Below are 144179 nucleotides of genomic sequence, written 5' to 3'. Positions count from 1 at the left end.
TATACTGGTAGTGTTGATGACCCACTGCGACATGCTAACATCCAGCTCACCGACAAAGAAATCACAAAAGCTGTGAATAAAATGTTGAATGAACCGGAACACATCTGTGCTCGAACCGGCCTGCTTCCCTTCTGTGCCACCAACAAACCGCCAGCTGTAAGAGTTTGATTTTTCTTTTTACTGAACCTGTTATTGATATACTGGTCATTGTTTAATATCAATGTCTGTTTAAACAGGGCGATGATCCGTTTTGGAGCAAGAAGCTTCCGCAGGAGAAGCCAGAAAAAACAGACAAACCGGAAAGACCAACCCGGCCAAAGACTAAAGTCGTGAAACGGCCTGCTCATAAGAAGAAAACCACTGCATCTTCTGATCCGGCCCCTGATGATGATGTGGGTAATCCGGACCTTGAGGTAGAGCTTGACTCACTTGGCTTATTTTTCATACGCCTTATTGATGATGACATTTGTCAGGATGATGCCGAAGCCAGCCATGCTGATGCTGCAGAGGTAATTACTCTCTCTTCCGATTCAAACCCTTTGCCGTCACTAAAAATCCGTCAGGCAAACCAGAAGGTTAAATTTTCTCATCCTCTTGCTTACTTGGATCCCAAATTTCTTATGAAGACCCAACAACACGAAGCTCGCCGCACAACCCGGCATAGTGGCCAGGTAGTTACCTCCGCCGGTTTACCGAACAGTCCGGTTCGGAAACGCCGTTACGAGGTCTCTAATTTGCTTGTCAGTGCTTGTCCTAAAGCGGGCTGTTTTCGTCAACCTCTTAATCCATTTGACTCCGATTATCAGGTTACTTCCCACTCATCCTCTGGTGAGTCATCGGCTACTCAGCTGCCACCGCTCAAAAAGGTGCTTGGGTAAGCTATACTTATCATAATATTTCTGGTACATCACCTTGGAACATATGCTGTATTTGACTTTGTTATTCCTTTCAGGGCCAAGCCTCGGCCGAGCAAGAAGGCTCGCCTGGATAAAGCGGCCGAGGAGGACGCCGTCCCTGAACCGGGTAAAACACCAGATCTTGAAGCGGCTATTCATGAAGATATACCCAATCATCCACCACAACAGGATGACGATTTTATTGCTGAAGAAAGGCCTATTGACACCTCAGGCCCTGTCAACCGGCCCACAAGTCCCATCTGGATTGAAAAATCCACCGGTCCATCCAAGCCTACTGATAAGCCAACGGCCCCAGTGCAAACCAGCGATGCCAAGGATGATGAGGTTGTCATTACTGGCATTGGTCGCACAGAGCCAGGCAATCCTGTTGCTTTATCCAGACACACTGCCAAGGAAGAATTTGCTGCTATTGGCAAGGGAAAATGGAATGCTGCTCTAAACGCCCAAGATCTCCATTCCGGCTATCTGAACCGGCTATACACCAGCCGGGACTATGAAGCTGGTCTGGTTAATATGATGAAAGAGAAATATGAGGTAACTTCCATATGCTTATCTGCGTATATACTTCAATCTGTCAACTCTCCTAGCCCCCAAGGGCCGGTTTAGAATCTCCGTTCAAACCGGGACTTGTCAATGCAGACTTCAATATTTTCTAAATTTGCTGATATAGCCCCCAAGGGCCGGTTCAACTTAGTATAGTTAAACCGGGACTTTAGGTAATCAAGATTGTAGCAGCAATATTAACTGAACAAATAGCCATTAGCCCCCAAGTGCCACGTTGAATACTTGTATTGAGCTTGGGACTTTTCTGAATAATTGAAGAGAAAATATGCATTAGCCCCCAAGTACCAAGGGCATAACTTGTTATGTGGTTGGTACTTCAATTCTTGTACCGTTATCTGAATTGTATGACTGCCTATATGCAGGCTGAGCTGAACAAAAGGGAAAACCAGATCACTGATCTGCAAGAAAATCTGAAGTGCCAACAAGCTGAAACCTCCAAAGCAAAAGAGGAATTAACCAGCGCTTTAAGCGACATGGAACAGCTTAAGGAGGGCTTCAAGAAGAAGCGGGCGGATTGGGCCACTGAAAAATCCGCTTTAACCAAACGAGCAGAAGATGCCGAGGATGCACTGAAACCGGTGGTGGACGAGCTGACCAGCATAAAGTGGCAAGTGCATGCCATGACCGCTGCTATCTTTGTTAACCCTTTGTAATATTTCAGGGACACGCATTGGTCACTTGGGGTCAGATGTGCGGAAGAAATTGAAAGCCGCCTACACATTGACCGAACAACTGTACATTGGTGCACATCGGATCATCTCTGCTGCATCCCACAACAATCTGGCGCCCACATTGATTCAGGACACTCTGAAGAGACTGTCGATGCTTCCTGCCCGGTTTGAAGAGCTGAAGAAATCCGCTGCTCGAACCGGTGCGATCAATGCCTTAATCCGGGCAAAAGCTTGGGTGCCGGATTTTGATCCTGTTGAAGCGGCTCAGGGCTATCCCAACTTGAAGGAAGACGGGTCAGAGTTTAGTGAAGTGGATCTGCGAGTAATAAACCAGGAGGTGCGTCCGCTAGCTTGTCAATTGGTTGAAGAAGCAGACTTGTCTCATTATCAAGCCCAATATGACAACCAAAACAAGCGAGTAGCTGCACCAATTCCTGAAGCGGAAAATCTTATCCCTCCAATCCGTAAGCATACTTACGCTCCCGATATTGAACCGTCGTTACTGATCCATGATGAAGCTGTCTTTCAAGCATTAATGGGAATCGACTGGACAACTGTTGATTTCCAGCCGCTGGGTAGAGAAGTTGAAGTTGAAGCGGCGCGGGATGACCCACAACCATCAGGACAGGCTGGTGACCAAGCTTGATCCGGAAGCCGGTTTAAACTGCTTCTCCTTTGCGAAAAAAACAATGATCTTATTTTGGGCACCGTGTTGCCTTGTAATAGGCTAGCTGATACTCTTGATTTTGATATGCCTTCGTGCATAATTACTGCAACTTGTTCTTCCTTTGGGTGATGAACTTTCCAAAGTATTTTCTGCAATACAAAAAATCTTAAAGCGCCACCGCGGTTGTACCGTCAGGCGGAGTATGATGTCTGCATATCAAAATATCTGAAATTTAAGCATATGATCAAATCTTTGGGATACATAATATCGGCCATCGTTGGGCATGAAGTTGGCTTGGCCAATCTTGAAGCGGAGGTTTATAAACGCACACTGTTAGAGGAGATAGCAGCTCCTGTATATATCTAATGCCGGTTTACCATGTAAGCCATGCCGGGTTATAATAAAACACCGTGTTAGTCCGAAATAGGATGTTAATAAAAAATCAAACCGGGCAAATAGTCTCCGGATTAAAAATGGACCGTGTTCCGTCAATTGACAGTTTGAACCGGTTTAAAACTTTGTCGGTTTAAAAAAACCCAACAAAAAGAAAGAAATATCTATCAAAGAAAATTGTGAAGGAAAGGCAATGATAAAACCGTTTGCAAAAAGAGGCTTATTTGAGCCGATCAGATGGCGGTACCATGGTCGGACACGACCAAGCTCCCGATAGGTGTAGCTATGGTTCAAGTCAGCCAGGTCCCCAAATGAAACCGTGGCATTTATGCCGATCAAAAGGCGTGGCAATGGTTTGGGTTCGACCAAGCCCCCAAGTGATTCTGTGGCCTTAGGCCGATCAAGAGGCGTGACTGGTTCAGACTTGACCATGTCCCCAAGTGATCTGGTGGCTTTCGCCTATCAAAAGGTGTTGCATTGGTTCGGATACGACCAAGCCCCCAAGTGATATTACATGATGCTTTGAAAAGCTAACTCAAGGGGTAAACCGGAGGCCGCTTTAGAACAACTCCGTGTAACCACACATGATGTAAAAGAACAGATACCCCACTTTAGCTGAGGTTCCGGTTTATTATATTAATCATAATATATACATCGTCGTAATATGTACATAAGTAGAGCCAATGGCTCAGGTATAGTAAGGCCGAAGATGAGCTATGTTCCATGGCATGTTGGTCTCCTCCTCTGATGTACGTGAGTCCTTATGCTCTCGAATATCGATCAGATAGTATGACCCGTTGTGCAGATTCTTCCTGACCATGAAAGGTCCCTCCCAAGGTGGGGATAACTTATGCATATCAGTCTGATCTTGGATGAGCCAAAGCACCAAATCTCCCTCTTGAAAGGTTCTGGTTCTAATTCGGCGACTGTGATAACGACGAAGATCCTGTTGGTAAATCGCCGAGCGAGCAGCTGCTATGTCACGCTCTTCATACAACCGGTCCAAAGCATCTTGCCGTGCTGTCTCGTTGTCCGCTTTGACATAAGCCGCCACACGAGGTGAATCATGACGGATATCATTAGGGAGAACCGCCTCCGCTCCATAGACCATGAAGAATGGTGTGTATCCTGTTGATTTGTTGGGTGTAGTATTGATGCTCCATAACACAGATGGTAACTCTTCTACCCAACAACCCGGTGTTCTCTGCAAAGGAACCATAAGCCGGGGCTTGATGCCTCTCAAGATCTCTTGATTAGCCCTTTCTGCTTGACCATTGGACTGTGGGTGTGCCACTGATGAAACGTCAAGCCGGATGTGCTCCCGTTCGCAGAACTCCTTCATGGCACCCTTGGACAAATTGGTACCATTATCTGTGATGATACTGTGTGGAAAGCCAAACCGGAAAATCACTTTTTTGATAAACTGAACCGCCGTGGCCGCATCACACTTGCTAACAGGTTCTGCCTCCACCCACTTTGTAAACTTGTCAACCGCCACCAGGAGGTGGGTCTTCTTATCTTTGGACCTTTTGAAAGGCCCAACCATATCCAGCCCCCAAGTCGCAAACGGCCAAGTAATTGGAATCATTCTCAATTCTTGAGCCGGCACATGAGCACGTCTTGAAAACTTTTGGCAACCGTCACATCGTCTGACCAGATCTTCCGCATCAGCATGAGCAGTTAACCAATAGAAGCCATGGCGGAACGCTTTAGCCACCAAAGAGTTTGAACCGGCATGGTGACCACAATCTCCTTCGTGGATCTCACGCAAAATTTCACAGCCTTCTTTAGGAGACACACAGCGTTGAAACGCCCCTGATACACTGCAATGATGCAACTCGCCATTGATAATAGTCATGGACTTGGACCGTCGGATTATCTGTCGGGCCAGAGTCTCATCCTCTGGTAACTCGCCCCGGTTCATGTACGCCAGGTAAGGAAGCGTCCAATCCGGAATGACATGAAGAGCTGCCACCAATTGAGCCTCCGGATCAGGAATAGCCAAATCCGCTTCACCAGGGAGCTTGACCGACGGGTTGTGCAGCACATCCAGAAAAACATTGGGCGGGACCGGTTTGCGCTGAGAGCCCAGCCGGCTTAAAGCGTCCGCCGCTTCATTCTTCCGTCGGTCCACGTGGTCCACCTGATAGCCTTTAAAGTGACCTGCAACAATATCCACCTCATGACGATATACTGCCATGAGTGGGTCCTTGGAATCCCAAGTGCCAGATACGTGTTGAGCCACGAGGTCCGAGTCACCGAAGCACTTAACTCGACTTAGATTCATCTCCTGAGCCATCCGGAGACCATGGAGCAAGGCTTCATACTCAGCTACATTGTTAGTACAAGGGAACATTAAGCGGAGAATGTAACAAAACTTATCACCTCATGGGGAAGGTAATACGACTCCAGCCCCTGAGCCTTCCAATTGCCTAGATCCGTCAAAATGGATGGTCCAATATGTGTGATCCGGCTTTTCTTCAGGTGCTTGCAGTTCCGTCCAATCATTGATGAAATCAACAAGTGCTTGAGACTTAACCGCCGTCCGAGGCACATACTTCAACCCATGCGGCCCAAGCTCTATAGCCCACTTGGCAATCCGGCCAATCGCTTCCCGGTTCTGGATGATATCCCCCAAGGGAGCAGAACTGACCACCGTAATGGGGTGCCCTTGGAAGTATTTCTTAAGATTCCGTCTTGCCATAAAAACTCCGTTACCAGCTTCGGCCAATGCAGATACCTTTGCTTGGACTCAATGAGTGCCTCGCTGATATAATAGACCGGACGTTGAACCGGATGCTCCTTACCTGCCTCTTTTCGCTCCACCACAATAGCCACACTGACCGCACGAGCATTAGCAGCCACATATAGAAGCAACGGCTCCTTGTCAATGGGAGCAGCGAGCATAGGCGGATTGGCCAATTGCCGCTTTAAGTCCTCAAATGATTTATCAGCGACAGAACTCCAGACGAATTGATCCGTCTTCTTCAACATCTGATACAAAGGGATTGCCTTCTCACCAAGGCGGTTGATAAACCGGCTTAACGCGGCAATCCGGCCTGCCAGGCGTTGAACATCATTGATACACTTCGGTTTAGCCAGGGAGGTGATGGCTGTGATCTTCTCCGGATTAGCCTCGATTCCCCTGTTGGACACCAGAAAACCCAATAACTTGCCTGCCGGTACACCAAAGACACACTTGGCCGGATTAAGCATCATCTTGTACGTCCTCAGGTTATCAAAGGTTTCCTTCAAGTCGTCAACCAGAGTCTCCTTCTCCCTTGACTTAATCACGATATCATCCATGTAAGCATGTACATTATGGCCAATCTGCTTGTGAAGACTATTTTGTACACACCGTTGATAAGTTGCCTGGGCACTCTTGAGCCCAAAGGGCATAGACACATAGCAGAAGGCTCCAAAGGGAGTTATGAATGCCGTCTTCTCCTGGTCCTTAACTGCCATTTTGGTCTGATGATAGCCAGAATATGCATCCAAAAAACTCAAACGCTCACAACCCGCCGTAGCATCAATAATTTGATCAATACGGGGGAGGGCAAAAGGATCTGCTGGACAAGCCTTATTAAGATCTGTGTAATCCACACACATGTGCCAGGTGCCGTTTTTCTTAACGACCAACACCGGATTGGTAAGCCACTCAGGGTGGAAAACTTCAATAATAAAGCCAGCTGCTAAGAGCCTGGCTACGTCTTCTCCAATCGCCTTGCGTCTTTCTTCGTTAAACCGGCGGAGGAACTGTTTCACCGGTTTGTATTTAGGATCCACATTAAGGGTGTGCTCAGCGAGTTGCCTCGGTACACCTGGCATGTTAGAGGGCTTCCATGCAAAAATGTCCCGATTCTCACGGATGAACTCGATGAGCGCGCTTTCCTATTTCGGATCCAAGTTGGCACTGATGCTGAACTGCTTGGACGAATCGCCAGGCACGAAGTCAACAAGCTTAGTTTCAGCTGCCGATTTGAACTTCAGGGCCGGATCATGCTCCGTAGTTGGCTTCTTTAATGGAGTCATGTCCGCCGGATCAACATTGTCCTTATAATACTTCAGCTCCTCGGTGGCACAAACCGACTCTGCATAGGCCGCATCTCCTTCCTCGCACTCCAAAGCGATTTTACGGCTTCCGTGAACCGTTATTGTCCCCTTGTGACCCAGCATCTTGAGCTGCAAATACACATAACAGGGCCGTGCCATAAACTTGGCGTAGGCCGGTCGCCCAAACAGGGCGTGATATGGACTTTGGATTTTCACCACTTCAAACGTCAATGTTTCCGACCTGGAATCATGATCGTCTCCAAAGGCCACTTCCAGAGCTATCTTACCGATAGGATATGCTGACTTGCCAGGTACCACGCCGTGGAACACCGTATTGGACGGTTTGAGATTTTTATCTGTTAGTCCCATACGATGGAAGGTCTCATAGTACAAGATATTAATACTGCTCCCCCCATCCATGAGCACCTTGGTGAACTTGTAACCTCCCACCTGAGGCGCCACCACCAGAGCCAATTGACCTGGATTATCAACCTGTGGAGGGTGATCCTCTCTGCTCCATATGATTGGCTGTTCAGACCAGCGTAGATAACGGGGCACGGCCGGTTCAACAGAGTTGACTGCCCGCCTCTGAATCTTCCGGTCTTGCTTGTCCAAGCTAGTGGTGAAGACATGGTACTTCCCACTATTCAATTGCTTTGGGTTGCTCTGGTAACCCAACTGTTGCTGCTGCTGGTTGTAACCACCCTGGTTGTTTTGATTATTTTGATTGTTATGTCCGCCCGGATTACCATTAAATCCTGAACCGGAATTTCTTCCACCGTAACCCGGCCCGGATCCTGAGCCACCGCCGGAGCCGTGATCATACCGGAAAGCATTAGAATTCTTGAACTCCTGCATAATGAAGCAATCCTTCCAAAGGTGGTTTGCTAGCACCTCCTTCATCCCATGCTTTGGACAGGGCTTGTTCAATAGATAATTTAAGCGGTCCGGGTTAGGGTTAGGTGCTCCACCGTGATTTGGCGGTTTACCCTTGCGTCGCTGACCCTTGTCCTGCGCGTTGGTATTAGCCACGAAGTCCATGTTGCCGTCCGCTTTATGCTTGCCTCCGCTACCGTTACCTGCCGAGTGGTGCTGCTGACCTTTGGGGTTGTTGTTCTTCTTTCCCTTCCCTGTCTTGTCATCATCAGACTCGGGATCCTTGGTACTATCAGAATTAGCATACTTTACCAGGGCAGCCATGAGGGTCCCCATGTCAGTGCAATGGCGCTTCATCCGTCCCAACTTCAGCTTTAGGGGCCCAAACCGGCAGTTGCCTTCTAGGGTTATGACTGCAGTGTTAGCGTTGATGCGGTCTGATGAATGCAACACTTGTGAGACCCGGCGCACCCAATGAGTCGCCGATTCTCCTTCCTCCTGGACGCAGGCAGCTAAGTCCACTATCGACGTAGGCTGCTTACATGTATCCTTGAAATTACTGATAAACCGGGCTCGTAATTGGGCCCATGAACTGATAGAATTGGCCGGTAAGCTTTTTAACCAAGTACGGGCCGTTCCTTCAAGCATCATGGTGAAGTATTTCGCACATACCGCATCATCCACATCGAGCATCTCCATGGCCATCTCATAGCTGTCCACCCATGTCTCTGGAGGTTGATCCGCCGTGTAATTTGGTACCTTGCGCGGGCCTTTGAAATCCTTGGGCAGGCGCACATTGCGTAAAGCGGGGACAAGGCAAGGCACCCCCAAAGAACTAGAAGTAACACCAGGTTCAACCGAGATAGTTGGACGAACCGGCATAAGCTGCCGAGCCTAATACTGTGCGGCTAACTCGGTCTCCCTGCGCGCTCGGGCCCGGTCCACCACTTCCTGAGCGTTATCAGCACCACCCGCCGGGTTGTTGCCGCGGGGTGCTCCACGTCGTTCATTACTTGACACTGCCGGTTCATCCATATGCCTGCTATAGCTCCGGCTTGGATGAGGGGTCGAGTGGATCCGGTCGCGGCTGTACGAGTATGCTTCCTGTTGGACCAAAGCTGTCCTAAGAAGCTCCTTCACCCGTCGTGTCTCTACCGCCTGCGGTGAGTCACCTTCAATTGGAATGGCCTCCAGCCGTGCAGCAGTGGCAACAAGATTGTCCATCGGGTTGGAGTAGTGACCCGGAGGTGTTGAAATAGCCTGAGGTATAACAGTGTTTTGACGAGGCGGATTCATCAGACGGGGCTGAACCGGCGTGCCGGTCCCAGGAGCTTCCGCCCGGTTTTCCTCCAACGGATTACTGGTTCCTGCTCCTGGGGTGTTGAAAAGGTCTCTGGCCTCGAAAACCGAAGGCAAACGGGATCGGTACTTCCTCTTCATGACTTCATGCGACGCGTTCTCGTCCAACATGAGCCTGTAGGCTTGCGCGTCTAAAGCGGCCCGCTCTGTGGTCATCCTGGCATTCTCAGCTGCCAGGTCCGCCTTGGCCTGGGTGATCTGTTCCTTCACCTTTGCAATCTCCGCGTTGTGGACGTCCTGATCCGCCGGGTTAGCTTCTGCCATAAGCACAGTCAATGCATCAAATAGATCTGATAGAACTTGAGCCGGCGGGCGTATAGAGCTTCCTGCCCCGGCAGCTATTGCCGCTACTGAACCGGAGGTTATTGGCACATCGGTCGAAGAATGAAGCGCTGCTTGTGTGCCGGCCATGAATATTCCAACTCGGTTGGGTAGATCAGAGGGGTCCGGAATACTGTCGCCATCGGAACAGCCCCCAATCCGGCCATCTTGTAGCTGATATAGAGATTCGGTTTCTCCAGTTGATGACTCGTCGCCGGAATAAACGACGGTCTCGCCGCGAGATTCCGATCCATCCTCATAACTTCCTCCATGGATGACTCCCACAAAGGCATGCTTCACGGCCGGTTTAACCCGGGCGGATCGCGCACGCTGAGCCGTTCCGATGAGGTCGGTGCAGATGTCCGGCTCAGGGCCCGGTTCACCGATCTTGCCGATGAAAACATGTATGCCACCAAAGGGGACCCGGTACCCATACTCAATTGAGCCGGCCTCGGGGCCCCAGCCTGCATCATCGATGTAGAGCTTGCCGCGATGACTCTTAGTCATCCGGCCCACAGCGTAGCCCTCGAGTCCTTCAAAGCGGCCCTCCAAGAACTTGAAACCATCGTGTGATAGCCCCACGGTGGGCGCCAACTGTCGTGGTTTTGTCACGGCAGATGTCCTCATGAAAGGACTTGGTCGTGGAGCCATCGCAACGGGTTAGCTTGAAGGGGTTAAAGCGGACATAGGGACGCAAGAGAGTTTATACTAGTTCGGCCCCTTCGATGAAGGTAAAAGCCTATGTCTAGTTGTGATGGAATTGATGGGGTTTCGATGACTAGGGAGCAAACAAGCTTCACCTAAGTCTCGAGTTGTTGTCTGTTGTCTTGAACCGCCGCCGGGTCGTCCCCTTATATACATGGGTGACGCCCGTCGGTTTATAGAGTCCCAACACCGGCTCATATAAGTGTCCGGCTTGGTCTCTGCTTATTCCTAACTTACAATACAAGTTTACATACCGACGCCGGTTTACGGCTACAGGCCTTAAACCGATCATGGGCTTTAAGCCCTCATCTACCTTCATGGGCTTTAACATACTTAACTACTGATGAAGTTAACCCGGCCCAGATAGGCCGGTTTACGCCCAGTAGTAATATCCCCAACAGGTACCAAAGTAATCTAGGAGTGGATCACTGGACAACGGTCAAGAACATCCTGATACCCGAAAAGGACTAAGGATATGTTTCTTGTTTATGGAGGTGACAAAGAGCTTGTCGTAAATGGTTACATCGATGCAAGCTTTGACACTGATCCGGATGACTCTAAGTCACAAACCGGATATGTATTTATATTGAATGGGGGAGCTGTCAGTTGGTGCAGTTCTAAGAAGAGATTCATGTCGGGATCTACATGTGAAGCGGGGTACATAGCTGCTTCGGAAGCAGCAAATGAAGGAGTCTGGATGAAGGAGTTCATATCCGATCTAGGTGTAATACCTAGTGCATCAGGTCCAATGAAAATCTTTTGTGACAATACTGGAGCAATTGCCTTGGCGAAGGAATCCAGATTTCACAAGAGAACCAAACACATCAAGAGACGCTTCAATTCCATCCGCGATCAAGTCACGGAGGGAGACATAGAGATTTGCAAGATACATACGGATCTGAATGTTGCAGACCCATTGACTAAGCCTCTCTCACGAGCAAAACTTGATCAGCACCAAGACTCCATGGGTGTTAGAATCATTACAATGTAATCTGGATTATTGACTCTAGTGCAAGTGGGAGACTGAAGGAAATATGCCCTAGAGGCAATAATAAAGTTGTTATTTATATTTCCTTATATCATGATAAATGTTTATTATTCATGCTAGAATTTTATTAACCGGAAACTTAGTACATGTGTGAATACGAGTGTCCCTAGTAGGCCTCTACTTGACTAGCTCGTTAATCAAAGATGGTTAAGTTTCCTGAGCATAAACACGTGTTGTCATTTGATGAACGGGATCACATCATTAGAGAATGATGTGATGGAAAAGACCCATCCGTTAGCTTAGCATTATAATCGTTTAGTTTTATTGCTATTTCTTTCTTCATGACTTATACATATTCCACTGACTATGAGATTATGCAACTCCCGAATACCGCAGGAACACCTTGTGTGCTATCAAACGTCACAACGTAACTGGGTGATTATAAAGATGCTCTATAGGTGTCTCCGAAGGTGTTTGTTGAGTTGGCATAGATCAAGATTAGGATTTGTCACTCCGTGTATCGAAGAGGTATCTCTGGACCCTCTCGGTAATGCACATCACTATTAGCCTTGCAAGCAATGTGACTAATGAGTTAGTTGCGGGATGATGCATTACGGAACGAGTAAAGAGACTTACCGGTAACGAGATTGAACTTGGTATGAGGATACCGATGTCAGCTAGGACTATGTCGGTATTTCCCCAAAGAGGAAGGGATGATGCAGCACAGTGACAGTAGGTATTTCCCTTAGTGATGAAACCAAGGTTATCGAACCAGTAGGAGAACCAAGCAACACAACATAAACATCCCCTGCACACAAATAACAACCACTCGCAACCCGACGTGTTAAAGGGGTCGTTAATCCCTTTCGGGCAATGGCGCCAGAAATTGGTGTGTGGACGGGAGAAAGTTGTAATAGATTGAATAAATAGATCACAAATAAAATAAAGTGCAACAAAGTATTTTTGTATTTTTGGTTTAATAGATATGAAAATAAATGCAAAGGAAAAGTAGATCGCAAAGGCAAATATATGAGAAAGAGACCCGGGGGCCGTAGGTTTCACTAGTGGCTTCTCTCGAGAAAAAATAGCAAACGTTGGGTGAACAAATTTCTGTTGGGTAATTGATAGAACTTCAAATAATCATGACGATATCCAGGCAATGATCATTATATAGGCATCACGTCCAAGATTAGTAGACCGACTCCTGCCTGCATCTACTACTATTACTCCACACATCGACCGCTATCCAGCATGCATCTAGTGTATTAAGTTCACGGAGAAACGAAGTAATGCAATAAGAATGATGGCATGATGTAGACAAGATCTATCCATGTACAGATAGACCCCATCGTTTTATCCTTAGTAGCAACGATACATATGTGTCAGTTCCCCTTCTCTCTTTGGGATCAAGCACCGTAAGATCGAACCCACTACAAAGCACCTCTTCCCATTGCAAGATAAATAGATCAAGTTGGCCAAACAAAACCCAAATATCAGAGAAGAAATACGAGGCTATAAGAGATCAAAGAAACTCAAATACTTTCATGGATATAAAAAGATATAACTGATCATAAACTCAAAGTTCATCTGATCCCAACAAACACACCGCAAAAAGAGTTACATCATATGGATATCCAAGAAACCATTGTATTGATAATTCAGCGAGAGAGAGGAAGCCATCTAGCTACTAACTACGGACTCGAAGGTCTACAAAAAACTACTCACGCATCATCGGAGAGGCACCAATGGAGGTGGTGAACCCCATCCGAGATGGGGGGATCTGGTGGTTCTGGACTCTACGATGGCTGTATCAATATTTCGTAGACTCCCCTAGGGTTTTGGGAATATTCGGGTATTTATAGAGCAAAGAGGCGGTCCGGGGGGACCCGAGGTGGGCACAACCCACCAGGGCGTGCCTGGGCCTCCTAGCGCGCCCTGGTGGGTTGTGCTGTCCTCGGAGCATCCCCCAGGCGCAGCCAGGGCCCATTAGGTGTCTTATGGTCCATAAAAAATCTTTGTAAAGTTTCGTGGCATTTGGACTCTGTTTGGTATTGATTTTTTGTGATGTAAAAAACATGCAAAAAAAACAGCAACTGGCACTTGGCAGTATGTCAATAGGTTAGTACCAAAAAATGATATAAAATGACTATAAAATGATTATAAAACATCCAAGATTGATAATATAACAGCATGGAACAATAAAAAATTATAGATACGTTGGAGACATATCAGCATCACTCGTCCTTGAGTAGGTAAGTGATAAAAACAGAATTTTTGATGTGGAATGCTGCTTAACATTTCATATCATAATATTTTCTTTATAGCATGGACATTTGGACTTTTATATTGCTCAAAGCAATAGTCTAGTTTTGACATGATAATTTAAATACTCAAGCATATCAACAAGCAACTATGTCTTTCAAAATATCAATGCTAAAATAAGCTATCCCTAGCCCATCATGCTCAATCATTGATCCATTCATGAAACACACTCGCATATTAACTACACCCAATGCTCAAGTACGATCATAGTGCCTCCTATTTGGTGCTTTTATAGGAGAAGATGGAGATTTAAATTCAAAAATAAAAATTGCATAAAGTAAAAGAAAGGCCCTTCGCAGAGGGAAGTAGGGATTTGTAGAGGTCCCAGAGCTCAAAGCGAAAAACTTAGAGATAAAAACATTTTGGGAGGTGTGTCCTTCCCACCAATGAAAATGACTTAGAGTTCCAAACACTTTCCATGCTAGATATATCATAGGCAGTTCCCAAACAGAAAATAAAGTTTATTCCTTTTTCAACCATACTTTCACTTTCCATGGCTAGCCATATCCACGGTTGCCCTCCATAGCAACACTTTCTAAGGAATTTATTATTTGACAACATAAAGTAAATTCATTTTTCATTTCGGGACTGGGCATCCCTAATACCTTTTCCTTACTCTCGTGCAATGACAAGTGAATAAACACACATCGTGAGAATAACACATCTAGCATGGAAAATATTAGCCACCACTCACTGCTTCGCGGGCAGAACGAACACACAAAAGAGAAGTTTATTTTGAAAATTAGAGATGGCACATACAGATTTGCTTAGAGCGGCAAAAGAATACCGCATATATGTAGATATAGTAGACTCATGTGGCAAAACTTGTTAAAAGGTTTTTGGATGCACAAGTAGAGATCATACTTAGTGCAAAATGAAGGCTAGCAAAAGATTGAGAAGCGACCAACCAAGAAACAAATAATCTCATAAGCGAGCATTAAGCATAATTAACACCGAATAATGCACCACAAGTAGGATATAATTTCATTGCATAATTATTGACTTTCGTGCTTGCATAGGGAATCACAAACCTTAACACCAATATTCTTACTAAAGCATAATTACTCATCAACATAACTCACATATCACATCATCATATCTCAAATCTATTACCAAGAATCAAGTTTATTTTGTCCAATGATCTTCATGAAAGTTTTTATTATATCCTTATTGGCTATCTATCACCTTGGAACTAATTTTCATATGTTGCTTTTGACAAGCTGAAATGAATATAAGTGAAGATTGTGAGCATACTTTTTTCTTTCTCTCAAATTAATTTAAGCGAAGCAATAGATAATTTCTTGAAAATTTTATGAACTCTCAAATAAATCTAAGTGAAGCAAGAGAGCATTTCTTCAAAAATACTAAAGCACACCGTGCTCAAAAATATATAAGTGAAGCAATAGAGCAAGTCCATAGCTCGTAAAAGATTTAAGTGAAGCATAGAGAGCAATTCTAACAAGTCATGACATAAATTTGGCTCACTCAAATAGTGTGTCCAGCAAGGAATCAAGACTTAAAACACAAAATAAAACAAGAAAAGACTCATATCATACAAGACGCTCCAAGAAAAACACATAGTATGTGACGAATAAAAATATAGCTTCGAGTAAAATACCGATGGTCGTTAGAAGAAAGAGGAGATGCCACTCGGGGGCACCCCCAAGTTTAGTTGCTTGCTCTCTTTTGGATAATAGCGGGGGATGCCGGGGAATGCCCAAGCTTAGGCTCTTCTTACGCCTTATTCCTTCATCCATCGTAAGATAACCCAAAACTTGAAAACTTCAATCACACAAAACTCAACAAAACCTTCATGAGATCCGTTAGTATAAGAAAATAAATCACTACTATAAGTACTGTATAAAACCAATTAATATTTTGTTTTTGCATATTATCTACTGTATTCCAAATTTTCTATGGCAAAAAGTCATCAAAGAAAGCCATAGAGCCATCAAAACAAGCACACAACGCAAAGAAAACAGAATCTGTCAAAAGCAGAACAATCTGTAGCAATGTGGGAGTTTCGAATACTTCTGTAACTCCAAAAATTCTGAAAAATTAGGAAGACGTGAGAAATTTGTATATTGATCGACTGCGAAAGGAATGAGTATTTTATCGCTCTCTGGTTAAAAACTAGAATTATTTTCATGAGCGCAAAAGTTTCTGTTTTTTCAGCAAGATCAAACAATTATCACCCCAGAAGATAGTAAAGGCTTTACTTGGCACAAACACTAATTAAAACACAAAAAACACAATATTAACAGTAGCATAATTGTGCTAACACTCAAGAACAGAAAGAAAAAAGCAAAAATAAATTTTATTCATTGGGTTGCCTCCCAACAAGCACTATAGTTTTACGCCCTTAGCTAGGCATAAAGCAAGGATCTAAGTTTTGTTATGTTTGTTCAACTCTTCAATCAAACACTTAGAATTCTTTAAAGATTTATGAAAGTGCTAGTGATCGACTAGAGGGGGGGGTGAATAGGCGATTTTTATGAAAGTCTTCAAAACACGGAAGTTTCGAAGACAAACGATAAAAATAAACCTATTACCATGCAGCGGAAGGTAGACTACACTAAGCAAGCAATAGTCAAGTATTCAATGAAGTGAAAGCACAACGACTAATAGCAGCTAGGCAGTATAGATCAGGTAGGAAGATAGTATGAAGCCAAACAGGACAAGCAGTCACTCAGTGAAGACAAAGGATAATGCAAACAGACAATTACTTCACAAGGACCAACTGTAAATAAAGAGACGGGAAGGATAGAACCAGTGACTTGTTGAAGACAATGATTTGTTGGACCAGTTCCAGTTGCTGTGAAAAGTGTACGTCTGGTTAGGGAGGCTGAGATTCAACTCAGAAGACCATGTCTTCACCTTATTCCCCTTGAGCTAAGGACACCCAATCCTCGCCCAATCACTCTGGTAAGTCTTCAAGGTAGACTTCCAAACCTTCATAGACTTCGTTCACCGGCGATCCACAATGACTCTTGGATGCTCAGAACACGACGCCTAACCGGCTGGAGGATTCACAGTCCTCAAGTGTAATAAGTCTTCAGATCACACAGACAGGAAGACTTAAGTGATGCCTAACACTCTTTGGCTCTGGGTGTTTAGGGCTTTATCCTCGCAAGGAATTCTCTCTCAAAGGCTTCGAGGTGGGTTGCTCTCAAACGACAAAAGCCGTACACTTACTCTGAGCAGCCAACCATTTATGGTTGTAGGGGGTGGGATATTTATAGCCACTAGGCAACCCGACCTGATTTGTCCGAAATGACCCTGGGTCACTAAGGAACTGACACGTGTTACAATGGTCAGATTTCAAACACACACGGCAACTTTACTTGGGCTACAAGCAAAGCTGACTTATCCAACTCTGAATAAGATTTGCTCTCATAGTCTTCACTCGAAGATATAGGATTTTGGTTAAGCATCACTTCAGTCATTCTGACTGGTTCTCTTGGACCCCACTTAACAGTACGGTCGTTCCTATGACTCAACAAAGAAGAAAAAGAACGACGAAACAACTAAGTCTTCGCGCTCCTTAGTCTTCATGTGATGTCTTCTCTTGTCATAGTCTTCAATGTGAATGTCTTCACATACCACCTTTGACTTTAATGTCTTCATACATTTTTAGGGGTCATCTCTGGTAGGAAAATCGAATCAATGAGGGACTTCTACCTGTGTTATCCTGCAATTCTCACGAACACATTAGTCCCTCAACCTGGTTTGTCATCAATACTCCAAAACCAACTAGGGGTGGCACTAGATGCACTTACAATCTCCCCCTTTTTGGTGATTGATGACAAACTGGTTGAACTTTTCAATGGGAAATAAAATATGTGAAATTGTAAAGGATAGGGTATTGTCTTCATAGATTGCAAAGGCTCCCCCTGAAGATGTGCATATATAAGTACTTTGCTCTTGGAATGCAAATGCACATGGCAGGTTGTACTTGTGGAGATCCTCTTCAACCTATGATGACAATTCATCATGCATGATATGATGTAACGGAGATAATGACATGCATAATGGAAAATGGACGTCTGCAAAATGACCTAAGTGCGGAATTTATCATCGCACATGCGGAATTTATCATCGCATCACAGAATAGCAAATAAGTAGCAGACGACCATCGAGTTTAAGTGTTACAACTCAAAGAACCAAATGTATCGAAAAGCAAGAGTTGTAACCACTTGGCAAAAGTAGCAAAAGGTAAAACAACCACCCATATGGACCCGTTTGAAGACTATCAACTCATATGCTTCTCCCCCTTTTGTCAGTAAGGACCAAAAAGGTTTGAAGACATAGAGCGCCTACTCGTTCCTATGAGGTGCAGGCGAAGCAACAGGGTTGTCTGTGAGGTCCGGTGGTGCAGAAGAACTTGGTGCAGTGTCGACGCGCGCTGAAGTTGGAGGAGGTGAAGTTGCATCATCTTGGTCATCAATAACTCTGGCATTCACTGTCGCAGTTGAGGATGAATAGTCAGAGTTTTCAAGTGAGGGAGTCCGACGCAAGTGAGCATTCCTAGGAGGAGTTGAGTCAAACTTGAACCGTTCAGTGAAGCCATCGTCCTGCAGATCAGCTTCAACACTAAGCAATGTCAAACTCTTCCAGGACCTCCGACAGGTTTCATGAGTAACAAAGGCATTCTTGGTGGCAAGATTGCGAATGCGATTGACATCCACCAAGAGGCTTTGCATCTGACGCTTAAGCCAGTCGTGATGTTTGTCATGTTTCTGGTGTAGCACGACGAGAAGCTCTCGGTCATTTAGGACACGAGATTGCCTTCGAGGCCTTTGCGCAATGGTGCTACCAGTGGCATCAGTTTGAGCGCGAGGGGCACGTGTGTTGCCAGCAAGAGGATAAACACGAGAAACTGCTGGAACTCCTTCAATAGGCTGGGTGAAGCTTTGGTGATCAACATTGTGAAGATAAATGGGATCCTTAGCCCGCTCTGGGTAAATAGCTTCAACTAACAGATCAACCTCTAGCAAGAATATAAGATGATTGCGCGCAGACGGCTGATAGTTGAAGGCAGAGTGATGCTTGATAAGACGCATGACCCATGGAGCATATAATTTCAACCCAAAAATGTTGGAGCCAGATGCAGCCAACTGCATGATGAAGAAGTCTTGAGCATTGAAGCTGATGCCATTGAAGATATAGAAAACCAAAGTCTTCATTGCTCCTTCAAGCTTCGCTGCAGATGAGTGTCCTTTGACAGGCCATAGAGTCTTCCTGATGATATGTTAAATGGTGCGAGGCAGGTACTCTAGGTCTTCAACAAAGAACTCAGATGGGTATTCGGCGTCATGAGGCAGAGGCTTCATTATGCTCAACATTTGACTCATGTTGGGTTCTGGCTTCTGAAAAATGCTTTCAAAGGCATTCTGGTGTTGTTGACAACCTGGTTCATAGTATTCACCAGGAGTGGGCAGACCTGTGAGCTCAATGATATCAAGAGCTTTGGCTTCATGATGGACATTGCCTGTCATCCACTCAAGGACCCAAGTCTTCAGATCCCTGTTGTAACCTCGAATGTGAAGAGTTGCATAGAACTATAGCAGAAGCTCTTTATTCCAGTGTTCCTTATCGGTGACAAACTGCAGCAGTCCAGCATCTCTGAAGCAATCCAACGCTTCTTCAATACAAGGCAGGCCAGCTATAGCTTGAGAGTCAAGGTGCATATGTGGAAATATGCACCCTTGATTGTATAGGACGCGGGAATAGTAGTTGCACTGCTGATAGCTCCAGAACCGATCTGATGAAATGCGAGGTCTGGTATAAGGGTTCTTGGCGCCATTTTGGCTTCGGACTCAGACACGTGCATAGTGGGAGTGACTTGGGGCCTTGGTCCCTTGCAAAGCCTGTGTAATGCCGGCGACGCTTGCGGAGATGGAGTGTGCTGAGCCTCAAAGTCATCGTCATCTTGCACTGGTGAGGTAGCTTGCAGTTGGGGAGAACTTGGGGTGTCTTGTCGTTGTGGGTGATCTACCCACGATGCATCCTGAGCAGTTGGTGTCAGAGGACGACCAATGCTGATGAGTTCGTTGTGCGTGAGCACAGGCGATGATACCAATTGGTGCTCGATCTGAGGAAGGACTTCATCATCTTCAACATTGTTGTGAGGACCAATGTCTTTAGCTGCGGTGGGGTCAACAGCTGGATTGTCTTCAGCTTCAGGAGCCTCTGGGGAAGCAGGCTCATGAACTACCACTTGGCGTTCTTGATTTTCAGACGCAGGACGAGCCACTGAGATTGGCTCGACCTCAAGGGTCTCTGTGGGAGCAGCCCGATCTCTCTTCTTGGGTTTGCGTTTCTTAGTTGGAGGAGCATCATCAGTGGTGCCCTTGGTTTTGTGCTTTCTGGCTTCAGCTTCAGCTGCCCTTGTTTTCTTCAGTTCTGAAGCCACTGTGGGGACCTTAGGCTTCGAGCCTATCATACTGGCTGCGAAAACAATTGGATGTACCTCATGCCTTGGTGCTTCGGGTTCTGCCACAGCTGGCTTCTTCTTCTTGGCCGCCATTCTAGGGTCGATTCCTGGTCGCCCTAAGGCCTTGCGCTTTTCAGCTTCATTGTATCCTTGGACGCATTTAGCAGCAAGGTCCTTCATGCGCTCACGAGAACCTTTGGCTTCTTCGCGCTTGGTTCGGAATGCTTCCTTAAGCTCATGCATCATGGTCTGGAAGTTCTGAATGTCTTCAACATTGAGCTTGGCCATATGCTTCTTGAACTGAGCCTTTTCATAATCTATCTTATGCTTCAGCTCAACAATCTTCTGAGCAAGAGCCAGCTCAGCAGCAATGGCTCCGTGGAAGGCGACGCTGAGGCCAACGGGAAGCTGAAGATCATCAAAGCTAACATTCGGGCTGTCAAACCACTCATCAATGAATGTGTTGATGATTTCAACATCAAAGAGAGGAAGGTCATTGAAGATTTCTGCCTCTTTCTTGCTCTTGATCAACTGCTCAAGGGCGTCATCGCCAAGATCGTCATCGCTAGACAGATAAATGGCGTCATTCTCATTTCGCAGAACAGCGGCAGGGGTCAGTGCTTGGCTAGTGGGTTGCATGGGCATCTTCACTTTGGAGGGCCTGGAGATGCGTGACAGATCTTCAGACTGCACACTGTGTTCAGGAGGTGCAGTGGCCAGAGGCTTCACCTGTGAGACCTTTGGTGCAGGGGCAGGCTTTGAAGCTTTAGGCTTCTTCTGCTTCTTTAGCTTCGGTGGCGCAGGCGCTTCATTAGATTCAGCATCGTCTGCAGGTTGATCCACGACTGCCCCTTGAAACATAATATGAGTGATGAGGCCTTCCAGGTTGTAGAAGGGCCCAACAAGATTGGGTTCAGCTTCGCGTGAGCCATCGGCCCGAGGAGCAGAGGGACCTGGGTTGAAGTCTAAGCCCCACGACTTCTTGTTTTCTTTGGCCGAGTTCCTGGCAAACTGAAGGCTGTGCTTGAATAGATTGTCGTCACGATACCATAGCAGTGACGATGGGTCTGCATCTACAGGCTGAGGTCCACGGACCATACATGGATAGAAGCACTGTTCAATGGCTTCAGCTCTAGACCTGGGTTGAAGATTTTTGTATAGGATGTCTCCCCACGGTCACTTGATGGCATTCTTCTCAGCATACTCCTGGGTCACGAACATGTACTTGAACCACTGTTCTGCCCAATATCTTCGAATCCATTGGATTCGAGTTTTCCACTGATTGTAGTCCTCCTCCGGATCTATCTTGTATAGCTCATAGAGGTCTGGAGGCAAATCTCTGGAGGTGTTGCCATGACGCTGCCTGCCACCCTTCCTTGCAGATTTTTCTGGTGCCATGAAGTTTAGACTGAAAGGCTTCAAAACTGTCAAAGTCTTCCGTCTACTAGTCAGACAAGAACTGGCTTCAGAGGAATTTATATGATGCTGTAAGAATTCTGCAAATGAATGCAGACTATGAGAACCAAGGGATTCTCCCACGGACATGTACCTGTGACAGCATTAAGGTGCGAGGGAAGGGGAAGAGGTCATATGCATTCTCAGAAGATTTTGAAGATAAATCAGTTTAGAAGATATTGACCTCATAGTGCGAAGACATTCACTCATAGATAGAGAGTTGGTTCCAGATTTGTACGAATCCATGAATAAGTACAAGTGAGGAATCTAACTACTTTGCGAAGCATAAGTGAACATACTAGGCATATTATGAGATGCAGTATGAAATAGATCCAACTTGTGTGAATAGAAACTGCTTGTGGTAGAAAAGGATGAATCTATCGGATCAAAGGGACCGTAAAAAGGAGGTTTTATTTACCACAAGAGAAACTTCTAGACGGAGTGGGAGAGGAGGCCGAGCAGTTCGATCTTCCATGCCCTAACTTGGCAACGGAGGACACCTACGACGACGTCGGAGAAGACGATGTCCGCGGTCAGCGTGAAGACGGCGTCGGTGAGGTCGCGGCAGCGAAGCGCTTCGTCATTGGCGTCATCGAGGGCTAGCGGTGGCACTAGGGTTTGTGCGAGAGTGGAAGAAAGGATAATGACTGGGGTGAGGCGTGCATATATAGGGACAGGGACGACACAGTATTATTACACAGGTGCCCCTGGCGGTTCACATCTGAAGGACACGTGGCTATCATGCAACACATCAGAGGTTGTTCCACGTTCCACGCACGCCTGGATTGTCGGGTGGTCGTTCCCACTTCTCCAGGTTTTAGGTGAAATGATTTAGCATTGAAAGCGGATCAATGTTTGTCTCTGTGTCTTCTGCTGACAAGGATGCAGAGAAGACATTTTGACAGTGTCAATAGAATGCATATGATTTGGATAGATAGACTTAGGAAAGAAGCATAGAGGGGTTAGGGTTCGATCACATTCACTTAGTTCAAAAGATTCAGCAAGAAGCCATAGCTATAAGTGAATGTTGTAGAGGACATAAACCAAATCAGTATGTTGAAGATAAACATGAGGACATGTTAACATTGAAGACAAACAGAAAGCGAAGACTTTGCAAATGTAATGCCATGTGAGAAACACTTCTTAGGGAAGAATTTTGTGGTGGCGTTACCCACCGTATAGGAAGTATTAGACCCAGACACGGTGCACAACTTTCGGGGTGCTCTGAAGTCAAATTCCATGTTAATGTATTCACACTCAGAATGCAAATCTTCATTGATTGAAGACATACGTTACTTCGTGTGTTGCACACCCAAGTCATCAACATGCATAAGTGAGAGGAAGTGTGCCTGATCACAGGACATTTGAGGATTCCAAGATATTTAGCTCACACCGTAACTTGCAAAACCTCTTCTCATCCAAGGGCTTTGTGAAGATATCTGCCAATTGCTCTTCAGTGTTGACGTGTATGATATCAATATCTTCCTTCATAACATGATCTCTGAGAAAGTGATGACGAATTTCAATGTGCTTTGTCTTCGAGTGCTGAACTGGGTTGTTGGCAATCTTGATGGCGCTCTCATTGTCGCAGTAGAGTGGCACTTGCTTCAGATGAATGCCATAGTCTTTGAGTGTTTGCTTCATCCATAGAAGCTGAGCGCAGCAAGATCCAGCAGCAATGTATTCAGATTCAGCAGTGGAGAGAGATACACAGTTCTGCTTCTTTGAAGACCAACATACAAGTGATCGTCCCAGAAAATGACATGTGCCTGATGTAGACTTGCGATCCACCTTGTCACCAGCATAATCAGCATCCGAGAATCCAACTAGATCAAACTCTGAGCCCTTTGGATACCATAATCCTAGTGTTGGGGTGTGAGCCAAATATCTAAGAATTCGCTTCACAGCTAAGTGATGCGATTCCTTTGGTGCCGCTTGGAACCGGGCACACATGCAAACACTAAGCATGATATCTGGCCTAGATGCACATAAATAAAGCAAAGAACCAATCATGGAGCGGTATACCTTTTGATCAAACTCTTTACCATTGTCGTCGGGACCCAGATGGTGTTTGGCTGGCATTGGCGTCATGTACCCTTTGCAGTCTTGCATTCCAAATTTCTTCAGGCAATCTTTGAGGTATTTCTCTTGAGATATGAACATGTTGTTGCGTTGCTGACGTATTTGAAGGCCAAGGAAGAATTTCAGCTCACCCATCATGGACATCTGATATTGCTCTTGCATCATATATCCAAACTCTTCACTATATTTCTGGTTAGTGCAGCCGAAGATAATGTCATCCACATATATTTGGCACACAAACAGTTCACCATCATATGTCTTCGTGAAGAGAGTGGGATCCAGGGAACCAGGTTTGAAGCCTTTGCTCTTCAGGAAGTCTTTGAGTGTGTCATACCAAGCTCGAGGGGCTTGTTTAAGGCCATACAGTGCCTTGTTGAGTTTGTAGACCATGTCAGGATGTTTTGGATCTTCAAAGCCAGGCGGTTGTGCAACATACACTTCTTCTTCAATCTTGCCATTGAGAAAAGCGCTCTTCACATCCATTTGATACAGAAAAATGTTATGATGATTTGCATAGGCCAGCAGTATGCGTATAGCTTCAAGCCTAGCCACAGGAGCAAATGTTTCATCGAAGTCAATTCCTTCAACTTGAGTGTATCCTTGAGCAACCAGACAAGCTTTGTTTCTGACAACTTGACCATGCTCATCTTGCTTGTTGCGATATATCCATTTCGTGCCTATTATATTGTGCTTACGAGGATTAGGACGCTTAACCAGTTCCCATACATTATTCAACTCAAACTGTTGAAGCTCTTCTTGCATAGCTTGAATCCATTCAGGTTCCATGAATGCTTCATCAACTTTCTTGGGTTCAGATATTGAGACGAATGCGAAGTGCCCACAGAAATTTGCTAGCTGTGTTGCCCTTAAACGAGTGAGTGGACTTGGTGCATTGATGCTATCAATTATTCTCTCAATCTGTACTTCATTTGCAACACGAGGATGATCAGGACGGAGATTTTGCTCTTGCTGCTCATTATCATCGTTAGAAGGATTGTCTTCAGGCTGAGCATTGTCTTTAGGTTGATCAGGTGCAAAGATGATGAGTTCCTCTTCAGGCTGAGCTTCAGACGGTATGGTTTCTCTAGTTCCCATGAGTTTGATGGTTTCACTGGATGGTGCTTCATCTAGCACATTTAATTGGCAGGTGCTCTCTTTGCGAGCCGTTAGTCTCATCGAACCGCACATCCACAGTTTCAACCACTTTATAGTGAAAGAGGTTGAAGACTCTGTAGGAGTGCGAATCCTTTCCATATCCAAGCATAAAACCTTCATGTGCTTTCGGTGCAAATTTTGAAGTGTGATGTGGATCCTTGATCCAGCACATGGCACCAAATACTCTGAAGTAACTGACATTTGGCTTCTTGCCAGTAAGGAGCTCATAGGATGTCTTGTTCAGAAGCTTGTGAAGATAAACACGGTTGATGATATGGCATGCAGTATAAATGGCTTCAGGTCAGAACTTCCTTGGAGTCTTGTATTCATCGAGCATCGTCCGGGCCATCTCAATAAGTGTTCTGTTCTTGCGTTCCACGACGCCATTCTGCTGCGGCGTGTATGGAGCTGAGAATTCATGAGTGATGCCCAAAGTATCAAGATAAGTGTCTAGGCCAGTGTTCTTGAATTCAGTGCCATTGTCACTTCTGATGTGCTTGATCTTGACGCCATAGTTGTTCATGGCTCGATTGGCGAAGCGTCTGAAGACATCCTGCACTTTAGTCTTGTAGAGGATTATATGCACCCAAGTATATCTTGAATAATCATCAACAATGACAAAGCCATAGAGACAAGCAGTAGTAGTAAGAATTGAGTAGTGAGTGGGACCGAAAAGGTCCATGTGAAGCAGTTCGAAGGGTTGAGTCGTTGTCATGATTGTCTTTGAGGGATGCTTGGCCCTCGTCATCTTTCCTACTTCACAGGCACCGCATAAGTGATCCTTCTTGAACTTGACACCCTCGATGCCTATGACATGCTTCTTCTTTGCAAGAGTGTGTAAGTTCCTCATGCCAGCATGCCCTAGCCTCTGATGCCAGAGCCAACATTCAGAAGCTTTTGCTAGAAGACATACGGCAAGCTGTGGTCCTGCCGAGAAATCTACCACGTACAAATCATCTTTCCGATACCCTTCAAAGACTAAAGACTTGTCAGATTCCATTAGAACAAGGCCACGATATTTTCCAAATATCACAATCATGTTTAAATCGCAAAGCATTAAGACATACATTAAGTTGAAACCAAGGGATTCAACAAGCATCACTTTATCCATGTGTTGATCCCTTGAGATTGCAACTCTACCTAGACCCAATACCTTGCTTTTACCAGTATCAGCAAATGTGATGTGACTCTTGTCAGATGGACGTAAAGTTGAGTCCATGAGAAGACTTTGCTTGCCAGTCATGTGATTAGTACGTCCACTATCAATAATCCATTTTGAAGCATCTGGTGTCATACCCTACAGTGCAGTTAGGGGGATAGACTTCACGAAGAGAATTGTGAAGCATAAACATTTGACGAGCAAGTGGATTATGAAAGCTTAGATCAAGGTTAGGACTGATAGGGAAAGTAGCAAGCGACTCAGGAACAAAATACATAATAAGACCATTTGGGCATTTGATCTTGCACCCTACAAGATGTTTAAGGTCCCCAGCAATAGCTTCAGACGAATTTGATTTTCGGCTGGAGACCCTTCCCTGCAAAAGAGAGTTAAGCTTTCTTAGCCACCCACATCTTCAAGGGTGGCTTCGAAGCAATGAGTCTAAGTGCAGCATCTGAGAACTTTGGCTTTGCAGCCCTAGTAAAAAGTCTTGCGGGTGGACAATAGTACTCATAAGAATAAGCAGAGTAGTTCTTGGTCTTATGAACATGGCGGTTTGATGAAACGCGCTCATATTCATAGGCCTGGGTATGGTTTCCCTGCGAAACATTTGCATTAGTGCGACTCAGGTGAGTCCTTTGTCTGTATGAAACCTTTGGACCATATGAAGCCTATGGTCTGGGGTTTGTCTTCTTCACTTGTGGTGTCATGACGACATTCACAGGAAGATTCTCCAACAACCTTTTCGGCACCCAGACTTTCTTCATAGGTGGTCCAATCCTGCAGTTAGTACCAATATACCTGGCAAACACTTCACCATTCCGATTCTTAAACAGTTTATAGTTTGCATCAAAGGATTCATCAATAACAATGGGATTAGCACAAGTGAAGCCAGACAGGGTAGATGGATCCACTGAAGGTTCCTTTGCAGCAACCCATGTGGTTTTGGGGTACTGCTCAGGTTTCCAGTAAGAGCCATCAGCATTCATTTTCCTTTCGAACCCAAGACCCTCTTTCCTAGGGTTTCGGTTCAAGATCTGCCTTTTGAGGACATCACATAGTGTCTGATGCCCTTTGAGACTTCTGTACATCCCTGTTTCAAGCAATGTCTTCAACCTAGCATTTTCATTAGCAATAGCAGTGGTATCCTCAGCAGAGGGGTTAGTTACCACATCAACAGTTGAAGATATTGCAATAGTAGCAGCAGTAGAACATCCAGCAACAGAAGTAGTGTTGTCATGCTCAATGCATTTAAGACATGGTGGTTCAAATCCTTCCTGAGCATAACTGATCTGTTTGGCACGAAGTGACTTGTTTTCCTTTTGAAGATCTTCATGAGCCGCTCTCAATTTCTCAAGATCTTGCTTCCTTTGAAGATAATCATAGGAAAGCTTTTCATGAGTTGTTGAGAGCGTTTCATGAGGACTTTCAAGTTCCTCATACTTAACATGAAGATTTTTATGTCTTCAAATAAGGACTGAGATCGAGTCAATTCAGCGTCTAACAGGTCATTGCTTTTGTCTAACAGTTTTTGAATATGTTCCATAGCTTTCTGTTGTTCAGTTGCAATTTTAGCAAGTGTTTTGTAGCTGGGTTTGGAACCACAATCAGAGTCATCTTCACTGGATGTTTGATAGTGAGTAGTGCATGTGTTTACCTTGGCACCACGTGCCATGAAGCAGTAGGTGGGAGCGGAGTAGTCCTTGTCATTTGCATCGTCGTCAGTGATGAAGCCATTATCTTCAGTGTTGAAGATGGACTTGGCAACGTATGCTTTAGCCAGACTTGCAACGCCAGAATCGGACTCCTCCTCAGACTCCACCTCTGCCTCCTCAGAAGCGGACTCCTCCTCCGAATCCATTTCCTTGCCAACGAACACACGAGCCTTGCCAGATGAGCTCTTCTTGTGTGATGAAGACTTTGAGGAAGACTTGGAAGAAGACTTTGAGTATTTCTTCTTCTTCTTGTCGTCAGAATCATACTCCTTGCTCTTCTTCTTCTTGTTGTTCTCATTGTCCCACTGTGGACACTCAGAGATGTAGTGGCCAGGTTTCTTGCACTTGTGGCATGTTCTCTTCTTGTAGTCATGAGCAGAAGCTTCATCATTCCTTGAGCTTGATCGTGAAGACTTTCTGAAGCCTTTCTTCTTGGTGAATTTTTGGAACTTCTTCACAAGCATAGCAAGCTCCTTTCCAATGTCTTCGGGATCATCAGAACTGCAGTCAGATTCTTCTTCAGATGAGCAGACAACTTTTGCCTTCAAGGCACGAGATAGTTGGGACCGTAGATGTCTCTTTTCTCAGAAAGCTAAAACTCATGTGTGTTGAGCCTTTCAAGTATGTCAGACGGATCAAGTGTCTTGAAGTTAGGACGTTCTTGAATCATCAGGGCTAGGGTGTCAAACGAGCTGTCAAGTGATCTCAGGAGTGTCTTGACGACTTCATGCTTGGTGATCTCAGTAGCACCGAGGGCTTGAAGCTCATTTGTGATGTCAGTGAGTCGATCAAACATGAGCTGGACATTCTCATTATCGTTTCTCTTGAAGCGGTTGCGAAGGACACTGATTCTTTGATCTCTTTGGGTTGAGACGCCTTCGTTGACCTTGGAAAGCCAGTCCCAGACTAGCTTAGATGTTTCCAGAGCACTCACACGGCCATACTGCCCTTTGGTCAGATGACCACAGATGATGTTCTTGGCGGTGGAGTCCAGTTGAACGAACTTCTTGACATCAGCAGCGGTGACACCTTCACCCGCCTTGGGAACACCATTCTTGACGACATACCATAGGTCGACATCAATGGCTTCAAGATGCATGCACATCTTATTCTTCCAGTAGGGATATTTAGTTCCATCAAAGACTGGGCACACAGCGGAGACTTTGATTATCCCTGCAGTCGACATAGCTAAAACTCCAGGTGGTTAAACCGAATCACATAAAACAAGGGAGTACCTTGCTCTGATACCAATTGAAAGTGCTAGTGATCGACTAGAGGGGGTGAATAGGCGATTTTTATGAAAGCCTTCAAAACATGGAACTTTCGAAGACAAACGATAGAAATAAACCTATTACCATGCAGCGGAAGGTAGACTATACTAAGCAAGCCATAGTCAAGTATTCAATGAAGTGAAAGCACAACGACTAATAGCAGCTAGGCAGTATAGATCAGGTAGGAAGATAGTATGAAGCCAAACATGACAAGCAGTCACTCAGTGAAGACAAAGGATAATGCAAACAGGCAATTACTTCACAAGGACCAACTGTAAATAAAGAGATTGGAAGGATAGAACCAGTGACTTGTTGAAGACAATGATTTGTTGGACCAGTTCCCGTTGCTGTGACAACTGTACGTCTGGTTAGGGAGGCTGAGATTCAACTCAGAAGACCGTGTCTTCACCTTATTCCCCTTGAGCTAAGCACACCCATTCCTCGCCCAATCAATCTGGTAAGTCTTCAAGGTAGACTTCCAAACCTTCACAGACTTCGTTCACCGGCGATCCATAATGACTCTTGGATGCTCAGAACGCGACGCCTAACCGGCTGGAGGATTCACCATCCTCAAGTGTAATAAGTCTTCAGATCACACAGACAGGAAGACTTAAGTGATGCCTAACACTCTTTGGCTCTGGGTGTTTAGGGCTTTATCCTCGCAAGGAATTCTCTCTCAAAGGCTTCGAGGTGGGTTGCTCTCAAACGACAAAAGCCGTACACTAACTCTGAGCAGCCAACCGTTTATGGTTGTAGGGGGTGGGCTATTTATAGCCACTAGGAAACCCTACCTGATTTGTCCGAAATGACCCTGGGTCACTAAGGAACTGACACATGTTCCAACAGTCAGATTTCAAACACACACGGCAACTTTACTTGGGCTACAAGCAAAGCTGACTTATCCAACTCTGAATAAGATTTGCTCTCATAGTCTTCACTCGAAGACATAGGATTTTGGTTAAGCATCACTTCAGTCATTCTGACTGGTTCTCTTGGACCCCACTTAACAGTACGGTGGTTCCTATGACTCAACAAAGAAGAAAAAGAACGACGAAACAACTAAGTCTTCGCGCTCCTTAGTCTTCACGTGATGTCTTCTCTTGTCATAGTCTTCAATGTGAATGTCTTCACATACCACCTTTGACTTCAATGTCTTCATACATTTTTAGGGGTCATCTCTAGTAGGAAAACTGAATCAATGAGGGACTTCTATCTGTGTTATCCTGCAATTCTCACGAACACATTAGTCCCTCAACCAGGTTTGTCGTCAATACTCTAAAACCAACTAGGGGTGGCACTAGATGCACTTACAATTTAGCATAAAGATTTTTAATGACAATACTGCCAGGGACAATTTTAAAGAATTCATTTGTGCCAAAGGGATCTCTTATAACTTTAACAAAATCCGGGTGAATGCTAATCATCTTAAGATCCTCTTTACTATTACTAGAAGTTGCACCCTTGTTCTTAGTAACTTGAGTAGTCTTGCCAATCTTTACGGAGTTTTTTCAATAGTTTGAACGAAAGCAAAAGCCGTTCTCAAATTACTAAAGATTTCTTCTAGCTTATCAATCCGAGACGAACTTTCTTCAATTCTTTCATGAATTACGGTTCCCTTTTCTTTTAACAACTTCAAAACTTCTCCCGCTTTTGACCCAATTTTAGTAGCAAAATTATGCATCTTTTTCATCTAAGTTGTCAATATGTTCTTCAGTAAGCATTTTCTTTTCAATAGCATCAAATATTTCCATGACATGCTCAAGAGTCAAAGTTGTTTCATTAATCATAAGAGGTGGTAATCCCACTAAATTTCCCATAGCATTGAAAGCATCAAGAGAGGGACACATCAAGAAATTTCCACCGGTAATCGTATGAAGGATGAATCTATACCAAGTGGTGATGCCCACATAAAAGCAACGGAGAAGAACAACGGTAGATTGCTTACAGATAGATCTATTATGAGCATTGCAAATTCTATACCAAGCATCTTTTAAATTTTCTCCTTGTCTTTGCTTGAAGTAAAGAACTTCAAAATCTAGTGACAAAGGAGGAGTAGGCATGTAACACCCACAATGCGGCTATATCTCCCATGTGTCGGGGCACGACTTAGAGGCATAGCCGCATGGTAGTTTTGTCGCAAGAGGAGTAATCTTCACACAATCCCATGTAATGAATAAGAAAGGGATAAAGAGTTGGCTTACAATCGCCACTTCACACAAATAACAAGTTAAACATACATCATCCAGAGTACCATCAAGGTCTGACTACGAAACCAAAATAAAGGAAGACAACCCCAAATGTTGGATCCCCGATCGTCCCAACCGGGCACCACTACTGATCAAACGAAAAAGACACATAACAACGATCAAGATCTTCATCGAGCTCCCACTTGAGCTCGGTTGCGCCACCTACACTGGTATCCTCGGCACCTGCAACTGTTTGGAAGTATCTGTGAGTCACGAGGACTCAGCAATCTCACACCCGCGAATCAAGACTATTTAAGCTTATGGGTAGGATAGGGTAATGAGGTGGAGCTGCAGCAAGCACTAAGCAAATATGGTGGCTAACATACGCAAATAAGAGCGAGAAGAGAAGCAACGCAACGGTCGTGAAGCTAGAAGTGATCAAGAAGTGACCCTGAAACTACTTACGCACAACCATAACACAAGAACCATGTTCACTTCCTGGACTCCGCCGGAAAAAGACCATCACGGCTACACACGCAGTTGATGCATTTTACTTAAGTCAAGTGTCAAGTTATCTACAACCGGATATTAACAAATTCCCATCTGCCACATAACCACGGGCACGGCTCTCGAAAGTTTATACCCTGCAGGGGTGTCCCAACTTAGCCCATCACAAGCTCTCACGGTCAACGAAGGATATTCCTTCTCCCGGAAAGACCCGATCAGTCTCAGAATCCCGGTTACAAGACATTTCAACAATGGTAAAACAAGACCAGCAAAGCCGCCTGATGTGCCGACAATCCCGATAGGAGCTGGACATATCTCGTTCTCAGGGCAACACCGGATGAGAATCCTACGAGTAAAACCAGCCCTCAAGTTTCCCCGAGGTGGCCCCGCAGTCTACTCAGTTCGTACCAACACTTAGAGAAGCACTAGCCCGGGGGGGGGGGGGTTAAAATAAAGATGACCCTTGGGTTAATTACTCCCAAGGGAAAGGTGTAGGTTGTTAGGAAAATGTAAAACTAAGGTTGGGCCTTGCTGGAGGAGTTTTATTCAAAGCAAACTGTCAAGGGGTTCCCATAACACCCAACCGCGTAAGGAACGCAAAATCAAGGAACATAACACCGGTATGACGGAAACTAGGGCGGCAAGAGTGGAACAGAAAACCAGGCATAAGGCCGAGCCTTCCACCCATTACCAAGTATATAGATGCATTAATTAAAATAAGAGATATTGTGATATCCCAACATATCCATGTTCCAACATGGAACCAGCTTCAACTTCACCTGCAACTAGCAACGCTATAAGAGGGGCTGAGCAAAAGCGGTAACATAGCCAAACAACAGTTTGCTAGGAAGGTGGGTTAGAGGCTTGACATGGCAATATGGGAGGCATGATAAAAGAAGTGGTAGGTAGTGTCGTGGATCTAAGACTGACAGTAGAATGGGGGGTAGGTATGAGGAGGCAAGATCCTAGCTATGGAGTAGTTGTACACACGAGTTTACGAGTTCAGGCCCTTCACGGAGGAAGTAACAACCCTACGTCTCGGTGCCCGGAGGCGGTCGACTGGATTGTGTATATGTGTGTGTTTACAAAGGATGCGAACCCTTGTCCCATAGGAGGGGGTGGCTTATATAGAGTGTGCCAGGACCCCAGCTTCCCTCCGTTACATAGAGTTCAATGTACATTAAGAGTGGAACATTACTGGTAATGCTAGCAATTAAGTGATATAAATGATAATTAAGTCTATGAGTAACGCCCGACCGTTGCTGTGTAGAGTGGCTTTAGGTCTTCTGTACGTTGAGTGGTCATTGTGACGGTCGAGTGTCATTGATCTTTCAGAGTGTAATGTCTATGGTCGAGTGGATGATGGTACCCTTTGAATGCTTTTGGCTTTAGGGTGATTACCTTGGGGAGGGTGTCTAGGTCAGGCATATGACCCCACCCTAGGTACATAGCTTCATCATTAGCCACCGAATGGTTCGGGGCTTGAGTGGAGAAGGAGTTGAGAATTCCTCTGACTCAATGTTCGTGCTTCGGGAGCGTCTTATTTGTGACCAAGTGAACAATTATGATGGACCCAACTTCTTCTTAGTCGCCTTGATCCATTCTTGGTTCTGCCGAGTGAATTTTTGCTGTTATGCTCCGAGTGCTGATATGGAAAAGATCTTCCGCCTGACAGGTTGCCTTGCTGCGCGCGAATATCGTGGGATTTTGTATTTGGGGAAGTGCACGAGACGGAGGAGTCCACAGTAATCGGATGGGATCAGGCGATGCTGCCTCGATCATCGTGCCACCTTTTTCGCCACGTACCTCGCGCGCGACTATTGCAGGATTTGATTGGATCGTCTGGCCCCACAGGTCAGCCACTCGGAAGCGGCCATGTCGGTGTCAAACCGGCGGATCTCGGGTAGGGGGTCCCGAACGGTGCGTCTAGGCCGGATGGTAACAGGAGGTAGGGAACACGATGTTTTACCCAGGTTCGGTTCCTCTTGATGGAGGTAAAACCCTACATCCTGCTTGATTGATATTGATGATATGGGTAGTACAAGAGTAGATCTACCACGAGATCAGAGAGGCTAAACCCTAGAAGCTAGCCTATGGTATGATTGTATGTTATGGTTGTTGTCCTACGGACTAAAACCCTTCGGTTTATATAGACACCGGAGAGGGTTAGGGTTACACAAGGTCGGTTACAAAGGAGGAGATATCCATATCCGTATTGCCTAGCTTGCCTTCCACGCCAAGTAGAGTCCCATCCGGACACGAGACGAAGTCTTCAATCTTCTATCTTCATAGTCTAACAGTCCGGCCAACGGAGATAGTCCGGCTGTCCGGAGACCCCCTAATCTAGGACTCCCTCAGTAGCCCCTGAACCAGGCTTCAATGACGATGAGTCCGGCGCGCAGTATTGTCTTCGGCATTGCAAGGCGGGTTCCTTCTCCGAATACATCACAGAAGAATTTGAATATGAGGATAGTGTCCGACCCTGCAAAATAAGTTCCACATTCCACCGTAGATAGAATAATATTTTCGCAGATCTAATTTGCTGGCCTGTTTTGGCAGCATGACGTTAGGTCATGGCCCGGTGATTATTCGAACCGTTTCTTTTAACCAGTCCCGCACATAACGCGAGGCAGTTTTTCGACATGTCTTGTCAAAGCAGAGATCGTGTCCCCTTATTACGGGATTCTCATCAATACGGGCGTGGGCAACCCAACCACGCCATCAATTGCGGCGCTTGGGGGATAAGCGAGTTTTACCAGGCAAGTGGGGACGCTTAGTTTCATCTGCCCATATAAAGGGATAAGGATTCACCTTTCTATCCACGCGTTCTTCCTCCCTTACCCATCCGTTTTCGCACACTCGAGCTCTAGCGCCCAAGTCCGCACTTCCCACCTCAACCTTCTCCAATCATGTCCGGAGCGGGAGGCAGGTGGATGGTCTCCTCCATCACGGAGGTAAACATCAAGAAGCTGCATGGGGCCAGATACCTAGCCGCGAACATCGCGCATCGGCTGCCCGCCGCGGGGCAGATCGTCCCTACCCCGGAACCTCACGAGAGGGTAGTTTTCCTTCACCACTTCCTCCGCGGACTAGGGTTTCCCCTCCATCCATTCGTCCGTGGTCTCATGTTCTACTACGGGCTGGACTTTCATGATCTGGCCTCGTACTTCATCCTCAACATTTCGGCGTTCATCGTCGTGTGTGAGGCTTTCCTCCGCATCCGGCCCCACTTCGGCCTGTGGTTAAAGACCTTCAATATCAAGCCGAAGGTGGTACGAGGCCAACAAGCAGAATGCGGCGGAGCCATGGTGGGCAAGATGCCCAACGTCATATGGCTCGAAGGCTCCTTCGTGGAGACAATAAAGGGGTGGTAGTCGGCGTGGTTCTACATCACCGAGCCACGCGACGCCAAATGGGCGGCAGCCCCCGAGTTTCGATCCGGATTCCCTACACGGCTCACTTCCTGGAAGGAGAAGGGCCTGTCGTGGGGTTCATCGGTGGAGCTGGACGGACTCCAGAAATGTATCCGGAGTATGGCAAGCAAGAAGCTCAAGCTTGTCAACATAGTCCAAGTTATGCTCATCCGCCGGATCCTCCCGTGTCAACAATGGGATTTTACCTTACGGGAGTTCGACCCGGCCTAGCACCAGACTCTGAGCGAGCTCTTTGATACGACGCACAAGGACGTCTGGAAGGTGCTGTTCAAGGGCGCCGAGGTCCCTCCTTCTCTCGCCGAGGATCATGGACTAAGCGCAAAGCGCTTAGCGCGTTCGGTGAGTTCAATACGTCCCGTAAGACATTTATTTTCCCTAGCTTAATTATGCGCGGGGTCTAATCTCCAGGCCTTTGACAGGACTGGGTGGAGATGTCGGGGCAGATCGACTGTCCGGCCCCTTTGCCCGAAGACATTGCGAGCACTCTCCTGATGGAGATGCTGGCTCCGGCTCCTTACAAGGTGCCAGAGAAGACCAAGAAGGCCAAGGGAGCCCGAAAGAGTTCCCGACGCCAGGTGTTATCAGACTCATCGTCTGATAACTCTGCGGCACACTCTTCCCCCGAAGATGAGGAGGAAGAAGAATATGCTCCCCCTCTAGGCGGGGGAGGCAAGAAAAGGAAGGCCGCCCCAACTGGGGAGGCCGAAGGGTCCATGAAGGGGAGGACTCTTCTTCCGGACAGTTCCACCACCGCCGACGAGGGCGAAGACGAGTTGCCCTGGGCCAAGCCCAGGGGAGATCGTAAGTATTCGGATACCAGAGTAACTCATAGCATTCCTTTGTCGCACTGCTTTCCCTAACGCCGAAAATGATTATGCAGGCCGCCGCGAACCAGCATCGATGTATCATCGGACGACTCCCTGGGCTTGTCGGACATGGATAGCGATCCAGTCCCGACCGCCACCTCCCCTCATCCTGCTGACGACGCCGAGGTGCTGTCTCAAGAGGCACCGGGTCGAGGGGAAACAGTCCTGGAGGCGCCTCAAGGCGACCTTCCGGACTCCGCGAGCCACGGGGACGGGGCCCCCGAGAGCTTCGAGTTCGGCCCTCAGCCGAACACCGCGTCGAACCCTCCAGCGGTTCCGAGCTCGGGCAGGCGGCCTTCGTCTAAGAGGGGCAAGACACCTGTGCCGGTGACTTCTGTCCATCCATAGGCACCGGACAATCTGCTGGAAGCGCTTCACAGCGCTTCCATCGATGAGGAGCACTGCACTATCATGAGTGCGGTGATCCAGAAGGTTCAGTCCGCCAAGAGCAGATTGACTGAAGCCTGTGCCAGCCTTCTAACAGGCTTTGAGGTAAGTGTTTTAAAATGTAGTAGAAATATTACCGCATAGACAGTAGCCCCTGATGCTTTGTTCGGTGTTCACAAAGAAAAGCCGAACAGAGGATCAAATAATATCACAGGAGTCTAATATAAGTATGTCAATATGCGTATGCAGGCTTCGCTGCTGGCGTCTGCCGCATTGACTGCGGAGGTCGCCGTATTGAAGCAGGACCTCGAGGGGTCCAGGAAAGAGCTCGGCCTTGCCAAGAGGCAGCTTGAGGAGAACAAGGGTAAGTAATACCCTGTCTTATGTATATATATATATATAAGAGGATGCGATTGCAAAATGACAGGATCATCGTATGTTTGCCAGGGTCCACGACCGAGGTGGCGACCCTGAAGCAAGCGCTAACCAAGGCCGAAGATACCGCGGCCAAGGAGCGCACCGAGCGAGAGAAGCACGAGGCTCGGGTGGGCGAGGTGTAGCAAGTGCTCCAGGCTCTCGTGACGAAGCACGAGGCGTTGGAGCTTGACTCAAAGACACGAGAGGCTGAGCTTGCCGCGGCCCTTGAGAGCGCAAAGAGTGCCAAGGCCGAGGCCCAGAAGGCCCTCCAGGAGATCGACACAATGAAGAAGATAGCGGCGGGTAAGGCATTCTATATGTAGAGCAAGCATGTAAAAGTAAATTACCGATTACTTACCCGAATTCGGAGCTCTCCAGGAGCATTCGTAGATATGCCCCGCGGCGTGTCGGATGCCGCGCAGTTTTACCAGGCCGAGGAGGGAAGCTCAACAGAGAAGCTGTTCTGGTCTCAGTATACTGGGACGGAACACCCAATGCCTCTGAGCGACCAGCTAAAGCAGATGGTCGAGCTGCACAAGGCGGCCGAACAGGCCATGAAGGGCCTTATAGTCCGGCTATGGCCTGGCGACATCCTTCCGAACAGCTACTTCGGCCTGGTGAGGCGGCTTGTGGATGCCTGCCCACGGCTGGAGGTCATCAAGTGGTCCGTCTGCATCAAAGGTGCACGCCGGGCTTTCGCCCGTGTGAAGGTGCAGTGGGCCAAGCTAGACGCTGTGAAGCTGATCAAGGAAGGGCCGCCGCAGGGCAAGGAGCATCGCACCCCCGAAATTTATTATGAGGGTGTCCTGAAGGGTGCCCGTCTTGTAGCGGACGAATGTTCAAAGGATGTAATATTTGAGTGAACTTGCTCGTGTGATCCTGTATGATGAAAACTTGTTTCATATGCGCTATGCAACGCTTGTGTGAATTTAAAATATTACCTTCTGTTTGGCCGTTTATCCAATCTGAGAGATGGCTAGTCCTCGGCTTCTGCCCCCATGCCACGAGTGCTGCGGAGTTCGGGATAAACCTGAGCACTCTTGTTCCCATGTTTGGGTCCTTCGAGGGAGGTGCTCAGCACAATGAACAAGGCAACCGGACTAATAATGCTTTATCACTCTCACTTAGCCATAGAATTCTATAATTTTAAATTTCGGTGAAGCCCCTAGTATTCGGAAGGCCGAATTCGGGGCGCGATACACGCCTGTAAGCCGGACAGGGCCGACCCCTCGCCCTAAGCGGCATAAGTCTTTAGGGACTCGAAAAACCTTGCCGAACAGCGACCAGTCTCTCGCCTTATCATGACAGTTAGTTTTATCTTTCTCTACTGAGGTGCTAAGCCCGGCAGAACCGGGGCACAATCGCAGTAGTTCTCCTAGCGCTACCTTAGCCGATAGAGCAGAACGTAAGGTACCAAAACATAGGAGCCGGGCAAACCCAACATTTGACCAAAGACATGATTCGGAGTTGATGCATATAATGCTATAAGTTCGGGGTGCCGCACTTGTGAAAGTGTTCGGACTTTTCACACCGCATTGTTGGGTACGTAAGCCCCTGGTGTATTGGCCGTACCAGAGTGTATGGTTGCAAGGCGTCATTAATGAACACACACACACACACATATAACAAGAATGCAATAATAGTCGTAATGTCATGTTTTGTTTACTAAAAAATTGCGTTAAAGCAGAGTGATACAGATAGTGCGATAAGCAAAGAGTAGGACTATGTCCCTTCCAAGGGCAAGCTGAGGAATGATATTAAATTGAATATTTCACTCGTTACTGTAATCAACCTGGGAATTCCGTGGTATAACGTAGCTGTCTGCCTCCTTGGTTGCTGCATCATGTGTTCGGCAATAGTGCTGCCGGACAGTGTTTCCAGAGATTAAGGTCCTGAAAGAAAAAGAAAAATAACCAAACGGGAAGCCCCTGGTGCGGTTTAGGCCGCGTTTTGGGGCGTGCCGCAGTTGTGCCCCCCTCCCCACCTGTGCCCATGGTATTTTTAATGCGTAATTATGTACGCACGGCACGAATATCGCCGTTGGGCTGGGATTGGGGTGGCCGCCATATTGCTACGCGAGCTCTGATCGCGCCAGGCGGTTTATTTGCCGATTGCCCCGAGCGCGCTTGAAGGTGTCCGGGCTTTGAAGCGCCGAACTAGTTGATTGCCTTGAGAGGCTGCTTTGCGCTTCTGCTACGAGGGCCGCGGTGTGCTCCTCTGTTCGGAGAGAGCGCTCTGTGTTTCCATTGACTGTAATAACTCCGCGAGGTCCTGGCATCTTGAGCTTGAGGTATGCATAATGCGGTACCGCATTGAATCTAGCGAATGCGGTTCGCCCGAGCAGTGCGTGATAACCACTGCGGAACGAGACTATATCGAAGATTAACTCTTCGCTTCGGAAATTATCCGGGGATCCGAAGACCACTTCCAGTGTAACTGAGCCTGTGCAATGGGCCTCTACACCTGGAATGACGCCCTTAAAGGTCGTTTTTGTGGGTTTGATCCTTGAGGGGTCTATACCCATTCTGCGCACTGTATCCTGATAAAGCAGGTTCAGGCTGCTGCCGCCGTCCATAAGGACTCGAGTGAGGTGAAATCCGTCGATGATTGGGTCTAGGACCAGTGCGGCGAATCCGCCATGACGGATACTAGTGGGGCGGTCCCTGCGATCGAAGGTGATCGGACAGGAGGACCAAGGGTTGAACTTTGGGGCGACTGGCTCCAACGCATATACGTCCCTGAGCGTACGCTTCCGCTCCCTCTTGGGGATGTGGGTTGCGTATATCATGTTCACCGTCCGCACTTGCGGGGGAAACCTCTTCTGTCCTCCAGTGTGTGGCTGCCGGGGCTCCTCCTCGTCATCGCTATGCGGCCCCTTGTCCTTGTTTACGGCAATTAACTTGCCGGCCTGCTTGAACACCCAACAATCCCTGTTGGTGTGATTGGCTGGCTTGTCTGGGGTGCCGTGTATTTGACACGAGCGATCGAGTATACGGTCCAAGCTGGATGGACCCGGCGTACTTTGTTTGAATGGCTTTTTCCGCTGACCGGGTTTAGAGCCTTTGAATCCGGCATTGACTGCCGTATCCTCAGTATTTTTGCTGTTAATGCGGCGCTTATGCTTGTTGCGATGTGACTTGCTATTGCCGTCCTTGGTATCTGAGGTACCATGTTTCTTTGATATGTAATTACTACGAGCCAACCAGCTGTCTTCTCCTGCACAAAAGAGGGTCATGAGCATCGTGAGAGCTGCCATAGATTTCGGCTTTTCCTGACCAAGGTGGCGGGCTAGCCACTCATCTCAGATGTTGTGCTTGAAAGCCGCTAAGGCCTCCGCATCCGGACAGTCGACGATTTGATTTTTCTTTGTAAGGAACCGAGTCCAGAATTGCCTAGCCGACTCTTCTGGCTGCTGAATTATGTGGCTCAAGTCATCGGCGTCTGGTGGTCGCACATAAGTGCCCTAAAAGTTGTCGAGGAATGCGGCTTCCAGATCTTCCCAACAGCTAATGGAGTCCGCTAACAAGCTGTTAAGCCAATGCCGCGCTGGTCCTTTGAGCTTTAGTGGGAGGTATTTGATGGCGTGTAAGTCATCGCCGCGCGCCATGTGGATGTGGAGGAGGAAATCCTCAATCCATACTGCGGGATCTGTTGTGCTGTCGTATGATTCAATATTTACAGGTTTGAAACCTTCTGGGAATTGATGTTCCATTACTTCGTCTGTGAAGCATAAGGGGTGTCCGGCGCCTCTGTATTGGGCTATATCGCGACACAGCTCGAATGGGTCTTGCCCGCTGTGTTCGGCCCGGCCGGATTTGCTTTTACTGTATCCGTCGTGACGTTTGTCGTCTCGCAGAGTGGTGCATCCTCGTGATCCGTAGATCGATCTTGAATGCTTTGCCTTGTCCTCCAATATGTCTCGCAGGTCTGGCGTATCTCCCCATGCCTTTTTATTTGAATGGCGTTGGGGTGGAGGCTGAGCTTGTGGCTGGAATGCCTCTTTATCGCGGCCACGAGGTGGCCGATCAGCCGTATCATACGCTTCTTCCTCCAGTTGGGGTAGTAACATGTGCCTTGGGTAACTCCTGGAGGGGCGCTCGAGTTTATATTCCTCGGCCGCGAGGACTTCAGTCCATTTGTCAGCTAGCAGATCTTGATCAGCTTGAAGCTGCTGCTGCTTTTTCTTCAGGTTATTTGCCATGGCCATAAGCCGGCGCTTGAAGCGCTCTTGTTCGACGGGGTCCTCTGGTACGACGAATTCATCGTCGCTGAGGCTTGCCTCGTCTTCGGAGGGGGGCATGTGATCGTCATCCTCCTCCTCTCCGTCTGCCGCTCTCTCAGGAGAGCTGGCTCCTCCATCCTCCTGCTCTAAATCTTGCGGGAGGGGTTTGTTGTTTTCTTCGGCACTATCCGGAGTGTTATTATCTCCTGTGCCGGTATCACCACTTTTGCTTTGGCGGGACTTAGAGCGGCGCCGCTGACGTCGGCGTTTGGGTTGCTTCTTGGAGGGGTCATCCTCCGCTATCCCGTCGCCATTGCCTTCTTTGGGTGTATCCACCATGTATATGTCATATGACGAGGTGGCTTTCCAGTGCCCTATAGGTGCTGGTTCATGTTCGTCTCCTGCATCGTCGTCCATACCGTCGATGTCTTCAGAGTCGAAGTCGAGCATGTCGGTTAAATCATCGACAGTGGCTATGAAGTGGGTGGTGGGTGGGCGTCGAATTTCTTCGTCGTCTGCATCCCAATCTTGTTGGCCATAATCCGGCCAGGGCTCTCCTGACAAAGAGAGAGACCTTAGTGAATTCAGAATGTCGCCGAAGGGCGAGTGCTGAAAGATATGCGCGGCGGTGAATTCCATGATCGGCGCCCAATCGGATTCGATTGGCAAGGGCGCGGATGGTTCGGAGTCCGGAAAAGAGTCCGACACCTTGGAGTCACGGGCTGCACAGAGGTTTAGGCTGGTGTTTGGCTCGATCGCCGTTGAGACTGCAGCCCCTGAGGCGGTGTCTAACCACCCGTCCTCGACTGGCGCATTTGGCTTCGAGCTAAGGGTCGGAGCTGATGCGGGCGCAACCTCTGGGGTACTGTTCGACGGCAGAGCTAGGTCATACCCATCGCGACAGTGCGGCGCGCCCGGCTGTGGCTCGAATCCGTCGAAGATCAAGTCTCCGCGGATGTCGGCCGTGTAGTTCAAACTTCCAAATCTGACCTGATGGCCAAGGGCGTAGCTTTCAATCTGCTCTAGATGGCCAAGCGAATTAGCCCGCAGTGCAAAGCCGCCAAATACGAAGATCTGTCCAGGGGGAAAAGTCTCACCCTGGACCGCATCGCTATCGATGATAGTAGGAGTCATCAAGCCTAACGGCGACGACACAGAGGAACTCTCAATGAAAGCACCAATGTCGGTGTCAAAACCGGCGGATCTCGGGTAGGGGGTCCCGAACTGTGCGTCTAGGCCGGATGGTAACAGGAGGCAGGGGACACGATGTTTTACCCAGGTTCGGGCCCTCTTGATGGAGGTAAAACCCTACGTCCTTCTTTATTGATATTGATGATATGGGTAGTACAAGAGTAGATCTACCACGAGATCAGAGATGCTAAACCCTAGAAGCTAGCCTATGGCATGATTGTATGTTATGGTTGTTGTCCTACGGACTAAAACCCTTCGGTTTGTATAGACACCGGAGAGGGTTAGGGTTACACAAGGTCGATTACAAAGGAGGAGATATCCATATCCGTATTGCCTAGCTTGCCTTCCACGCCAAGTAGAGTCCCATCCGGACACGAGACGAAGTCTTCTATCTTGTATCTTCATAGTCTAACAGTCCGGCCAACGGAGATAGTCCGGCTGTCCGGAGACCCCCTAATCCAGGACTCCCTCAGGCCCCATATAAGGTGCCAGATTGGATTTTGTGCACATCGCTTCTCCATTCTCCTCCTTTCTCCTCTGCTTCCTCCGCCATCTCTATCTTCGCTCTCAGTGCCGCTGCTCCGTTCGAGCTTCGCCTGCGACCATGGGGAAGGAGAAGATGGTGGCCTTGGAGCGTGCAAAGAAGGCGACGACGAAGGCGAAGGGAAAGAGGTCCAACCGGGAAGGATCCTCATCGAGATCCAGCCTGCCGCGCGGCTGGATCCATGGCGACTGGATCCAGTCTACGATCAGCCAAGACGGCATCGATGATCTGGTCGAGGGGGGGCTGATTCCCCATGAATCGGCACGGCTCTCGGAAGGAGTGACCGAACCGCATCCGCGTGATGGTGAGTGCGTTCTCCTCGCAACTCATGTTGACCGTGGATTTTCTCTGCCTCCCCATCCTTTTTTCCGGGGATTCTTGAACTTCTTTGGAGCACAACTTCACCATTTCAATCCCAACTCCATCGTATATCTTGCCGCCTACGTGTCCATGTGCGAGAGCTTCTTAGGTTGTAGGCCACACTGGGGTTCTTTTCAAGCACATTTTCACTTGCCGTTCTCAGTCGGTCAAGAAGGCCAATCCGAGTGACGAGAAAACGCGCGTGATTTAGATGTGCGGGGGTCTTGTGATTCAGATGAGAAATAAAAGCACTTTCCCAACCATGATCCTTCCCGAGTCGGTCCAAGGTTGGTAGTCGACCTGGTTTTATTGCAAAGACCAGCCGACTCCAGCTCAGTCGACCGGCTCCCTGCTTTTTCCATGGCTCGGGTCGAGAAGCCCGCCGCACTGAAAGTGATCCTAGAGGAGAGAGCGCAGGTGAAGGTGTTGATCGAGCGGGTGGTCCAGCTCGTCCGGGACGACGTGACCGGTATGGATCTGTTGGAGGTATTCCTCAAACGACGCATCCAGCCGCTCCAAGCTCGTGATCATCCAATGTGGATGTACTTGGGCATTGAGGATTCCACTAGGATCCACCCAAAGGAGGTTGATGAGGACACAGTGGAGAAGTGGCTGAGAGGCATCACAGGCAACAAGGATAACCCCAGGGGGTCCAGGAGGGTCGCTCCATTCGACCATTCGCGCCGGCCAGACTAGGTCTGACTCTGGATTACCGAGTACTTTTTTGATTAATCATGTAACCGCCTATCGACGACTGATTGCTTTTTTGCTTTGTTGGTTATCTTTCAGGCTCTTATTGAGATATATTCAATGCCCAACGGTGAGCAGGAGCAGGACTCGGAGGAGGAGGCAAGCGGAGGCGAGCGGAGGCGATAGTGGCGAGTGGCACTCGGACGAGGAGGAGGGTGAGGAGCGCGGCGACCGGAGTGACGAAGAAGAGGTCGACTCGCCTCCTCACAAAAAAAAAGGTCCAAGCACACTCACGACCCGGAAAGCCTCCATGACATGGTGGCCTCACCGACTGGGCAGTTTTCGAAGTGTCCCCGGACGTCCTCTCCAGTGCCGACTGAGAGGACACCGAAGCAATCTAAAGTTGCACCTCCACCAGCACCGAAACCACTGAGGGCTACATCATCCAAACCTCCGAAGGCTTTGCCCAAGATCAAAATGGTCATTCCTACTATCTCTGGGTAATAATCCGACCTGATTCTTTGGTTGACTAGGTGTAACAAACGTGGCCGACGGAATATTGAAATTTGCAGAGCTGCTACCTCTGGGACTTCCACCCGCTAGTACGAACACGAGGATATGGAAGATGCAGTCACCTCCAACCCAGGTACAACTCTCGTGATCTTGTTCTTGATTATATGGTCGATTAAATTCTGGCGACTCATCTAGGGTCGACTGATTTCTTTGTAGCCCCTCCCAATTTCATTGAGCTTACGGATGATGACGAGGACGTGCCGCCGAGCCCAGGAAGAAGAAGGCAACAGCTAGCAAGACATCCCAGTCGGAGCCGGCGGCGGAGCCGGCAGTTCAACAACTCGAAGATGAGAGTAAGGTTCCTGTAACCTTTGCTGACCCTGTGTCGAGTGCGTGTCCCGCATCGTCGACTGCCCCAGTGCTTGCTTCAACCATCCAACTTCATGCCTCGGATCTCCAAGCCGCTGCGTCTGGACCGTCTGTTCCCTTCTTTTCACTCATCATGTTCCAGAAAGCCAGTCGGCCGCCGCTGCGGAGGCCATTCGTCAGGCTGACATAATGATGGAGCGGGTGAAGACGGTGCATGAAAGCAGTCAGGCTGCTTATGACGCCAGCGTGGCTCTTCGAGCCAATGTCCAGGTAAGTTGACTTCCGGCTGAACTTGTTCTATTAGGATATGCTACCCGAATATTTTCCTTCGCACAATCTCTCATTGCCTTGCACTTCAAGACTGTACACCCATTGGGTGTTTTGTCATCTTTATCATTTTCACTCTTCCACTCGGCCTGGTCGAGTGGGATCTGAACCAGTGGGAGCACGCTAAGTGCACCCACTGGGTGTAGTCCCCGAGACCGCAGTCGACCGCTGGCAGTCGGTTGGGGTCTGAGCATTACTTTTTTTTACTCGGTCTGGGCGGACCAGCCAAGTGGAACCCAAACCAGTGGGGGAACGCTAAGTGCACCCACTGGGTGTAGTCCCCGAGACCACGGTCGACTGCTGGCAGTCGGTTGGGGTCTGAGCACTACTTTCTCACTCTTTTTTTAATTTTTTACTCAGTCTGGGTGGACCAGCCGAGTGGAACCCAAACCAGTGGGGGCACGCTAAGTGCACCCACTGGGTGTAGTCCCCGAGACCGTGGTCGACTGCTGGCAGTCGGTTGGGGTCTGAGCACTCTTGAAGTTTTATTCACTCGGAAGTAAATAATCTTTGATCATGTCTTTTACTCATTGTAGAAATCTTGTACGCTTATCTCCAAGTTTGCTGAATTTGAGGAAAAGCAGAGACAACTCAACCTTGACCTGGAGCTAGCTCAGCAGAACTTAAAGAAGGCTCAAGATGAAGTCGCTGGTACGGAAAGTAACGGCCTGTCGACTGCTTATCTTGACCATCCTTCAAGTTACCCCTTTGTTCTTCTGTTTGATCTAAATGTGTATTTTGCATAGAAAATGAGGTTGGCCCTGGAGAACAAGGAATTGGACCTTGCAACTTCACAGAAGGAGGCTCAGGAGAAGATTACCCTTGCCGACCAAAAACTGGCTTCGGTCGGAGTGCTAGAGGAGGAAATCAACAAGTTGAAGTCATCTCTCACTGAATCCAACCAAGAGGAGACTCATCTGAAAAAAGATAAAGTGGCTTTGAACGATCAGCTGGAAAGCATGACTCGTAGGAGGAACGATTTGGAGGCTTATCTGAAAGCCCTCGCCAAGAAACTCTTTCTTATGCTCGAAGGTACCCCTTTTTACCCGACTGTTTTACTGTTTGCAAGTTAGTCCTGATCAGTCGACTCATTAACTCCTTGACTCTGCAGAATTCTGCCAAAACTTTGAAGAGGAGACTGGACAGGTCGAGACGGGCTTGGATCCTATCCTTTCTCCAGTCGGCGACGAGGCTGCCATGAATGTGCTTCGACTGGAATCTCGTGTCGCCAGTGTTACCGGTTATCTTGCTTGTCTGAAAGTGACGCTTCCGCGCATCGACTCATCACTCTGGCCAAGGGCAACACTTCAGAATGATCTTGAGTCTCTGATGACTCGGCTCAATGAGGTCCCTGGTCGAGTGCAGGAATGGAAGAAGTCCTCTACCCGATGCGGCGCTGGCATGGCTCTGTCGCTGGTTAGGGTCCACTGCAAAGAAGCTCGAGAAGAGAAGCTGGCGGCGATCAAGGTCATCAACACCAAAAGGCACGACTTCCAATCCTTCATGGAGACTTTCATTGCTGCTGCCACTCGGATCACGGACGGGATTGATTTGGACGAGTTCGTCGAGCCTGCAAGCCCTCCTCCTGCTGAGTGAACGAACTCGATACGTAAACTTCCTTTAAATTTGCCTCGGAATGCTGAGTGATTTTTGTAACCGTTAAACTCCTTCAGGCCTGATGCCCAAGTACTTTTATCTTCGTCCTGAAACTTTTAAGGTTTTATCTGATCTTGGTTTATCTTCTGCATGTGCTTGCGTCTGCCTTCAAGTGGAGCTTATTCTTCACTCGGAATATTTCTTGAAATGCAACTCTGAGGGAGATACCTCAGTCGACCTGCACCTCTCCATCCTTGTGGATAGGGATGGAGCGCACGTTGTGCTTGTGGCACAGCTCCGAGGAGGGAGTTGCAGTCGACCTGCACCTCGTCGTCCTTGCGGATAGGGATGGAGCGCGCGTTGTACTTGTGACGTAGCTCCGAGGAGAGAGTTGCAGTCAACCTGCACCTCGTCGTCCTTGCGGATAGGGATGGAGCGCGCATTGTACTTGTGTCGTAGCTCCGAGGTGAAGGTTGCATCTGACTTGCACCTCATCATCCTTGTGGATAGGGATGGAGCGCGCGTTGTACTTGTGGCGTAGCTCCGAGGTGAAGGTTGCATCCGACCTGCACCTCGTCATCCTTGCGGATAGGGATGGAGCGCGCGTTGTACTTGTGGCGTAGCTCCGAGGTGAAGGTTGCATCCGACCTGCACCTCGTCATCCTTGCGGATAGGGATGGAGCGCGCGTTGTACTTGTGACGTAGCTCCGGGGAGAGAGTTGCAGTCGATCTGCACCTCGTCGTCCTTGCGGATAGGGATGGAGCGCGCGTTGTACTTGTGGCGTAGCTCCGAGGTGAAGGTTGCATCCGACCTGCACCTCGTCATCCTTGCGGATAGGGATGGAGCGCGCGTTGTACTTGTGACGTAGCTCCGGGGAGAGAGTTGCAGTCGATCTGCACCTCGTCGTCCTTGCGGATAGGGATGGAGCGCGCGTTGTACTTGTGGTGTAGCTCCGAGGTGAAGGTTGCATCCGACCTGCACCTCGTCATCCTTGCGGATAGGGATGGAGCGCACATTGTACTTGTGACGTAGCTCCGAGGAGAGAGTCGTAGTCGACCTGCACCTCATCGTCCTTGCGGATAGGGATGGAGCATGAGTTGTACTTGTGGCGTAGCTCCGAGGTGAAGGTTGCATCCGACCTGCACCTCGTCATCCTTGCGGATGGGGATGGAGCGCGCGTTGTACTTGTGGCGCAACTCTGAGGAGAGAGTTGCAGTCGACCTGCATCTCGTCGTCTTAGGCGAGTACTGGAGTGCAGCTAAGCCCCCGAGTGTGAGGTTTGCTCATCACTCGATAGGATTTTTAATACATAGGCGAGTACTGGACTGCAGCTAAGCCCCTGAGTGTGAGGTTTTCTCATCACTCGGTAGGATTTTTAAAACTTAGGCGAGTACTAGACTGCAACTAAGCCCCCGAGTGTGAGGTTAGCTCATCACTCGGTAGGATTTTTAAAACTTAGGCGAGTACTGGACTGCAGCTAAGCCCCCGAGTGTGAGATTTGCTCATCACTCGGTAGGATTTTTAAAACTTAGGCGAGTACTGGACTGCAGCTAAGCCCCCGAGTGTGAGGTTAGCTCATCACTCGGTAGGATTTTTAAAACTTAGGTGAGAACTGGACTGCAGCTAAGCCCCCGAGTGAGAGACTTACTCACCACTCGATAGGATTTTCAATACTTAGGCGGTACTGGACTGCAGCTAAGCCCCCGAGTGGGAGGCTTGCTCACCACTGGGTAGGATTTTTAATACTTAGGTGAGTACTGGACTGCAGCTAAGCCCCCTAGTGAGAGACTTGCTGACCACTCGGTAGGATTTTTAATACTTAGGCGAGTACTAGACTGCAGCTAAGCCCCCGGGTGAGAGACTTGATCACCACTCAGTAGGATTTTTAATACTTAGGCAAGTACTGGACTACAGCTAAGCCCCCGAGTGTGAGGTTTGCTCATCACTCGGTAGGATTTTTAATACTTATGCGAGTACTGGACTACAGCTAAGCCCCCGAGTGAGAGACTTGCTCGCCACTCGGTAGGATTTTTAAACTTAGGCGAACAGATTCGCAGCTAAGCCACCCACTGGGGGATTTTAGACACAAACGTAAGTAATCGACAATCATTTTAGAAGACGGTAAAACTCTTGTCTTTGATAAACAAACTACAAATGTGCTTCTTATTACATCTCAACAGACTGAGTGCTTAAGTATAAAAGGGGCGGAGTAGCTCCGCATTCTAGGTGCACGACTCGTCTTTCTTGTGCTCGACGTTATAGAGGTGGTACGCTCCATTGTGGAGCACTGTGGTGACAACGAAGGGGCCTTCCCAGGAAGGCGCAAGCTTGTGTGGTTTCTGCTGATCCACTCGAAGAACCAAGTCCCCCTCTTGAAATGCTTGACCCCTTACGTTTCTGGCGTGGAATCGACGCAGATCTTGCTGATAAATGGTCAATCGGATCAAGGCCATCTCCCTTTCTTCCTCCAGGAGATCAACTGCATCTTGCCGTGCCTGTTCTGCTTCTTCTTCTAAGAAAAGCTCGACTCAGGGCGCATTGTGGAGCAAGTCACTCGGAAGTATAGCTTCGGCTCCATAAACCAAGAAAAAGGGAGTTCTGCCAGTCGACCGATTGGGAGTCATCCTCAGTCCCCACAATACCGATGGAAGTTCATCAACCCAGGCTCCTGATGGGTGTTTGAGATCATGCATCAGTCGGGGTTTCAGTCCTTTGAGAATCAATCCATTTGCTCTTTCAGCTTGCCCATTCGACTGGGGGTGGGCGACTGAAGCATAGTCGACTCGAGTACCTTGAGAAGCACAGAAAGTCCTAAACTCATCAGAATCGAAGTTTGACCCATTGTCAGTGATGATGCTGTGTGGAACACCATATCTGAATGTTAACTCTCTGATGAAGCTGACAGTAGTGCTGGCTTCAAGGTTCTTGATAGGCTTGGCTTCAATCCATTTGGTGAACTTGTCGACTGCTACAAGCACATGAGTGAATCCGCTCCTACCAGTCCTCAGAGGTCCAACCATATCCAATCCCCAAACAGCAAAAGGCCAGACGAGTGGAATGGTCTTCAGGGCCAACGCAGGCTTGTGAGACATGTTGGAGTAAAACTGGCAACCTTCACATTTGTTGACTATTTCTTTTGCCATCTCATTTGCTCGTGGCCAGTAAAATCCCGCTCGGTATGCTTTGGCCACAATGGTCCGAGAGGACGCATGGTGACCACAGGTCCCCGAGTGGATGTCATTGAGGATCACTCAACCTTCTTCAGGTGTTATGCATTTCTGGTAGACTCCAGTCACACTTTCTCTAAACAACTGTCCTCTTATCACGGTAAAGGCTTTGGATCGGCGGACGATCTGTCGAGCCTCTTCTTCGTCCTCTGGGAGTTCTTTTCTAAGAATGTATGCGATATATGGTACTGTCCAATCGGGAGTGATGACCAAAACCTCCATGATCAAATCGACCACAGCTGGGACCTCGATTTCAGTCGGATCAGTGGCACTCTTTGGTTGCTGGGGATCTTCAGTGAAAGGATCTTCTTGAACTGAAGGTGTATGAATATGTTCCAGGAACACATTGTTGGGAATGGCTTCCCTCTTGGAACCTATCTTCGCTAGATCATCAGCTGCTTGATTTTTCAGTCGGTGTATGTGATGGAGCTCCAACCCCTCAAACCTCTTTTCTAACTTTCTCACTTCATTGCAATAACCAGTCATAGCTGGGCTTCTGATGTCCCACTCCTTCATCACTTGATTGACCACTAAATCCGAGTCGCCATAGACCATGAGGCGACGGACGCCGAGTGAAATGGCCATACGCAACCTGTACAGAAGTGCCTCATATTCAGCTTCGTTGTTGGAAGAGTCAAAGTGAATGTGGAGAACATAGCTGAGTTTGTCACCACGGGGGGATACCAACACCACCCCAGCACCGGATCCATTCAGCACCTTGGAGCCATCGAAGAACATGGTCCAATGCTCCGAGTGAATTTGGGCCGGAAGTTGCTGTTCGATCCACTCGGCGAGGAAATCTGCTATTGCTTGGGACTTGATAGCTTTCTTTGCCTCAAACTTGATGTCCAGGGGAAGGAGTTCAATCACCCACTTCGCCACTCGACCAGTTGCATCTCTGTTGTTCAGAATCTCTGATAATGGAGCATCGCTGACGACTGTAATGGAATGATTAGAGAAATAGTGTGCAACCTTCTTCATGGTCATGTAAATCCCATAAACAAGCTTTTGATAATGCGGATATCTTTGCTTTGATGGAGTCAGAACTTCAGAAACGTAATATACTGGGCGCTGAACTTTATAGGCTTTTCCTTCTTCTTCCCGCTCGACCATGAGTACTGTACTGACAACTTGTCCAGTGGTTGCAACATAAAGCAGTAAAGGCTCTTTTCTGATTGGTGCAGCAAGCACCGGCTGGGTGGAAAGTAGGGCTTTGAGCTCTGCAAATGCTGCATCAGCTTCGAGAGTCCACTCGAACTTATCAGACTTCTTCATCAGTTGGTAAAGAGGCAATGCCTTTTCACCGAGGCGAGAAATGAATCGACTCAAGGTGGCCAAACAACCAGTAAGCTTCTGGACGTCGTGCACACGCACAGGGCATTTTATCCGAAGTATAGCACCAACTTTCTCTGGGTTAGCGTCGATCCCTCGTTCGGAAACGAGGAAACCGAGTAACTTTCCGCCAGGAACTCCAAATGTGCACTTTGATGGATTAAGCTTGATATCATATCTTCTGAGATTGGCAAAGGTTTTAGCAAGGTCAGCCAGCAGGTCGGAACCCTTATGTGACTTGACCACAATGTCATCCATGTATGCTTCCACATTCCGACTGATTTGAGTGAGCAGACACTTCTGGATCATCCTCATGAATGTGGCTCCGGCGTTCTTCAGGCCGAATGGCATGGTGACATAACAGAAGCATCCGAATGGAGTTATGAAAGCCGTTTTTATGTCATCAGGTCCATACAGTCGGATCTTATGGTACCCGGAATAGGCATCCAAAAAAGACAAACGCTCACACCCCGCTGTTGAGTCGACGATTTGGTCGATGCGGGGGAGAGGAAAATGATCTTTCGGGCAGGCCCGATTGATATGCTTGAAGTCAATGCACATGCGAAGTGAATCGTCATTCTTGGGGACCATGAAAACATTGGCGAGCCACTCGGAGTGGTAGATTTCTCGGATGAACTCAACTGCCAGGAGCCGAGCCACTTCCTCACCACTTGCTTTTCTCTTCTGGACGGTGGACCATCAGAGATGTTCCTTGACAGGTTTCACTTTCGGGTCGACTCGCAAACAATGCTCAGCCAGTCCCCTGGGTACACCTGGCATGTCAGAAGGTTTTCATGCAAAGATGTCCCAGTTCTCACGGAGGAACTGGATGAGCGCTTCTTCCTATTTGCTGTCGAGTGTCGTTGAAATATGAGTCGGAGCAACATTGGGATCGGTCGGGTGAATATGAATCGGTTTCGTTTCTCCAGACGACTGAAATGCAGAGTCTGTGGCAGGCTTCTTAGCTCACAGCAAATCATCAGATCTGCATTTTTCTGGTACTCTTGCAATTCTACTACTGCCATTTGTGCATCGGCAATTTTTGAGCCCTTCTGGAAGCACTCTTCTGCCTTCTGCCGATCACCCCTCTGGGACCAGGCATCTTCAATTTGAGATACACGTAACATGGTCGAGCCATAAAACATGCGTAAGCGGGTCTTCCTAGAATAGCATGGTAAGCACTCTTGAAGTCCACCACTTCAAATGTCAACTTCTCCTTGCGGTAATTCTTGGAATCATCAAAAACCACATCAAGGGCGATCTGGCCGAGTGACTGGGCCTTCTTGCCAGGTATAACTCCATGAAAACTCATATTGCTTTCGCTAAGCTTGGACATCAGGATGCCCATCCCTTTTAGAGTTTCAGCATAAAGGATATTTAGACCACTGCCACCATCCATCAGTACCTTAGTCAGTCGAGTGCCTTCAACAACAGGGTCGACAACCAGCGCTTGCCTCCCAGGGGTGGCTATATGTGCTGGATGATCCGACTGGTCGAACGTGATGGCAGTCTGGGACCACTTCAGGTAACTGGGTGTAGCCGGAGCAACCATGTTCACCTCTCTGCTAATAACTTTCAATCGACTTTTGCTCTCAACATCAGCAAAAATCATCAGAGTGGAATTGACATTGGGAAAACCATCATCATCTTCTTCCCTTTCCTCACCCTTGTCCGACTCCTTTTCATTCTCCTTGGGTTATTTCTCTCGAAACTGCTGGATCAGGAGACGACACTGTCGAGTGGTGTGCTTAGGGTAAATGAGATTCCCCTCTTCATCTTTTTTGGTATGAATGTGGCATGGTAAATCCAACACATCATTCCCATCTTGATGTTTAACTTTCTTGGGAGTCCGGGGCCCTTTGGGCTTCCCTTTGAATTTCCCTTGGGCCACAACTAAAGCTTCACCAGGAGCAGCTGGTTCGGCCTTGTGCTTCTGTTTCCGACTGGAATTCTCTCCTCCGGTTTCTTGGGCGACTGTTTTGTGCTTGCCACTCCGGAGTCGGTCTTCCTCTTCACCATTGGCATACTTGCTGGCAATCTCCATCATTCGACTCAGGGACATATCTCCTGTCTGACCGAACTTCAGATTCAACTCTCTGTACTTAACACCTTCCTTGAAGGCACAAACTGCTTGGTGATCTGACACATTCTCCACTGTATGGTGCAATGTGATCCATCTCTGGATATAGTCTCTTAGGGTTTCATTCGGCTTCTACACACAGGACTGCAGCTCTGTCAACCCCGCCGGCCTTTTGCATGTATCTTCAAAGGTTCTAACAAACATTCGGGCAAGTTCTTCCCAACTATATATGCTGCCAGGTGCTAACTGATTCAACCACGCTCTGGCCGAGCCCTCCAACATCAAAGGAAGGTGCTTCATGGCCACTTTATCATTGCCGCCACCGATCTGCACAGCCACTCAGTAGTCCTCAAGCCAAGTGTCAGGCTTGGACTCGCCAATGAACTTGCTGACACCAGTCACCAACCTAAAGTTGGGAGGAATCACTGCTGCTCTGATGGCTCTGCTGAAACACTCGGGACCTGAAACATGCACCCTACTTCCAGTCGGATAATCTCTATCATGGCCTTCTCTATGTGCCCTGTTCCTGTCAACCAGACCTTGAATGAGAATAGATCTCGTATCGAAGCCTGGCTCTCTGGGGTCGACTGGAATTCTTTGTTCGTCACTATGGGAGCGCCTGTCCTCTTGCCGCCGATGCACGTATGATGCACTCCTCGGAGGAGACATGGGCACTCGACGACGGTCATCGTGGTCGAGTCGATGATCATACTGCTCAAGGTTTATGTACTGATCCTGCCGGTGCCCACGTCCCTCACGCCGCAGGGGCGATCTTGGGCTATGAGCAGATTGGACAATATCTGCCACCACAGATCTGCTATGAATCCTATTCCGCGACTGAGATACTGCTGTATTTTGCTCTCCTGCTGCCCGGAGTAAAGCCCGGATCTGCACCAAACCTCGGCCAGCTTCCGACTGGGAAGGCTGAATTGACTCTGCTATTCGGGCTGCAGCTGTGAGATTTTGGATCGGAGTTTGGTATTCCTGAGTCGGAGGTGGAAAAAGTTGTCGTCGACTGGACTCAGGAATCCGCTGCCGAGCACGCTTGCTGGAGGTTCTCCAATTGAGTGCGCTCAGCCAAGTTGGCCAGGCGCGCCTCCTCCAAGGCCCGGTCCTCGGGGGTTTCTCCAACGATAGGAGTGTGAAGGGCATCCACATTGCGGCGGCGAAGATCTTCCCTCTGCTGTGAAGAGAGGGGTTCGGGGCGGTACTCTTCGTGGACGCGCAACGGATCGCCGACGCCATCGCGAGGGAATCCAGGAGGACTGCGTGGTCCATTGACCATCAAGACTTCCGCCACGGGGTCACTATTGTCGCACTCGGATGCAGTCTCAATGGAGCCAGTCGACAGGTTGAACATGCCGTAGAGAGTTTCATCGGGCTCGATCGCCGCAATTTGTGGGGTGGCCGATTGGCAGGCCACCGCGTGCCTCACCCACCGCTGAAGTCGTGACCGACCGGACCGCTTGCGCGGCGAGCAGCGGGGACCGAGGACGCCGCAGGAGCCGACTGATACTGAGTCGACGGCTGTCAAAGAAGGACGCCGCGGACGCACGCGTGGAAGTGCGTCGCCCCGCGGACGGGGAGCGCATCGACATCGAGTGGAGCCTCGTGGAGCCAAGCGGAGTCGTCGGCGATGAAGACGAGTGCGCCAAGATGGATCTCACGGCCCTCATCCAATCCTCCGCCAAAAACCATGATGATGGGAATCGGAAAATTCGCAACTTCTCCAACAAACTGCTAAGACACCTGCCCCACGGTGGGCACCAACTGTCATGGATCTAAGATTGATAATAGAATGGGGGGTAGGTATGAGGAGGCAAGATCCTAGCTATGGAGTAGTTGTACACAGGAGTTTACGAGTTCAGGCCCTTCACGGAGGAAGTAACAGCCCTACGTCTCGGTGCCCGGAGGCGGTCGACTGGATTGTGTATATGTATGTGTTTACAAAGGATGCGAACCTTTGTCCCAGAGGAGGGGGGTGGCTTATATAGAGTGCGCCAGGACCCCAGCTCCCCTCCATTACACAGGGTTCAATGTACATTAAGAGTGGAACGTTACTGGTAACACTAGCAATTAAGTGATATAAATGATAATTAAGTCTATGAGTAACGCCCGACCGTTGCTGTGTAGAGTGGCTTTAGGTCTTCTGTACGTTGAGTGGTCATTGTGACGGTCGAGTGTCATTGATCTTTCCGAGTGTAATGTCTATGGTCGAGTGGATGATGGTACCCTTTGAATACTTCTGGCTTTAGGGTAATTACCTTGGGAAGGGTGTCTACATCAGGCCTATGACCCCACCCTAGGTACATAGCTTCATTAGGTAGCGCGACATAGCGATAGAACGTACAACTAGCAAGCAAAGATAGAAGTGATTTCGAGGGTATGGTCATCTTGCCTGAGATCCCGCAAGGAAGAAGAACGAGTCCATGAAGAAGACAAACGGACGTAGTCGAACGGATCCTCACAACTCCGGAACGAAACCGAAGCTAACGAGAGAAGCAACCCAGAAAGAAGCAAGCAACATAGTAAACAAACATCACATAAACATGGCATGATGCACAACCAAGTATGATGCATGTCCGGATTAATGAGGCATGTCATGGCAAAGTGCACAAGCAAAACTACAAGTTAAGTGAAGCTCAATATGCAACGAGTTGCATATTGACGAAACACCACATTCGATTATTTAGTTCTCTCCCGGTTATGTACCCAACAAAATTAAATGGTCTTAACATGGCAAGAGGTTAAACATGAATAAAATACACAGTTAGGCATTTTAAATGAGGCCGGAAACATCAAACAACAATTCCAGTAAATCCTCAAGTGCATTAGCAATTTAATGCAACAATTTTTTAAAACATTTTAAATGTTATTATCATGATGCGAATGACATGTGCAAGTTTTATGCAATTTCTATGAAAATGTTGATAAGAGCATGTTATGAAGCATTTGTCATCGTGGCGGAAATGAAAGGGGTGCCACAGCAACGAATCCGAAAATGATGCCATGGCAACACATCGGTTCTGGTAGCTCATGGAGATACCGGTGCAAAGAAAGTGTGGCGGGAGCGTGCAAAAGATGGTGGGGTGATCCCGGTTACCGGGTTCCCACAGGTGGACGGCATGGCAACGAGGAGGAACAACTAACGTTCACGGGCGAATACAACATCTAAACATACATCTCATACAACACACATGCATTCGTTCACGAGCGTCGTCTCGGTGGTTATACCTTCGAAGAGTGCAAACGGGAGGGTTCGGGTTTGGTGCAATGTAGAGGAACTAGACGTTCACGGGTCGTTGTGGGAAGTAATCGTTCTCGTGGCGACGGTAGTCGTTCATGTTCTTAGTCGCACAAGTTTCCATAGATGTTCGGGGGCACGGGGAGGAACTTGATGTCCACGGAGTCTTCGAGGGTCGACGGTAGTGGTACTTGGCAAAATGCACGTCGACGGTAGTTGTTCTTGTATCGTCGTGGTACTTGGCGATTTCAGAGATGGCGGAAGACAAATTTGGCGGTCCTCGTTGATCTAGTACTTGGCGTTATTCCCTGTTCGATGGTCGATGGTCGTTTTATGCATCTGGCGTCGAGGTACTTGGCGGATCCGTGGTGCTCGCGGTCTTGATCACGCCGAAAGGCTCTTGGCGAAACCATTCAGGGAGGAAGCATCGAAGTGATGCTAGCAACTGGTGGAACTCCACGGTCACACCACACGGATGTACAGAGGCAAAACTTGTGGCGCTGCACCTATGCGGTTGCCGAAGGGAACGATGCCGGGTCGAGGCAGAAGACCGGCGACGCGCCTGCGGGCACTGGGAGGCATGGCTCCGACGGGCAGGGTCGGAGACGAGGCATCTGTTAAGGAGGAGTTGGGAGGAGAAGAACCAAGGAAGCAGCGGAGCTCTGAGCTCGGGTCCATGGCGACAGCTGCGGGCGATGGTGGTTCGAGGGGAGGCGGGCGAGCGGGAGGCTCGTAGGGCCTTGGGTGCTCGAGGAGAGGCCGAGGGCAGATGGATCCGGCCGGAGGAGAAGCCCTATGGCGCGGGGACGAGGTGGTGGCGTCGAAAGGGCACGACAGTGGTCGGCGACGGCCTGCAGGGGCTTGCGGTAGGGCTGGATCGACGGGAGGCGACAGGGCTTGCCGGGGCTGGGCTGCTGCTCGCGCGTGAGGAGACTGGGGTGGCTGCTGGACTCCAACGAGCACAGGAGCAGGGCGCCACAGGAGGAGGTCGGGGTCCATGGCCATGGGGATCGGCGCGAGGAAGAGAGGAGGACGACGGGGATCGGGCAGAAGAGAGATGCGCGAGGGGATCGAGCGGGGCTCGTGCGGTCGTAGGTGGTGGCGGCACACTGGAGGGAACGAGGGAGAGGGTGAGATGGGGATCAGGCTAGGGTTAGGATTATAGGTTAGGTGGGCCTGTGAGGATGGGCCTAGGTGGGCCGTCCTGGCTGCTGGGCTAGCTGCCACGCATAGAAGGAGAGGGAGAGAGAAAAGAGTTGGGGCCCGACAGAAAAGAAAGGTTCTCCTTTTTTTAATTCCAGCACAAGAAGGAAAAAAGGAAGGTTACAAATTTATTTGAAGGGTCAAATAAATTTGAATCAAGCTAGAAATTGGCATGCGGCTACTAGGACATATATCAAAGCACCACAACTAGAATTGGAGTGAGCAAGATTGCAAAGTTTCAAATCAAAAGCATTTGAATTTAATTCAAATGGTTTGAACAAGGGGGGATTTTGAAGTGCCCAAAAATGTTCGGATTTTTGGAGGAACCTCCGTAAATGGGAAGAGAATTTTGGGCAAGGTTTTGAAGTCAAGCTTGAACTAGAAAATACATGGGGAATATTTGCAAGTGTGTTTATGGGTGATTCCGATAAATGGAATATTTTATAATAGCTCCCTAAATATCGGGAGGGTATGTTTTAAAGAGAAACCATCATGTGAGTTCCCTCAATTTAAAAGGATCAGAAATCCATGCAATTTATTTAAGTGAGATTTAGTTAGCTTTGAGAAAATGATGGCATGATGACATGATGCAATGCAAAATGTGCAAAGAGGAATGCAACAAGCAAAACAAATCACATGACAACAACGAAAAACATGGAAGCTGTCTGGCGCGTCGGTCTCGGGGCGTTACAACACTCCACCACTACAAGAGGATCTCGTCCCGAGATCTAGGATGGCACCGGGGAGAAACGAAAGAGGAAGAGGTAAAACAAAGTTGCTTCTTTGACAAACGAGTGAAACCAAAGAACCTTGAGAGGTTGAAAACTTAAAGAAGAATACAATGGAGATGATCGAAGTTGAAACCACTCCGTTAGATAAGAGGAACATGGGATACGACGAGAACCAAGAGGTTAAGTGACTAGGTAGATATTGAAACCACTCCGGTTAAAACAAGATAGGGAAGGAATAAGAATGATATAATTTGGGCAGTACTCCGACTGAAAGGATATGCAAGACTTGATAAGATGAAAAGGGCTTGAGGAGATGACACAACACTCCGGTTAAATGATAAGCATGAAAAGAACATGATCCTCACAACTCGAGATGATGAGAGAAGAGAGCAACAACACAATGCCTCCGGAAGAAATGAAAGAATGGAATGGAATGAACAGAGGGAAACAAGATCTTGAGAGAGCACGCTTACAAGAAATGCTAGAACGGATTTGTTGGATTATCAACAACGAAAGGATAAGCTTGATGTGGGCTTATGGAAGACATCTCAAAATTATGAGGTGACAACCTGCCACTCACGGGAAAAAGATTTGATTGGGAGCTAGAAAAGATAGGAAGCTTCTTCCACCCAGGTGATAAGAGAACTTGGATCATAGGTAGTCGTCACAAAGAGCAACATTCCCAATGGAAGGCTTTAGGTGATATCTATACCAATATAACTCCAAGGAAGAAAATGATGGGTTTAAATACCTCATTCCTGACAACTTGCGAATCATGAAACACGAAAGAAATTGTCAAGAATGACATAACACCACCGCAAAAGATAAGGTAGAAAGAATTGCACTTCGGAATGCAGGATGAAGAATACTTGAACTCCTCAAAACAAAACATGTGTTGAGCACCATGTTTATTTGAGAGTATAGCTTGGCGGATCATAACTTCAAGAGAAATCTTGAAGGACAATTGAATAATGGAGGAAACCCTAATGAACCACCATGTTGAGCCTTTGTGAGAACTCCGGTAAAAAAAGAATGATAAAAAGGAAGAGAAGTTGAAAACACAAGGTGAAGCCTTGCGATGATTTAGATGGAGCTTCGCGACGAGATAAAGCGGGAAGCTTGGAACTCTGGAAAAGAAAAGATGAAGCAACTTGGAACCAAGAATTTCTTCCTTATGAACAAACTCCGGAAGAAGGAATTGAATTTACTCGATGAATCAAGAATAAGAATTACATTATGCTTATCCTTCACCAATTTAAATTGATGACAAGCAACGGATTTGGCATACTACTTATTCTCGTAGAAAGGATTAAGAGAGATATAGCGCAAACTTGGGAAGGTCTTCAACGAAGCACTGGTAGGATTGAAACAATGAATAAATTGGTATGATAATGAAGGAAGAGAAATCTTGAACAAACCTCCATAAGAATTGAAAATGAGAGTAGCAAAGGCACAATTCACCGGGAAGAATTGGAAAACGAATGAAGATACTTGAGGGGATTTAGATACATGAGAATAAAGAGATCATGAACTGAATAGAGGATATTTGAATGATGCGTCGGAAGAATTCAAGAACTAGAGCTGAAAGATGAGAATGAATAAATATTCTGAAATGATGGCCTTTGGATGATCAAGAAAAACGAAAACAAGTCCTGAAATGCTCCGGATGGGTGAAAAGAATTCTCACAATCGAAAATAATTATGAGAGGATGGCATCCAGCTAGAACCATGAATCTTGAAGAGAATGGATCAAGATTTAAGAGAAACTCTTGTTCGGTCTTCAAAATTCGAGAATGACGACGAGAAACACCACCATGAATTGTTGAGACACTCCGGAATAATGAAGAATAGAAAGATTGAGCCAACGAGGAAAAAAATTCGAAATATCTTGGAGAAAGACATTTGACTGATGATAAAACATTCTTATGTCAAACTTCGAAAGAAATTGGGAATAGCTCTGGTAAAATTAGAAGAGTCAGATAAGATCCTGGGAAAAGACCTGTGGGTTAGGGCCCACTCAAAAGAAACACCGTTGAAATGATTTAAAAGAGAGATTGCACCATTTGAATTAAATGGCTTGAATGAGATAACAACCTCAAAATAACTTGAACAGATTGATAGTGGAGACACAAATCTTCTGAGATATCTTCAGCACTCTAGAACAAATGAATAGCTTGAGGTGAATAATTAATTGGTGCACCGGAATGAGAAAGCATTTGAAATAAGGAAAGAGATATGATCAACACCGAAAGCTTGAATTGAATCCACCAGAAAAGAAAAGAGAACGAAGAATAATAACTTGAAGCTCTGTTCGCATCTTCCTGAGAATCACCGGATAAGAACGTTGACGAAAAGAATGGAGAGACTTCCCACCAATAAAAGGATACTTGAATAAGAAATCCGATTCCTTGAAGGAAAAGGGTGGGAGGGCGGGGAAAACAAAGACAACTGGGGATGGATGAAACAAACACCGTTGAGAAAACTTAGAGTTGATCTTGCAGATGTTGAAAATGATCGGCTCCACTTGAAGAGGAGCACACCAGTTGAGAAGAAATTGAGATGACAAACTCAATGATCGAGAAGGATTAGTATTCCCATAGAAATATGAGAACATCGCTTAGGAAAGGTGTCAGTGTCAAAACCGGCGGATCTCGGGTAGGGGGTCCCGAACTGTGCGTCTAGGATCGATGGTAACAAGAGGCAGGGGACACGATGTTTACCCAGGTTCGAGAACTCTTGATGGAGGTAAAACCCTACGTCCTTCTTGATTAATATTGATGATATGGGTAGTACAAGAGTAGATCTACCACGAGATCGGAGAGGCTAAACCCTAGAAGCTAGCCTATGGTATGATTGTTGTCTATATCTCTATCGACTAGCCTGGCCTCGGTTTATATAATGCACCAGAGGCCTAGGATAACAAGAGTCCTAGCCGAATACGCCGGTGGGGTGGAGTCCTTGTCTTGATCGCCAAGTCTTGTGGAATCTTCCTTGTATGCGGCAGCTGTCCGAACTGGCCCATGAGTATGCGGCCATGGGGGTCCTCGGCCCAATCCAACTGATCGGGAGACGATGTGATGAATACCCCCTAGTCCAGGACACCGTCAGTAGCCCGTTGAACTGGTCTTCAAGTTAGGGACGCTCCTCGATTCTTCCGAACTGTTCTTCATCTTCGGTTGACGGTCTTGAAAACTGGTTCAACAAATCTGCTCATCTTCGATCTTGAGGATCGCCGAAATGCATTCGGTGAGTTTACACGTCGGGTATCCGAGGAGCCCCTTTAAGTTTCTGGCCTTTATCAATGCCTTATTATTTTTATGCCACACCTCGGGTTTGAAGTTGTTCCCGGGAGGCAGTGTCCTCTTGCGTCCGAGCTCTAACACCGGACTGCATTCGAGGTATCTTTTGCGGCCGAGCACCAATGCCGGACTGCATCCGAGATCCAACGCCGGAATGTATCCGAGCTCCAACGCCGGACTATGTCCAAGCTCCAACGTCGGACTGTATCCGAGCTCCAACGCCGGACTATATCTGAGCTCCAACGCCGGACAGTGTCCCAGCTCCAACGCAGGACTATATCCGAGGTGTCATATCACCTTGGTTCAAAAAAGTTGAAGGACTTTAGCCGAGCTTAATGCCGGAAATGCCCTCTATGGAGCCAGCCACTAGCGCCTGAGCTTTATGCCGGACTACTTCCGAGGTGGTGCACCACCCCGACTGTGGGCCGATTTTTTGTCAATATTTTTTATTATTGCAATTTATTCTCTGCTGAGATATATGGCCAGTAGCCCTCAAGGTGTGTATCAGTCTAAAACCCGAGATGCACCTGAAGGATGACGTAAGACCGCTGATCCTAGTAGCCGCTGAGACTCAGGTTGATTTGCAAAATCGGCCTGAGGATCAAGTCCTAGCTCGGCAGAATACTTCGGGACACAAAAAGCGGCGTGCTTAGTCCTCGAGACTCAGGTTGGGTGCGGCCGACCAACCTGAGGATCAAAATCTCCTCGGCAACTGTATTGCACTTAAAATTTTCTGCATTGAACAGGCAATGCAGTAGCCCCCGAGACACTGGTCGGGTGGCAACACCAGATCAGGGGATCGATGTGCCCCTTTAATATTTGTAAATAATAAGGCCGGAGCCCAGTAGCCCCCGAGCCTTAATGCGGGCATGAGTGGCCGAATTAAGGATCGATATCCATAGTAAAATCACAAATTATGTGTAATGACTCTATGTATCCAAGTACTTTACGTCATTAATGCTTGGATCCGCATTGTACAAAACTTTGTTGACCGACCATCGGCTTCCACCTCCTCGGCTAGTAGCCGAGGAGTGTTTGTCCTACTTTATAAAGCCTTTATGAGGGCAAAGATTTACGACAAACAAGGCAATCTGGCCATACGGTTTTATGAACAAAGGTAGGCAGAGAGATATGTTGTATTACTGTTTAACATAAGAAATGTCTTCCAAAGAAAATAGTCCCGTTATCGATTCCTTTCTTTGGGTTGTCATGCTAAGCATGATCATGCAGCCTCAGCTCTAATGTAAGAGCATAATATCAAGGATTTAGTTTGGGAGGCCAGTTAATAGCCCCCGGTAGTGTTCGGCGACAGTCGAGGTCAAGCCGTAAACACTTCGGCCATTGTTACGAATGGCCTGTCATTTAACACTGTCATCGGATTGCTGACCAGTTTACGCTTATTGTGACAGTCAGTTCTCGGCTTTCTCCACTGAGGTGCTTAACCATGTGAGCTGGAAGCACAATCGCACTGGTTCTCCCTTTGCACACCTAGCCGAACAAAGCGGAACATAGGAGGCAAGCGTAGGAGCCGGGCAACCCAACTATTGACCGAAGACACAATTCGAAACCAATGCATATATAGTGAGATCCGAGAATGTTTTTGCCGAATCTATAAAGGTGTCCGACATTGCACTGCGAGACTTGTGCTGAAAACACATAAATAGTTTAAAAGTTCCATAAGCTTGGAAAACCAAAAAAAACGTCAGTAAAAACTTGACGTCCGAACAAGATCAAGCGTTCGGTGCCAATCCGAAAATTGGACTTTAGAAAAAAAAGTGCTTTTGTCATGCTTTAACATGACACATCCTATCTCAAGACTTCAAGCGGGTCAGCCTACGGCTTAAACCTCCTATCCCGAAGGCGGAGTACTTCTCGTTAGACTAGTTTAGCGAACTAAACTCGAGCGGTCACTAGAGAGAAAATGGGTTATCTGGCTATTGACCACACACTCACGTCGAAAAAGGAGCGATAGAAAAAGACTTTGCAACGACCAAGAAGAAAACACATTTACTATAAAATAGCTCATATAAATTTTAAGAGCCCCAAGTCACTTGGGTAAAAGATTTTATGTATAATGATTGTATATACCGAAGTACTTATATCATATCTTTGTTCAAACAAACTTTAAACGCGTCTTAACCGACCGTCGACTTCTCCCTCATCGGTCAAGGACCGAAAAGTGTTATGTACTCCACCTGTCGAGAATATCGACAGTGTTTCCGATAACCAGGCAACCGGGCCATAAGGCTGTAACAGACAAAGCGCGCTCAAGAAACTTATGCTATATTACAGACGAAGTGTAAGAAGCATCTTCGAAGGAAATAGTATCCCCACCGATACCTTTCTTCGGTGCTCATTATTACTATGAGACTTGTGCAATAGATTTTTTGTACTCATGAGTCCCGTTGTGTGCCGACCATGATTGAAAACAATAAGAGCGCTAGCTTTCGGCTTCACCCAGTCTGAGGTCAGAGCTCGGAGGACCCGGTCGTGACAATCGCAGAGGTGCTCCCTTTACTCCCTAGCCGAACAATCGGGAACGTAGGGGTAAGCACAGGTCAAAAGGTATGGGATCAACACTTCACATTGAAGCAACTCGAATACCACAACTCAAAACAAAACAAAGGACTGGCTTGCAAAATAAGCCGGAAACAAACATATGATAGATCCCATATCGTATCATGTGTCTGTTGGAAAGAATTCCTATGTGATACTTGAATTCCCACTTATAAACTCCCAAAACTTTCTGGTTATGCAATCAGGTGTTGGGGATACAAGGGAAGCATAATATCTCACCCAAACTAACAATTCCTACATCCAGTTGTATCCATCCTTCAACACATAACCAAGAAACCTTCGGAAATTATGTACCTCAACCTTCGAAAAGCATCCGTTATACGAGTTATGGCAATACTCCTGAACTCCCGCCCCAAAACTGGGTGGTGTCGAGGTTATCTCACCAACAACTGCATGAATGAGATTTTCGATGTCGGTGAACTCAGGTATTCCAGAACTGCAACGATAAAATTGTGATGACAACACCTCGGAGCTCAACTCCCCGAGACACTGCCACAACCCCTAAATGTCAGGAGGCACGAAGAACAATGTTCTCATCACAAGAATATCGGAACGATTCCAAGATACCCGCGTGATCCTAATTTTTTTTCATGAAATTTGAGGAGAGGAAAGTCAAAACTTCTACGTCAAGAAGACCTCACCAGAACGACAAAGGGACTGAGGAGTAAAAGGAATCCTACTCTCCGATATATATAATCCTAAGACTCAAAACATTTTGTTCTAGACTCAACAACGTCAGCGATTCGATCAACCAGGGGGCTCCTAAGTCGGGGATGGCTCTGATTACCAACTTGTAACACCCACAATGCGACTATATCTCCCACGGGTCGGGGCACGACTTAGAGGCATAGCTGCATGGTAGTTTTGTCGCAAGAGGGGTAATCTTCACATAATCCCATGTACTGAATAAGAAAGGGATAAAGAGTTGGCTTACAATCGCCACTTCACACAAATAACAAGTTAAACATACATCATCCAAAGTACCTTCAAGGTCTGACTACGAAAACAAAATAAAGGAAGACAGCCCCAAATACTGGATCCCCGATCGTCCCAACTGGGCACCACTACTGATCAACCGAAAAAGACACATAACAAGGATCAAGATCTTCATCGAGCTCCCACTTGAGCTCGGTTGCGCCACCTGCACTGGTATCCTCGGCACCTGCAACTGTTTGGAAGTATCTGTGAGTCACGAGGACTCAGCAATCTCACACCCGCGAGATCAAGACTGTTTAGGCTTATGGGTAGGATAGGGTAATAAGGTGGAGCTGCAGCAAGCACTAAGCAAATATGGTGGCTAACATACGCAAATAAGAGCGAGAAGAGAAGCAATGCAATGGTCGTGAAGCTAGAACTGATCAAGAAGTGATCCTGAAACTACTTACGCACAACCATAACACAAGAACCGTGTTCACTTCCCGGACTACGCCGGAAAAATACCATCACGGCTACACACGCGGTTGATGCATTTTAGTTAAGTCAAGTGTCAAGTTATCTACAACCGGATATTAACAAATTTCCATCTGCCACATAACTGCGGGCACGACTCTCGAAAGTTTATACCCTGCAGGGGTGTCCCAACTTAGCCCATCACAAGCTCTCACGGTCAACAAAGGATATTGCTTCTCCCAAAAGACCCGATCAGTCTCGGAATCCCGGTTACAAGACATTTCGACAATGGTAAAACAAGACCAGCAAAGCTGCCCGATGTGCCGACAATCCCGATAGGATCTGCACATATGTCGTTCTCAGGGAAACACCGGATGAGACATCCTACGAGTAAAACCAGCCCTCAAGTTTCCCCGAGGTGGCCCCGCAGTCTACTCAGTTCGGACCAACACTTAGAGAAGCACTGGCCCCGGGGGGGGGGGGTTAAAATAAAGATGACCCTCGGGTTAATTACTCCCAAGGGAAAGGTGTAGGTTGTTAGGCAAATGTAAAACCAAGGTTGGGCCTTGCTGGAGGAGTTTTATTCAAAGCGAACTGTCAAGGGGTTCCCATAACACCCAACCGCGTAAGGATCGTAAAATCAAGGAACATAACACCGGTATGACGAAAACTAGGGCGGCAAGAGTGGAACAAAACACCAGGCATAAGGCCGAGCCTTCCACCCTTTACCAAGTATATAGATGCATTAATTAAAATAAGAGATATTGTGATATCCCAACATATCCATGTTCCAACATGGAACCAGCTTCAACTTCACCTGCAACTAGCAACGCTATAAGAGGGGCTGAGCAAAAGCGGTAAAATATCCAAACAACAGTTTGCTAGGAAGGTGGGTTAGAGGCTTGACATGGCAATATGGGAGGCATGATAAAACAAGTGGTAGGTAGCGCGACATAGCGATAGAATGTACAACTAGCAAGCAAAGATAGAAGTGATTTCGAGGGTATGGTTATCTTGCTTGAGATCCCGCAAGGAAGAAGAACGAGTCCATGAAGAAGACAAACGGACGTAGTCGAACGGATCCTCACAACTCCGGAATGAAACTGAAGCTAACGAGAGAAGCAACCCGGAAAGAAGCAAGCAACATAGTAAACAACCATCACATAAACATGGCATGATGCACAACCAAGTATGATGCATGTACGGATTAATGAGGCATGGCATGGCAAAGTGCACAAGCAAAACTACAAGTTAAGTGGAGCTTAATATGCAATGAGTTGCATATTGACGAAACACCACATTCGATTATTTAGTTCTCTCCCGGTTATGTACACAACAAAATTGAATGTTCTTAATATGGCAAGAGGTGAAACATGAGTAAAATACACAGTTAGGCATTTTAAATGAGGCCGGAAACATCAAACAACAATTCCGGTAAATCCTCATGTGCATTAGCAATTTAATGCAACAACAAATTTTAAACATTTTAAATGTTATTATCATGACGCGGATGACAAGTGCAAGTTTTACGCAATTTCTATGAAAATTTTGATAAGAGCATGTTATGAAGCATTTGTCATCGTGGCGGAAACAAAAGGGGTGCTACGGCAACGAATCCGAAAATGATGCCATGGCAACACATCGGTTCCGGTAGCTCATGGAGATACCGGTAAAAAGGAAGTGTGGCGGGGGCATGCAAAAGATGGTGGGGTGATCCCGGTTACCGGGTTCCCACAGGTGGACGGCATGGCAACGAGGAGGAACAACTAACGTTCATGAGCGAATATAACATCTAGACATGCATCTCATACAACACACATGCATTCGTTCACGGGCGTCGTCTCGGCGGTTATACCTTCGAAGCGTGCAAACGAGAGGGTTCGGGTTCGGTGCAATGTAGAGGAAGTAGACGTTCATGGGTCGTTGTGGGAAGTAGTCGTTGTCATGGCGACGGTAGTTGTTCACGTTCTTAGTCGCACAAGTTTCCGTAGATGTTCGGGGGCACGGCGAGAAACTTGACGACCACGGAGTCTTCGAGAGTCGACGGTAGTGGTACTTGGCAAAATGGACGTCGACGGTAGTTGTTCTCGTATCGTCGTGGTACTTGGCGATTTCAGAGACAGCGGAAGACGAACTTGGCGGTCCTTGGTGATCTAGTACTTGGCGTTATTCCCTGTTCGGTGGTCGTTTTAGGCATCGGGCGTCGAGGTACTTGGCGGATCCGTGGTGCTCGCGGTCTTGGTCACGCCGCAGCTATCAAGGAGGAGTTGGGTGGAGCAGAACCAAGGCAGCAGCGGAGCTTTGAGCTCGTGTCCATGGCGGCAGCTACGGGCGATGGTGGTTCGAGGGGAGGCGGGCGAGCGGGAGGCTCGCAGAGCCTTGGGTGCTCGAGGAGAGGCCGAGGGCGGATGGAACCGGTTGGAGGCGAAGCCCTACGGCACGGGGACGAGCTGGTGGCGTCGAAAGGGCACGGTAGCGGTCGGCGACGGCCTGCAGGGGCTTGCGGCAGGGCTAGAACGACGGGAGGCGACAGGGCTTACCGGGGCTGGGCTGCTGCTCGCGCATGAGGAGACTGGGGTGGCTGCTGGACTCCAACGAGCACAGGAGGAGGGCGCCACAGGAGGAGGTCGGGGTCCATGGCCATGGGGATCGGCGCGAGGAAGAGAGGAGGACGACAGGGATCAGGCAGAAGAGAGATGCGCGAGGGGATCGAGCGGGGCTCGTGCGGTCGTAGGTGGTGGCGGCGCACTAGAGGGAACGAGGGAGAGGGTGAGATGGGGATCGAGCTAGGGTTAGGATTATAGGTTAGGTGGGCCTGTGAGGATGGGCCTAGGTGGGCCGGCCTGGCTGCTCGGCTAGCTGCCACGCATAGAAGGAGAGGGAGAGAGAAAAGAGTTGGGGCCCGACAGAAAAGAAAGGTTCTCCTTTTTTTAATTCCAGCACAAGAAGGGAAAAAAAAGGAAGGTTACAAATTTATTTGAACGGTCAAATAAATTCGAATCAAGCTGGAATTTGGCATGCGGCTACTAGGACATATATCAAAGCACCACAACTAGAATTGGAGTGAGCAAGATTGCAAAGTTTCAAATCAAAAGCATTTGAATTTAATTCAAATGGTTTGAACAAGGGGGGATTTTGAAGGGCCCAAAAATATTCGGATTTTTTGAGGAACCTTCGTAAATGGGAAGAGAATTTTGGGCAAGGTTTTGAAGTCAACTTGAACTAGAAAAGACATGGGGAATATTTGCAAGTGTGTTTATGGGTGATTATGAAAAAATGGAATATTTTATAATAGCTCCCTAAATATCGGGAGGGTATGTTTTAAAGTGAAACCACCATGTGAGTTCCCTCAATTTAAAAGGATCAGAAATCCATGCAATTTATTTAAGTGAGTTTTAGTTAGCTTTGATAAAATGATGGCATGATGACATGATGCAATGCAAAATATGCAAAGAGGAATGCAACAAGCAAAACAAATCACATGACAACAACAAAAAACATGGAAGCTGCCTGGCGCGTCGGTCTTGGGGCGTTACAAGGCACACTAGCCATTATGACTAGGAAGCGAAAACACGGATAGATCTGACGAGAAAATGGCAAATGGAAAAGAGGGGCGAATAAAACAGCAAATTTTTGTGAAGTGGGAGAGAGGAAAACGAGAGGCAAATGGCAAATAATGGCAAATAATGTAAATTAGGAACCTGGAATATGTTCAAGATCCTCCCCGGCAACGGCGCCAGAAATTCCTTTTGATGTCGGCTAGGACTACGTCTGTATTTCCCCAAAGACGAAGGGATGATGTAGCACAACAGCGGTAGGTATTTCCCTCAGTGATGAAACCAAGGTTATCGAACTAGTAGGAGAAGAAAACAACATAGGGTAAACAGCCCCTGCACACAAATAACAACCACTCGCAACCCGACGTGTTAAAGGGGTCGTCAATCCCTTTCGGGCAACGGCGCGAGAAATTGCTGTGTGGACGGGAGAAAGTTGTAATAGATTGAATACATAGATCGCAAATAAAATAAAGTGCAACAAAGTATTTTTGTATTTTTGGTTTAATAGATCTGAAAATAAATGCAAAGGAAAAGTAGATCGAAGAGGCAAATATATGAGAAAGAGACCCACGGGCCGTAGGTTTCACTAGTGGCTTCTCTTGAGAAAAAATAGCTACTGTTGGGAAATTGATAAAACTTCAAATAATCATGACGATATCCAGGCAATGATCATTATATAGGCATCACGTCCAAGATTAGTAGACCAACTCCTGTCTGCATCTACTACTATTACTCCACACATCGACCGCTATCCAGCATGCATCTAGTGTATTAAGTTCATGGAGAAACGGAGTAATGCAATAAGAACGATGACATGATGTAGACAAGATCTATCTATGTAGAGATAGACCCCATCATTTTATCCTTAGTAGCAATGATACATACGTGTCGGTTCCCCTTCTGTCACTGGGATCAAGCACCGTAAGATCGAACCCACTACAAAGCACCTCTTCCCACTGCAAGATAAATAGATCAAGTTGGCCAAACAAAAGCCAAATGTCGGAGAAGAAATACAAGGCAATAAGAGATCAAAGAAACTCAAATACTTTCATGGATATAAAGAGATATAACTGATCATAAACTCAAAGTTCATCCGATCCCAACAAACACATGGTAAAAAGAGTTACATCATATGGATCTCCAAGAGATCATTGTATTGAGAATTCAGCAAGAGAGAGATGAAGCCATCTAGCTACTAACTACAGACCCGAAGGTCTACAAAGAGCTACTCACGCATCATCGGAGAGGCACCAATGGAGGAGGTGAACCCCATCCGAGATGGTGTCTAGATTGGATATGGTGGTTCTGGACTCTGCGGCGGCTGGATCAATATTTCGTCAACTCCCCTAGGGTTTTGGGAATATTGGGGTATTTATAGAGCAAAGAGGTGGTCCGGGGGGCACCCAATGTGGGCACAACCCAGCAGTGCGCGCCTGGGCCTCCTGGCGTGCCCTAGTGGGTTGTGCTATCCTCGGAGCACCCCCCAGGCATAGCCAGGGCCCATTAGGTGTTTTCTGTTCCATAAAAAAACTCCACAAAGTTTCGTGGCATTTGGACTCCGCTTGGTATTGATTTTCTGTGATGTAAAAACATGCAAAAAACAACAACTGGCACTTGGCACTATGTCAATAGGTTAGTACTAAAATTGATATAAAATGACTATAAAATTATTATAAAACATCCAAGATTGATAATATAAGAGCATGGAATAATAAAAAATTATAGATACATTAGAGACGTATCAGATACCGATGATCGAATCTCGGCCAAGTAACATACCGATGACAAAGGGAATGACGTATGTTGTTATGCGGTTTGACCGACAAAGATCTTCGTAGAATATGTAGGAACCAATATGAGCATCCAGGTTCCGCTATTGGTTATTGACCGGAGATGTGTCTCGGTCATGTCTACATAGTTCTGGAACCCATAGGGTCCACACGCTTAACGTTCGATGATGATTTGTATTATGAGTTATGTGTTTTGGTGACCGAAGTTTGTTCGGAGTTCCGGATGAGATCACGGACATGACGAGGAGTCTCGAAATGGTCGAGAGGTAAAGATTCATATATTGGAAGGTTATATACGGACACCGGAATGGTTCCGAAGAGGTTAGGGGATTTTTTGGAGTACCAGGAGGTTACCGGAACCCCCCGGGAAAGTTAATGGGCCTAATGGGCCACAACGGAGGAGAGGAGGCAGGCCACGGGAGGTGGCGCGCGCCCCCTTACCCAATCCTAATTGGACAAGGGAAGGGGGCGTGGCGCCCCCTTTCCTTCTCCCTCTCCCTCCTTTCCCTTCCCCCCTCTCCGTTGGAAGGAAAGGGGGGGGGCGAATCCTACTAGGAACGGAGTCCTAGTAGGACTCCCACTCATGGCGCGCCACCCCTGGCCGGCCATCTCCTCCCCTGCTTTATATACGGGGGTGGGGGCACCCCAAAGGCACACCAAGATTTCTCTTAGCCGTGGGCGGTTCCCCCCTCCACAGTTTACTCCTCCGGTCAAAGCGTTGTAGTGCTTAGGCGAAGCCCTGCGTGGATCACATCACCATCACCGTCACCATGCTGTCGTGCTGTCGGAACTCTCCCTCAACCCTCTACTGGATCAAGAGCTCGAGGGACGTCATCGAGCTGAACGTGTGCTGAACACGGAGGTGCCGTACCTTCGGTACTTGGATCGGTTGGATCGTGAAGACGTTCTACTACATTAACCACGTTAACCTAATGCTTATGCTTTCGGTCTACGAGGGCACGTGGACACACTCTCCCCCTCTTGTTGCTATGGATCTCCTAGATAGATCTTGCGTGATCGTAGGAATTTTTTTGAAATTGCATTCTACGTTCCCTAACAATTCTTTGTCTGTAGATTATTATAACATTCTTATTCATATTCGTAGATCGTACACAGTAGACTATTGGAACTTTCTTTACAGGGATTCATAATAAGAGCAAATATTTTGGCGAAATGTTGATTTATTTCTGTTTCGCAAAATTTCTAGCACTTAATATGTCCATTTTAATGGAGAGTTCACTCCCAAATTTTAATGTAATGTTGTTGAAACTGAGTCATGTAGCCATTTGATGTTTCTTCTACATGTAATACTTAATTAGTCTGCTGATATTGCTAGCTACGTTTTGTGTTCGGGGGGCAATTCTCACCCTAAATCCACATATTGAGATGATAGTTGTTGTTTTAGAGGAGGATACCGACTGTTGTCGTAGGGGGTCCTCCTTCCTCTTCTCCTCCTTAGAGAACTTGGTAAAGCAGGAGAAGATAAAGGGTGACCTTCACCAACGATCAAAATAACATTGAGTGTACATCATATATATAACCAGTTGAGCGATGAATTGACTGTTGTCGTAGAGGGTCGTTCTGGCCTCCTCCTCCTCCTCCGAGATGTTGGTAAAGGAGGAGAAGGTGAAGAAAGACTGAGGGAGTCCTGGATTAGGGGGTGTCCGGATGACCGGACTATATCTTCAGCCGGACTCCTGGACTATGAAGATACAAGATTGAAGACTTCGTCCCGTGTCCGGAAGGGACTTTCCTTGGCGTGGAAGGCAAGCTTGGCGATACGGATATTCAGATCTCCTACCATTGTAACCGACTTTGTGTAACCCTAACCCTCTCCGGTGTCTATATAAACCGGAGGGTTTTAGTCCGTAGGACAACATACACAACAACAATCATACCATAGGCTAGCTTCTAGGGTTTAGCCTCTCCGATCTCGTGGTAGATCTACTCTTGTACTACCCATATCATCAATATTAATCAAGCAGGACGTAGGGTTTTACCTCCATCGAGAGGGCCCGAACCTGGGTAAAACTTCGTGTCCCTTGCCTCCTGTTACTATCCGGCCTAGACGCACAGTTCGGGACCCCCTACCCGAGATCCGCCGGTTTTGACACCGACATTGGTGCTTTCATTGAGAGTTCCTCTGTGTTGTCGCCGTCAGGCTTGATGGCTCCTACGATCATCGATAGTGATGCGATCCAGGGTGAAACTTGTCTCCCCGGACAGATCTCTATCTTCGGCGGCTTTTGCACTGCGGGCCAATTCACTTGGCCATCTGGAGCAGATCGAAAGCTATGCCCCTGGCCGTCAGGTCAGATTTGGAAGTTTAAACTACATGGCTGACATCCGTGGGGACTTGATCTTCGACGGATTCGAGCCACTGCCGAGCGCGCCGCACTGCCACGACGAGCATGATCTAGCTCTGCCGCCTAACAGCGCCCTGAAGGCCACACCCACATCGGCTTCGACCCTTAATTCAGAGCCAACTGCGCCGATCAAGGATGGGTGGTTGGACGCCGCCTCGGGGGCTGCGATCCTAACGGCGATCGAGCCGAACACCAGCCCCGCACTCCGTGAGACTCATGATTCCATGGAGCCGGACTCCTCTCCGGACTCCGAACCATTCGGCGCCGATCATGGAGTTTACTCCCGCAGACATCTTTCAACACTCACCCTTTGGCGATATTATAAAATCACTAAAGTCTCTCTCTTTATCAGGAGAGCTGTCGTGGAATTGTCACAACAGATGTCCTTAGTGTCAGGACTTAGTCGCGAGGCCAACACATCTATGTGGTAGCTTGAGAGGGGTTGAGCGGGACGAGAGACGCGATATTTTACCCAGGTTCGGCCCCTCACAGTGGAGGCAAAAGCCTACATCCTGCTTCATTGATATTGATGATGATGATCACGGTTACAAGAGTGCTCTATCTCGAGAGCTATTGTCTAAACCTAACTTGTCCAACTTGTGGAACTTGTGAATCTTGTCCCCTTTGGGGAGCCCTGCCCCTCCTTATATATGTTGGAGGGGCGGGTTACATGTAGAGTCCTATTAGGATTAGGACTAGTCTATCTCTAATACAAACCGGATACAAGTCCAGGTCTTAACTCCTTGTAAGATAAATGTTCCTCATGCCTTTCCTCTTAAACCGGCCCACCATTAGACGTGAACCGGCCTTCTGGGTCTTGGGCCTTGTCATCCGTCTGTCCCGCATGCTGGATCACCAGTGAGTCATAATGACCAGGTGGGTTGCTTGTAAACTGCCAGGTCAGGGCGGGTCGCTAGTAACTCGCCAAGTGTCAGTGGGGTCTTCAGATAAACCGCCAAGTCCGGCCGGGTTAAGTTCCGGCCGGTTTACACCGCGGGGTATATCCTCGACATTAGCCCCCAGTTTAATTTGGATTTATCCATGTTAAACTGATCCTGTAAAACAAATACAAGAACAAATTTGATAGATTATGCTCCGGGTTAAGAATTTTTGTAAACCGGTACCTGATCATCCTTAAGTCCTTGCTATTTCCTCCTTCTGGGAAATCCGGGTCAACAGACCAGCTTCATAATCAATTTTCCGACATTGGTTTGTCACCGAGAAATATTGTGAAGAATAAATCCTTTGACTCAGCTCCCAAAGCGCCGGTTTAAGAAATATGGGTTTGAAAATACTTATCTGATATTCAGCCGGTTTGAAGATGTAAAACTTGCCAGTTTAATATTACCAAAATGGCCGGTTTATAAATATTGATGGTGCTGGGTCATAATTGTTGTCGACACCGGGTCATGTAATTGATCTTCCTGATTTGCTCAAAACTGATAAAATGAAGATGTTCCTCCTTTCTATGCATAATACCTGTAGCCCCCAAGTCTTAAGAGGAGAACATAGTGATAACTTAAGACTTGCTCCAATAAGTGTTTCAACCTTGAAGAAATCCGGTTTGTTCATCTCAAAACTGAATACTCCATATATGTAGCCCCCATGTGCCGGGTTGTCATGTTTGCAGCAATCTGGGACTTGTAATTGCTTGATGCTCGTAAAAACTTCAACCAGTGTAGCCCCCAAGGGCCGGGTCATTATGCAATAATGAGCAGGGACTTTGTAAATATAATCTTGTAAACTTTGAACTGCAACGTGTAGCCCCCAAGGGCCGTCTTAGTAAGATAATACTGAACCGGGACTTGATATATATACTTTAATGAAAATAACATATTATAATGTAGCTTCCATCGTAGGGCTTGAACCCACGTCCACAAGGTTAAGAGCTTTGTGCTTTACCAACTGAGCAATGGATTCTTCAATATTATGGATGAAAACTTGTGTACCTTGAATTGTTGACAGGAGCAATTGGTAGCCCCCAAGGGCCGGCTCATTATAATATGATGAGTCGGGTCTTCAATAAGACTAGTAAAAATGACTTTGCATTAGCCCCCAAGTGTCATGGTGCATGCTTGCAGCGACATGAGACTTGCATGTAATCTCAATTTGAATACTGTAGCCCCCAAGTGCCGGGTTGTAAGCCTGCAACGACTCGGGACTATTCCTTTCATTGTATAATAAATCATATCCTTTGATAAAATAATAGCCATTGCGCTAAAGCGACTTTGAAAACTTAATAATAACGGTTATTAATAAAAATCCAGCCATGTTGGCTATTCAAGATAATATAATCCGGTATGAAAACATTATTCATTCAATATCATAATGAAAATTCAGCCAAGTTTGGCTATTTGAATAATATGACCCAATGATTTATAAGCGCATGATTCCAATGGTGCAATCCAAATATATATACTGGCGACTTATAGTCCAAAGCCAGGCCGGTTTAACAAACCTGTTTCTGCATACAACAAGTTTAAAGTGTCATGGTGGTTTACCGCCGGACGGGTCATAATTCCCAACATATAACCCGGGTTTATAACCAAGGCTGCCTTTAAGAATAATTAAATATGAAATAGATCATACCTGTGACATTGAATCACATTCTTGGTTTTACCAACTTTTTGTAGTAAAGGTGATAACCCCAATCTTGAGTACTGATAACTCCTTCCATATTGTGTCGGTTTATGATAAAACCGTGCCGGGATGTGATAACACCGGTTTACTCCATAATAGGATGGTAACAGACAATCAAACCAGGCAGATAGTCTCCGGATTAAGATTTGACCGTGTTCCGTCAATTTGTACTTGACAGTTTGGGCCGGTTTAAAACTTTGTCGGTTTAAAAACGCAACAAAAATAAAAGAAACAGCTATCAAGAAAAATATTGAAGCAAAGGCAATGATCAAACCATTTGCAAAAAGAGGCTTATTTGAGCTGATCAGATGGCGTTACCATGGTCGGACACGACCAAGCTCCCGATAGGTGTAGCTATGGTTCAAGTCAGCCAGGTCCCCAAATGAAACCATGGCATTTATGCCGATCAAGTGGCATGGCAATGGTTCGGGTTTGACCAAGCCCCCAAGTGATTCTGTGGCCTTAGGCCGATCAAGAGGCATGACTGGTTCAGACGTGACCAAGTCCCCAAGTGATCTGGTGGCTCTCGCCTATCAAGAGGTATTGCACTGGTTCGGACACGACCAAGCCCCCAAGTGATATAACATGATGCTTTTGAAAAGCTAACTCAAGGGGTAAACCGGAGGCCGTTTTAGAACAACTCCATGTAACCACACATGATGTAAAAGAACAGAGACCCCGCTTTATGAAGCAGAAGCCCCCATGTGATCAATAATATGTCAGGCCAGTAAGGCGGGATACCCATGCTTGAACCGCGCATCATGGCAGCAGGTCCTCTTTGGCAATTTTTAACTTTTTGCAAGAGATAAATTCTTCTTGAACCGGGATCTTGAACCGGATATTAAGAGCTTCAAAGCTTTGTGGGAGACATCTTTCCCTTGAACCGAATTTTAAACCGGAATCCTCATTTTCAGCCGGAGAATTTTCTGACGGCCTTTAAACTCGAACTTGCGAGAAGTTAATTCCTTTTTGAACCGGACATTGTTAAACCGGATTTGAGCGCTTTAGAGCTTTGTGGGAGAACAGATTTCCCTTGAACCGGACTGTAAACCGGATATTTGAGAGCTGCAGTCAGACTGACTTCCCTTGAGCCGGATTTTAAACCGGAATCCTTTCTGATGACCCGGATTTTCTTCATTGAGCCGGGATTTTGTAACTGTCATATACTTTCTAAACCGGAAATTTTCTGACGGCCTTTAAATTTTCATCAATATAACAGTAGCCTCCGGGACCGAGTTATCTTTCTCTCCAACGTCCTGGGATTCTTGACTTCACTGAAAAACCAGCATATAGCTGAATCATATCATTGTAGCCCCCGAGTCTCAAGGTGACTCGAGGAGCTGGCTTGAGATTCTCCGTGTTTGACCATAGCAGAAGGTGTATATCATTGGTGTTGATAATGCGATGTGAATCCATAGAAAGTTGAGGTGACTGCGGTGGGTTATAAATGATCCCATACGAGCCGTGTCAGCAACTCGGCCAATGGTTCCTTCCAACTGGCGATTTGAAGTTTAACCAAAACTGTAGTGGCGGCGACTTGTGCGCCCGCCCTTTGAGCCATCCAGTGCAAACGGCGGTTTACGATAATTTGCCTCCTATTTGAAAGAAAACCGGGCTACCCAAGCTGTGACTTATTCATACCCAATAAACAGCTCATGCAGACAGGTGCGGCCCGGTGTGTTGATGTAGACTAGGCTGCGAGAGACGGACGGGAAAAATGACCGCAGCATCAGAGGCAACATAGATGAGTCAGCGACGGTGCTGTATGCCAGTGCGGAGAAGCAAGTTATCCTCCTCGTTGTAAGCCGGTGCGGACGCGTGAACCGGCCGCGAGAGCGGACGGGCGAGTCGTCCGTGGTGTTGTAAACCGGTGCGGACGCGCGAATCAATCACAGGCGCAGTCCCAGCTAGTTGATGTAGACCGGGCCGTACGGACGGCAGCTTGTGCGCCTGCCCATTGGGTAATATGTTACGGACTATCGCTGGGCGAAATATTGTCAGCCCGTGCTCCATACCCATGGTATAAACCATATTTGTAGTGAATGACTGTCCTGTATATAAAAATGCACAGATCAAAGTAATTGTTCTTTGAAAAAAGTATGTGCTAATAAAATATACTTTAGATGGATAGCACCTGATTCGTTTAGACCAGAAGTAACCCGCCATGAAGTTGATAATCACTAGGTGAAATTGAAATCAGTCACGGGTGAACCGTCCACAGTGTGGTAAACCGGTATGGACTGCTGACCCGGCCGTGATGTTTGTAAGCCGGCGCGGACAACAAGTTGGCCGCATGCGCGGACAGATGTAATCCGAACAGTGGGGGCGGCGATTTGCACGTGTATCCGTCGAGCAGCATGGCACGGACAAACGCCAGTGCAAAGTTTATATTGGTGCGTACTCCATATCAGCTGTACAACACCTTTGTCTTGAATGACTATCCTGCATAAAAATATTACGGGACAAAATAATTGTTCTCACAAATTAATATGTACTGTTAAGACAGACTGGATGAATATCACCAGATGTTTGAATGAGAGATGATCTCGTCATGTCTCCATAAACAGTGAACCATTGTCCTGTTTGTCTTGGACAAAAGATGACTTGTGCGTATGTCCGCCGGGATGCAGGCAACAGTAGCGGGTCATGGTATAGGGGCGAGGTGATGGAGTGACGCGTCGGCCACGACGGAGTCGCCGCAGCGGGGGAGCGGTCGGGTCAACCCAGGCGGGTTTGACCCAGTTGTGGTGGCCGTGGATAACCCATGCCCGTCCGGGTCATGGTCCTCCTTTATTTTTTATTAAACTGCAAACGCTTCAGTAGGCGAGGCCGCGGTCTACTCCACGCGCGGGACTGTAAACTTGGCGACTTTTACCACAGGCAACGAGCCACGGCGAGGGCGAGGCCCTTGACATTGGTAGGTACAAGGACGCGCCACGACGAACCGATTGCAGCAGTGACAAGGACGCACCAGAGCGGGCGGCTCGTGGCCGCGGAAGCAGTTCTGGTGAGTCGAGGTTTGTAGCGCCGGTTTGAGGCAGGTATGAGGCAGACCTGGCGAGGCCGGTGAGGGCATCTCGCGGCATCTTGGCGCCTCCGGCTAGAAGATAAGGCCCCTGGCCGTAGAGGCGGGAGCGGCTTTGTCCAGCCCGCGGAAGTGGCAGCTCGCGGCAGCCGGCTCGGAGGCGGCGAGGCAGCAGTGTCCGAATCCATCTCCCCGTCCCTGTCCTTGTCCTGGTCATTGACCAATCCATTATTTTATCAGGTTTTTTGCTGGCCGTATATGCGCGTGTAACACTAGTAGTAGCACTACTACTCATCAATAGTAGCTGCAGGCTTTAGCAAACTAGTTTACAGATTGGCTTCGGGGCGACCCTTGTGTCAATCCAACTCGGGCACAGATTTAGCTAATTTCTGTGACGGCGCCTAATAAAATTTTCTGTTGATCTTGGTCGGGTCAGCTGCAACCCTAACTCATCGGGATGTGACATCTTATGAGCCGGATAACGCTCATACGTGTAACAGTAGCGCTGCACTCTTTGATGACACGAACGTGAACTCCTGTCTGGCTCGGTGGCGTGCGGCAACAGCAGTAGAAATCGAATTTCGACGGATCGCCAGACGCAGTGCCGCACAACCCGCAACCCTAGTCCTCTCGATCTCAATCTCGTATCTGCTTTTCCGACTGCTTGTCACCCTGCGTAGACGGATCCAGGTAACAGCCATAGCGGAGCATAGATCAACCCTTGTTTGCCATGCACGCTGTCGTTGAAACTTTTTCCGATCTGGACCGAGGAACATAGATATTTTTGTGCCGGTTCTTCTTCAGCCGGTCAGTCGTGAGCTTCTTGATCCCTGAGGAAGATCCCTCCAAGAACTCAACACCACCGTGCGCAGGCCCCACGGTGGGTGCTAACTGTCGTGGAATTGTCACGGCAGATGTCCTTAGTGTCAGGACTTAGTCGCGAGGCCAACGCATCTATGTGGTAGCTTGAGAGGGGTTGAGCGGGACGAGAGACGCGATATTTTACCCAGGTTCGGCCCCTCACAGTGGAGGTAAAAGCCTACATCCTGCTTCATTGATATTGATGATGATGATCACGGTTACAAGAGTGCTCTATCTCGAGAGCTATTGTCTAAACCTAACTTGTCCAACTTGTGGAATTTGTGAATCTTGTCCCCTTTGGGGAGCCCTGCCCCTCCTTATATATGTTGGAGGGGCGGGTTACATGTCGAGTCCTATTAGGATTAGGACTAGTCTATCTCTAATACAAACCGGATACAAGTCCAGGTCTTAACTCCTTGTAAGATAAATGTTCCTCATGCCTTTCCTCTTAAACCGGACCACCATTAGACGTGAACCGGCCTTCTGGGTCTTGGGCCTTGTCATCCGTCTATCCCGCATGCCGGATCACCAGTGAGTCATAATGACCAGGTGGGTTGCTTGTCAACCGCCAGGTCAGGGCGGGTCGCTAGTAACTTGCCAAGTGTCAGCGGGGTCTTCAGATAAACCGCCAAGTCCGGCCGGGTTAAGTTCCGGCCGGTTTACACCACGGGGTATATCCCCGACAAGAGCCCTGGCCGGACTACGGCCAGCGAGATTGGGATGCAGACGATGAAGAAATTCAAAGCCCACCCACCACCCACTTTGTAGCCATTGTCGATGATTTAGCTGACATGCTCGACTTCGACTCCGAAGACATCGACGATATGGACGCCGATGAACGAGACGATGAAGAACCAGCGCTTATTGGGCCTTGGGATGCCACCTCGTCATATGACGTATACATGGTGGACGCACCAAAAGTTGACGACGAGGAGCGGAAGGACGCACCGAAAGCTTGTTCCCTCGAAAAGCAGTCAAAGCGGCGACGCAAGCGCCGCCCCAAATCCTGCCTCGACAGAAATAGCGATCACACAGACCCAGCACTGGAGCAGGGCGAACCGCTGCCGAACAAACGGCAATCCGGATAATCAAACCGAACAAACAAATCCTATCAAGGATAATGGTCCGGACGACATAACGCCGGACAGACACCCGGAGCAGCAGACTGCCCGTAAAAGGCTTGTTGCCACCGCGAGGAGTCTGAAAAAGCAGAAGCAAAGGCTCAAGGCCGCGCAAGACACACTCCAAATCAGATGGAGTAAAATACTCAACATTGCAGCAAGGTACGGCGACAATCGCCCCTCCAAAAGCTACCCAAAGCGGAAGCTACTACCCGAATTCGATGAGTTGGCCTCAGAACCCCCACAACCAAATATCAAAGCAGCCACCTGGTTTGATAGACGACCCCTCTACCAACACAGAGCGGCATACAACGCCGCTCACAATACAATACGCGACCCATGCGAGGTCTCGCACCCAAAGGATGGCGCAACAAGATCCATCTATGGACCACGCAAGCGCGCCCCAGCATACAATGCAACACAACAAACATCCGAACAACGCGGTACACCCAGCTACAGGGGTGCCGCACACCCCCTATGTTTCATCGATGAGGTGCTGGACCACGAATTTCCAGAGGGATTGAAGCCTGTAAACATAGAGGCATACGACGGAACAACAGACCCCGAGGTCTGGATTGAGGACTACATCCTTCATATCCATATGGCTCGAGGAGATGATCTCCACACCATCAAGTACCTACCCCTCAAGTTCAAAGGGCCAGCTCGTCACTGGCTCAAAGGCCTCCCCGAAAGCTCCATTGGAAGTTGGGAAGAGCTCGAAGACGCCTTTCGGGCAAATTTTCAAGGGACTTATGTCCGGCCTCCGGATGCGGACGATTTGAGTCATATAACTCAACAGCCCAGAGAGTCAGCCCGAAAGCTTTGGAACAGGTTTCTTACTAAAAAGAACCAGATTGTCGACTATCCGGACGTCGAAGCCTTGGCAGCTTTGAAGCATAGCGTCCGTGACAAATGACTCGCGAGACACCTCGGCCAAAATAAGCCGAGAACGATGGCCGCATTAACAAACCTCATGACCCGCTTTTGCGCGGGTGAGGACAGCTGGCTAGCCAGATGCAGCACCAGCAACCCCAGTACATCTGAAGTTAGAGATGGAAACGGGAAATCACGGCGCAACAGCAATAACAAACGCCGAAATAAAGAAGACAACACGAAGGGCACGACAGTAAATGCCGGATTCAAAAGCTCTCGGCCAGGTCAAAAGCCGCCCCCTAAAGGCACCAGGGATGAATTGTCCAGCCTCAACAAAATTCTGGACCAAGTATGTTAGATTCATAGTACCCCTGGTAAACCTGCTAATCATACCCACAGAGAATGTTGGGTCTTCAAGCTGTCCGGCAAGCTCAACGCCGTACACAAGGGGGAGGATACACCAAGTGAAGACGAGGACGAGCCCCCCAAGCAAGACATGGGGGAACAAAAGAAATTTCCACCAGAAGTCAAAACAGTAAACGTGTTACACGTAATCAAGGGAAAAAACAACGCGGCACTCCCAGGAAAATATACCCAAGTGCCTGTCACCATGAAGTCCTGCCACTGGTCATCTCAACCGATCACTTTCGACCATCGCGATTACTCAGCAAGTATCCGACACGCAGGATGGGCTGCCCTGGTATTAGACCCAGTAATTGGCGGATATCACTTCACAAGAGTCATGATGGACGGCGGCAGTAGCCTAAACCTAATATATCAGGATACAATCCGCGGGATGGGGTTAGACCCAACACAAATTCGCCATAGCAATACTACCTTTAAAGGAGTAACGCCAGGCCCAGGGGCTCGTTGTACGGGCTCCCTCCTACTACAAGTTATATTCGGCTCCCCCGATAACTTCGGTCACGAGCATTTAACTTTCCACATCGCTCCGTTTCAAAGTGGCTATTAAGCAGTGCTCGGACGCGAAGCTTTCGCTCGCTTTAATGCAATACCACACTACGCCTCCATCACACTCAAGATGCCCGGTCCACGTGGCATCATCACAGTGCACAGAAATATCAAGCGATCTCTGCGCGCCGAAGAGAGTGAGGCTGCCTTGGCAGCCGCACACTAAAGGCGCCCGGACAAGCGAAAGCATCCAGTAGGTCGTCAAGACCTCAGATACAACTAATCGAGTCCAGCGCCGCTACTTATACCGAATAAATGGTCACACCCCTATTTGTCAATACAAGGGGCTCAACACGCGCAGACGAGTGGCAATTTCTTATCATCTTGAATTATACATGGTTTCTTTAAAAACTATCTTTTTACACGACAACTTTTTCACTTAACTTCCTCTCTTTTACAGACGATAATCGTGCTACACCCGTCCAGGATACGGCACAACGGAGACACAGGCGCAGACGTGCAGCAGGGACCCGCTCCAAGGATTCTTTTTAGATTAAGACCCCGCGTAAACCTTTTTTACTGTCTCTTGTTGATACATATCCACCGTTGAGAAGGATGCTGACGTCTTGGCATGTGGCCACGCTAGAACAATGCACGTACCTGGACACAAGGGGCTTCTTACAAAGGCCATTATTTAGGCCCGGTTTATACCACAAAGACCGAATACCTTAGGGAGTGTTCGGCGTCGCGAGTTTGGCCCTATATGCATCAGCTCCGAATCATTGTCTTTAGTCAAATGTTGGGTTTGCTCAGCTCATGTGTTTTGGTGCCTTACGTTCCGCTTTACCGGCTAAGGTAGCACCAGGAGAACTACTGCGATTGTGCCCTGGTTCATCCGGACGAGCACCTTAGTAGAGAAAGCTGAAAACTGACTGTCATGATATAGCGTGAGACTGGTCAACCACTCGATGACCTGTGGGAATGTTAGAATTCCTCCGCCTTAACGAAGGGCCGTTTTCCGGCCAGACATGTACGCACCCCGGAATCGGGAGAGTGTGGAGCCACCAGGGGCTATCTAGTAGCCCCACTGTCAAACTCCTATGGCTAAGTGAAAGTGCTAAATCATTATAGTCCGGTTGCCTCGCTCGCTCCGCTATCACCTCCTTAATAGGACCAAGATGTTGGGTTAAGTGTGAACACGTGTTTTCGCGAGCACCTCCGCATTATATGCGTGGGGGTTGAAGCCGATGACTGCGATCTTTCAGGTTATACACATGTATACATAAACGGCCGCCCAGGAGGCATCATATTACTTTCAGGAAAAAGTATAAAAATAGCCTTATAAAAATTTATAAAAGCATTTCGCTTACAATGAGATTACATATCACTCAAACATAATATTTTTTGAGCACTGGGTCTCTATCAAACGGGCACCCTCAAGAACTTCTTCAAAGTAGTGCTCAGCAGCCTTTCGACCTATAGCCGAATCCCGCGCTGCAAAATTGTTAGCATCCATCTCCGCCCAGTGTGCCTTAACACGGGCAAAGGACATCCGTGCGCCCTCTATGCACGCTGACCTCTTCATCGCATTAATGCGCGGCACCACGTCAAGGAACTGCTGAACCAAGCTGAAATAGTTGTTCGGTTTTGACCTTTCCGTCCATAGCTGATCCACAACAGACCTCATGGAGAGTCCGGACAACCTATTTAGTTCGTCCCATTCAGCTAATTGGTCAGTCAATGAAAGTGGACGCTCGGGAGAATGGAATTGTCTCCAAAACAGCTGGTCTACTTCATGGTCCGTCTGACCCTGGAAGTACTTGGCCGCATCGGCAGCGCTCGCCGCCAAATCCATATACACACCTCCGAACTCCACAGCCGATCCAGAGGGGCATATCGTGGATCTCCGAACTTCCTCCGCAACATAAAGGATTTCCCAGCTACAATATCCCCGGCTTCCCGCAGCTCCTCCTTCTTTGCCCTCATAGCAGAGCGGAGGTCTTTTTTCGTCGCAGCAGCCTTCTCAAGGTCCGATGCCTTCGCTTGGTTTTCCTTTTCAAGAACCCGACAACGGTCGGCGACGGCTTTTAATTCTATGGCCATCTTGGCCATCTTGTCTCGGCTCTCGCCATGCGCGGCCTTCTCGGCTTGCAACTCTTCGGCCGCCTTCAAAGCAGCCGCATTACCCAACCTTGCTTGTTCCTTGGCTCGGGCAAGTTTTGCCGGCAAGGCTTCAATAGTGGCAGCTCCATCTGTAGTCACAACATATTAAAGATACTGGCATCATGCTGCTCTTCCTATGTGGCGTTTACCAGATAGTGACACTTACCCTGTGCCTCGTCAAGCCTTTTGTTAACAAGCTCGATGTCGGCGTCTGCCGCATCCAACTGCTGTTCTAAATGGGCAAACTCGCTAGTCCGGCTAGCCACCGGAGCTTCCATCACCTGCACATAGAGGCAGTATGGTTATTACATGGGAATATGATCCTCTGTTCGTCGTCGTTTCCGACGACAACCAGAGTCTCAGGGGCTACTATCTACACAGGGCACACCTAACATGTGCAGGACTATCATACATTCTTTTACGTACCTCAAAGCCTGTCAGTAGACTCATAAAAGCTTCATGCAATCCGCTTTCGACGGACGATATTCTCTCCATCACCATATTCATCAGCACATGGTGTTCATCTGAGATGGCCGCTCGCCCCACCAACTCCCTCAGAACATCCGAACGCACACTAGACGGTGCCGAACTCTTTTGTCTGCTCTCTTCGGGAGCCGGACACTGGGAGCTTCGGGGGTCAATGGGATTATCTTCTGATCTCACCGGACTCGGAGAGGTCCTCCGCGACGACACTTCAGGGTCGCCCGCTTCCGGAGTGGAGGAATCCGGAGGAGGCGTTTCTCTCTCCATCATCTCTGGAAGAAGATCCCCCGAAGACGAGCTCATTTGAGAGGGGCTAAGGCCCGAACTGCAAAAATATATGCGGTGGTTATTTTCCCAGAAGAAAAAGATGGCATATCTGTACTATTAAAGTATTTCGGGTCACTTACGACTCGCGGGAGAATTGATCCCCCCGCGGACTTTGTGCGGCAATAGCGCCCCCAAGGTAGGACCCTCTATGGGAGACTTCTTCTCCCGTTTGGAAGCTTCGGTTTCCGAATCCCCGGACGCAGTCCTTTTCCTCTTCTGGTCGTCTTCCTTCATGGAGACGCTCGCTCCCTCGGTTAGAATGGGCAGTGTTGGGGGCCCGCGTCCGCCCGCACTATCCTCCACAGTATCTTCCTTCAAGGGCTCCGGGCAAGGTGCAATCTGGAGCATCTTTTCCAATACCGGATTTTCCAAACCCTCAGGGAGGGGGGCCAAACACCGAATCAACTTCGCCTTTGTCAGCCAGTCCTGGTCAAAAAGCAAACTCTCAGAAATAACTTCATAACAAAGGAGAGATAGTATGTTTGGCCGGAAGATGCCTTACCTGTTCGGCGGCGCGGTTACTGCTCAGGCCCACTTCCTCGGTGATTTCCGGACACTCCACCTGAGGTCTGAAGAATGACTTGTACATCTCCTCGTGCGTCAGGCCGAGAAAATTTTGAATGCCACGCGGTCCCTCGGGATTGAACTCCCACAAGCGAAGAGGCCGACGTTTGCAAGGCTGGACTTGACGAACCAGCATAACTTGTATTACCGCAACCAAACTGAAATCTCCATTGAAGAGATCTCGAATGCGGCTTTGCAGTATAGACACGTCCTTGGCTGGACCCCAGCTCAGACCTCTGCTGATCCATGACATCAGTTGTGGTGGAGGGCCCGAGCGGAAAACAGGGGCGGCCGCCCACTTGGCACTTCTAGGAGCCGTGATGTAGAACCACTCCTGTTGCCACAATTCAGACACCTCTGGGATGGAACCTTTGGGCCACGGAGCTCCCGTCATCTTGCGTATTGAGGAACCTCCACACGCTGCATGTTGCCCCTCGATCATCTTCGGCTTCACTTCAAAGGTCTTGAGCCATAGGCCAAAGTGAGGGGCAACCCGGAGGAAGGCCTCGCACACGACAATAAATGTCGTGATATGAAGAAAGGAGTCCGGAGCTAGATCATGGAAGTCTAGCCCGTAATAAAACATCAAACCCCTAACGAAAGGATCCAGAGCAAGACCTAGACCTCGGAGGAAGTGGGAGACGAACACGACGTTCTCGTTGGGTTCGAGGGTGGGGACGGCCTGCCCTCGGGGAGGCAACCGATGCAAAATCTCGGCGGTCAGATATCTGGCCTCCCTCAATTTTTTGATGTCTTCTTCCATGACGGAGGAAGGCACCCATCGGCCTTGAAGGCTAGATCCGGACATGAATGAGGTTCGGAGCACCTGACCTGAACTTTGGGCGTTTGAGCTTGAGGTGGGGGAAGGATTCGATTGAGCACGGGAGGGAAAAATAAAAGCCTTGTCCCTTTATAAAGAGGGTGAATATCAAGCGTCCTCTTCGTGTCCGTTTGGACTTACCTATAATCTAGGAGTCCTAGAAGCGGTTGGGTTACCCACGCCCGTATTGATGAGAATCCCGGAACAAGGGGACACGATCTCTACTTTAACAAGACGTGCCAAGGAAACCGCCTCGCATGACGCGCTGAGGTGGGATAATAAAACGACTCGGATAAAGGCTTGGCCGTGGTGTGTCGCACTACGGAATACGTCAGCAGATTAGATTTGTGTAAATATCATTCTCTCTATGGCAATATGTGGAAACTTATTTTGCAGAGCCGGACACTATCTTTGTGTTCAAAATCTTCTATGAAGTACTTGGAGGAGGAACCCGCCTTGCAATGCCGAAGACAATCTGCGTGCCGGACTCGTCGCCATTGAAGCCTGGTTCAGGGGCTACTGAGGGAGTCCTGGATTAGGGGGTGTCCGGATGACCGGACTATATCTTCAGCCAGACTCCTGGACTATGAAGATACAAGATTGAAGACTTCGTCCCGTGTCCGGAAGGGACTTTCCTTGGCGTGGAAGGCAAGCTTGGCGATACGGATATTTAGATCTCCTACCATTGTAACCGACTTTGTGTAACCCTAACCCTCTCTGATGTCTATATAAACTGGAGGGTTTTAGTCCATAGGACAACATACACAACAACAATCATACCATAGGCTAGCTTCTAGGGTTTAGCCTCCCCGATCTCGTGGTAGATCTACTCTTGTACTACCCATATCATCAATATTAATCAAGCAGGACGTAGGGTTTTACCTCCATCGAGAGGGCCCGAACCTGGGTAAAACTTCATGTCCCTTGCCTCGTGTTACCATCCGGCCTAGACGCACAGTTCGGGACCCCCTACCCGAGATCCGCCGGTTTTGACACCGACAAAGACCATCACTGATAGTTGAAGTACTAGTCATGAAGTGCCCAACGTATGTACAACCTGCCCACCTGAAGAAAGACAACGAGGGTTGCCATACATAGTTTTAATTATCTTCTTATATAGTTGCTTTCGTATAAATGTGGTTTATCTAACTGTCAACTTTTTGTTCGGGAACGTAGCATGCAATTTCAAAAAATTTCCTACGATCACGCAAGATCTATCTAGGAGATGCATAGCAACGAGAGGGGGAGAGTGTGTCCACATACCCTCATAGACCAAAAGCGGAAGCGTTAGGTTACCGAAGTTGATGTAGTTAAACGTCTTCATGATCCAACCAATCCAAGTACCGAACGTACGGCACCTCCGTGTTCAGCACACATTCAGCTCGACGATGTCCCTCGAGCTCTTGATCCAGTAGAGGGTCGAGGGAGAGTTCCGACAGCACGACGGCGTGGTGACGGTGATGGTGATGTGATCCGCACAGGGCTTCGCCTAAGCACTACGAAGCTATGACCGGAGGAGGAAACTGTGGAGGGGGGCACCGCACAGGGCTAAGAAAAATCTTGGTGTGTCTTTAGGGTGCCCCCCGCCCCCGTATATAAAGGGGGGAGGAGGAGGTGGCCGGCCCAAGGGGGGGGGCGCCAAGGGGGGAGTCCTACTTGGACTCCCAGTCCAAGTAGGATTCACCCCTTCCTTCCAACGGAGAGGGGAAAGGGGAAAGGAGGGAGAAGGAGAAGGAAAGAGGGGGGCCGTGCCCCTCCCCTTGTCCAATTCGGATTGGGAAAAGGGGGGGGGGGCGCACCACCTCCTGTGGCCTGCCTCCTCTCCTCCACCAATTCGGAGGGTTCTGGTAGCCTCCCGGTACTCCGAAAAATCCCCAAACCTTACCGGAACCATTCTGGTGTCCGTATATAACCCTCCAATATATCAATCTTTACCTCTCGACCATTTCAAAACTCCTCATCATGTCCTTGATCTTATCCGGGACTTCGAACAAACTTCGGTCACCAAAACACATAACTCATAATACAAATCGTCATCGAACGTTAAGCGTGTGGACCCTACGGGTTTGAGAACTATATAGACATGACCAAGACACATCTATGGTCAATAACCAATAGAGGAACCTGGATGCTCATATTGTCTCCTACATATTCTTCGAAGATCTTTATCGGTCAAACCGCATAACAACACACGTTATTCCCTATGTCATCGGTATGTTACTTGCCCGAGATTCAATCATCGGTATCATCATACCTAGTTCAATCTCGTTACCGACAAGTCTCATTACTTGTTACATAATGCATCATCCTACAACTAACTAATTAGTCACATTTCTTGCAAGGCTTATAGTGATGTGCATTACCGAGAGGGCCCAGAGATACCTCTCCGATACACGGAGTGACAAATCCTAATCTTGATCTATGCCAACTCAACAAACACCTTCGGAGACACCTGCAGAGCATCTTTATAATCACCCAGTTACGTTGTGACGTTTGATAGCACACAAGGTGTTCCTCCGGTATTCGGGAGTTGCATAATCTCATAGTCAGAGGAATATGTATAAGTCATGAAGAAAGCAATAGCAATAAAACTTAACGATCATTATGCTAAGCTAACAGAGGGGTCTTGTCCATCACATCATTCTCCTAATGATGTGATCCCGTTCATCAAATAACAACACATGTCTATGGTGAGGAAACTTAACCATCTTTGATTAATGAGCTAGTTAAGTAGACGCATGCTAGGGACACTATGTTTTGTCTATGTATTCACACATGTATCAAGTTTCCGGTTAATACAATTCTAGCATGAATAATAAACATTTATCATGATATAAGGAAATATAAATAACAACTTTATTATTGCCTCTAGGGCATATTTCCTTCAGTCTCACACTTGCACTAGAGTCAATAATCTAGATTACACAGTAATGATTCTAACACCCATGGAGTCTTGGTGTTGATCATGTTTTGCTTGTGAGAGAGGCGTAGTCAACGGGTCCGCAACATTCAGATCCATATGTATCTTGCAAATCTCTATGTCTCCCTCCTTGAATTGATCACGGATGGAATTGAAGCATCTCTTGATGTGTTTGGTTCTCTTGTGAAATCTGGATTCCTTCGCCAAGGCAATTGCTCCAGTATTGTCACAAAAGATTTTCATTGGACCCGATGCACTAGGTATTACACCTAGATCGGATATGAACTCCATCATCCAGACTCCTTCATTTGCTACTTCCAAAGTAGCTATGTACTCCGCTTCACACGTAGATCCCGCCACGACGCTCTGCTTGGAACTGCACCAACTTACAGCTCCACCATTCAAAGTAAATCCATATCTGGTTTGCGACTCGGATTCATCCGGATCAGTGTCAAAGCTTGCATCGACATAACCATTTACGACAAGCTCTTTGTGACCCCCATAAACAAGAAACATATCCTTAGTCCTTTTCAAGTATTTCAGGATGTTCTTGACCGCTGCCCAGTGATCCACTCATGGATTACCTTGGTACCTCCTTGCTATACTTATAGCAAGGCACACATCAGGTCTAGTACACAGCATTGCATACATGATAGAATCTATGGCTGAGGCATAGGGAATGACTTTCATTTTCTCTCTATCTTCTACAGTGGTCGGGCATTGAGTCTGACTCAACTTCACATCTTGTAACACAGGCAAGAACCCTTTCTTTGACTGATCCATTTTGAACTTCTTCAAAACTTTATCAAGGTATGTGCTTTGTGAAAGTCCAATTAAGCGTCTTGATCTATCTCTATAGATCTTGGTGCCCAATATATAAGCATCTTCACCGAGGTCTTTCATTGAAAAATTGTTATTCAAGTATCCTTTTATGCTATCCAGAAATTTTGTATTATTTCCAATCAACAATATGTCATCCACATATAATATTAGAAATGATACAGAGCTCCCACTCACTTTCTTGTAAATACAAGCTTATCCAAAAGTCTATATAAAACCATATGCTTTGATCACACTATCAAAGCGTATATTCCAACTCTAAGAGGCTTGTACCAGTCCATAAATGGATCATTGGAGCTTGCGCACTTTCTTAGCACCTTTAGGATCGGCAAAACCTTCTGGTTGCATCATATACAACTCTTTTTAAGAAATCCATTAAGGAATGCAGTTTTGACATCCATTTGCCAAATTTCATAATCATAAAATGCGGTAATTGCTAACATGATTCGGACAGACTTAAGCATCGCTACAGGTGAGAAGGTCTCATCATAGTCAACTCCTTGAACTTGTCGAAAACCTTTTGCAACAAGTCGAGCTTTGTAGACAGTAACATTACTGTCAGCGCCAGTCTTCTTCTTGAAGATCCATTTATTCTCTACGGCTTGCCGATCATCGGGAAAGTCAACCAAAGTCCACACTTTCTTCTCATACATGGATCCCATCTCAGAATTCATGGGTTCAAGCCATTTCGCGAAATATGGGATCATCATCACTTCCTAATAGTTCGTAGGTTCGTCATGGTCAAGTAACATGACCTCTAGAATAAGATTACCGTACCACTCTGGTGCGGATCATACTCTGGTTTACCTATGAGGTTCGGTAGTAACTTGATCTGAAGTTCCATGATCATCATCATTAGCTTCCTCACTAATTGGTGTAGGAATCACTGGAATAGATTTCTGTGATGAACTACATTCCAATTCCGGAGAAGGTACAATTACCTCATCTAGTTCTACTTTCCGTCCTCTCACTTCTTTCGAGAGGAACTCCTCTAGAAAGGATCCATTCTTGGCAACGAATATCTTGCCTTGAGATTTGTGATAGAAGGTGTACCCAACAGTTTCCTTTGGTTATCCTGTGAAGACAAATTTCTCCGATTTGGGTTCAAGATTATCAGGTTGAAGCTTTTTCACATAAGCACCGCAGCCCCAAACTTTAAGAAATGACTGCTTAGTTTCTTGCCAAACCATAGTTCATATGGTGTCGTCTCAACGGATTTAGATGGTGCCCTATTTAACGTGAATGCAGCCGTCTCTAAAGCCTAACTCCAAAACGATAGCGGTAGATCGGTAAGAGACATCATAGATCGCACCATATTTAATAAAGAATGGTTACGACGTTCGGACACACCATTACACTGTGGTGTTCCAGGTGGCGTGAGTTGCGAAACTATTCCACATTGTTTAGATGAAGACCAAACTCATAACTCAAATATTCACCTCCACGATTAGATAGTAGAAACTTTATTTTCTTGTTACGATGATTTTCCACTTCACTCTGAAATTCTTTGAGCTTTTCAAATGTTTCAGACTTATGTTTCGTTAAGTAGATATACCCATATCTACCCAAATCATCTGTGAATGCTAGAAAAAAGCGATACCCGCTGCGAGCCTCAACACTCATCGGACTGCATACATCAGTATGTATTATCTTTAACAAGTCAGTTGCTCGCTCCATTGTTCCGGAGAACGGAGTCTTAGTCATCTTGCCCATGAGGCATGGTTCGCAAGCATCAAGTGATTCATAATCAAGTGATTCCAAAAACCCATCAACATGGAGTTTCTTCATGCGCTTTACACCAATATGACCTAAACGGTAGTGCCACAAATAAGTTTCACTATCATTATTAACTTTGCATCTTTTGGCTTCAATATTATGAATATGTGTATCACTACAACCGAGATTCAACAAAAATAGGCCACTCATCAAGGGTGCATGACCATAAAAGATATTACTCATATAAATAGAACAACCATTATTCTCTGATTTAAATGAATAATCATCTCACATCAAACAAGATCCGGATATAATGTCCATGCTCAACGCTGGCCAAACAACAATTATTTAGGTCTAAAGCTAATCCCGACGGTAGATGTAGAGGTAGCGTGCCGACGGCGATCACATCGACTTTGGAACCGTTTCGCACGCGCATCGTCACCTCGTCCTTAGCCAGTCTTTGTTTAATTCGTAGCCCCTGTTTCGAATTGCAAATATGAGCAACATAACCAGTATCAAATACCCAGGCACTACTACGAGCATTAGTAAGGTACACATCAATAAAATGTATAGCAAATATACCTTTCACTTTGCCATCCTTCTTATCCGCCAAATACTTGGGGTAGTTCCGCATCCAGTGACCAGTCCCTTTGTAGTAGAAGCACTCAGTTTCGGGCTTAGGTCCAGACTCCATCTTCTTCCCTTAAGCAGCAACTTGCTTGCTATTCTTCTTGAATTTCCTCTTCTTCCCTTTTCCCTTTTTCTTGAAACTAGTGGTCTTGTTAACCATCAACACTAGATGCTCCTTCTTGATTTCTACCTCCGCAGCCTTTAGCATTATGAAGAGCTCAGGAATTGTCTTTTCCATCCCTTGCGTATTATAGTTCATCATGAAGCCATTATAGCTTGGTGGCAGTGATTGAAGAACTCTGTCAATGACACTATCATCAGGAAGATTAACTCCCAACCGAGTCAAGTGGTTTTGGTACCCAGACATTCCGAGTATGTGTTCACTGACAGAACTATTCTCCTCCATTTTGTAGTTGTAGAACTTGTTGGAGACTTCATATCTCTCAACTCGGGCATTTGCTTGAAATATTAACTTCAACTCCTGGAACATCTCATATGCTCCATGACGTTCAAAATGTCTTTGAAATCCTGATTCTAAGCCGTAAAGCATGGCACACTGAACTATCGAGTAAGCATCAACTTTGCTCTGCCAGATGTTCATAACGTCCGGAGTTGCTCCTGCAGCAGGTCTTGCACCTAGCGATGCTTCCAGGACGTAATTCTTCTGTGCAGCAATGAAGATAATCCTCAGTGTACTTGCTACCATCATCTTTCAACTTAGCTTTCTCTAGGAACGCATTAAAATTCAAGGGAATGGTAGCACGGGCCATTGATCTACAACAACATAGATATGCAAAAACTATCACGTACTAAGTTCATGATAAATTAAAGTTCAATTAATCATACTACTTTATAACTCCCACTTAGATAGACATCCCTCTAGTCATCTAAATGATCACGTGATCCATATCAACTAAATCATGTCCGATCATCATGTGAGATGGTGTAGTTTTCAATGGTGAACATCACTATGTTGATCATATCTTCTATATGATTCACGTTCGAACTTTCGGTCTCAGTGTTCCGAGGCCATATCTGCATATGCTAGGCTCGTCAAGTTTAACCCGAGTATTCTGCACATGCAAAATTGGCTTGCACCCGTTGTATGTGAACGTAGAGCTTTTCACACCCAATCATCACGTGGTGTCTCAGCACGACGAACTGTAGCAATGGTGTATACTCAGGGAGAACACTTGTACCTTGAAATTTAGTAAGGGATCATATTATAGTGCTACCGCCGTACTAAGCAAAATAAGATGCATAAAAGATAAACATCACATGCAATCAAAATATGTGACATGATATGGCCATCATCATGTTGTGCCTTTGATCTCTATATCCAAAGCACCGTCATCATCACCATCGTCACCGGCTTGACACCTTGATCTCCATCGTAGCATCGTTGTTGTCTCGCCAACTATTGCTTCTACGACTATCGCTACCGCTTAGTGATAAAGTAAAGAAATTTCATGGCGGTTGCATTTCATACAATAAAGCGACAACCATAAGGCTCTTGCCAGTTGCCGATAACTTTTACAAAACATGATCATATCATACAACAATTTATATCTCATCACGTCTTTACCATATCACATCACAGCATGCCCTGCAAAAACAAGTTAGACGTCGTCTACTTTGTTGTTGCAAGTTATACGTTGCTGCTACAAGCTTCTAGCAAGAACCGTTCTTACCTACGCATGAAAACCACAATGATTTTTTGTCAAGTGTGTTGTTTTAACCTTCAACAAGGACCGACCGTGGTCAAACTCGATTCAACTACAGTTGGAGAAACAGACACCCCCGGCCACATGTGTGCAAAGTGAAAGCACAAGTGCTCCCTAGGTGGTTTTGATAATTGATGACAACATATCTCTTGTTGGACTAACACTTCTATCTAGCATGTTTCAGATAAGTTCAACAATGGAGTGGCATGGATGTGAAAGTGGAACCCTCAAAATGCTAAGGACAATGGATTGGCTCAAGCTCAAAAGCTCAAGACTCTTCATTTTATATTTTAGTGATCCAAGATCACATTGAGTCCATAGGAAAAACCAATACTATTAAGGAGGGATGAGGTGTTGCTTAATGAGCCTCTTGCTTCATGTTCTTAGTGATATGCTCCAAAACCCTCAACTACTTTCCCATATCCACATATGACCTAAACTCTAAACCAAACTCGGTCCTACCGATTTTTCCTATCCGGCGCCACCGAGTTTCATTTGTCATTAGCCACTGCCAAACCCTAGCAATTCGGTTCTACCGATAAGGATCTCGGTCTCACCGAGATGGGGTTGCAAACTCTCTGTTACCTATTGTAATATTCTCGGTCCCACCGAGATATGCAATCGGTCCCACCGAGATTGCAACGTAAACTCAGTGTTTCCCCTTTGTAACTTTTCAGTCTCACCGAGTTCCACTCGGTCCCACCGAAAGAGCAAATTGGTCCCACCGAGTTTTCCTGACCAACTCTCTGGTTAGCTAATTACCAGACTCGGTCTCACCGAGTTTGTGTGATTGGTCTCACCGAGATTACTTTATGCCCAAACCCTAACCGAATCGGTCCTACCGAGTTGCATGTCAGTCCCACTGAAATTCCTAACGGTCACTAGGCTTACATTTTCGGTCCAACCGAGTTTTATGATTTGGTCCCACCGAGATTGGAAAACTGTGTAACGGTTGGATTTTGTGTGGAGGCTATATATACCCCTCCACCTCTTTCTCATTCCAAGAGAGAGCTATCAGAACACACACATCATTCCAACTCATTTGTTCTGAGAGAGAACCACCTACTCATGTGTTGAGACCAAGACATTCCATTCCTACCATATGAATCTTGATCTCTAGCCTTCCCAAGTTGCTTTCCACTCAAATCTTCTTTCCACCAAATCCAAATCCTATGAGAGAGAGTTGAGTGTTGGGGAGACTATCATTTGAAGCACAAGAGCAAGGAGTTCATTACCTACACACCATTTGTTACTTCTTGGAGAGTGGTGTCTCCTAGATTGGCTAGGTGTCACTTGGGAGCCTCCGACAAGATTGTGGAGTTGAACCAAGGAGTTTGTAAGGGCAAGGAGATCGCCTACTTCGTGAAGATCTACCGCTAGTGAGGCAAGTCCTGTGTGGGCGATGGCCATGGTGGGATAGACAAGGTTGCTTCTTCGTGGACCCTTTGTGGGTGGTTGCTTCTTCGTGGACCTTCGTGGACTTCGCGCAACCGTTGCCCTTGGGTGGAGCCCTGTGTGGACTCGCGCAACCGTTACCCTTCGTGGGTTGAAGTCTCCATCAACGTGGATGTAGGATAGCACCACCTATCCGAACCACGGGAAAAACATCCGTGTCTCCAATTGCGTTTGAATTCTCCAAACCCTTCCCTTTACATTCTTGCAAGTTGCATGCTTTACATTCCGCTGCTCATATACTCTTTGCATGCTTGCTTGATATGTATTGTGTGTGTTGAAATTGTGCCTAAACTCCACTTAAACCGAAAAAGCTTAAAAATTGCAACTTTAGCATTAAGTGTCTAACCCCCCTTCTAGACACATCTACTTCTAGATCCTACAAGTGGTATCAGAGCTTTGGTCTCCATTGCCTTGGTTTAATCACCATTGGAGGAAGATGGATGTGTCTACTCTAGGGAGTCTTAGACATAGAGTGCCTATTCTTGATGAAAAGTATTTTCATGAGTGGAAAAATGAGATGCTTGTAATCTTCAATCAATATCATTTGAACAAGTATATTGCTAGCCTTGTGCACCCCATATTGATCCCTTGCATCCTACCCTAGATGAAGATATTGACATGATTCGCAATCTTAGAACTATTGAGCTCATCATTAGAGGATTGCCCAAGGATTTGATTGATAGTTTGCCTACTCAAAATTGCGCCTATACTATATGGAAATTTCTTGAGGAACAGTTTCCCAATCATTCCTTAAAAACTTTGGATGAAATTCTCCATAAAACTATTGCCTTGAGTAAGATGAACTCTAGTGATCCTAGTTTTGGTAAATGTCTTCTTGAACTTGCCAATCTTAAGCATGCTAAAGGAGATGTTGGAATCATTAATGATATCATACTCAAAGCTATAAGAATTCATAAAAGTAACCACTTTGATCATTTATCTAATGAATTACCCTCTCTAGGAAATGATGAGTCACAAGATCATGATGGACATGAATATTATGATGATGATGACAGTGATTCCGATCTTGACAATGCAATGAGACATTTTGGTCTTATGGCAAATCTTCGGGGATATGAATCAGGAGGAAAGGAATGGGTTCTTGATAGTGGATGCACTGATCATATGACCGGAGATGAAGAGATGTTTCGTGAGCTTGCTGAAAACAACGGCCCTCGAAAATATGTCACCTTTGGTGATAATTCAAAGGGTAAAGTGGTTGGCCTTGGTAAGGTGGCCATCTCACATGGTAGTTCCATTCAAAATGTCATGCTTGTTGAATCTCTTGGCTACAACTTACTTTCAGTATCTAGACTTTGCTGAATTTCGGTTTGAATATCCTATTTACTGAGGTAGATTGCCAAAGTATTTCGTCGAGACATCAATAAAAATGGGTCTTTACGGGTAATGCGTAGAGGTGATCTTTACATTGTCGATTTCTCTAAAAGGCCAACCTAAAACTTGCTTTGTTGCTAAATCCTCAAAAGGTTGGTTGTGGCATAGACGACGGTCACGTTGGCATGAGAAACCTTGACAAGCTTAAAAGGAAATCATATCCTTGGAGTTAACTGATATTTGATAAGGATAGTGAGCAGGAACAAACGTGAAACATCACTGAAATCATGAACAAAGGCCACTCGAGCTGCTTCACATGGATCTTTGGTGTCCCATGCCTACAAGAGTCTCGTGGAAATTCTTTTGGTCTAGTTATAGTTGATGATTTTTCCAGATTTACGTGGGTGTTTTTCCTTAATGACAAATCGCAGGTCCAGAAGATCTTCAGAAACTTCGCTAGGAAAGCCCAAAATCAGTTTGATGTGAAGATCAAGAAGGTTCGGAGTGACAACGGAACAGAGTTCAAGAACGCAAATGTGGACACCTTTCTTGATGAAGAAGGGATTTCACACGAGTTCTCGGCTACATACACACCTCAACAAAATGGAGTTGTTGAGAGGAAGAACCGGACGCTCATCGAAATGGCAAGAAAAATGCTTGATGAATACAAGACGCCAAAGCACTTTTGGGCAGAAGCGGTTGAGACAGCTTGTCACGCAACAAATCGCTTATATCTTCACAAGCTACTCGCAAGACGGCATACGAGCTCTCACCGGTACAAGCCTCAAGTTGGATACTTTCGAGTATTCGGCTCAAAGTGCTACATTCTTGATAAGCATCGTCGTTCAAGTTTGCTCCTAAATTCATGGAGGGTTTTCTACTTGGTTATGGCTAAAACTCTCACACTTACTCGTGTCTACAACATTCCACCCGAAAGGTTGAAGAGACGGTAGATGTGAGTTTGATGATCTAATGGCTCGCAAGTAGAGCAATTGCAATTGATGTAGAGACAAGACCCTTCAGAAGCATTTCAAGATTTGTCCATTGGCAAAATTCGTCCAACGGAGGTAAAAGGAAGTACTCATCCGTCCAAGTGGAAGCTTCTACTTCACGACAAGGTGAACCAAGAATCGACACGGAAGCATCCACAAAGTGGGACACACCAAGATGAGGAAAACGAGGAAGTACGTCAAGATGAACATCAACAACCTCCTTCTCCACCACGACAAGAAAACGACGATGTCAACAATGAAGAAGGCCAAGAGGAAGAACAAGATGAAGAAGATGCTCAACAAAGACCCAAGCAAAAGCTCTCACGAGTTCGAGCAAGAATTTCCAAAGATCATCCCGTCGAGCAAATCCTCAATGATATACAAACCGGGAGAATCACTCGCTCAAAAACTCGTTTAGCTAACTTTTGTGAAAACTATTCATTTATCTCTAGCATTGAACCAATGAAGGTTGAAGAAGCATTGGAAGATCCGGATTGGATAAACGCTATGCATGAAGAGTTACATAACTTTGAGAGAAACCAACTTTGGACATTGGTTGAGAAGCCCGACAACAACCACAACATCATTGGTACCAAATGGGTGTTTCGCAACAAGCAAGATGAAGATGGACAAGTGGTCCGCAACAAAGCACGTCTCGTCGCCCAAGGATACACACAAGTCGAAGGTATGGACTATGGTGAGACGTACGCCCCCGTTGCTAGACTTGAGTCCATTCGCATCTTACTTGCCTATGCTAATCACCATAATATCACTTTGTACCAAATGGACATTAAAAGTGCTTTCCTAAATGGAGAAATAGAGGAGGAAGTTTATGTCAAACAACCTCCCGGCTTTGTCAATCCTAAGAAACCAAATCATGTTTACAAACTTCACAAAGCTCTTTATGGTCTTAAACAAGCTCCTAGAGCATGGTATAAATGCTTGACCAAGTTCCTTACTACAAGTGGTTTTGAAATTGGTAAAATTGATTCTACTCTTTTTACTAAAAGGGTTAATGGAGAACTATTTGTATGCCAAATTTATGTTGATGACATCATATTTGGTTCAACTAACCCTCTCTTTAGTGAAAAGTTTGGAAAGCTAATGTCAGAGAAGTTTGAGATGTCTATGATGAGTGAACTCAAATTCTTTCTCGGGTTGCAAATCAAGCAAACTAAGGAAGGTACATTTGTCTCTCAAACAAAGTACACCAAGGACTTATTCAAGAAGTTCAATATGCAAGAATGCAAAGGTATGTCTACACCCATGCCTACTAGTGGACATAATGATTTGACCAAAGATGGTGAACCTGTTGATCAAAAGGTTTATCGCTCTATGATTGGTTCATTGTTATACCTATGTGCTTCACGTCCCGATATTATGCTAAGTGTGTGCATGTGTGCTCGATATCAAGCTGCTCCTAAAGATTGTCATCTTAAGGCTGTGAAAAGGATAGTGAGATATTTAATCCATACACCAAATTTTGGCATTTGGTATCCTAAGAGGTCTTCTTTTGATCTTGTTGGCTATTCCGACTCAGATTATGCCGGAGACAAGGTTGATAGAAAGTCCACTTCGGGTACTTGTCAATTTCTTGGTAGATCTCTTGTGTCTTGGTCTTCCAAGAAACAAAACTCGGTATCCTTATCCACCGCCGAAGCGGAATACATTGCTGCTGGTTCATGTTGTGCTCAATTACTTTGGATGACCCAAACTCTTAAAGATTATGGGATTTATGTGAAACATGTTCCACTGCTTTGTGACAATGAAAGTGCTATCAAAATTGGTCATAATCCTGTACAACATTCTCGAACTAAGCATATTGAAGTTCGTCATCATTTCATTCGAGATCATGTTGCTAAGGGTGACATAAATCTTAAGCATGTTCGCACCGATAAGCAGTTAGCGGATATATTCACTAAACCGCTTGATGAGAAAGTGTTTTGCAGGTTGAGAGGAGAATTGAACATCATTGATGCCTCGAACTTGGAGTAGAAAACTCCATTGGATACATGCAAGACATGAGCTTATGACTAATCCATGATATATCTCTTATGATAACTATCTTATGTCTTGGATATATTTGCACCTTGCATGTTGTCTAACCCATGTAGGTACTTGGTTGAATCTAATTCCATGAGATTGCGACTCACTCATATCTTGAGCAATCTCTACATCACCAAGACTCTACACAATAGTGGTTGAAGACAAGGAAGCACAAAACCATTCAAACATATCCTTTGAGAAATTCCATGTTCATTTTTGGATACACAAGTGCTCTTCCTTGCAAGAACTAACCCATGTAGGTAGATGAACTCAAACTCCAAGTGGTGCTCCCAACTCTTGATGAACTACATCAACCCTGAGCACCCACACAAGTTCAACTACATGAGCAAGAACCACATCACCACCCAAGGTATGTCATTCCATCTTAGAGAAGCTTTACTTCAAGACATGAGTCAAAGCAACTCAACAAGATGTGAATACATCAAGATACTTAAACAAAAAATGGTAACCCCATTTTGAGCTTAAACGATGAGTATGACCTATGATCAAGTGTCCTCACTTGACTCCTAAGTCAATATACTCTAACATAGGTGACTATGTCACCGCCCAATTCTAGATGAAGTTCTCTTGTGTCCTTTTCTAAGTAATTGCATCTGTTTCTTGCATATTTGGTTCCTTCTCTCTCAAACAAAAAAACTTCGTCTAGAAACTATCACTTTTTCCTGCTTATTTTTGTTCTGCATATTTCTGCATCAAATTCCTTGCAAATCCATCACTTAATTCATTGCAAATCTTTGTGAGATCTTACTTGACTAGTGAGCTGAGGTGACAAGTGTTTTTCTCTGTAAACTCGGTTTCACCGACTTGCAAATTTCGGTCTAACCGAATCTTTTCGGTACCACCGAAATGGGCCACTCGGTGCCACCGATTTTGCAATCAGAAAAACAGTTTGCCACTTGTTCTACATTTCTTATGATCCAGCTCCACTCAATGAATCTTGTCCTCCACAAGCATCGCAATTTTATCCTCTGCCTTGTGCTGAACCTCAAGGACCAAACCCTTTTGACAGATTCCAGGAAAAACCTTCTTGGAAATTGATGTCAAAGGGGGAGAGAGAGATCACATCAAAGCTTGCAGGAAAGAGAGATCACACCAAGAGAGTAAAAATATTAAAGGGGAGAGAGAGATCTCCAGGGGGAGAAAAATACTCAAGGATCCCAGATGCTTGATGTTCAAGAGGAGAGATGCCACATATCTTTTGGGGGAAAGACATGTTCATATGAACTCAGTTGAATTTAGTTCTATTCAGCTCTGATTTTCTGTTTCCTATCTTCTCCCAATATCCCATGTAAGATTTAGGGGGAGCAAGACACCTAAAGGAAAGGAAATCAGCCAAATTCTTTGCATATCTTTATTATTGGGGACATGTTGAATCCAATGATATCACTCTCTACATGTCATCCTAGTCTTGGCACTCTTGTGGTTTCTTTTGTTTGCTCTGGCTAGTGGACGTACCTGTGTTATCTAACCTTGTTTGCAGGTTCATTCTATTCTACGCCAACTCGAGACCACAAGGTAAGTATATGCATCAAAATCATGAGTATGAGGAGTTCTTGCTTATGTACATACTGTTTGCAAGAAGGACTCATGAGCATGAAGGTATTTTCCTTAATAATCTTTTGCTCTGATGCATATGGCCAAGATACATGTAACACATTGCCTAATCTGTCATGATTATGCTCTCACATGCCTCTATATTTCATATTTACATGAGTGCATACATGTAGGGGGAGCCTATGCTTGCTACATGTTCTTCCAAAGCTTTACTTGCTGTTCTGTATATCTTTATCTAAAGCTTTGATGTATGTTGCCATCAATTACCAAAAAGGGGGAGATTGAAAGCACAAGTGCTCCCTAGGTGGTTTTGATAATTGATGACAACATATCTCTTGTTGGACTAACACTTCTATCTAGCATGTTTCAGATAAGTTCAACAATGGAGTGGCATGGGTGTGAAAGTGGAACCCTCAAAATGCTAAGGACAATGGATTGGCTCAAGCTCAAAAGCTCAAGACTCTTCATTTTATATTTTAGTGATCCAAGATCACATTGAGTCCATAGGAAAAGCCAATACTATTAAGGAGGGATGAGGTGTTGCTTAATGAGCCTCTTGCTTCATGTTCTTAGTGATATGCTCCAAAACCCTCAACTACTTTCCCATATCCACATATGACCTAAACTCTAAACCAAACTCGGTCCTACCGATTTTTCCTATCCGGCGCCACCGAGTTTCATTTGTCATTAGCCACTGCCAAACCCTAGCAATTCGGTTCTACCGATAAGGATCTCGGTCTCACCGAGATGGGGTTGCAAACTCTCTGTTACCTATTGTAATATTCTCGGTCCCACCGAGATATGCAATCGGTCCCACCGAGATTGCAACGTAAACTCAGTGTTTCCCCTTTGTAACTTTTCGGTCTCACCGAGTTCCACTCGGTCCCACCGAAAGAGCAAATCGGTCCCACCGAGTTTTCCTGACCAACTCTCTGGTTAGCTAATTACCAGACTTGGTCTCACCGAGTTTGTGTAATCGGTCTCACCGAGATTACGTTATGCCCAAACCCTAACCGAATCGGTCCTACCGAGTTGCATGTCAGTCCCACTGAAATTCCTAACGGTCACTAGGCTTACATTTTCGGTCCAACCGAGTTTTATGATTTGGTCCCACCGAGATTGGAAAACTGTGTAACGGTTGGATTTTGTGTGGAGGCTATATATACCCCTCCACCTCTTTCTCATTCCAAGAGAGAGCTATCAGAACACACACATCATTCCAACTCATTTGTTCTGAGAGAGAACCACCTACTCATGTGTTGAGACCAAGACATTCCATTCCTACCATATGAATCTTGATCTCTAGCCTTCCCAAGTTGCTTTCCACTCAAATCTTCTTTCCACCAAATCCAAATCCTATGAGAGAGAGTTGAGTGTTGGGGAGACTATCATTTGAAGCACAAGAGCAAGGAGTTCATTACCTACACACCATTTGTTACTTCTTGGAGAGTGGTGTCTCCTAGATTGGCTAGGTGTCACTTGGGAGCCTCCGACAAGATTGTGGAGTTGAACCAAGGAGTTTGTAAGGGCAAGGAGATCGCCTACTTCGTGAAGATCTACCGCTAGTGAGGCAAGTCCTTCGTGGGCGATGGCCATGGTGGGATAGACAAGGTTGCTTCTTCGTGGAACCTTTGTGGGTGGTTGCTTCTCCGTGGACCCTTCGTGGGTGGAGCCCTTCGTGGACTCGCGCAACCGTTGCCCTTGGGTGGAGCCCTGTGTGGACTCGCGCAACCGTTACCCTTCGTGGGTTGAAGTCTCCATCAACGTGGATGTAGGATAGCACCACCTATCCGAACCACGGGAAAAACATCCGTGTCTCTAATTGCGTTTGAAATCTCCAAACCCTTCCCTTTACATTCTTGCAAGTTGCATGCTTTACATTCTGCTGCTCATATACACTTTGCATGCTTGCTTGATATGTATTGTGCATATTGAATTTGTGCCCAAACTCCACTTAAACCGAAAAAGATTAAAAATTGCAACTTTAGCACTAAGTGTCTAATCCCCCCCCCCTTTTAGACACATCTACTTCTAGATCCTACACAAAGCACGTCGCTAGAACCAGTCTCATGAACGCGGTCATGTAATGTCGGTCCGGGCCGCTTCATCCAACAATACCGCCGAATCAAAGTAAGACGTTGGTGGTAAGCAGTATGACTATTATCGCCCACAACTCTTTGTGTTCTACTCGTGCATGCCATCTACGCATAGACCTGGCTCAGATGCCACTGTTGGGGAACATAGCATGCAATTTCAAAAAAAATCCTATGATCACGCAAGATCTATCTAGGAGATGCATAGCAACAAGAGGGGGAGAGTGTCTCCACATACCCTCGTAGACCAAAAGCGGAAGCGTTAGGTTAACACGATTGATGTAGTCGAACGTCTTCACGATCCAACCGATCCAAATACCGAAAGTACGGCACCTCCGCGTTCAGCACACGTTCAGCTCGATGATGTCCCTCGAGCTGTTGATCCAGTAGAGGGTCGAGGGAGAGTTCCGACAGCATGAAGGCGTAGTGACGGTGATGTGATCCGTGCAGGGCTTCACCTAAGCACTACGACAATATAACCGGAGGAGTAAACTGTGGAGGGGAGCACCTCACACGGCTAAGAGAAATCTTGGTGTGTCTTTGGGGTGCCCCCCGCCCCTATATATAAAGGGGGAGGAGGAGGTGGCGGGCCCAAGGGGGGGCGCAACAAGGGGGGAGTCCTAATTGGACTCCCAGTCAAAGTAGGATTCGCCCCCCTTCCTTCCAACGAAGAGGGGGAAGGGGAAAGGAGGGAGAAGGAGAAGGAAAGACGGGGGCCACGCCCCTCCCCTTGTCCAATTCGGATTGGGCAAGGGGGGGGGGGGCGCCACCTCCAGTGGCCTGCCTCCTCTCCTCCACTATGTCCCATTAGGCCCATTAACTTTCCCGGGGGGTTCCGTTAGCCTCCCGGTACTCCGAGAAATCCCTGAACCTTATCGGAACCATTCCAGTGTCCGTATATAACCTTCCAATATATCAAACTTTACCTCTCGACCATTTCGAGACTCCTCATCATGTCCGTGATCTTATCCGGGACTCCGAAGAAACTTCGGTCACCAAAACACATAACTCATAATACAAATCATCATCGGACGTTAAGCGTGCGGACCCTACGGGTTTGAGAACTATGTAGACATGACCAAGCCACATCTCCGGTCAATAAAAAATAGCGGAACCTGGATTCTCATATTGGCTCCTACATATTCTTCAAAGATCTTTATCGGTCAAACCGCATAACAACGTACGTTATTCCCTTTGTCATCGGTATGGTCTTTCCCAAGATTCGATCATCGGTATCATCATACCTAGTTCAATCTCGTCACCGGCAAGTCTCTTTACTCGTTGCGTAATGCATCATCCTGCAAATAACTTATTAGTCACATTGCTTGCAAGGCTTATAGTGATGTGCATTACCGAAAGGGCCCAGAGATACCTCTCCAATACACGGTGTGACAAACCCTAATCTTGATCTATGTCAACTCAACAAACACCTTCGGAGACACCTGTAGAGCATATTTATAATCACCCAGTTACGTTGTGACGTTTGATAGCACACAAGGTGTTCCTCCGGTATTCGGGAGTTGCATAATCTCATAGTTAGAGGAATATGTACAAGTCATAAAGAAAGCAATAGCAATAAAACTTAACGATCATTATGCCAAGCTAACGGATGGGTCTTATCCATCACATCATTCTCCTAATGATGTGATCCCGTTCATCAAATGACAACACATGTCTATTGTCAGGAAACTTAACCATCTTTCATTAACGAGCTAGTTAAGTAGAGGCATACTATTGACACTATGTTTTGTCTATGTATTCACACATGTATCAAGTTTCCGGTTAATACAATTCTAGCATGAATAATAAACATTTATCACGATATAATAAAATATAAATAACAACTTTATTATTTCCTCTAGGGCACATTTCCTTCACTTTTGGGATTTGGATGGAGGAGCCGTGAGGCTTCGTTACGACTCCTACAGCCCTAGAGGTCTTCTCGAGGCTGGTTGGGTACTCGGTGTTCGCGCTCACCTATGCGGAGAGGACCCTGGTAGACACCTAGAAGGCTCTACAATAAGCCAAAAGCGCTGAAGGATCTCCCTATCTTGCGAGGATAGCCACTAGAAGCGGCAAAGCTGCTGTAAAGAGTGCATGAGGAGCTGTCAAGGCTATCGAGACAGTTTTTGAAACTGGCAAGTCCGCCCTAGCCGAGGTCAAGAAGATGATTGGCGACAAGGACAACTCTTCACAGAGCTGAACTTAATTTCAAGTTGCTATGATGGAGCTGAACTTTTGTTTGTCAACTATTTGTGCACTGTCATAATGTGGTCTCTATGATCGATGCTGCGAAGGTAGTTTCTACGTTTATATGAAATTCCTATATGACTTTGCTATATGCAGTTGGGCAACTTGTTGTTAGCTTGTTTATTGACTATGGTAAAATGTGCTGCTCCTAATCTATGATACATCGTAATGCATATGATTGAATGAGAGAACAACGCATAATCGAGCATAAATGGCTCATCATGTTGGATCCGAGCTAAATGGATTCAGTGGTGTGAGATATTTGAGAGAAGGCATCACTACAAAAAAATACACTTCTGTGATGATACGTGTTTGTCACAGTAGGTCACGTTTTCTATCATGCATGTACATCCATGACAATTTTATGATAGAATCAAGATAGTCATACTTGTGCTGTCATAGAAGTGTTCCATGACGATAAATCGTGTGTCACAGAAGTGCTTTCGTCAAGGGTGACCGACACGTGGCATCCACCGTAACGGAGCACTGTTAAGCTATCGGGTCTGGTTTTGGATCTGATAACCCGTTAATCGCCCCGACCAATGGGGATTTTCCACGTGTAAAATCATCATTGGCTAGAGGGTACACGTATCGGCTCGCCATTGGAACAGATGTCATCCACTCATTGGACCCAAAGCGCCTATGATACGTCGACATGTGGCACGGCCCAACAGAGGCCCATTCCTGTGAAAAGGCCGGCCCGTTTGGCTTGGTCAAAAGGTGGCAGCCTGGCCCACGGCAAGCCTGTTAACGGCATGTTCGCATATAGCCCATTTACAGCCCGCTAACCCAGGGCCCGTTTACGGCCTATCCGAATTAGGCCTAGTAGCGTCATCTGGGCCGTCCAATATAATTCCAGCCCGTTTTAACTTCTGGCCCATGTATGGCCCATGATGGCTTTCGGCCCATATGAGGCCCTTAGTAACCCTCGGCCCATTAACTGTCTGTGGTAAAACTGGCCCGTGATGAACAGTGTATCACTTTATACCCATTAATGGCCCATTATTCCGTTGGGCTGTTTCCAGCCCATGTTATCTTTCAGCCTTCTCAGGGCCCATTTATTCTTGGGCTCATTTCCAGCATTCGTTTACTTTCGGCCCGTTACTGTCATTTTCTGCTTGTGGGCTAAATTCAGCCCGTGGTTATAGTCGGCCCGTTTGTGCCCCGTTAATACGTTGGGCCTTTTTCATAGCGTCATCAAATACGACTGATTAACGATGGCCCGTTATGGTCGGCCCATGAACGGATGATTTCAACTCTAGCCCATTTATGGCCATAATGTGGTCTGTTATTGGCCCATGTTTGGCCAACCGATCATACCGCCCGTAGAAGGCCCATTGATGATACGGCCCGTAGAAGGCCCATTGTGTCAATGGCCCGCATAAGGCCCATGGTTTCTACGCCCCGTAGAAGGCCCATTGTTTCTACGGCCCTTAGAAGGCCCATTGTTTCTACGGCCCGTACGAGGCCCATGTTAACTACAATAAATATGTAGCCCATGGTTAATGTGGCCTAGTTTTAAAAAATAGGTTATTGCGGCCACTAGCAAACCGCGGAAAAAGAACTGCACTTACTACAAGAAAACAAATAAACAAGAGAATAAGGAAATAAATAGGAAAGCAACTTACGCTAGGATATCATGGCTATTACACATATTACATCCACTGGGCATCAAAGTTCGCCACCAGTGCAAATATAGGGAACAAAGCAGCATATAAACGCCGCAGCAAAACAAGTCCAGAACTGAAACCACTTCAGAAGAGCTCAAGAAACAATATCCTGGGTACCCATAATGCTGGCAAGATGCTTATCAAGCTTATTAACTTTCTCTCGTTTGGCGCTTAAAGCCTCCAGCACTTGCTGTTGCACCAGAAAGTATGCATCTGAATTCTGCATGGACTTCCTCAGTCCTTTGGCTTCCTGTCGCATAACATTTGATCGATGTCTTTCAACTTGAAGTTGAGACTCAAGAAGCCGAACTGATTCAGGCAGCGAGTTCGAAGAGCTGGTGCCAGCAGTAGTAGCCAGTAACTCGAACACTACATCAAGATAGGACTTTGGGGTTGTCTCAGTGTCTTCAATATAGTATTTATCAGCTTTCTTGGAGACCAACAAGGATGTCTCACTATCTTGAACCTTATCTGCATTACTTCCTGTGCCATTGCATAATGGGGTACTCTTCTCCAATATTTTATGCACATTCTAAAAGACAAACAAACAAACACATCACAGGTTTACAATGTAGTATATGAAACTCATTTTGGTAAACCAGTTTAGTAGTAAGGTGGACAGGACAACAACATGAAACAAACATATATCTATGTAGTATGGTCACTGTATGGTCTATATCATTCTAGTTTATGTTGCCAAATCAAGATAGATACCATTCGAATCATATCTATTTAAGACAAAGCAGCTTAGACAGAATATAAATGTGGGAAACTACACAACACTTGTAAGGTGCATGGCATGAGAATATAACTGTTTATTCAATTGAAACTGAAATCAACATAGAGCAAGTTACAATAGCAAACACGTTAAAGAAACATGTTTAAAACATACCTGTTGCGCCATTGGAGTTTCAATTGCATGCTTCGAATTTGAAATTCGTTGGTATGAGTAAATACAATGATGCAAGAGCAAAGTAGTATGAACCATAGCTACAGAACCTAACCTGAGAACAATTCTTCTTCTGCTTTAAGAGTTGACTTGGGGTTCGGAGTGGTGGTCCTCATGCTTTGGGCACTGCAGTTGCCTTACTAACTGCTCGTGTTTGGGTGCTCTGTGGTGGATACGGTGCTATGTCAACGGGAACTGGGTTACTATCTGCTGGGGTTGGGGTTAGAAGGGGTGTAGCTGGTTCTCTGTCCAACTGGGTAGGGGTACAATCTACGTGAGTCTGGGTTATGTGTGGTGGGGCTGGTTCTTGGGCAAGTAGAACCGTGGTTCTATCTCCATCGACAGGTAGCATGATCTTTTCTGAAGACTGTGTTTTTACTCCCACAGATACTGCCATCACCCCCTCCAATTGAAATGGCTGATAAACAAGAAAAGTAATTGAATGTACAGACATTGTAAGATAGACATGTGCAATGGATAGTAGGGAAGAAAACAGGGCATGAAATAATTTACATTTATGTTGTCTAACCAAACAGAATATGAAGGAAATATGCCCTAGAGGCAATAATAAAGTTATTATTTATTTCCTTATATCATGATAAAAGTTTATTATTCATGCTAGAATTGTATTATCCGGAAACATAATACTTGTGTGAATAAATAGACAAACTAACCGTCACTAGTGTGCCTCTACTTGACTAGCTCGTTAATCGAAGATGGTTATGTTTTCCTAACCATAGACATGTGTTGTCATTTGATTAACGGGATCACATCATTACGAGAATGATGTGATTGACATGACCCATTCCATTAGCTTAGCACCCGATCGTTTAGTATGTTGTTGTTGCTTTCTTCATGACTTATACATGTTCCTATGACTATGAGATTATGCAACTCCCGTTTGCCGGAGGAACACTTTGTGTGCTACCAAACGTCACAACATAACTGGGTGATTATAAAGGAGCTCTACAGGTGTCTCCAAAGGTACATGTTGGGTTGGCGTATTTCGAGATTAGGATTTGTCACTCCGATTGTCGGAGAGGTATCTCTGGGCCCTCTCGGTAATGCACATCACATAAGCCGCTTGCAAGCATTGCAACTAATGAGTTAGTTGCGAGATGATGTATTACGAAACGAGTAAAGAGACTTCCCGGTAACTAGATTGAACTAGGTATTGAGATACCGATGATCGAATATCGGGCAAGTAACATACCGATGACAAAGGAACAAAGTATGTTGTTATGCGGTCTGACCGATAAAGATCTTCGTAGAATATGTTGGAGCCAATATGAGCATCCAGGTTCCGCTATTGGTTATTGACTGGAGACATGTCTCGGTCATGTCTACATTGTTCTCAAACCCGTAGGGTCCGCACGCTTAACGTTACGATGACAGTTTCATTATGAGTTTATATATTTTGATGTACGGAAGTTTGTTCGGAGTCCCGGATATGATCACGGACATGACGAGGAGTCTCGAAATGGTCGAGACATAAAGATTGATATATTGGACGGCTATATTCGGACACCGGAAGTGTTCCGGGTGATTTCGAAGAAAACCGGAGTGCCGGAGGGTTACCGGAACCCCCCGGGAGAAGTAATGGGCCTTATGGGCCCTAGTGGAGAGAGAGAGAGGGGCGGCTAGGGTGGGCTGCGCGCCCCTCCCCCTATGGTCCGAATTGGACTAGGAGAGGGGGGGGGGGGGCGCCCCCCTTTCCTTCTCCCTCTCCCCCTTCCTTTCCCCCTCCTAGTAGGAGTAGGAAAGAGGGGAGTCCTACTCCTACTAGGAGGAGGACTCCTCCTCCTTGGCGCGCCCAAGGGCCGGCCGGCCTCCCCCCTTGCTCCTTTATATACGGGGGCAAGGGGGCACCTCTAGACACACAAGTTGATCCTCGTGATCGTTTTCTTAGCCGTGTGTGGTGCCCCTTCCACCATACTCCTCGATAATATTGTAGCGGTGCTTAGGCGAAGCCCTGCGATGGTAGAACATCAAGATCGTCACCACGCCGTCGTGCTGACAGAACTCTTCCCCGACACTTTGCTGGATCAGAGTCCGGGGATCGTCATCGAGCTGAACGTGTGCTAAAACTCGGAGGTGCCGTAGTTTCGGTGCTTGATCGGTCGGGCCGTGAAGACGTACGACTACATCAACCGCACTGTCATAACGCTTCCGCTGTCGGTCTACTAGGGTACGTAGACAACACTCTCCCCTCTCGTTGCTATGCATCACCATGATCTATCGTGTGCGTAGGATTTTTTTTTTGAAATTACTACGTTTCCCAACAGAATAGCAGGACATAATTTCACATATATGATGGCTAATTAAACAGGATAGCATGATATAATTTCACATGTATGATGGCTAACTAAACAGGATAGAATGACATACTTCAAACTATGATGACTATGTAAACAGGATGACATGATATAACTATATGATGTGTCTATTAAAGTGGTTGGCATGCCATAAATCACAAACATGCCATCGATGGTAACATGATGGCATGATATAATTCACGGATAGAATGACATAATTCAAAATATGATGACTATGTGAAGTGTGAACAGGATGAGATGATATAACTATATTATGTCTTTAGAAAATGGGTTGGCATGCCATAATTCAGATACATGCTGTCTATGTAAACATCATGGCATGATATAATTCAAATATATGATTTATATACTAAGGAAGTGAGCAGAGGGCAATCGCATATATGATGTGTCAACTAAGGAGATGGCATTCAATATCGTGTATATGATGTAAAAACTAAGCATTGCAATACAACATATGCATGATATGAGTAATATAACCCTACCAAGTTTGAGCATACACCTCAGGGTGTAATAGGACTGGTCATCTGCCTCTGAATCCTCCTCTGAAGAGCTATCTGTAACCGGCAAGATATCTGCTTCACCAGGTAGCATTATCTGCTCTGAAGACCTTGTTTTCACTCCAGATTTCTCCATCACCAATTCAAATGGCCGATGCACATGAAGAGCAGTTGAATATACAAACATTGTCGACAAAAGCAATGAGAAATACAAAAAAAGGACGGCGTGATATAATTCACATATATGACGCTTGGCTAAACAGCATGGCATTGCATAATTCACATATATAATGCCTTGCAACAACATAGCATTGCATACTTCACATATATAATGTCTTGCAACAAGATGGCATTGCATAATTCACATATATGTTAATTAGACACTAAACAGGTGGCATTCACACAAAGCATGTCTAAACTAAGCAAATGACATAGCAATGCAAGATACCATACGCACGATATGAGCAACATAACCCTGGCAAGTTGGAGCATGCACCTCGGGGGGGGGGGGGATAGGACTGGTCATCTGCCTCTGAATCCTCCTCTGAGGAGCTATCTGTAACCAGCAAGACATGCGCTTCGTCAGATAGCATTGTCTGCTCTGAAGACCTTGTTTCCACTCCACATTTTTCCATGACCGTGCCGAATGGCTGATGCACAGGAAGAGTAATTGAATGTACTAATTTTGTTGACAAATTTAACACGTAATAAAAAAATGATGTCATGATATTATTCACATATAAGATGACTGGCTAACCAGGGTGGCATTGCAAAATTCACATATATGATGCCTGGCTAAACAAGTTGGCATTGCATGATTCACATATACGATAAAGAAACTAAACAGATGGCATTGACACAAAGCATGTCTAAACTAAGCAGATGACATCTTTGATGTATACAGTAAGCAATGCAAGGCACCATATGCATGATTTTACCAACATCAGCATGCCAAGTTAGAGTGAAGACCTCATGGGGTAAATAGGAGTGGTCTTCTACTCCTGAATACCCCTCAAAACAGTTATCTTCCTCTTGATTACGATCCGAAATGGGTGGAGGGGGCTGCCTTTGCGCCCACCATGGAGCGACGTCTGCATGAAATTTTATTGCCACGCAAGGCTCGTCTCTTTTGCTCTACATGTTCAGTTCCATTGTGTACAATAACTGACATGCATAGGAATAAAACATAGTGAGATTATGTAAGGAGTGCATGCACACATCCAGAGTGATGGTAGCAAACTGTGGATAGACCCAAAACAAATGATAGCAGGCAGATAATAGCTTTAGTTAAAAATACAGATAATGGCTCCTTTAATGTTTGTTTGCACCCAACATGAAACTCATAGTAGACACCCGAGATTAACTAGATAGTAGACAGATAGTACTGATTGCTGCCCCAATATGTACCCCACAACCATTTAAGAACTCAAGTTTCAGCATAAGTTTGGACTTGAGTCAGAGTCTAATAGGTGAACACAACGATAAAGTAGCATGTCATCATATTAAGCAATGCATAACGTAAGCAGACATGGAAGAGTGCGACCTCTCTTGCGGACCCGTGTAGTCCTCAAGGTCATCTGCTCAGTTGCTGATGGTAATGCAGTTGTCGTGGCTGCCGGCGGCGGGGAAGAAGATCTGAGGCGGCGAAAGACAGTCTGGAGAGCGGATCCCTGCTGTGGTGAACCCTTCCGTCGTTGGAGCAGCTGAGCTGGGGTGGAACACAGCACCACAGGAGCAGGACAAACCACACAAGGTTTTCTTTGACACATATCTGTAACAGAAGTAATTGTGTAAGGGCTTGTTTGAATTTGAGGATTCTAACAATGCAGGGATAGGAAATAGACAGGAATAGGATTGGAATGTACGTGCAAAATAGAGAATTTAAAAACACGGGATTTCTGCCAATCTGGGTGTTTGGTTCACAAGAATTGGAAGACCACAGGATGCAAAGAAGCATGGTGAGATTAAGTCAAACCACAAGAAGTGTACAACCTCTTTGGCGAAGCCATGTCGATCTCAGCGTTATTGGGTTGGCCGGTGAGGATGCTCTGGCTGACTTGGCTATCGGAGGAGGGGAATAAGATCTTAGGCGTCTGGAGATGGAGCCCGAGGTACTGCTCTGCTGTGATGGAAGGTTTCGTCGTTGGAGCAGCTCCGGTGAGTTGTACGATGCCGAGGCTAAAGCAGGACAAGAGAGACAACGTTAACCTGAGTGGAATTCTAATAGCATCTCCAATAGATGACGCAAAATACATAACCACAAAGTTCTAGATGTATACATCAGCTGCTCATCTCTGAACTTAACTGTCGAAACTGAATTTAACTATCGAAACTGAACTTAACTGTCGAAACTGAATTTTGCTGTTGAAACCGAATTTTACTATCGAAACTGAACGCACTAGAGGTGAGGCTACACATCAGTCGACTGAATTTTGCATCTCTGGTCAGTCGATTTTGCAGTTGTTGGGTACGAAATCAAGGGCCTACAGTTCATCTTCAACCTCCCCCCCTGAGACGCCAGCCAGCACCGGCCAAACAGCCGCCCCCGCCGCCCGTGGCTGGCGGTGCGCCGCCCCGCCCGCCCCGAAAATAGTCCCCACCGTCGGTCCGCCGCTGCCCCACCCATCCTTGTAGGCCCCCCCCGTGTCAAGCTTTTTCTTCGGCGATCGCCACGCCACCGCCCCACCACCGCCGACGACCACCGCTCCCACCCTGAACCCTAAGATAGATAGTGGGGTACCTCTCCGGCGAGCCCCCTCCCTGCTTCGGCTGGTTCTCCCTTAACTCCGGCGAGCCCCCCCACCCCCTAAAAATCGACTGACCCAAAAGTTGATTCAGTCAACTGAAGTGTAGCTAAATCGGAGCAGCATCGCAAGAAAGAGCAAGAGCGAGAGCGGCAACGCGAGCAAGAGCAGACCAGGCTGGGGATCGAGAGCAAGAGCAGAGCAGCAGCAGCTCCTACTGATGTGGACGTCGCCACCGAGGGAGTGACGTTGTGGAGGAAGTGGCCGGCGACGCCGCCGTGGATGGAGCCACGCCGTGTCGGCTCGGGACCGAGCGTCGGCAGCACCGTGAGATCGAATCAAGAAGAAAATGCGGTGATTAGTGTACAACCTCTTTGGTGATGCCGATTAGGCCACAGCTTCATCCGAGGAAACGGCGATGATGATGCTCTTCTGGTGGTGCAGGTGAAGACGGCGGTGTGGGAATGGAGGTGGCACGAAAGACAAGGGGAACGTCGGGGCAGCTCCTTGGAGGTGGAGGACGGGGTGGCTGAACCGGCGGGACGACCAGATCGACGACGGATCCTCATCCAGTACGGTGGATGAGGGACATCGAGGTGTTGCTGTGGACAACGTTGTCAGGGAAGAGCCTCCGGCTGGGTGGCGGACGGAGGAGGGTGTGGGGCTTCACGGGTTTTGCTGGCCTCGGTGTACGAATGGGTGGGCAGATGGGATGGGAGTGGGGGAACCATGGCTTAGGGACGCGCTCGTACTAAATGTGGGGTAAGTTACGAAACTACCACCACCGATTTGAGGCGGTTCTTTCGGTTCAGGGGTATCACGGGCATTTCACGTGTCGGGATTTCACAGGAGGTGGGAGTTTTCGCGCGCGTTGTAATTTTGGAATAGCAAGGCGCGGGTTGAGATGGAGGGAGTTGTCGGAGCACAACGAGACAAAGATTTATCTTAAATATTTCGGGGTAACAAGGCACGGGTTGAAGAGGCGGGAGTTTCGCAGCACGATAGACAGAGACGCTAGCTTGAAATTTTGGCATAACAAGGCATGACTTGAAATTTCGGGAGAACAAGCTTAACGTGTACCCAAAAGAAAAAAAGACAATTTAGACTAGTATGATATACTACGTACAATGTGTTTAACACGCACAACGCACACAGAGACACCATTTAGACTAGTAAGGTACGCATGCATTGCACGCATGAGATTTGGCAACCAAATTATGAATAAGTACCACATTATAGCATGTAAGCTTTGAGTCATTTAATTCTTATAGTTCATTTCATTCAAAATCATCTAGTTTTTATAAGAAAGCTAATCTATTTTAAAATTCATGGAATTGTGCGTTGTAAGGCATAGAGTAAAAACAAATCATGTAGAAAAACATTTGGGAAATTATGATACGGAAGATTCTAGAACAAAGAATAAGTGCTTGTGTTTTGAGGTTTGTGCATTATGCTTAAGTTCAACCATAGAGTCTTATAGATTGTACATGTGGCAAAATCTGGTGGAATCTAGATGATATCCAACGGCTAGTAGTGCTCAAATTTGCCAGCTCTGCACCATCGGTTTGGCCTCGTCCAATGACCATTTTTCAATGTTAAAGTTATCCGCACACTATATAAAAATATAAAATATAATATACATATAGGGGTATAGATATAGATATGTGATGCGAAATCCACCCATCATCTCCAATTAGAATAGTGCGTCCATGCACGGATGCAATGTGTCCACACGATGTCTGCCATCGGTATCTCAAATTCAAACCAATCTGACCTTGTTCAATGTGTATACATTGCAATATGCTCGTTTCCAAACCACACTGCGCAGATCTCCGTTATATTCATGCATGTATGGGTTTCAAGCATCATGATCTCTTATTGAAATATTTGAATTCAACTTTACATTGATCATGACCTCACCTAGTCTTTTACACCCACACATTGGTCTTTTCTTTATAATTGTACCACTAACTTTCTCTCGTGCATGCATGCACACACACTACCAGTCGGCATTATCCATCGCACACATGCAATCTTTTTCTTCAGGTCGGTCTCCCATGAAGGCACACACACACATCCCCCTCTCCATCATATAGGGCATTCTTTATCTCTCACGTGCATGCGCAACGATCGATGTTCCTCTATGTGTGTGTGTGTATAGCTAGGTCTTTCATAGTTTTCCACATAAACCGATCAATCTATATATCTAGTGAGGTCTCACCCTCTTTCCCATGTCCACATCGGTCAATCTATACCTCTCTATATAGGATTACATATATAGATAATACACCCACATTAATTATATATCCAACGCCCCCTCTCATCATCCATGCCTCACGCTTCATCTCTCAGACGCGCACACAATGGCGAAGACAGGGGCAGCAAGGGCCCTGCCCCCTAACATCACTATATATCAAGGCTAATATGAATGTGATCATTAGACAATTGCTGGTAAAAATGGTTTAAGTTGATGAATTGGCCCTCCTCGTAAAGGATTAGCAATGGTTGCCCCCCTAGCTCATGGGACATTTTTCATGGCTCCGCCACTGCGCGCGACAGCGCACATTGTTGCCCCCTCTTTCTAAATAGCGATCTCGCAGTTGTGCACTCCTTCATAGTCTCCCTCCACTCGGCCCCTCGCACCATCTTCTTGCCCCCACCAGATTTTGCCACATGTACAATCTAGCAGACTCCATGGTTGAACTTAAGCATAATGCACAAATCTCAAAACAAAAGTGGTTCTCCTTTGTTCTAGAATCTTCCGTATCATAACTGCCCAAACTTTTTTTCTAGTTGAATTGCCATTATTTGTTTTTTACTTTATGCTTTACAACACACAATTCCATGAATCATAAAATAGATTAAGGGCCTCTTTGATTCAAAGGATTCTCGAAGGAGTTTTGGAGGATTCTAATCCTTAGGAATTTTTCCTAGCTTGGTTCTTTGATTCGTGGGATTGTAAACCATAGGAATTTTTCCATATGATTCATTTGCACTAGATTTCATAGGAAATATCCCATCCACTCAAACATCTTTGAAAGAATTCTGCATTTTTTCTATGCACAATCAAACACTGATACCATCCTATAGTATTCAAGACGACATTCCACTCTAATCCCATGTTCTTCCTATTCCCGCGTTTTGAAAATCCTACGAATCAAAGAGGCCCTAGGTTTTTATAAAAACTAATTGATTTTGAATGAGATGAACTATAAGAATTAAACGAAGGTCTACATCAGGCATATATGACTCAGAGGTTACATGCTACAGTGCGGTATTTATTCTTAATTTGGTTGCAAAATCTGACGCGTGCAATGCACGTGTACCTTACTAGTACTTCAAGTATGTGCAAAACACAATGGCACGCTACACAGTGTCTCTCTTACAGTTCATGAAGCCATGTGGCACATATGGAGGCGTTGTCGCGACATCCTTGTGTGGATTGATCACAGTGACGTGCTGCTGGTTCCAGAAGAATGTACTCGTCCTCCCTTAGCCGCACTGGCGGTACATGCACGAAGCAAAGATGTGCACGCACACCACGCACACACTCATTCCCTCGCACGCTCACGCAGGTACAAGGGCGGACACAATTTTGTATCAAGATCCACCCCATGTGATAATTTGACGCGTGTAAAGTCCTTCACTTCAATGATGGTCAATTAATATAGCGCATGCAAATTGAGTGGACGTGAGGGCGGAAGAAAGACATGCGCGTAGTACTGCGCGCATGCAAGTAGTTAAATCATGGCTTGCTAGTAGTAGTACTTCCATTGGTCTCCTTCGTATTTTGTGCCAATTTTTGACAGTAACATAATATATACGCATCTGAGCAGTGAAGTCTACTTGAAATTTATGTTCCACTAAACTCATCGGGAGCCGTTTCGGGCCTCGAAACAAAACCATCAATTAATCTTTACCTTGTTCCCATCACATTCGAAAGTACTAGTGCTATAATTAAGTGCAAGCCTGCTCACACCTACCAGTACGTATCAAACCTGAACGTGTTTCCACTATGCAGGTTTTAGTACTAGTGCTAGTACTTAGGTTATAAAAAGGGGAACTACCTAACCAAAAATTACTCTACCTTCCTCCTCATAAGTCCTCCTTCTTCGTCCGTCCTTGCCATGACCGGTGTGCAAAGCTCTAGGTCGAGAACTACTCGTAACAAGGGAGCGGCAACCAAGGCTGCGGAAAAAAGAGAGGGCTCGCCGCCACGCAGAGACCTCGAAAGATCTCTCACGGGCAGGCGATGGCTCCCAGGAGCGCCCTAGACGCGGAGGCGAGCATGCGGCGCTGGAGTCGTTATCCCTCGACGGCATGCCCGATCAGCTCAATAAGCACCTCAATAAGCAGAAGAAGTTCATCCATGGCTTGGTGGAGCTACTGAAGGGGAGCCTCGACGACATGCCCGCTGAGCTCAATGAGTAGGGTGATGCTGCTGAAGAGCATTGCCTTGAAGAAGATGGTGGCCGGCGAAATCCTGCAACTTTAGGAGGACAAGGCGAAGCTCTGCCACGAGCTCGACCTGCTGAAGGAGGAGAACGCCGGCTGGAAGAACCTGCATGAAAATAGTAGTTCCTCAATGAAGATGTTGCAGGCCCTCGTCATGGAACAGAAGGAGGAGTTAGCGAAACTCCGCATCGAGCACCCGGCTGCTGTCAAGGTACGTAATGCGGCCATGGAACAGATGATGAAGGCTCGCGTCGAGAAATCCCGCGTCATGGACACAATGATGAAGATGGCGGAGGAGACACGCAAGGAGATGGAGGTCGTGGAGGCGATGAAGAAGCAGTTACGACTCCGCGGCCAGCAACCCTTCATGTAGTGAGAGCAGCACCCCAGACTTGTGTGTGCGTCTTCCTTCTTTTTTGGGGTGATAATCCTCCTTCTTATTTTGCTCCTGTGTTTCTTATTTTGCTTCGGGTGTTTGGCCGCACGTGTCACCTTCTCTACGAGGCATGAATAGAACAATGCTAAAAATTAGATGACTAGGAAATTAGATCATTCTTTATCGCCAATAGAACAATGCCTCTTGCTAGTAATATATAATAAGAGTAGAGAGTAGAGGATATGACACTGGGCTGCCGTGTTTCGTGCTCCTCCGTCGTACTCCAGTGGAAAACTTGAGTATACCGCACGGTTCTTTGCTCCTCCTCAGGTCGTCGGCACATTTATACAAGCATTCAAATCACAAGGCCCCGCCTTCTAGCAGTAATGAGCCGTCAAATCACAAAGGCCCTCGCCTCTCGTCAAAAGGACCAAGCTAGACTGCCCCGCCCTCTAGCCTTTTAAAAATGTATACATTTGTACAGTAGTAGTATCGATGGATTGCGCCATGGAGCAAAACTAACAAGATGTAATTAAAGTAAAAGGGTGGTACATATAGAGAGCACTCGTTGCCAAATTATGCATATACTATATGACACTACCCACTATGAAGGTACTAGTAACATAGACTAGTAACTAGTCTATGCTACTCTCCACTATGACCAGCCAAAGTCGAGGCGCGGATACCAACGAGGGCCTGGTTGTGTCTATACTTGGACAACTCACCTGACTGCATGCGCACCAGGCAGACGAAGCTCGTGTCGTGTTGGTGCCGTGTGCGGCCCGCACATTCATCGGTCTTGCTATAAGTCGTAGTATATGCTATATAGGTCCGTTGGATCTTACATCAAGATCCGTGCAATTTTTTTTTTCATATTTTCTTTTTTCTCTCTTAAATCTCAGTCGAGTGAGACATTGCCACGCCATTGAACAGAGGCTCAGACGCCATTAATGGAGACCTTGGGAGAGAGGTGGATGGCAGATGGAGGTCAAAGGGCTCGCACGCCTCCCGTACTCAAATAGCTACCCTGCACGGCGCCTCCTAGCTAATAAAAAAAGGGGACGTGTGGCGGCACATAAATGGTAAATATAACGCCCACGGTTTCAATAATACTTATGTTTCCGATTGTGACGTGACATCACTTGTTCCAAAATGACTTTGTTGATTGTTAATGTGTGCGCCTTCGCAAATCGGACAGCAAAATTACCATAGCATGTTGGTGCCATGTCATGACACCAAGCCAAGTTTCATGATTTTCATGCGTGTTTTGGATTAACGGGAATTAAAAAACTTGGTTTCTCAATGTTTCCAGCCGAGCCATGACGCCCAGATGTTTGAATTTCATTCCCATTTCTGGCATGGGACCTAGAAATTTACCTGAGGACACACATGTGATTTTTCAACCAGCTTTGGTGCACTGGAGCATGTGCTTGTGTTTAAAATTTGAATTATGCACACAAAGGTGACACGTTCCCTCTCAAAACCATGAGGCTTCTCGAGAGAAGCTCCGGTTTGCAAGAAACTTATACCAAAACTTGTTCCTATTCTGCAATTTTTTTTACCACAGCATGGTAGTACCATGACATGACACCATGCCAAGTTTCATGATTTTCAGGCATGTTTTGGATTTACAAGAATTTTAAAACCAAGCTTCTCAATGTTCTCGGCCGAACCACGATGCCTAGATGTTTGAATTTCATTCCCATTGCTTGCATGTGACCTAGAAATTCACCTGAGGACACACATGTGATTTTTCAATCAACTTTGGTGCATGGGAGCATGTGCTTGTAGTTCAAATTTGAATTATGCACATTAAATGACCAGAAACTCAATTAATGTATAAAAAAGGCCAAACGAATCCAGAATAATTCCAAAATTTAACAGGGCACTCATATAGTTCTATGTTGCCTCTGTAAAGAAAATCTGGGGGGAGGCAACGTATATTAGAAATGCCATTAGACATCGTTATTTTCACGTCAAACCCGTTGACCATTTTACATGACAAAAATAAGCCGATTCTCACAATGATAAGTTAATGGTCTCCAGCACAACACACCCCTCAAATAAAACTAAGCACCCTGGAATTCTTTGACAAAACTAAGCACCCTGAAATTCTTTGACAACTAAACTACTGGCTATATGATGTTGGCCATATATATTGTACGTATATAATGTGAAGAAACGAGTGGCAGTACTATACCAACTAAAAGATTAAATGTACGAAATATAATGAGAAGAAACATAACATAGTTCTGCTGGGGGCTCAGCACAACACACCCGTCAAATGAAACTAAGCACACCTGAAATTAAACTAAGCAACTAATCCGGTAGACACTGCATTAGAACCACCATGAGCAACGACACTGCCACCTTACTCGGACTCCTCATCCACGCCCTCGACTTCGTCCTTGTCCCTCTTCCTCTTGACTGATACTTCTTTGCTTGAACCGCACACTTGGCTCTTGCTCTTCATCCAACCCTTGTAGATATTGAAACAAAGGTAGCCATCCATTGCAATGTAGTGGATGTGGTCTATATCTAGTAGATTCCACTCCCATGCATGATGAAACCTGAATGGAGGTTTCTTCAGTGTACCGTAGGAAGGATGAACCATGGCTCCTGCCAGGGTCAGCATTGAAGGCTGATCACGGGAGGGCACCAGCCGTTTCTTCTGGAGGTCTAAGGGGTCGCCTACAATGAGGCCTATCCGACCCAGGATTTCCTTGTCATTCCTAAAGTCTACATTAACGAAATTGACTCGGCCGTCCTTGAGGAAATTCTTAAAATCCTAGCACTCAACGTCGGCATGGCATATGTGATAGACCAAGCATAAGTCATGCACGCAAACCTGGATTACGGCGGGCTTCTTCTTCTCTGCCTCCTTTAGACTCTTCTCGCTTCCCAGGACTATGGTGTACTCAACATCTAGCCCAATGACCCACTCATCATTTGAGTTTTCGAACATGCGTTTGAAGCGAGCAAGGCATTCTTTCACCATTGCAGAAGAACGGGTGTAGATGACGTCGAACTCATAGCCGGTGATGGTTCTAACCTTGTACTCATCGCCGATCATGGAGATTTGGGACGCCATGGATTTGGGAGGAGGGCTAGGATTAGTGGAACTGCCGTAATGTGAAAGGACGGGGCGACTAGGAGCGGTTTATCGATTGTAAAAATGTCGAGTGGGGGGGGGGCGTGCGAATGGCAGGGTAGTGGCTTGCCTGGTGGATAAATGGATTCATGCACAGTACTATGGGGGCCCAATTAGATGTCATGTCTACTCGACGCCCAATTAAATGGCTTTCGATGTCATGTCAACCGTCGGGGAAATTACAGGTGATACGAAGCTTTCCATTCTCCCATGATACAGGCTTACGAGAGCCCTTGGATCTGAGATCGAACGGTTGCATGGCGTGATTCTAGACCTAAGGGTGAATATCCTATCCTGGAGGGTTATTCTGCAAATTTCCAGCAACTTAGCATGCGACCATTCGATCTCAGATCCAAGGGCTGCCAGCAGCCCGTATCATGGTCGCGCCTACCACGATCGTCTCCTCGCTCGCACGGCCTCGCCCTTGGAGATTTAACACTGTGCGTTAGGCTATCTGATGTTGGCATGTCATACACAGTCATCACTTAGTCACTCATACAACGAGGTTAGCTATAAGGTTGGCTATAAGAGTGTTTTTTGTTTACTTCTCTCTATCTCTTTCTTCATAGTATTTATTGCATTTGCCAAGGAGTGAGCTCTTCCAATGAAATGGTGCTTAGATGAGGTGCTATGGGCATTAAATGGCTTAGCAACTCAAGTCCCCAATGCATAGGTGCTTAGTTTTTTGTTGCTAAGTTTGCTTCATCTAGGTACACGCGCTTATCACCGTTTCTTCCTGGGTCACCAAACTAGTCTGTCTCTTCTTAATTAACTTGCCACATCAGACTTTATGCCTATGTGGCAGGCTTAGCACCTGTAGGATCAAGTACAATAGTGGGCTATAAGCCCGCTTTACATGGCATTTTTGCATATCTGGGGGAAAGAGGCAAGGAAATAGTGGAGGGGTGGGCTCTCAAGCAAGAGCCAGCCTCTACATGGTGGAGCATCGGGAGAGGCACCTGTATGGAGGTCGTCAGGAATCGGGAGACTCAAGACGGTCGTAGCGCCGCAGTTAAAATGATAATGGCAAGTCAAATCACCAGGCCCCACCTATCCAGCAGTAACTCACTGTCAAATCACACAGCCCTACGTTTGCAGCAGCCTACTCCCTCATCTTCTCGCGTCTCTGTCGAACCGACTAGGCGGAACTGCCCCACCTACCACGCGGGAAAAGCCCCGCCCTCGACTTTTAAATAGTACAGTATACTAATTTTGTATCCATGGATTGCACCATGGAGCAAAGCCTCAAGAAAACGGCAGTACACATGTACGGAGTATACAACACGCCCGTCGCATTTGCGTCGCACCCCAGATGATCGGTCGGTTTGGCACGCCGCTCTCTGAATGGAACACTCATCATATTGTGTTTGCCCACACATGTGGGACCGTAATTGAGAACCGACCATAGGCACACTCCCCGGCCCCGCAAGTCGGGTGAGTTAATAGAAGTAGTACATACGTTGGTACCTGGACGATCCCTGCAAGACATGGAAGATCAGTTCATCCATGCATGTGACCAGACTCCAGCAGACACGCCTGGATTGGCTATCGTCTACATATGGTGCAGGCTGTGTTGTACATGGCCGTAGTTCTGGTGAGAAATCTAAAAAAAGGTTTCTTGTCATCTCGCAAAATTAGGTGTCATGTGCTTCGGACCACTGCGAGGGTTAAACAGAGACAACTGAGTTGGGCTAGTGATTGGGGGCACATGCATGAAGACTACTCGGCTGCCATCTAGGTCAAGCCAGCTATGTTAATTAGGACATCTATCGATGGACCCCTTTTCTACGAGTTTATCTTTAATTTGAGCTTTGATCTCGTCTAGTTTGTCCGTCGGGATTCATCTTGTCTCCTTTGGGCAGTGAGGTTATGATTTCTTGTCATGTGGCATTTTTCGTGTTATATGTTACAATCCGGTGCTTCAGATCAAAATGACGACAATTGTGCCTCCAGGGCACATGCGTGAAGACTTCTCGACAGTCATTGCTGAGGTCAAGCCGGCTCCGGCCGGTAGACAAAAACAAACTAGTACTCCACTATATAGGCAGGAGCCTCCACGCTTGCTTGCTAGTGTTTCTCTCTTCACACTATCTCGTCTTCTCCAGATCTAAACACGACAGCGCTGGCCACACTCTCTCTCTACTCACCGCTGGTCACAGATCCAGCCAAATCCTCTCCGCCAGGGAAGGTGAGAAGGTGCAACGTTCATGCAGTCGTCCTCGGCGATGGCTCTTACCCACTGCCGGCGTGTCCTGATCAGCGTGCCTTGCCGTTCTCTCCCAAGCATCACTGGCGAGGGAGGGCCTCCCACCCCTTCTTCCTCGCTACCGTAGTGTGGGCTGATCCGGCCTCCCGCCGCCCACCTAGTGACATCCCGGCGACCCTCAGGTATAACTTCCTTCAAAACCGGTCTTGCTCTACTTCCTGAGCTCCTGACGTCGCTGCATTTGTATCTTTTACTATTTCTCAGCCCCCCTCGTGTAGATAGGATCGATCGGCTGTTCGAAAACCACCTAATTTTTTACTGTTAAGAGGTAAAACTAGTTCATGCACTCGAACCTAGTAGTACTTGGTTAAAACAAGGAAGAAAGGGGGGGGGGGTGGGGGAAGATTTGTTACCTGAATCTAGGACTTGGTCGAAAGAGGAAATAATGGGGCGAAAAGTAGCAGAGACTGGCTATCCAACTGGTCTCTAGGTCTAATAGGGAAATAAAGGGAACGCAGTACAAACTCAATATAAACCGGGTCTATTGGTTGAAAAAGGAAAGGAAGTGGAGACTGGGGGACAAGTCAACAGAGTAAGTCCAGCACTAGATTTGCTAGCCTCACACAGTATAAGGTGGCTATATACCGAACAAAAATGGGACCAACCCAGATATCCTCTTCTAATGTTTGTTGCCCCGAGCCGCTCTTATGTAATGCCACTGGTAAAATGTAGCAGTCACACTGTTAAAAGTAAGGACATGTTAAAACAATATTGTTTTCAATGTAATGCCTCCAGTAATATGAACCAATGGCACTTTTTTTCATGTCCTGCTAAATTTCCCATTAAGATAAGTTGCTTCTTTTCGTTGGAGATGCAACTGTCCTGGTCCGCCTACTCTCCAGGAGCTTCACGAGCAACCTTGATGTTGCTCAATTTTATTGCAACTAATGAATAATAAGCTCTGTGGGTTTCGTTTTCTGATGGAAATGGAACCGGGGCTGGAGCAAAGAAGTTGTTAGCTCATGGGACATTGCTTCATTTTAGGTGAACTGCACCAAAAGGTCCCATGAATTGAATCATCCATGTTGGTGACTGGCGTCATCCCTTCTACGATGGCGTTGACTGCAGATATGGTTCCCATCACGAGGTATGTTCCTTTTTGGCCTGACCGTTTGCCAAAGATCCTGCATGTTGATCCTGCTCTTGTGCTACTGTTTTGGCACTGCCATGATAAAGCAGTAATGTTATTATTTTGCACCTTAATCTAGTGGCACTATTAATTTGAGGCAATGTTTTGGAACTGCTAGTGCCATTGTTTTTTTATATATCGAAAGAGGGGGTTCCCTTTGATTTCATTAAAGAAACCCAACCATAGAGAACCATTATCCGACAACATCTCAGTGTAAACGGGCAATTATGCAACTACTACTAGAACGGACTGAGTACTTGCAGGAGACAAGTTCACCACATAAGCTAGGCAGGTAGGGGGATGCAGCACCAGCTCGACCAAGTTTGGGTTACAACCCAAATGCTACCACATAAACACCAGGGGGGAAGATAGGGACTGAAAGAGCCAGCTTCAGCTTCCCAGTCTAAGCACCCCCAACCTTTATCCTTGCGACGCATGGTACACCTTGTTTGCCACCTGCTCGACCCTAGTGTCACTGATAAAATGAAGTAATAATACAGTTAAAATAGAGCGAGTGTCCTCTCTATCATTTCATTTCCAATGTAGATAAAGAAAGTGCTTCTCTTTGTTAATGTATGTTTCATCAACTAGTCCCATTGTTAATGTTTAAGCATTTCTGCAAACTGGGGTGCTTAATTTTAGTTGATCTGCACAAAAATAGAGATTTGAATGTCTCAAGGCCCCTCCTTGTACTACCACTGTACACTGATATTCATCACTGGCAGAAGGTGTATCAGGGAGACTTGGGTCAATTTCCAGTATGATGTAATATTTTCTTCTGTTTATTAGTGTATGTTTCATCAATTAGTGCCACTATAATGTAATCATGCCTTTTCATTATCTGTGCAAACAGGGTTATTCAGCTGCATTTTGGTGGAACTGCACAAATGTATGGATGGAACCGGCATATATGCAGAGTGCGAGGTACCAAGTAAAAATTACCAACACCAACCCTTCTCCATCTAAGCATTGGCATCCACCACCATCAGTGGGATATGTGGCGCTCACTGTGGACGGATCTTTCTCGGCAGCAAACCCTCTAACCAAATACTAGTAGCTTAGACTTAAAATAAATACTAGTAGCTTATATTGGCAGTTTTCTAGGGGTGTACTCTTTTCTGAAAGAAGCACCAATCTATTTTTCTTTATTTGTACACAGTGTCACAACTTTGACCCAAAGGTCCAGAGCTATTTTAGGGTGATTGCCGTAGTACTCGGAGACTGATTGTAAGCATGATTTTTATTAGTTGTCACACTAATTGTAAGCATGAGCAGATGGAAGATTAGGTTAGTGCGAAGCTTACCTTAAACCCTACCGACGCCGTTGAAACGAGGCGAGCATCGAGGGAACCGTGGGGAACGACGGGGAAGCAACATCGCGCCATCCGGCCTCCTCTTGCGGTGGGAGAACGAATACTCCTGTGGCTTTGGCTGGCTCTGCACCCTCACGAACGGCACACCGTACTTGATCGATTCGTTATCCTCTAGGTGCTCGACCTTCGGCCTGTACACCCACCACCTCCGCCTAACTTTCGCCTCGAGCGAATCTGTCTGCTCCATCGCCCAGAGGAGATACTCGATGAACTCGAAGGACTACGGCGTGACTGCCGCCGAGGAGTACATCGCCGCCCTCATCACCGTCGTCTCGCTCTTTCGCATACATTGCCACATGGCCCTCACCGTTCTCAAAATCTTCCACTCATTGTCAAACCAAGTAAGGATCTCCTTAAATCGGGCAAACTTTGCCTGGTCGCCGCCAGCGATCTGCCTGATTCGCTGCTGCATCCCCTCCATAGATGTCCTTCTGAGTGGTCCAGTGCTAGCTTTGGAAGATGGGAGGAGATACAGTGGTCTTGCAATAGAGAAGAGGGAGAGGAGACACGATGGTTTTAGAATGGACATGATGGAGAGGAGAGGGGGTGGTTTTGAAATGCAGAAGAGGGAGAGGTGAGACTATGGTTTTAGAATGGAGATGATGGAGAGGAGAGGTTCCCCTGCCTATCGGTCGCTGATAGGTGATTCTCAGAGAAGAAACTGCAAGTTTCAGTTTCAGATAAGAAACTCTAAGTTCAGTTTCAGATAAGAAACTGCAACTTTTAGAGGCAGACCATTTATATTAATATGGCCTTTTCAAACAGTGCTAACATCATGCGGGAAGTTTTATTCATGGTCGAAACTGGAACTACCAGCCAGTTAACATCTGCTGATCAACATTCATGCATAGCACATCTTCATATGATGCACAGTCAAAAAGATATGCTATTTTCAAGATGCCCACACAATGTTGAGTGCGCGAAAAACAGAGAAAACGAGGGACGAAGTTTTGGCAAGTGTTGGACGTGGTGTGCGTAGATGACAATTGGGACCCACATGTCAATAAAGATAGAGGCAAAAAATTTGGAGATATTTTCTCTGCACAGGTGGAATCAAACCCGGGCGGAATAGCTGTCGGGTAGTGTCACCCGGCCACTAGGCTAGTTCAATTGTTTCGTTACTAATAAGGCACTTTCCCAGGTGGTCAGATCTTCTCCTGCACCTTTGTGCACTCGCCGCGACGCCGCTGTCTGCCGTTGTGAACATGCTGAACAAACGAGAGGAATCTGAAGAGCACTGTACGTGGAGAGGCGGACAGTCGGGACCCACCAGGTCTATGGCCGTACGGAAGCAAGTGCCTCATCGAAAAAATACTTCCTCCTAATACTATACTGACGTTGGGGCCCACGGGTTTGTCAACATAGTTAATTTTTTTAGGTGTTTCAACGTAGTTACTATAGGAGATAAATTCACAACGAAGCCAGGGAGCTGGCAGGTATCATTTATTATCACTAGGGCAGCAAGTATCAACTGGGTTTTAGGCTGCCCCATCTAGGCTTTTTTTTAACATGCGGAGCCCACGACCTCGGATGGGAGGTCCATAGGCATGTTTGTATTTTCTTGAGGGCTATTATGTATCGACCGGCCTATGGACCTCCCATCCGAGGTCTTATTTTTCCTAAATATCGGCAATCCAATTTATGTATTTTTTTTAAGAAAATATAGAGGTCTCTTCTATTTTTCTATATAAGAATAGAAACGCCTGGTCCAACTTATGTTTCCCTTCTAACTATATTATATATATTTAAATTATTTTATATGTTATTATATATTATTGTTATCGTCATCATATATTTAATAGATACTTACATATGTAAGAAAACAATATCCCACATCTTATTAACTTATAAGAATAATTTTTAAAAAATAAAATCTTAGATTTTTTTGGCAACAAAAATCTTGATGATTGTGTACAAAAGTTTGGTAAGATTTAAGAACCAATGTAATAATAAATCACTTATATATATATATATACAAAATGCTCAGCCCCTGTTTATTTCTTGATAACATTGCTGCCACCACCCCAACATTATAATTATAATAAGCCCAGCAAAATCGTGTATTTCGAGAAAGTGCAAATGGCCTGTAATTTTTTAGGAAAAACATAAATGGGCCGCATGGACGCTACATTATTTGTTCACCCAGCCCAACTAATGGACTGTAATTAAAAAAAACAGATCAAATGGACTCTAAATTCTACCCCATAAAAAAACTATAAATTCTAAAAAAATGATTGAATACGTGCCATATTTTTGGAGGCTGTAATGTGGGCTAATAGGTCGAAGCCAATGCAACTCGTTCTCAACTTACTCAACAAATGATTCTGACATCGTTAGCCGTTGGATTTACATCTAACGACCGATATCCATCTTCAATCTCTCGTCTTCTTCCTCCAGCGCCGTCGGGACTATCGGCTCTCGCCTCCTGCTGCTAGCAGCTCTGTTTAGCACGCTTCGCTGTGAAGCGCTACTCCATCATTGGCCAGGACATCCCTCCACCTCTCCACACCTCCTGTTCTTCTCCACCGACTGCCGAATCACACCACACCAGAACCAGTTAACCCTCGTACACCTCTCCATCTACGACTCTACTCCCGCGTCTTCCATCTCCGATTCCTTGCTGTCCGGAGCCTTGCCGTCGTCCACCACCTTGGATGCGCTCGGCGCGGAGTGGTCAATGTTGTCAACGAACGAAACTATCGAAAGTAGACTGTGCGTGGATGGGCTAACAGCTGGGTCCACGGCCGCACGCAAGAAAATGCCTCCTTATTACGCGCAAAATAATGATTCCTCCATCTGACAGCTGGGACCCACCGGAAGGGCCTCTGTATTTCACGAAAAACGTTCCCACCGCTGACAGGTCGGATCCACCAGCTATATCTTCACACGCAAGGAAGTGCCTCCTTATTACGCATAAAAAATGAATACCCCCTTGCTAGCTGGGACCCACAATAGTGGGAGGCTGACTTGTCGGCCAACTAAGTTGACGGGGACGGAGGGCTTTGTCAACTTAGTCAATATGAATGATTCTAGCTCTAGTGACCGTACGAAGTCCATCCAACGGCCGTAGTGTTTTTTCAACCTCTGGTCTTCTTGCTCCAGCCGCCCAAAGCAGCGTCGGTCGTGCCTCGTGCTCCTGCCTCCCGTGGCTGGCTGCGATGCCGTGAAGGCCTCACCGCCCCCTACTACTCCCACCGCTGGCCAGTACATCCCTCTACTCACCCATATCCCCGTTATTCTACGGTGACGGTAGCCTCACACCGCAGCGAACCGGCGAACCCTCATACTCCTCTACGCGTGGGCATCCACTGCCGCCTTCCGCAGCTCCACGTCGTCCCCTTCCTAAGCCTCGCCGTCATCAACCGCCCTGATGCTCTCGGCGTGGCGTGGTCAACTTGGTCAAGGAACGACTTCCATCAGAAGAGTATTGTACGTGGAGAGGCTGACAGTTGGGTCCACGGCAGCTGCAAGAAAGTGCCTCCTTATTACACGGAAAATAATTATTTCTCCACCTGATAGCAGGGACCCACCGGACGGGCCGCCGTATTTGGTGAAAAAAAAACGTTTCCCCCCTGACTGCTAGGACCCACCGGACGGGCCACCGTATTTCGTGAAAAAACGTTCCCCCCGCTGTCAGCTCGGACCCACCGGAAGTGCCTCCTTATTACACACAAAAAAAATGAAAACTCCCCTGCTAGTTGGGACCCACCTTGGTGGGTGGCTGACTTGTGGGCCTACTAAGTTGACGGGGACGGAGTGCTTTGTCAACTTAGTCAATATGAACGATTCTAGCTCCAGTGACCGTACGATGTCCATCCAATGGCCGTAGTGCTTCTTCAACCTCTGGTCTTCTTGCTCCAGCCGCCCAGAGCAGCGCCAGTCATGCCGCATGCTCCTGCCTCCCGTGGTCGGCTGTGCTGTCGTGGAAGCCTCACCGCCCCCTACTATTCCCACCGCTGGCCAGGCCCTGCGGCGACGACAGCCTCACACCGCGGCCGAACCAGTGAACCCTCGTACTCTTCTCCGCGCGGGCTTTCACTGTCGCGTCTTCTCCGGCTCCGCGTCGTCCCCTTCCTAGGCCTCGCCGTCGTCCAATTGTCCTGGTGCTCTCGACGCGGCGTGGTCAACGTGGTCAAGGAACGACTTTCATCGGATCTGGACTATACGTGGAGAGGCTGACAGCTGGGTCCATGGCCGCAGCAAGGAAGTGCCTCCTTATTACGCGCAAAATAATTATTCCTCCACCTGACAGCGGGGACCCACTGGACGGCCCACCGTATTTCACAAAAAAACGTTTCCCCCTGACTGCTGGGACCCACCATCTACATCTTCGCACGCCAGGAAGTACGTCCGGGCAAAAAAAACGATTCGTCCCCCTGACTGCTGGGACCCACCAACTACATCTTCGCATGCAAGGAAGTGCCAGACAGTCGGGACCCACCTGGTCGAAGCGTACGTAGCGTTGTCATTCTGGTCGCGAACGTGTACGTACATACTGGTCGATGTAGAGGTGCACACGTGTCGTAGTAGAGGCGCGCACGTAGCATGCACACGTACGTACATCGGCCAGTGTGCAAGAAAGAAAATACGGCCACGTACATACATACGGGCAGGGTCTCGAACGCCTACTCGCGCATACGTACGGCCAGGGCTCGTGTACATGGCTGGGTCAGAACGGAGAAATAGCGTCGTCGTCGTGTTTATGGGGAGCCAACCGGCTGGGTCGGAACGGAATGCGTCGTCGTGTTCATCGGGAGGGCTTGGATGGAACAGCCGATGGAAACGAGGCCTGGCATACCGCGGAACGGAGGAAACGGCCTTGTGTTCGACCGGCCACGTTCGAAACGGGATCCGGTTCATCGGGAGGGGTCTGGCGTACCATAAAACGGAGGAAACGGACCTTCTACGGTCGAAACAGGGGTCCTGTTGATCGGGAGGGGTGTGACATACCGCAAAACGGAGGAAACAGACTTGTGTTGGAGCGCTACGGTCGAAACGGGGTCCTTTTCATCAGGAGGGGTGTGGCGTACCGCAAAACGGGACTCCACGGATACTGTTCATCTCCACCGTCGACCCCCTCTAGCCTCCGCGGGCTACTGTTCATCCACCGTCGACCTCCTCCAGCATCCACCTGCGACTGTTCATCCACTGGCTCCTGTTCATCCAGCCTCTACCGCGCGCTAGTCCACCGGCTACTGTTCAACCAGCCCTCTCCACGGGCTCCTGTTCAACCACCCCTCCACGGGCTACTGTTCATCCAGCCCTCCACCGTCTACTGTTCATCCAGCCCTCCACGGGGTGGTCCTGTTCATCCTGCCCTCCATGGGGTCCTGTTCATCCAGCCCCAACCGGCTCGATCGATCGGGGTCCTGTTCATCCAGACGCAACACCACGTGGTCCTGTTCATCCACCCCCACCGGGCAATGTTTATCCAAACCCCCCAACAACGTTCACTATTCATCCAGAGGCAGCATCGATCAGCTTCAGTTAGCAGCAGTAGCGAAGGAATCACTCGATCGGGTTCAGTTAACACCCATTGATCGATCGCTCGGGTTCAGTAACGCGTAGCCTGCAGTGCAATCGTTCGAGTTCAGTTAGAGCCCAACGCCTCGCACCCACGCACGTGCATGTACGAGAGAAACGCGAATCGCTCTGCCCCGATCACCCATCGTAACCGGGAACACCCCGATAATTTCCTCGCCCTCACTTCTACCACGGTTTTTTCCGTTATGAACGGCTCAAAGAATGTCATGCAGCTGCGTCTCCGATCCGCCCAGGACGAAAAGCTCATTTTCTCTCATGATTTTTTTGTCATAAAAGTAGGACCCCAGCACATCTATGATCATACCGCGTTTTGTCACAATTATTGTCATAGAAGTGTCATAAGTATGACAGAAAAAAATTGCGTTCGGTCCAAAATGTCACGGATGTGTCTTTTTTTTGTAGTGCATGAGATATGATCATACGTTCCAGGAACCTCGAAGGATGGCACAATGCACACGCAAAAGAAGGATGGGATGGTGCACACGGCTGCAATATGTGACTTGTACCTGTGTGCCGGTTTAAATGTTTTTGTGCATGCAACTTGTCAAAAACTATGTGCATGTTTTCTTGATGTGCTAAAAGTTTACATTTGGAGGGAATCTGAGTGTTTGTGAAAAAATAAATAAATTATGAAGATGAAGATATGACGACTCTGAGTTCGCGTGCTACTTATGTAGCCTCCAAATGCAAATGGAGCATGCTTCGTACGCATTGTGGCTATTGCACGGGGACTTTGCTAGAGTTGATCTAAGAGACACTACTAGCCGTTAAATTGTCTGAAGTTAGAAAACAGACATGCTCATTCACGACAGAAATCAAGGACCTGAACATTTCTATACTCTTTCAAACCATACTCACCAACCAAATATTGCTGCTTCTATGTACAAAGTGTGCTACTTCAATCAGCAGCGACATAATAAGAACAGTTTGATCAGGCGAGCTTGGTCGAAGGTAGTAGGCAGGAAGGAAACTAAAGATGACAGGTAACCGAAAGAAATCGAAGACCGAAAGTATTCGAGATCATCCGTTCTAAGTGCAGATCTGGAGATGGAAGAAGAAGGCTTTGTAGTTCAGGTGGTGGCCACCCAGAAGGCGGCAGCCTGCTCCTGCTCCCATTTGATGCTGCACCTCGCCGCCGTGGCGCCACTCTCCACCTTCAGGCACCGCTCGCGGCGCACGTACTTTGGGACCACACACTCCTGCTGCCGCTGCTGCTGATCGACCTCCTCTGCCTCATCTTCCTCTGCTTCTTGCGCTTCTTGTTGGCTGCTGCACACGGCGGCGGCATTGCAGCCGGCGCAGGGCAGGAGGCGGAGCCGAAGACGCCCGCCGCTCCGCTCGGCCTCCATTCCGGAGGCCCGCACGGCGTACACCTCCAGCCTCCCGCCGCGTCGCTCGTGGACCATGCGCATGCGGGTCGCGCCAGCCGCCAGCGTCGTCAGCGGCGGCGGCAGCACGCGCGCCCTCCGCTCTGTCGGCTCCACCTTGGTCTCCTCCTCTCTGTATTTCCTCTTCCGCTCCACGCCCTCGTCGGCGTCGTCAGCGGCTGGGTCGACGCCACCGGTCTCGCACCCGAGCGCCTCGGTGCACATCTCCAGGTTCCGCTTCATGCCGTACCGGTACGCCGGCATCTTCCTGGGAGCGAACGGTAGCGCCACCGACACACGCCGAGGCTTCCCGGGTTCCTGAACGGCGAACAGAGAGCCCCAAGGGCCGGCGGCAGGGAGCTGCGGCGGCGAGTCGAGCAGCGAGTTAGGCATGGCGAAATGGAGAGAGACACGGTGGGTGTGACGGTTGGTGTAATTGGAGCGAGGTAGGCTGATGCCGGCCGGAGAGAGACGCCACAAGAAGGAAGTGGAGTTGGAGGATTTGCAGTGGGACGCAGCTGCAGGTGCTGGCTGTGTGTGTTGTGGGGAAGAAGAGGGCCGGTGCCACTGGTTTATATAGGGCAGAGGCCGGGAAAGAAGGTAGTTGGGTAGTTGTCGGTTGGAACATATTCCGCTGATGGTAATGGGCATATACATGGCTCTCCGACTCCGATTCCACTCTCATCGCAATACATGGAAGAAAACAAAAGAAGGGATGGATGGAGTGGAGTAGTGGCTGCTGCTGCGTGCCACTCTGGCCTGTGAGGGCAGGTCGCCCTCACCGTGCTTTGCAATTAGGCGGACGATCGATGCTTTGTCTGTGTGGTTAAGGGGCATGCGTAATGCTTGATAAGACAATTTTAGCTTAATCCTACTACGTAGTTTAGAGATGGCAATAGAAATATTCTTCGCTAATTGTTGTTTAAACCTAATCCAAATTAGCACTATCACAAGATTATGGACATGGCAAATCGTATATGACAGGTCAGGAACATCTAGCACACATGTATATGAACCAATGACACATGTCGGAAGAGAGAGTTCATGACAGACGAGGACACCAAAACCTCCAGCGCAACAACATCTTCAGCCATGGTTGTCGTCCGACATAGAGCAAAGTAGCCAAAGCAGGCCGACAGACGTCGAGGCTGTAGTCAAAGTTGAGTGAGCAGTCGCGCCGAGATGCTCCATAAAAACTATGTCGCCCCTCATCTGGTCACTAGTGCAGAATGATGCTAGGAACACGCGCCAATCACAACCCCATGTCCCCGACATTGAACTATGTGCAATGCAGGCATTACATATGTCCGAAAAATAAAACCGTGTGCCAGAAAATGAAACATCTGCAATGGTTGATCTAGTGGGCATGATTTTAGAAAGGGAACCGTGTGTAATGAAGGGCACACAACTTGGCTGGCAGATGCCTGTGCGGCAAGTCATGATAACAAACACGATTGTACTGCTTGAATCGTGTGTGTTGCGTGGCAATGTTTGAAATAAATGAATTATGTGCGATGATGGAGAGCATGACACATGTTACATAATGTATTAACGCGTGTGAAGTTCCACACATGGTTTCCTAAAGGCAACTCGTCTGAGATAACTTGTGACAACACATACGATTGTGTGGTGAGAATTTGTGTTTTGCTAGGCACAACGATTGAAATAAAGGAACCGTGTGAGATATTGTGAACCATCACACACGGTTTCGTCATGTGGATCATGTGAGATGTGAGTTGCTCTGTGCAGAACAACAACATTGCTCTATTTGCAGAACAACATACTTAAAACATCATTGCACAACTCGTTGTATAATCAAACTAAACACCCATTACATAAGTAACTAAACATCATGTTGCATATCTCGTTGCATAATTATTTAAAGTAGGGGACATTAAACTATGGATATTGAGATACTCATCCTCGTTGCCAGATGAGCACTTGTAGAAATACTGGTAGTCAGAGATTTTCATTGTCGGTGCTTCCTCAAGCTCGATGGCCTTTGCGTTGAAATAATTCCTAGCCCGTTGCAAGATAACCTCTTGGAAGGAGGGATCGGCTTTCTTTTGGGCATACACCATATCTTTAATGTTTTCATACGCCCTTTGATTGGACTCCTCCTGCCGCATAGTGGTAGCAAGCGTGACGATGGCGGCATCCACGGCATCATCCACATGTGGGCCGCGCAAACGACATCATCCGCTTGCTTGGCCGCGACAACTACGACCTCTTTCGCACAGGCCGCCACAACCGCAACCCATTGGTGTGTGTGACAGTGGCTATGACATCAACCGCAGCAACGGCCTCATCCACGTGTGCGGGCGCGATTTGACTTTTAGAGGCCATGGTTCATTTGGAGAACAATGGAGGCGGGCGAGGAGGTGGATTTGGAGGCGGCAAGAAGGAAAAAGGGGGCACACAATTGCAGTGTAGGTGGGTGTGAAGGGATATTTATTTTGACTGCGGGTGTCAATTGCACAAAGATTTTGTAAAATACTTAGTGATAAAGCAAACAAGCACACACGAGAATATCAACCCCATGCTATTGCTCCCCGGCAACGACGCCAGAAAAAGATCTTGATAACCCACAAGTATAGGGGATCAATTGTAGCTTTTCTCGATAAGTAAGAGTGTCGAACCTAACAAGAAGCTAAAGGTAGAATTAATATTCTCTCCAAGTTCTATCGACCATCGATACAAGTCTACGCACACTTAACATTTGCTTTACGCAAAACAAAAATAAAACTAGAAGTACTTTGTAGGTGCAAAGGGATAGGTTTGCAAGAAAATAAAGAACGTGAAAAATAAAAGTTAGGTGTTGTTTTAATAAAGTACAATTAAGTTAGTATAGCAAGTGTGAAAAAGTGATGGTAGGATTTACCGATTTGTCCCTAAGCAATTGGCTAAGTTACTACACCGATAGCATTTTTTATGCGGGAGACGCCACTACTAGCATGTGATCCCTTACTTGGAATTCTATGCACTTTTGATTGAAACTATTAGCAAGCATCCGCAACTAGAAAAGTGCATTAAGATAAAACCCAACCATAGGATTACGATATATTGCCCCCTCCCCCTCCAATCCCGCAGGAATCAATTTCTATGGTAGGAAGAAGTTTCTGTCACTCTTGCCCTCCAATGCATAGTCCTATCAACATACAACTAACCCTATGGTGTGATCCACACACGCGCTCATATGATGGACATCAAAGGATAGCAACAAAACTACAAGCAAACTAAACCAATCATAGCAATTCACCAATTACCCATAGGACAACAAAAATCTACTCAAACATCATAGTATGACAACACATCATTGGATAATAATATGAAGCATAAACCACCATGTTCAAGTAGGGGGTATAGCGGGTTGCGGGAAGTGGACCAATGAATATAGATGAGGGAAGGGGATGGAGGTGTTGATGAAGATGACGGAGGTGTTGGAGTAGATCGTCGGCACACGATGACTGTCCCGGCGGTGTTCCGGCGCAACCAGGAGAGAGGGGGAGAGAGCCCCCCTCTTCTTCTTCCTTGCCCCCCAAGATGGGAGGAGAGTTTCCCCTCTGGTTCATGGCCGCCATGGCTCCCAGAGGACAGGAGCCCCTCCGATATTGGATGGATCTCTCTCTCTCTCTCTCTCTCTCTGTTTCTCTTCTGTTTTTGTACCCCTTCACCATTTTTTATATTCCCGGATATCCGTAACACCGTTTGGGCTGAAATTTTGAGGAGATTTTAATCCAGAAATTATCTTTCTTACGGCGAAAGAAGGGCATCAACTGACTTACAAGGGAGTCACAAGGTAGTATGGCGCGGCCATCCCCCTGATCGTGCCCTGGTGCCTTGTGACCACCTCGGGCACCGTCTTGCGTTGATTCTTCTTCCCAAAAATCACATATATTTCAAAATAAATCCCCGTAAATATTTATTGCATTTGGACTACGTCTGATATGGATGTTATGCGAAACAAAAACATGCAACAAACAGGAACTGACACTAGGCGCTGGATCAATATGTTAGTCCCAAAAATAATATAAAATGTTGCCAAAAGTATATGAGAGTTGTAGAATATTGTCATGAAACAATAAAAAATTATAGGTATGACGGAGACGAATTAGTGTTGAGGAAGACGATGGAGTTGTTGAAGTAGATCGTCGCCAAGATGGTTCCTCGACGGCCGCTCCGACCCCACCGGAAGAGAGGGAGAGAGAGACCCTCTCCTTCTTGTTCTTACTTGGCCTCCCCCTGAGATGGGAGGAGGGTTTCCCCTCTGGTCCTTTGCCGCCATGGCTACCGGACGACAGGAGCCACTCCGAGATTGGCTCTCTCTGATTTGAGTTCCTGTTTTCTCGCCCTTCACCGTTTCTTATATTCCCAGAGATTCGTAACTCTGATTGGGCTGAAATTTTAACATGGTTTTTATCCAAAAATTATCTTTCTTGCAGAGAAAGAAGGGCCCCAATTGACTTACAAGGTGGCCACGAGCTTGCTTGTTGCATCCCAGGGTAGGGGGCGCGCCGTGTGAGCTTGTGGTCCCCTTGAGCATTATCTTGCGTTGATTTTTTTCCTCAAAAATCACACATATTCCAAAAAAATCCCATTAAATTTTATCGCATTTGGACTTCGTTTGATATGGAATTTTTGTAAAACAAAAAACATGCAACAAACAAGAACTAACATTGGGCACTAGATCAATATCTTAATCCAATAAAATGATATAAATTGTTGCTAAAAGTATAAGAAAGTAGTAAAATATTGGCATGAAAAAATAAAAATTATAGACACGATGAAGACGTAGCACGGCGGTAAAGAGGTGATAGTAATATCCTCCCTTCCTTTCCCGATCAATTCATAGGGAAATAATGGAGAATCGACCATTGGTCGCGTCCACGAGGTAACAATTAATCATCGTCTGTCATAATCTCTTGTGTGGAGGAATAATTTTGGCGCGTGTGACATGCAGCCAGGCAAGTGGAACGTATGTTGTACATCCTCCACCCACATATAAAAATATGCAAGATGGCTTAGTTATCTGAACGCAGAGTTTTCCTTGTGCATATCTTACATTACACATAGTACTGGGGAGTCCAGACTCCCTGAGAACGCCTCAGCCCTATTGATTTCATTACTTCCATTTATTCTCTCACGCTATTTTATTTTACTTCCATACCTTGTTTTCAATCACTAACCACTCACAACATTTGTCGGAGGGATGAGCCCCGGGCAGACAACGGAACCCGGATCCTTCTAAAAAATATTGGGACCGGCATCTCCTCTCAATCCGGCTCACGCTTGGCTGGGTTCCTCAACCCGGCCAAGGCCCTCAACCCGGCCAAGACCGCAACGCGGCCAGGCCGGCTGGTGCATGCCGGCCGAACCTAGCAAACCAAGACTTCTCCAGCAAGCCAGCTCCCTCGTGGCGTCTTCCTCAACCCGGCCACGGGTCAGCTCCCGTCCCATCCAAGGCGTACGACGGAACAAGTCCCCATAGAGGGGATGAGCGTGACCACAGTGACCCACCAACTCCTCTGATTGGCAGGGGCGTGGCGACAGTGATCCACCTACTCCGCTGACCGGGGCTGGCGTGGCAATAGTGCGCCCATCGTCCTACTGGCGCAAGCCGACGGTGACCAGGGGGTGCGCCACTGTAGCCGAGCCGGCCCAACCATTCCGTGACGACCGACAAGACGGAGAACAGTGCCCCCTAGCACGCGGGGTGCGTGCACAGAGAACCCGACGGACCCTGCCGCCCAGCGGGCCCTAGCGCCGACTTCCCGAACGCTTACACCCCGGCCCCAGGGCCTTGTATCTTTACCATTGTGACCCTGGGGGGTTGACCTATAGAACCCCTCAGGAGCCCTCCATGTACACGGGCATGAGAACACTTGATCAAACCACTAGCACACACACATACACGAGGAGAAGGAGCAGCCTATAAACCTTGGCTTGTCTTCCTTCCTCCATGAAACAGCTCTAGGAGCAACTCTGTACTATCACATATAAACCACTCTCGACAGAACTAGGGGTATTATCTCTCCGGAGAGCCCCGAACCTGGGTATGTCTTGCGTCTCGCGCTCGCTCATGCCGACCTCGCCTCTGGAGCCCACCAGTGCCCTCGAGCCTCCTCCTCTCTTTAGCCATCCTTTGGCATCTGTCATGCGCCCACCATGACAGTTGGCGCCCATCGTGGGGCAACTCGAGGTCCCGGCCGGAGACATGTTCCAGACGGGGCCCTCCTCTGACTCCGACAAGCCCGTTGCACTGGCGGCCGACGTCATCGACGCGCTCGCCGCCTCCTTCGCCACACTACGTATCTCCGACGTGCCCGCGGCCGACGAGTACCCCAGCGGGGTGGTCGACATCTTCGACTCTCCTGCCACCCTCGGCGACGATGTTTCCACCGGGGCGGCGGATTCCTGCGTCCGAGTGGAGGTCCCCACCACCGACACCGGCTCCTCCTCGTCCAGCACCGCGAGGAAGGCCGCCGAAGCCAAGGCCACGGCGAATCGCGCTAACGCGCCCAACACGGTGTGCGCTATGATGCAGGCCCTCTGTATCCCCATCGACACCGACATCAACGCCACAAATGCCGCCGAGGCCCTGGCTCGGCTTGAGGAGGAGTGCAAGCGCCTGCTGGACATGTCTGAGACGCTCGCTGCCATGCAGCACCGTCTGGATTCCACCTAGCGGGAGCGCTACGCCGCGTACGGCTTCACGCCTACCACTGCCGAGCCTACGCCGCGATCCCTCCCGTCTACGACACCCCCGTGAAGAACATGCATGCCATGCAGGCAGCTGCCGTCGGCATGGAGCAGTTGAAGGGCGAGGAACTGAAGGACCGCCTACAGCGCGTGAACAAGCTCCTCGATGCTGCAAACATGTAGCAGGACCGCCTCGTCCGTCCCACTGGATCCGTCTCGAACCGCGCCAACGACCCCGAGCAGTAGAACACGACGTCCTTGCTGCCCGACGAATCTCATTCCGGCCGCATCAGGACCTGGCGCAACGGCACCGCGACGGCCGGCTACGGCTTGGGCGACAAGCCGGCTTCGGAACCCCGGCGCCAGCAAGATCCTCCCCTGCAATCCGGCCGCCGCGCCTGTCCAGCTTCAGCCGATCCGGCTCCCTGCGGCCCGGTCGCAAGCCGGCTGGGACCGCATGCCATTGATGATGCCGATGCTCGTCACCGCCTTGACTTGCTCACCCTCTCCTTGCAACTGTAGGAGGACAACGCTGTTGGTCCGGCTTGCTTCGGTCCAGGCATTCGGGATGATCCCTTCCACAAAGGGTTCACGCTCCCCCGCAACACCCACAAGTACAACGACACCGTCAAGCTGGAGGACTGGCTCATCGACTACACCACCGCCATCGGCATCACGGGCGGCAATCGCCGCCTTGTCGTGCGCTACGCCCAACTCATGCTCCAAGGCTCGGCCCACACATGGATGAACAGCCTGCCGGCTGCCAGCATCAACGTCTGGGTGGACTTCGAGCAGGCTTTCGTGCGCAACTTCACCGACACCTACAAGCGTCCCGGCCGTACCAGCCAGCCCGCCATGTGCGTGCAGGGGCTGGTGGAAATAGGCCGCGAGTACCTCGCGCGCTGAAAGGAGCTCCGGAACAGCTGTGAAGGCGTTGACGAGGTCCAGGCCATCCAGTACTTCATGAGCGGTTGCCGAGATGACACCGTCCTCAAGCACAAGCTCCCGTGCTCCGAGTCGACCACCATGGCCGCGCTCATGGTCACCGCGGACAAGTACGCCAAGACTGACTCCGCCATGAAGATCCAGGTGTTGCTGGACGAAGCCGGCACCAGCCCCAAGCCGGTCGGCGAGAGCAGCCACCAGCAAAACAACCAGGAGAACAACAAATGCCAGGCCGACAAGCCGGTCCAGCGCTATGATAACTCCCTCGTCGCGGCCGCCCAACAGGCACCCACGGTCGAGCTAGTCGCCAAACGCCGGCAAGACGGCGTGGCAACCCGCCATGAGCTTCGAGGAAATGCTCGATGTTCCCTACAAGCACCATAGCGGCGCGAGGCCGTCCACGCACACGCTTCGGAAGTGCGCATCACCAAGCACATCATGAGGGGTGACATCCCGCCTGTTGGAAATATGCCCTAGAGGCAATAATAAAAGGATTATTATTATATTTCCTTGTTCGTGATAATTGTCTTTTATTCATGCTATAAATGTGTTATCCGGAAGTCGTAATACATGTGTGAATACATAGACACCAACATGTCCCTAGTAAGCCTCTAGTTGACTAGCTCGTTGATCAACAGATAGTCATGGTTTCCTGACTATGGACATTGGATGTCATTGATAACGAGATCACATCATTAGGAGAATGATGTGATGGACAAGACCCAATCCTAAACATAGCACAAGATCGTATAGTTCGTTTGCTAGAGTTTTTCCAATGTCAAGTATCTTTTCCTTAGACCATGAGATCGTGTAACTCCCGGATACCGTAGGAGTGCTTTGGGTGTACCAAACGTCACAACGTAACTGGGTGACTATAAAGGTATACTACGGGTATCTCCGAAAGTGTCTGTTGGGTTGACACGGATCAAGACTGGGATTTGTCACTCCGTATGACGGAGAGGTATCTCTGGGCCCACTCGGTAATGCATCATCATAATGAGCTCAAAGTGACCAAGTGTCTGGTCACGGGATCATGCATTACGGTACGAGTAAAGTGACTTGCCGGTAACGAGATTGAACGAGGTATTGGGATACCAACGATCGAATCTCGGACAAGTAACGTATCGATTGACAAAGGGAATTGTATACGGGGTTGCTTGAATCCTCGACATCGTGGTTCATCCGATGAGATCATCGAGGAGCATGTGGGAGCCAACATGGGTATCCAGATCCCGCTGTTGGTTATTGACCGGAGAGCCATCTCGGACATGTCTACATGTCTCCTGAACCCGTAGGGTCTACACACTTAAGGTTCGGTGACACTAGGGTTGTAGAGATATGTATATGCAGTAACCCGAAAGTTGTTTGGAGTCCCGGATGAGATCCCGGACGTCACGAGGAGTTCCGGAATGGTCCGGAGGTAAAGAATTATATATAGGAAGTGCTATTTCGGCCATCGGGACAAGTTTCGGGGTCACCGGTATTGTACCGGGACCACCGAAAGGGTCCCGGGGGTCCATCGGGTGGGGCCACCTATCCCAGAGGGCCCCATGGGCTGAAGTGGGAGGGGAACCAGCCCCTAGTGGGCTGGTGCGCCCCCCTTGGGCCTTCCCCTGCTCCTAGGGTTGGGAACCCTAGGGTGGGGGGCGCCCCACTTGCCTTGGGGGGGCACTCCACCCCCCTTGGCCGCCGCCCCTTGGGAGATTGGATCTCCAGGGCCGGCGCCCCCCCTTGGGGACCCTATATATAGAGGGGGGAAGGGAGGGCAGCCGCACCCATGCCCCTGGCACCTCCCTCTC

Source organism: Triticum urartu, chromosome 1, assembly GCF_003073215.2.
Source record: "Triticum urartu cultivar G1812 chromosome 1, Tu2.1, whole genome shotgun sequence".
NCBI lineage: Eukaryota > Viridiplantae > Streptophyta > Magnoliopsida > Poales > Poaceae > Triticum > Triticum urartu.
The sequence above is the reverse complement of the archived record's forward strand: the minus strand, read 5'-3'. Positions refer to the sequence as shown.